Here is a 144179-nt window from a genome sequence, read left to right as displayed (position 1 = left end):
GAATCTGTATAAAAAGAGATTTTTCTTGAGGAAGAAGAGAAAGAGAAGAGAAGAGATTGAGAAAGAAAGAGAGAGCCAATAGGTTTTGGCCACCCTCTCCAATAGTATTTATACTTTTAATTAAAGGAAGGCTACAATGGCTAATATGCCCTTATAGGGTGGCTAACACATAAAACTGCATTAAAGAGCTTAAAAAGCCACTAAAAAGGGACTCAATAAGTGTGTTGTGGTCCCCACTTCCTATCTAAACAAATAATAAACAAAAACAACTAATAAATCTGCACAAATCTGCCCAAAATCCTCAACAGTGCTAATTTCTTTCCCACCTATATTTCTTTATCAATCATTATGTTCATAAAGTTGCAATGTAGGAAAAGTTGCAAAACACTTTAGTAGGTCCCCCTTAAATCTGCACATAAAATACATTATGTGCATAGTGCACACTTATAATCTGGTTTTTAATACAATTTTTTTACCTCGTAAAAGAATTTCATCGCATTTTGAATTTGAAAATGTTTACACAGTAAGCAAACTATTAGTTTAAAAAAAATGTACAAGTGGAGCTACCTTATAATACAAAGATTTTACTAGACTTACATAAACTAAAAGAAAAAATAAAGTCAGCTATAGGAAACCCTGCTAGAGGAACCAACCTCCACATCAGCTCTCTTCAGTCAACTCCCTCTCTGGTAAACAGTCAGCCATAGCTTATTTTTTTTTGTAAGTAAAATAAAATTTATCAAAAGAAAAATGGAGATTACAAGGAAGGTGATAAGAAATCACTTGAGAGGAGAAGAGAAAAATGACAACCCTTTGCCCAACCAAAACCCAACTCCAAACCCTCAAACTTACATCCAAACCAATCTCCAAAAGAGCACACAAAACCAAAGAAAGAGTGAAAATAACAAAAGCTTACACCAGACCACCTAACCAACCAAATGACAAAGATGCCAATCCCCAAGTGAATAATCAAAAGCTTACAACAAAAGACCACCAAGCTTTTATGAAACACCACACCAATCAAAACTCACCTATTCTGCATCTTCAGTGGCTTGAAAAGTAACCTCTTAAGTCCTCTTAAAACCTTTCTATGTTTTCTTCATCTTTTTGATAGGCTCAACCAAGTTTCAAAGTAGTGATACAATATGCCTCATATCAGGTGTATCGTATTGTATCTTTTGGGTACCGATATGCTAAACAAAAGGGGTTTTGGGGTTTGATCACTTTCTGGGAGTAGCTAGGCCTAAGACCGATCCCTTGTGAAATAAAAAAAAAAAACTAAAGAAAAGAGGAGAGTGCCCTTTGAAACACCCGATATACAAGTTTGTGCATATCCGCTGTATTTCTTTGAACCTTGGATCCAACCCCAAATAACCCCCCCCCCCCAAATTGGCAAAAACTTTTAAACCTAAATAGTTCGATGTTTCTTCTGCCTTCTGAAGAATCTTACTGCATTAGGAATTTTCTCAAGCTTAGATCTAGCATTGATTCTCTCTAACTCTAGAACCACATTAGTGGTTGTAGAGAGACTGGGCCAAATGGGCCCTAGTACTTGTTTATGTTTTAAGTAGCGTCGTGTTTACATTTATGTGTTAATGGGCCTTTTTCATTATGGGCCTGTTAACTTGTTTTGTGTTTCTTTTAAGTTATTTAAGTGCTGGCCGCCCACTTAAGGGCAGAGATGTAATTAGTCATAGTTAAGTGAGTTTAATAAAAGATTAAGAGAGAGAAGAGGAAACCATTGAACTCTCTTCTCCTTTCTCTTCTTCTTCATTCTGCTGTAATCACTTCTTTTTCTTTTTCTTTTTATTGCTGTAATTAGGTTTGATTATCAGATTTGAAGAACAATTTTACATCTGTTGTATCAAACTTGAACAAGGGGAAGGAAAACTCCATTCAATACGCGTTCAATTGTTATATTACAGTAATAACTTCGGTTTGGCTGAGTTATGAATGTTGTGATGTTACTATCTCACTTTATGTGGTCAATGCTCTAGACTCACCATCTTAGGTATTTCTCCACCAGTTTATGTTTTGTGATTGCAGATGAGGTTGTAAGCAGAATATATATATATATATATATATATATATATATATATATTGTGTGTGTGTGTGTGTATAAGAAATACAAGCTCACAGTGTAAACTCAGAACATTGATAATTTGTGTTCTAGTTTCTAGTTTATAATGCTTATTTCAAAGCTTATTTGTGTTTTGCTGGTTCAGATGATCTTTATTTGGTTATGAAAACTAAGAACTGTTCTGATCATGGATGCATTTCATTTTATACAAATGTCCAGCCTTTAGGAGTGCAACTTGGGCAGGCTCGGGTTGGGGATTGTTTAAATTTTAAGGGGTCTGGCCCTAATTCCCGGGCCCATTGCAGTGTGTAAACTGTTCAAATTGGGTACATGACTTGCACTCCTACCATCCTTGCCTCATATCTTGCCCGTTTCTTTCTTGCCACACCAATTTTTTCTCCAAGAGAGGGGAAAATAGTGTTGGAACTATTGATCAGGTCAAGCTTGTGGTGCCAGCCTCTACTGAATTTTACCCTTTGCCATCCTTAATCTCAGAGAATGATTCATTAAACATTTAAGTTTTTACCTAATCTCAAGGGAAAGGAGGGTATTATTCATTTTCCCCCCATACCCCCACCCTAAAACAACATCCTCCAGAAAATAATAAAAAAGAAGCAAATATGTGGATTCAGTTGTCTTATCTTGCTCACATGCACCGATGCACATAAATTTTTAGGCAGACTATATATCCCAGTGTTGACAGTTATTGTTTTATTCTGTCTCAGACGTCATTGGGTTAGAGAAGAGGACTTGGCCAAGGATTTGAAAGTGCATTCGGAACAACTAAGGCACACTTAGAGATTTTTTGAAGAAGAAAAGCCTGTCACCAGGGATCATAGGAAAGAGGTCAATATTGAAGATGAATGCAACTGTATCTGATGCAACAAAAGTTCCTAACGAACAAACTAATAGTATAAAAACCACTTATCAGCAATTGTATGAAGAATATTAATTGAAACAATGAAGAATAATCACTCATCTGAAATCATCTATGGAGGAAAGTAGAGAAAACTCAACCTTTATTCAAATTCTAATATGCCAAGATTGTGTCTACAAAACAAGGGTGCTGCCCCCTTTATGCTTAAAATATAAAGAAACCAACTTAGACTAGAACTAGGATTTGTGTTTAGACAATAACTCTTATCAATGTAAAGAAACCAGAAATTACCAAAAATAATAAGTTATGATTTTACTATAAATAATAATTTCAGGAATCACCATAAATAGTGAACTTGAAAGTTACCCTAAATAGTAATTTCCTTTTTTTATAGGAATAGTAAAATTCTGGAAAACTTAATCTGGATATTTTACACTCCTATTTGTGATCAAAATCTATCTGTTAAAGTGTGCCGAATAGGGGTAGTTTAGTCTTCTTATGTTTGTTAAGTAGCTTGCTTATGTGGCAGTGTTATTAGAGTTACTCTGCCCCACACTTAAGTAAGGGCATTTTTGTCTTTGTAAAGATTATTAGAGTCTAATATAGATTAAGGGGGTCAACTGAAGGAGTAACCCATCAGATTTCGACAGACCCTTCTTCTTCTTCTTCTTCTTCTCTTTCTGGTTCGGACTACTGTAGCACCAGTCAAAACATGGTATCAGAGCCATGCTCCTGACCTACTTCAGTTGGTAAAGCGCCTCAGCAGTGTTCGTGACTCTTCTCCTTCGTTTCTGGTCAGTCAATGGAGAGAACTGGTTCGCCCTAGGTCAGAAACATCACAGCTCGTCTCTCTCTGCTGTGCATAACCTTCTTCAGTAAGGAAAGTGACTTCAGCAGTGAATGGTTGATTGATATTCTCAAAGAAAGGTCGGTTTTCTCTTCTTCTAGTGTTACTGATATTTCTGGGTAGAAACCCTACAAGAAACTGTTAGTATTGACTGGAACCTAGAGAACTAGGTTCATTGTTGCCCTAGAAAGGGCTGTGTGTGCAATAGCCGAATGGTGTAGGGCTGCTGTGAGTTGTTGAATGGTGTAGGGCTGCTGTGAGTGGCCGAGTGGTGTAAGGTGGAATGCAGTGACCTTGCCGAGCTCTTTGTGGTTGTGTAATGCCCTCTTAAGTGTGTTAAACAAGTCTGAACTGGGTGTAGTGTGATGCACATTTTTTTTATTGAGTGGTTGTAAGAGGGCCTATTTGTGATTAGTGAGTGGTAATTTGATGCTTATGTGGGTCGTAGGTGTGTGAAGTCAGCAATAGTGTGAATAAGAACAAGTGTGTGCTCCCACTGTTGTGTTTAGGGGCTGCAGTAGGTGCTGAAGTATCAAACTGTGAACAGCATCAATCAGCTTGTAGCTGAGAAGTAAGGTTAGAGGCAATTGTGAAAGAGTACAATGGCAGCAATAGGAGATGGGTACAATGATCATAAACCTAGTGTGGTTATTTCCCCCGACTACCTAGGGGTACAAATGACCTCAATTAAGCTGAATGGGGAGAACTATATTCCATGGGCTAAATCAGTGGAAGTGTTTCTCAAGGCAAAGAAGAAAGTAGTAGAAAACCTTATGTGCTGATTTCGGCCAAGCTTCTTGTGAAAGGAAGAGTAGAAAGTTGGGGATTTCAGCAAGAGACAAAGGAAAGGGGAGAAAAGAGTAGAAGGTCGACTAGGATAGATTTACTTAACCCTAGCCGCCAGCCCCTCATTCTATTTATAATTAACTTAAGCATGAGATATTACAAAGATGCCCTAAGTAGGGCGGCAACTCAACCTAAGTAATTACAACTCTTTAAAAAATAAAGACTAATGGGCCCAAGGCCCAACAACATCTTAATTTAAAAGGAAATAAACTAAACACAAGTCGGCCCACTCAACACTCCCCCTCAAGTTGGGAGTAGATGTCATACATCCCCAACTTGCGTAGATCATGCTCCAGCTTATTCTTTGCAACGCCTTTTGTGAGGACATCAACAAGCTGCAGATCAGTGTATGGAAGACAAACTTCTCCAGAAGTTACCCTTTCTCTGATAAAATGTCTATCTACTTCAATGTGCTTAGTTCGGTCATGCTGGATTGGATTATGAGCAATATTAATTGCTGCCTAGTTATCGCAGTATAGCATCATAGGTTCTTCTGCCTGAACACCGATTTCTTCCAATAGAGAATGGATCTAGAGAAGTTCTGAAACTCCATGTGCCATGGCCCTATATTCGGCTTCTGCACTTGATCTTGCCACAACTGTTTGTTTTTTACTCTTCCATGAGACTAGGTTGCCCCCAACTAGGGTGCACACTCCTGAAGTTGATCTTCTGTCATCAAGGCATCCTGCCCAGTCAGCATCTGTATAGGTCTCTAGCTTGAGCTGTCCATGATCAGTAAACAATATGCCTCTGCCTGGATGTCCCTTCAGATAAGCAAGGATCCTGTCAACTGCCTTCCAGTGCTGGTCTCGTGGAGCATGCATGTATTGGCTCACTACACTTACTGCATAGGAGATGTCCGGTCTTGTCATGCACAAGTATAGTAGCCGACCCACAAGTCTTTGGTACCTCCCAAGGTCCTTTAGTGGTTCACCTTCTGATGCACTGATTCTGTGGTTCTGATCAATGGGGGTGCTAGTTGCCTTTGTTCCAAGTTTCCCTGTTTCTTGGAGAAGGTCCAAGACATACTTCCTTTGAGAGATAAAAATTCCATGTTTCGATCTTGCAACTTCAATGCCTAAGAAGTATCTCAGTTCTCCAAGGTCCTTAATCTCAAATTCCTTATGCAGGTTCCTCTTCAGACTATCAATCTCACTCAGATCATTCTCAGTGACAACAATATCATCCACATAAACAATTAGGATTGACACCAAGGATCCCTTGCGCTTCACAAACAAGGTGTGATCAGATTGAGTTTGAGTGTAGCCAAAAACAATCAGGGCCTTTCTGAATCTGTCGAACCATGCTCTAGGGGATTGTTTCAAGCCATATAGTGACTTCTTCAGCTTGCATACCTTTCCCTCTTTAGCATTATCATAAAAACCAGCTGGAAGATCCATATACACCTCTTCTTGCAGATCCCCATTTAGGAAAGCATTCTTCACATCCAATTGAAACAAGGGCCAAGAGTATGAGGCAGCAAGAGAAAGGAGTATCCGAACAGAGGTCATCTTTGCAACTGGTGCAAAAGTCTCTAGATAATCAATGCCATAGGTCTGTGTGTATCCTTTTGCAACAAGTCTTGCCTTGTACCTCTCTATGCTTCCATCTGCCTTATACTTTACTGTGTAAACCCATCTGCATCCAAATGTCTCCTTGCCTTCTGGTAGGTCCACAATCTCCCATGTCTGATTCTTAATCAAAGCCTCCATCTCTTCTTGCATAGCTGCCTTCCACTCAGGTTTGGAGAGAGCCTCATTAACACCCTTGGGTATAGACACGGAATCAAGAGAAGAGAGAAAAGCACGGTAGGAAGGAGAAAGTCCACTGTAGGATAAGTATTGTGATATGTAATGAGCAGTGCACTTCCTCTTCCCTTTTCTAAGAGCAATAGGGAGATCAAGGTTATCTGTAACAGTGTTAGTGGGGCCAATGGGAACTGAAATAGTAGAGGGATCAAGAGGAATACCTGGATCTGTATCAGCCGAATCTGGAGTCTCCAAGGGATCGACAGGAAGTGGTGTGGGTTCTGCTGTAGTGGAATCAACCTCCTTATGAAGTCTCTGCCGTGAGTAATACTGTGAGACGGAACGCAAAGGGGGGGGGGGCAAGGTAGGTGACATCAAATGGTTGTCAAGCACAGTAGTAGGCACAGGAACTGGAACTGGGAGAGGGATAGACTGCTGACTTACTTCCCCAAAACACTCCCCCTGAGAAGGATTCCTTGAGAAGAAGTATGTAGATTCGAAAAAAGTGATGTCCATAGTAACAAACCGGTTCCCAGAGATTGGATCATAGCAGTGGTACCCTTTCTGATTCTTTGCATATCCAAGGAAGACACATTTCTTTGCCTTGGGATCAAGTTTCGAACGGTAAGGACCAAGAATATGCGCAAAGCAGACACACCCAAACACCCTTAGAGGAATATGAAACATCTCCCCCTGAGGAAAAAGAAGGCTGAATGGAGTGCTGAATCCAAGTATACGAGAAGGCATTCTATTAATCAGATATACTGCCGTGAGAACAGCATCACTCCAAAAGCGAACCGGAACTGTCGCTGTGATCATCATGCTTCTTGCCGTCTCAACAATGTGTCTGTTCTTTCTCTCTGCAACACCATTCTGCTGTGGGCTGTAGGAACAACTACTCTGATGGACAACACCATACTCCAACAGATATGAGGCAAGATGTCTCTCAAAATATTCCCTAGCATTGTCAGATCTGAACATCTTGATTCTAGTTCCAAACTGTGTTAATACCATCTAATGGAATTGTCTCACCAAGGATGGTACCTCATCACGTGATTTCATCAAGTAAATCCAGGAATATCGAGAGAAATCATCCACAAACAGGAGAAAATAGCGATAGCCGCCCATAGAGGGAACATGATAAGGGCCCCACACATCCGAATGAATAACATCAAAAAGAGAAGAACATCTTTTATTACTCAGTTTAAAAGAGTGTCTACAATGCTTTCCAAGTTCACAACCTTCACACTTCAACCTTGACAGACTCACAGACTCAAACAGTTTTGGAAACAAAGAACTTAAAGAAGAAAAAGACAAATGGCCCAGACGATTATGCCAAAGTATAATCTGATCCACAAGTTTTGACTCACTTCCCTTGCAAACATGATGACTTTGGTGAATTGGAAGAGTATCCAGGAGGTAGATTCCATTCACTTCACGACCACTCCCAATCGTCCTCTTTGAATCCAGATCCTGCAAAATACAATGTCTAGGAGAAAAAATTACTGAGCAGTTCAGATTCTTAGTCAAACTACTAACAGATAACAAGTTGGTGCTCAATCTAGGAACATGGAGGACAGAGGGTAAACAAATGGAATCATTAATCTTGACAGATCCCTTCCCAGCAATAGGAACATGGGATCCATCAGCTGTAGAGACCCTATCTCTGCCAGAACTGAGCTGGTAAGAGGAGAAAATGGTAGAGCAATGGGTCATGTGCTCTGAGGCTCCAGAGTCTATAATCCAAGGAGATCTCTCCTTACCTAAAGCAGAAACATAGTTTGCAGTGACATGTGGACTACCTGTGTGGACAAGGGAGGTAGAGTGAGTTCCACCTGTGCTACCTGTACCTTGTTGTCCGGTTGCGGCTGAATTGGAACTAGCTGTATCCCTCTGATTCAGAAGTAACCCAAACCTCTCAAGCTCGGCCCTTACTGCAGCAGCTGCAACAGACTCCAAGGCAGCTGTAGTAGGAGGGGCCGAAGTGTCACCAGTAACTGCCATATGTGCATTTCCTTTCTTATTCTTCAATCTGGTTGGCACAAGATGTGGGTGAAGCTTCCAACAAGTATCTCTTGTATGCTTCGGTTTCTTACAGTAGTCACAGACTAAGTCCCTTTTGTCTTCATTCTTGTTCTCATTGCCATTCTGTTTAGGTTTCACAGCACTTACCATAGCAGACTGATCAGTCATGAGATTCTTCATCATTACATCCCTCCTGCACTCCTCCCCTGACACGAATGCATATGCTTGGGAGATAGTGACATTGTCCCTGGAAAGAAGATGTTGTCGTGCAATGTCATACTCAGGGTTAAGGCCAGCAAGGAATTCGAACACCCTATACTTCTCTAAGTGTCTTTGATAGGTAGTTGCATCCTTGGTGGTTTCCCAAGCAAAGGTCTCTAGATGATCAATCTCCTGCCACAGGGTCTTAAGGACTGAAAAATAAGCTGCAACAGATCTATCTCCCTGCCTAGTAGCAATAATCTGATTTCTTAGTTGATAAGCCTTAGCAACATTCTCCTTCTGTGAATAGGTCTTTGCCACCCCATCCCATATCTCCTTAGCAGTGTTTGCCCATAAAAAGTTTTTACTTATATGTGGCAACATAGAATTACACAACCATGTTATTACCATATAATTTTCTTGCACCCACCGGGAGTTGCCAGTTTCGGGTTTTACCTCTTCACTAGTAATATACCCCAATTTTCCACGAGCCCCAATGGCCATCTTTGCAGATTGGGACCATTCCAAGTAATTTGTACCATCCAACCTAACTGTAGTAATGGTTCCGGCTCCGAAGGGGTCTCCAGCACCTCCTCCCACTGGTCCCATTTCATTCCCGGGCTTATATTCAACTCTGTGTCCTTCCATGTGTCTCAAAGAGGTACAAAAAACAGCTAAAAAATGCAGCAAGAATAAACAGAATACCTTCTGGAACCAACGACACTCCTTTGGTGTCCTGGACTTTCTTCCCACGAAAGATTCCTTTTCGGTGGGATGGGGAGAAGAGAGAGAAGAAGCAACCGCCCTCTCTAGAGGCCTCCAAACCACATGGAACTTGAATCGCCCCTTACAAAAAACCCAGAGGAACCCTAAAAAAATAGGGCGCCACTACCTAGGTCAAAATTGAAGAGTCCAACAAAATCAGGACTCTTCCCCTTTCTCTAGTTTTTTCTGATTCTGATGAGAAACCCTAGACCAGCTATAGGGCATACAGATCCACCAAGAAAATCCAAAAACTGGGCTTACCTGAAAGCTTCGATCAGCCTCTTAAATCTCCATGCAGTCGGCCAATCTAGGGCTGTAGGAACGAATCTCTTCAAGAACCTTCAACCCGCTCTGATACCAAGTAGAAAACCTTATGTGCTGATTTCGACCAAGCTTCTTGTGAAAGGAAGAGTAGAAAGTTGGGGATTTCAGCAAGAGACAAAGGAAAGGGGAGAAAAGAGTAGAAGGTCAACTAGGATAGATTTACTTAACCCTAGCCGCCAGCCCCTCATTCTATTTATAATTAACTTAAGTATGAGATATTACAAAGATGCCCTAAGTAGGGCGGCAACTCAACCTAAGTAATTACAACTCTTTAAAAAATAAAGACTAATGGGCCCAAGGCCCAACAACATCTTAATTTAAAAGGAAATAAACTAAACACAAGTCGGCCCATTCAACAAAAGTAAAGCATGTAAGAGATGAGAAGCCACCGGTTGACTCTCCAATGTTTGATGATTGGGAACAAGAAGATGCTCAAATCATGACTTGGCTGTGGAATAGTATGGAGCCCAAAATTAGTGCCAACTTCATGTTCCTTGATACGGCTAAGGATATATGGGAGCATGCTAAGAAGCTATATTCTGGACAAGATAACACAACAAGAGTATATCAGCTTTATCAGGAGTACTTTGATTTACAACAAGGAACCAAAACACTAGAAGAGTACTATGCCTGCATGAAGAATATAAGGAATGAACTCAATGTCTATCATCCCCTCACTCCAGATATTAAAGTTCAGCAACAGCAAAGGGAACAACTAGATGTTACAAGATTTTTAGTGGGACTGAAGTCGGAATATGAACCAGTTAGAGCCCAAATACTGGGGGGCTCTACTCTTCCTACACTTGAGGAAGTATTCTCAAGGCTTTGTAGAATTTCTTTGGGACAGACTGAGAACCCCACACAGTCTGATAGATCAGCACTTGTGACATCTAGAGGAGGTGGACATAGTACAAGAGGGGGTGGTCATGCTCCCAGAGGAGGCCGTGGAAATTCAATGATTGGTCGGGGTGGCCGTGACTCAGGGGGAGGCCGTGGCAGAGGAAAAAATAACTCTACAAGGAAGTGTACTCATTGTGGTAGGGAAGGACACAGTGAATTTCTGTTATGACCTACATGGCCCTCCCTTTAAATGGGCTAATCATGCTGTAGCAGGTGAGGTTGATATCAGTGACAGTAAATTGATAGGCCGAACTCCTCCCACATCTACATCTACTTCTGGGAGGGAGATGGTGAGTGTACCGCGTGATAAGTATGAACGGTTCCTTCAAACTACTTCATAGCATACCACTACCACACTTGCCCAATCAGGTATTGCTTGCATGTCATCTAAAACTCCTTCCTGGATTATTGACTCTGGAGCCTCAGATCATATGACCGGGACTCCAGGTGTGTTCTCTTTTCTTTCTGAAACCTCCACATCACAAACTGTTACACTTGCCAATGGGTCATCATCTCCCATCTGTGGTGTTGGTAATGTTGACATGGCTTCTGTCCCCTTATCATCTGTTTTATATGTACCTAAGTTTCCATTCAATCTTATGTCTGTTAGTAAAATAACCAAGGCTCTTAACTGTTCTGTTACATTCTTTCCTTCCACTTGTGTTTTTCAGGATCTCAAGATGGGGAAGAAGATTGGTGGGGGGCATGAAGCTGGTGGATTGTATTACCTTGACAGTGGTGGATCTTCAATTGCACTTCAGACTTCCCTTACTCCTCTACAATGGCATTGCCGACTGGGACATCCATCTCTCAAAGTTCTCAAGATGTTGGTTCCGTCATTGAGTCAGTTGTCAGTTTTACAATGTGAGTCATGTTAGTTTGGTAAACACCGTCGTGTATCCTTTAGTCCAAGAGTTGAGAGTCGTATGTTGAGTCCTTTTTCTTTGGTTTATTCAGATGTTTGGGGTCTAATCAAAATAGTGTCTTATAATGGGTACAAGTATTTTGTCTCCTTTGTTGATGACTGTTCAAGAATGACATGGATTTACTTAATGAAAGAAATAAGTGAATTATTTTCCATTTTTCAAAAATTCCATGCTGAAATACGCACACAATTTGGTGTTCCACTCAAAGTTCTTCGTTCAGATAATGGTCGTGAATACTTTCTTACTTCATTTCAACAGTATTTAGAACAGCATGGCATTATTCATCATACATCATGTGCTTTCACCCCTCAACAAAATGGGGTGGCTGAACGAAAGAATCGTCAACTTCTTGAAACTGCTCGGTCTATGCTTCACCACATGAATGTTTGTAAACGGTTTTGGAGTGATGCTGTACTCACTGCATGTTTTCTCATTAATCGGATGCCCTCTTTTATTCTTCATGGTCGGTCCCCCTTCTCTATCTTGTTTCCCACTTTATCTCCGTTTCCATTAACTCCTCTTGTCTTTGGTTGTGTGTGCTTTGTCCACAATCTGAGTCCTGGAATAGACAAGCTAGATGCACGCTCAATTAAATGTGTCTTCCTTGGCTACTCTCGGACTCAAAAAGGGTACAAGTGTTATAATCCCATTACCCGAAAGTGCTATGTCTGCCCTGATGTCACCTTTTTTGAGTCTGTACCCTTCTTCTCTAGTCATGAAGCACCCTTGTCTTCACCCTTACCTCCTCTTCCTCTTCCTGTCAGTGATCCAGTTCCAGAGGCTGTTGTTGGAGTAGACTCATCACCTCATCCAGTGCAGGTCACCACTGAACGACCACCGATCCGCCAAGTGTATACATGTCGAACGACACCGGCCCCTCCTCCGGCTTCTACCTCATATGCGGATCCTCTCATGGCTCCTATTACTGAATCTTCAGACCTTGACCTACCCATTGCCTTACGGAAAGGTAAACACAGTTCTACCCTCCATCCCATTTCCAATTTTGTTTCATTATCTCGTCTTTCTACCTCACATCGCCAGTTTGTTTCACTTTTGTCCTCTATTTCCATACCTAACACTGTTCAAGAAGCTCTTAGTTCACCTGGATGGCGGCGGGCAATGGAGGAGGAACTTTCTGCTCTTCAACATACTCAAACGTGGGAACTTACTACTCTCCCACCTGGTAAGCATGTTGTGGGTTGTAAATGGGTGTATACTGTGAAATACTTGCCAGATGGTAGTGTGGAGCGTCTGAAGGCCAGACTTGTTGCTAAGGGTTACTCACTGTTGGTTTTGTTCGTGCACTCATTTCCTTGGCAGTTATGTATGATTGACCTCTCTTTCAACTTGACATAAAGAATGCCTTACTCCATGGTGATCTGGTGGAGGAGGTTTATATGGAGCAACCACCTGGGTTTGTTGCTCAGGGGGAGGTTGGTAAGGTGTGCAAACTGAAGAAGGCAATTTATGGGTTGAAGCAATTTCCACGTGCTTGGTTTGGGAAGTTCAGCGAAGTGGTGAAGAGTTTTGGAATGAAGCAATGCCAGGTTGATCACTCAGTGTTCAACTATGACTCAGAAGCTGGGAAGATTTTATTAGTGGTCTATGTGGATGATATTGTCATCACTGGTAGTGATAAATTGGGGATTGGCAAACTAAAGGTATTTCTGCAAAATCATTTTCAAACAAAAGACCTTGGAACATTAAAGTATTTCTTGGGAATAGAAGTTGCCAGGTCAAAACAAGGTGTAAATCTGTGCCAAAGGAAATATGTCCTTGATCTATTGGAAGAAACAGGACTGTTAGGTGCAAAACCGGCTGAGACCCCTATGGAACTAAATGTTAAGTTGAGCAGTGATACAGGAGAAGTATTTGAAGATCCTGGAAGGTATAGACGACTAGTGGGAAAGCTGAACTATCTGACTATCACGAGACCCGACATCTCCTTTGCAGTCAGTGTGGTGAGCCAATTCATGCAGAACCCTCGTATACCTCACTGGGATGCAATCCTTAGAATTGTGAGGTATCTGAAAGGAGCTCCAGGCCGTGGGCTATTGTATAAACCAGGGGGAAAACTTGAAGTAGTTGGGTATACAGATACAGATTGGGCAGGCTCAGTGAATGACAGAAGATCTACTATAGGCTATTGCACATTTCTTGGAAGAAATCTTGTGACATGGAAGAGTAAAAAGCAGACGGTTGTGGCCAGAAGCAGTGTTGAAGCCGAATATAGGGCCATGGCCCACACCACCTATGAATTAGTGTGGTTGAGGAATCTCCTACAAGAAATTGGGTTTCACATGGATAAACCTATGAGATTGTACTGTGACAACCAAGCTGCACTCCATATCTCTTCCAATCCTGTCTTTCATGAAAGAACAAAGCACATAGAGGTTGATTGCCACTTTGTGAGAGAGAAGGTTCTTGCTGGAGAGATAAATACAGAACATGTGGGCTTGAATGACCAGTGGGCAGATTTGTTTACAAAAGCTCTAAGCTCAGGGAAAGTGAACTATCTATGTAACAAGCTGAGATTATATGACATATATTCTCCAGCTTGAGGGGGAGTGTTAAAGTGTGCCGAATAGGGGTAGTTTAGTCTTCTTATGTTTGTTAAGTAGCTTGCTTATGTGGCAGTGTTATTAGAGTTACTCTGCCCCACACTTAAGTAAGGGCATTTTTGTCTTTGTAAAGATTATTAGAGTCTAATATAGATTAAGGGGGTCGACTGAAGGAGTAACCCATCAGATTTTGACAGACCCTTCTTCTTCTCTCTTCTTCTTCTTCTTCTTCTTCTTCTTCTTCTTCTTCTTCTGGTTCGGACTACTGTAGCACCAGTCGAAACACTATCAATTAAATGTTCAAAAATACCTTATGAATTAAAAAGCTTAAAAATACCCTTTTTCATAATCAAGTAAAAATTTCATTAAGTAGAGAATGTTACAACTGATAGGATGATGAGTTAACACTCAATTACAGAACTATTCATCAAAAAACACCCAATTACAGAGTTTAGCCAAAACAGACTGTAAACTTACAATTGGGGGACTCCAATTCCAAAATACAATCAAATCTTCCCAGTCTTTCTAACACAGAAAATTCTGGCAAGATTAACACCCAATCAATTATCATCTAACTGATATAAGCACACAATCCGTCTCCAAATTCTCCAGCAGATTGCACGGGATACAGCTCCAAAAATCTTTGCCTTTTACAATCTTTAATACTTGGCCATCTTGAAAACATTTCATTTGGGTGGCTAGGTCTATTTAGCTGAATGTTACAAAGAGAAGTAACTCCATAGCAGCTTTACCACTCTACATGTTATAAAATCTTTCATCTTGCTTTTTACACATGTGACACAAATTTGTCAAACTTAATCCTCTTTTCTTTGACTGATCCATTGTAAGAATGCTGTGTAATACCACCAACCAGGAAAAGGCCTCCAGCCTAGGTGGAATAGGGTTACCCCATATTCCTATAAGAATGGAAAATTTCACCTGATTCCTGATGATTACATTATAGAACAATTTCACACTCACTCCATTGCTGCACTCCTTCCACCACCTTGCATCTTCTTTTGAAGAAACAATCCATATCTAGGGGGAGGTCAAAGAGGGCATCTGTTGAAGTAGTGAGAAATGATTTAAGGGCTTATAACACATTGTTGGGACAATGCTTTGATGATGATGATTCTTTAAAGAAAAGAGACAAAGCTAAATGGTTTCCCACCTCAACTATGACTACCATAGCTCACACATGCTTTAACCAAAACTGATAAACCTTTAACCAATGATACTACACCCTTGGTCAAGTAAACCGTGACTTTGTCTTTTACCATTGACCAAAATCTGCAGTCATCAGAAAAACAGCTCCAAAGATGCTTCAAGAATACAGAATGCCCATCCAATTTGGTTGAAACTGGTCAAGTATCTAGTACTGCAAGAAATTAAGAATGCTAAGTTGTGACAAAATTTGGCTTTAATGTGCCAAGTAACTCGGGGGTTATAGCCTGATTGCTTGGGGCTGTCAGGTTGGATTGTTAGTCACCTGTGCTACTTTAGCCCTTCTATTTTGGTTTCTTTCCTTGGTTCATGTTTGCATCAGCATCTCTGACACTTCTCTCACTCTTTCAGTATTTCACAAATGTATTAGGCTTTATGTTTATGGTATTTCTGTTTATTACCATTATGTTGAAAATGATTACATGGGATAATCATGTCAGTTCCAAAATTCAGCAGGAACTGTACCTAACTTTCTAGTGGTTAGTACCAAGTATGAAATGGTCTGTTTGATATTCACTATCTTGGGTATTTAAGAGGTGTAGTATTGTGGAGACACTTGATGTACTGTACTCCTATGGCCCCTGTTGTACTATAGTCTTTGTCTTCTTTTTATCCATTAGCCCTTCAAGGGCTCCTTAGTAAAGACTTACAATTAATATATATTTAGACTCTTTGGGGGTGGGGGTGGATTCATTCTGTTAGACACCCCTGAAACCTTTGGTGTTCTCACAAACTGGAAGATTGACATGGTATTAGAACGGGTCATATCCACCAGCTGCTGATTCGATTAACTTCTTGGGTGGTTAGAGGATTGTTTAAGAAGTATTTTATTACTATCAAACTCTGGTTAATGTTATTTGAGAACTGTTTTAATCAGCTGAAGTTGATAGGTTTTTTCTGGAAAAGACGCCCAGCAGGTCTGTTTTTCCTTGTTTTCTCTAAATCGGCTGATTCAATCAGCCTAAAACTTTGTAGTTGGTGTCACCCATGCCTCCTTTAACTGGTCATTAATCTGCTTTGAAGTTTGGTTCGGATTTGATGGGGTTTTGATTCCATCTTGTAGTTGACAGTCCTGAAACTTTCCGTTTTGGGACTGAGATCGATACAGCCCTATTATTTTGAGATTTCTGCAGAAAAATCTCAGTTATTTGGTGAAGTATTAACTAGTATTGCTTTTAAACTATTACTGATCTAAGTTGGGTGGTTAATCTCTGGTTTTTCCTTTCTCTTGAAGTCTATTAACCTATTTTGGACTGTGGTTGTGTTTCGGAATGTCTGAGAAGTTTGATATCATTTCCGTAAAATTCGATGGAACTAACTACAGCATGTGGAAGTTCCATTTCGACTTCTTTGTTGAAGGGAAAGGCCTGGAGGGATAAATGAATGGGAAGGTTACTAAGCCGGGTGAAACTGATACAAAAGGTTATGCACAATGGAAGTTGGATACTGGGAAATTAGTTTCTTGGATACTCAACTCAATTGTTTCTCATATTGCAGTACCCATAAGAAGGATGCATACAACTTATGAGATGTATGCATACTTGAAGGTGGACCACCAATCCAACATATCTAGACGGAATCAAATTGAATATGAAATTTTTGCCTATTGCCAGGGAGATAAGAAGATTCAGGAATATTATGCCAGTTTCATTGACTTGTGGGAAGAATATGAGCTTGTCCGTACAGATTCTTCGGATCCAGTAGAATGTGCCAAGTATCTCCAGAAGCACTTTGAGATGAGAAAGGTGAATCAATTTCTTATGAGACTTAGGCATGAATATGAGATAAATCGGGTCTAACATTCTGAGTAGAAGAACTCTTTTAGACTGGATTCAGTGATGGGTGAACTGTTGAGGGAGGGAGGAGACTAGACTCTTAACTACTGCAAGTTTTGATGGAAAATTAATTGACTCTAGGGCTGATACAATTTTTATTGTTCAAGGAAACACGAAATCTGGTGCTAAAGACTTCTCCAAAATATAGTGTTAGGGGTTTGGTCACATTGCTTTTCATTGTAAGAAGAAGAATCTCTACATTTATTGTAAGACTATCTAAAGGTGCCCAAAAGAAGAATCAACCACATGCATATCAAGTGACTGAGGGCCAAACCACTAATACCTCATCTTCCAAGGGTGATTCTTCTGCTATGGGTGAGGCTTATGGATCTATGGATGAGGACAAAATTCGGCAACTGGTATCCTCTGCTATTTCTTCTTCATTTTCTGCTATTGGCTTGTTTAGTGAGTTTTCTGGTTACTGTTCTTCTTAATCTCATATTTGGATCATTGATTTCGGAGCAATTAATCACATGACAGGGGCTTACCCTAAACCCCCAGATAGCATTTCTAAAACCCATCATAGACATATCATTATTGCCAATGGTGAAAAGTTGAATATCATTGGTAGCAATGACTTATCCCTTAAGTTGTCATCTACTGCCTCCTTTCCTCTTACCACAACTTTTATTGTTCCTAACCTTACTACTAATCTGATTTCTATTGGCCAACTTGTTGATGAAGGATATACACTTACATTTTCTCTGATTCAGGACCAGTACATTGGGAAGGTGAAAGGGAAGGGGTGTAGGTTGGGCTGTTTATTTGCATTGCAGTTCAAGAATTCTAAAGCACTAGCATCATCAACATATTTTAGTTCATATACTTTTGAATTTTTTGTTGGGCAAAGAAATAATGTTTGGGATTTATGGCATAAAAATTTGGGACATCCACATCTTGAAAAGTTGAAATTTTTGTTTGACTTCGGTTCTATTAAAAATAAAATTCCATCTTTAAATACTTTTGATACCTCATGTCTTTCTTGTTGTTTGAGTAAAAGCCACATCTACCCTTTCCTCACACATCTGACCATGCCACCTCACCATTTGAAATTATACATAGTGATGTTTGAACTTCATTTATGATAGAGTTCTGATATGCACTTGAATCCTATTAGAATTAGTATTAGAGAGATATTAGAATAAGTACTAGAGAGAATAAGAGAAGGAAAAGGCTGGTCTGAACTAGAGAGCAAAATCACTCTCTCTAGGCAGCCAGGTTATATTTGTATGTTTCTATTCAATAAAACAAAAGACTATTATGTCCCTACTTAAGTATGGGACACATCACTTATCATAAACATTACACATTAGCTTAAACATAAGTAGAAAGACTAAACTACCCCTATACAGTTGACACTAACACTCCCTCTCAAGCTGGTGAGTATATATCGTATAGTCCCAGCTTGTTTACATATGTAGTCACTCTTCCCCGACTCAACCCTTTGGTGAATAAGTTTGCCCATTGACTCCCTGTGTTAACATATGCAGTATCCTCCACTAAGCACGTTTTCTCTCACAAAGTGGAAGTCAACTTCTATATGCTTTGTTCTCTCATGAAACACTAGATTAGAAGATATGTGGACTGCAGCTTGGTTGTCACAATAAAGTTTCATTGGAGTGTCAATCGAATATCCCAACTCTTGTAGAAGATTTTTCAGCCACACTAATTCACAAGTGGTATCTGCCATGGCTCTGTATTCAACTTCTGCATTGCTTCTTGCTACAACTGTCTGTTTTTTACTTTTTCATGTCACCAAATTACCCCCAAGGAAAGTACAATAACCTGTGGTGGATCTTCTGTTAGATACAGAACCAGCCCAATTAGCATCAGTTTATCCCTCTATTTCAAGATTTCCTTCACTCTTGTATATCAAGCCACAGCTAGGAGCTCCCTTCAAATACCTTACAATCCTTAGAACTGCATCCCAATGTGGAACCCGAGGTTTCTGCATAAACTAACTCATCACACTAATTGCAAATGAAATATATGGCCGAGTAATGGTTAAGTAATTTAGCTTACCCATCAACCGCCTGTACCTTCCAGGATTTTCAAACTCCTCACCCATATCACTGCTCAACTTGGTATTTGGTTCCATAGGTGTTTCAGCTGGTTTGGCACCTAACAATCCTGTTTCCTCCAACAAATCAAGAACATACTTTCTCTGGCACAAATTAATACCATGCTTAGACCTTGCTACTTCTATCCCAAGAAGTATTTTAATTTACCAAGGTCCTTTGTTTGAAAGTGCTCCTGCATGTAAGGGTATCAATGGATCGGTTTTGGATTGAACCCCGTCCAGTCCAAAATTAATTTGGACGGATTGGACGGACCAATAAGACATATTGCATTGGACCAATCCGGTCCAAAATATTTATTAGATTGGATTGGACATTCAGGTAGCTGATGGGAACCATCACACTAGATTTGTGTTCACTGTTGTCTCCAATATCTGATTTTTTTTTTCTTTCTAATTCACTTCTCACCACACTGCACACTAGTAAAACCACCTACAGTCACAATTTCAGCAATACCCATCACTGATTTCTTCACTCTCCACACCACAAAGCTACCACACAACTACCTGAATACACACCATAACACTAGAAACTCACCAACCACTTGATCCACACTGAAATACCCACATAATCCACATATTTAATCACCAAAAAACCAACCTGCACTCGACTGTCCACTGCACCACCTGAAACAGCCCTCTTCTCACCATCGATTAGGGGGGCTTCCTACAAACCACCACAAATACCCACCAAACTATTGACCGGAGGCATGAAAACCTCTAAGAGGAAAGGGCGACCACTCATTTTCAGCCCCTTTCCCTATCTCCAACAGATGATGAAGAAAAATTGAAAAACCCTAGGCTGAATGGCGATAAAACAGAATTCTGGGCAGATCTGATTTTGTCACAGTTGCTTTGATACCATGATAAAGTTCTGATCTGCACTAGAATCCTGTTAGAATTAGTATTAGAGAGATATTAGAAGAAGTACTAGAGAGAATAGGAGAAGAAGAAAAGAAGAAGAGAAAAGAGAAGAGAAGGAAAAGGCTAGTTCAAACTAGAGAGCAAAATCACTCTTTCTAGTCGGCCAGGTTATATTTATATGTTTCTATTCAATAAAACAAAAGACTATTATGTCCCTACTTAAGTATGGGACACGTCACTTAACATAAATATTAACATCAGCTTAAACATAAATAGAAAGACTAAACTATCCCTATACAGTCAACACTAACAATTTATTATTTCTCAAGTTGGATACAAGTACTTTATTTTTTTGATTGTTGATTGCATCAGGTATACATGGATTTACTTTCTAAGACATAAATAAGACGTATATCCTACATTTCGGCTTTTTCATGCTATGATATGAGTCCAGTTTAAGTCTCATATACGTATTCTCCATTTAGATTCAAGGGGAGAATACATTGATGGGGACTTTTTATCCTGTTTGAGAAGTCATGGGATACAAGTTCAACGAAGCTGTCCAGATACACCTCAGTAGAATGGAGTGGCTGAGTGTAAGAATGGTGTGGAAATTGTTTGCTTTAGGTTAGTGAAGGCTTGCCGGGCTTGCTCACTCCATTGAAATGCATTTTTCCTTAATAATTGGGTGAGTGGTGCTATTAGCCTTGCATAATGTGGTATAAAGCACCTGTAATAGCCTGTGAGGTCTAGAAAAGCCCCCAAGGCCTTGACTGATGTAGGTTTTGTCCATTGCTGAATGCAAGCAACTTTCTCCGGATCAGCCATGACCTTCCCTTCTTTGACCACATGGCCTAGGTATTGGACTTGTTTTTGTCCAAAAACACATTTAGAAGCCTTTGCATATAGTTGATGTTTTCTTAGAAGTTCCAAAGTGATAGATAAATGTTGTAGATGAGAAGCCCAATCAACACTATATACCAAGATGTCATCAAAAAAGACTAGAATAAAGTGGTGCAAGTGGGGACGGAACACCTCATTCATGATGGTATGAAAGGTTGTTGGTGCATTTGTCAATCCGAAAGGCATGACAAGAAATTCATAGTGACCATCATGTGTACGGAAGGCCGTTTTAGGTACATCTACTGTATGCATCTGAATTTGATGGTAGTCGGCTCATAGATCAAGCTTAGAAAATATGGTAGCAGCATGTAAATCATCCAATAGTTTGTCAATGATTGGAATGGAGAACTGGTCCTTTACTGTGATCTGATTTAGAACCCAATAATCTACACAAAACCTCCATGTTCCATCTTTTTTCTTGACTAGAAGGACGGGTGCTGAATATGGACTTGAACTGGGCTGTATGAATTTTTTCTCTAGTAATTCTTGAACAATTTTCTCCATGTCTTCCCTCTGAAATCTGGGGTAGCGATAAGGTCTAATATCTGATGAAGCTGCCCCTGGGATGATCTCAATTCTATGGTCCATGGGTCTGGAAGGAGGTGGTTGATTGGGTTCTTGAAAGACATCTGAATAGGTGTTGAGTAACCGCTGGAGTGCTTGTTGGTTTTCTAGTGGTGTGGCTGCTTCCTTTGGACTGGTATTCAATCCCATATGCAATAGGAGGGTTTGCCCTTCACTGCAACTAGTCTTGAGAGGATGGCTCTTAGTTCTTCTTGTTGTGGTGCACTCTTAGCCACCCCGTTCAGACGATACTTCTGTCCATTAATGGAGAAATCCATTGTTTGTCTTGACCAATCACATACAACCGGTCCCAACTGTTGTAGCCACTGCACACCTAATACCACATCAGCTCTGCTCATCTCTAATGGATGGAGGTCCACTAGAAATGAATGTTGCTGTAACTTCCGGTGGACCCCTCTGCATATGCTATCACAATTGATGTTGTTGCCATCTGCTACATGTACATTGAATGGCAACACCTGTTCTTGTATTAGGCCCAATTGTTTGGCTGCCATTTGGGTCACAAAGTTGAGAGATGACCCACTGTCAATTAGAACTGAAATTGCTTGACCCTGTACTGACCCAACCACTCTCATTGTCTGGGTGGAGGTCAGTCCTGTTAACGCATGAAAGGATATCTCGGGTGGGTCTGGCTCATCCTCAAATTCTAACTCAGTAGGTATTGCAATGGGTGTGTAAGGGATTTCCTCCTGAGGTTCAGCTTCATCTGTCTGTAGTAAGAATAGTTGGGGTTTCTTACATTTATGGCCTGGGCCGAACTTAACGTCGCAGTTATAACAAAGGCCGCAATCTCTTCTTAATGGCACTGGGGTGGGTACAATGGCTTGAGTCTTAGGTTGAGGATTTTCAGCCTGCCCATGGGTCTGATTTCTTGTGACTGTCGGGTTGGATCCCAGGATAGAAGGATTACCTGGTTGGTTTAGTTGTCGGTTCCAAGACTGTGGTCCAGAGTTGAATGTGTTCAGTCGATTGAATCTTTCTTCTTGCAATCTTGCCAAACCCATTGCCTCCGATAGGGAGGTGGGTTGAAGTGACTTCACTTCTATTCTTATTTCTTCCTTTAGGCCACCGGTGAAGCAGCCAAGCAATGCAGTTTCAGGCCACCCATGAACCCTTGTTGATACCAATTGTTGGGTAGCTGCCAAACTCAGATCCTCTTCGAGGGAGGATAACCTTCAGAATAGGGGAAAGTGAGAGTGAAGAGAGAAAGAGATCAAATCTTCTTATTGTAAGTACACCTCTGCATTTATGTTCAATCTTGCCTTCAATGTAACTGATTTACAACAGAATTATAACAACTTGCCAACTTGTTTGATTAAGTTAACTCCAACTGTCTTTGCACTGGCTTCATTATGTTGAGGTGGCCTTAACTGATTTACAACAGAATTATAGCAACTTGCCAACTTGTTTGATTTAGTTAACTCCAAGTTGATTCAGTTAATTCCAACTGTCTTTGCACTGGCTTCCTTATGCTGAGGCGGCCTTCTTCTCCTTCTAGAATATACTTGTAGTTCCTGCCCCCTTGTGCCTCTAACAAAATGACTCAAAGCAGAAAAAGATAAATGACCCAAACGAAAATGACATAACATGACACAACTAACAGACTCTGAAGAGGTAGATCCAAAAGCAACTTTCCCAGGTTGTCCTTGGCTTTGTCCAGGAGTATCCAGTAAGTATATTCCATTCGCCTCATGGCCACTCCCAATCACTTTTTGAGACTTCAGGTCCTGAAAAACACAATAAGAAGGGAAGAAGGTTACACTGCAATTCAAGGATTTAATTAGGCTACTCACTGACAATAAATTAGTATTCGGTCTAGGGACATGAAGAACAAAAGAAAGAGAAGGAGAGTCTGTCGCCTTGATGGTTCCCTTGCTAGAGATAGGAGCAAGTGAGCCATCAACTAGGGTAATCTTATCACGGCCAGGAAGCAAATCATAAGAAATAAACAAAGTGGAAAGGCTTTTCATATGATCAGAAGCACTAGAATCAATAATCCAAGGGATCCTATGATTACCCGAGATAGTTGCATGATTGGCAGTAGCATGTATACCTGAATGTGCAAATGTAGAAGCAGTTAGATTGCCTAGAGGGTTGGAGGAGGAGGCTGCACTCTTAAGGAAACTGATCATCCTCCCATACTTCTCATATTCTGCCTTCATAACTGCTAACTGCTCAGTAACAGTCCTCTCATATGTGAAGAACCTGCCATTATCTGGGACTGTGGCTGTGTTGGCACTTCCTGACTTCCCATTATCAACCTACTTTTGAAAACAGGGTGGAAGGAGTTCGGGATGTAGTTTCCAACATTTATCTTTTGTATGTTTTGGTTTCTTGTAGTACTCACATATAACTTCCCTTTTCCCTGAACCACCTGGACTGCCTGTAGTCACCTTTGATTTCAGCCCTAGATTAGCAAAATGGTCACTTGGGATGGTCCCTTGAACCTAGACCAGCCTCCTGCTCTCTTCACTACTCACCATGGCATAGGCCTGGGACAAAGATACATTGTCCTTAGCTAAGATATTCTGTTTGGTAATGTCAAACTCGGGTTTCAGCCCTGTCAAGAATTCAAATACCCTATTTCTCTCAACTAATTTCCGGTATGTCTCAGCATCATTCGTGCTTTCCCAGACAATAGTTTCCATTAGGTCTATTTCTTGCCATAGGGATTTCAGCATTGATAAGTATACTGCTAAAAGTCTCTCCCCCTGCCTTAGACTATTCACATCACTCCTTAACTTATATGCCCTGGCCACATTCGGTTTTTGTGAATAAGTTTCAGCAATACTATATATTTCCTTAGTTGAATTCATCCATAAATAATGTTGACTAATTTGTGGTTGCATTGAGTTCACTAACCATCCAATAACAGTATAATTCTCTTGCATCCATTTCTCATAAGATGGATCATCTTCCGGGGGTGCTTTCTCTCTCCCGGAGATATACTCCCACTTGCCTCTACTACAAAGATGTATTTTTACTGACTGTGACCATGCTAGATAGTTAGTTCCATCGAGCTTGACTGTGGTCACAGCCAATAGCGAGTCTACGGGTGCTCCCGGAACCTGTCCAGATTTTGTGCTACACTTATTTTCAACTCCCGAGATATCCATCTTCCTCAAATAGCTCCAGAAGAACTTCAAATAGCTTCAAATGATAAAAAAGGAAGACAGAGAAAAATCAGACACCAAGTACCAACCTCTATGAAGTCATATCTGCCACCTGCGTCTCACCCAGAACCCGGGAGAAATAAGAAAACAGCAGCCGCTCCCTGTAGGCTTCACAAAACACCACAAGGCTTGGATCAATCTTCAAGATAAAGAGGAAGAACTCCCTTAGTCACTAAGTGCCAAGGTGAAGCTCCCTGTGGGGCCCGCAATCAGAATTCTCCAGTCGATTAGGGTTTTGGGCAAAAAACTCTTGGGGCTGTCAGAATGATGACCAAGACAGCACCCTTTTCTCCAAAAAAACCACTAACAACTGGGCTGAATAGTTTCTTCAATCACTCATTTGATTCAGCTCTCCATACACACCGTGTATGGGAAAAAAAAGGAAGAAAAGAGAAGAAAAGAGCCCGTTCTGATACCAAGAAGAAAAACAGTCCAAAAGAATGTGAGGACTGATTTTAAGAGTTGTGAAAAAGGATTAGATATCAGCAGCAAAGAGAGAAGAAGAAGAAGAAGTTGGTGGCAATAGGGTTTTGGGAGAATGGTTAATCAAACATTACTCCCTTCCCTAATCCTTTTCATTAAAAAATAATTTACAGAGTTTTGGTATTTATAGAGAGGCCTTTAATTGGGCGATTAACTTAATTAAGCATAAACATAAAGAAACATAAAAGGCCCATTAGTTAAAGGCCCATTAACAAAAGAAACAGAAACATAAATAAATAAGAACATCCTATGGGCCATTCGGCCCATTCTCTCTACAAATATCAAATATTTTTTTGTTGTTTAACCATAGTTCCTTTTTTATTGTCCCAATATGAATATCATTCATCAAGTACTTTGGCCCTTTCACTTTACCAACACTGATGGAGATGGGAAAGCTAATGTTTTAGGTTGAAAGAAACACTTTCTGTCCTGGCATGAGACATTGGGGACCATTGCTAGGGATCACCCGATGACCACTGGAGGTCAAAGCATCAGTCTAAAGATCGCCAATGGTTTACAAATGAAGCTTACACCCTATGCCTTAAGGCTTTATAGTTCCAAGAAAATGGAATGCCTTGTGTCATGCTTGTTGTCTGATAACACTGGTGTAGAAGCCTTATGGCCATTTGCAATTCATTAGCTTATTGCTTTGGAATAATTTGATGACTTTCAGGAGAGTAGATTCCTAAGCAATTTGGATAACCTCATCTATGGAAACATACTTAAAAATTTCCAGATCGTGACACTTAAAAGAATTTCTTGGGATGGAGTCATTAAGGCATTCTTTAGAGGGCGTGGATTCCAAAGTAATTATGCTGACCTCATCTATGGCACAGTCTTGAAAATTTCTACTGACTTCTAGAAATGCTTGTGGTGAAGTTATTAAGGAGCTATTTATCAAGAGTTGCCAAAATTACCAAAGCAGAGTTCAAAGTGATTGTTGTGTCGGTCTTTTTTGTAATTCATTTAGCGCTAGTGTGACTAACTTCTTTTCATCTATTGCATGTTTGCAAATTTGTCAGTTCCTTGGCATGTCAGCTAAATTTCATTTATGACATGAGTTATGATCATGGTAATAGTACAACTAAAGGTATTTTTTAAAAAGCAACCACATTTTTAAGTTTGATGAGATTAGATTGTTCTAAAAGTGATCAAGTAGGGTGGGCATTTTCTTTGGTAATTGAGTTCTTATAGATTCACCGACAATCAACTTTCTTTTTATTCTCTTTACAGGCAATACAGGTGGAAGTCATAAACTGAATGACTTGAACATTCAAGCTGATGCATCTGGAGATGATGAGGATGACATAGATTGGGAGAAAGGTTAACATATGCTTTGGTATTCCACCTACAAGTTTGTCATGGAAGTTAGATGTGGTGCCAGGACTCCATGGGTACAGAACTGAAGGCACTGTATTTGGGGTCGGAAAAGCATGGGAGATAGGGATAAGGAAGTTGGTGGTTGAAGGAGATTCGAAGGTGATCATAATTTGGCTGAAAGACAGTGATAAGGGTTCTGTGGTACTTCAGGAATGAGATTAAAAAGTTAAAGATTTTCAAAAGATTTGCTGATGGTTCTGTAGTGGGTTTCTAGATCAGCAAACAGCCTAGCTTATCATTTTGCTAAACACGGTGTCAATAGAGGTAATTGCTTTTGGGCTCAGTTGTAACTGTAAGAAAAGGATTCTGTTGTCCTAAGATCATGGGGTAGTCGAGGCTACTCAGAATATTTGTATATTTCTCTTCTGATTTAATAAAAGTCCTCATTCTGTTGCTGATCAAAATTTAAGAAAAAATGTGGTGCCAGAGGGCAGGCCTTTCACAGCGTGCACTTAGCACTTCACCCTCTAAAAATCTCATGATTTATGCAACTGCTGTAGCTTTAAAGCTTTAGCGTGCACTTAGCACTTCACCTTTGTCTTCGTGTTGCATGAGTTGCTTATTTGTTGCTGACTGGGGATGTACCGAAGTTACCGAAGCATTAAGATTTCTGATGACAGATACACAGACCGTGTGAAAAGCAAAATGAGATGGTTATATCCTGGATGCCATGTGAAGGTGATCGGATGGGAGGAGTTCCTGTGTGAGGATGTGACATAATTGGGCTCTTGAAGAGAGTATGCGGAGGCATTTGCCTACGGTTAGGTGTCGTAACTCGTAAGTAGTGATTGGATTATACCTGAGGTTTTAATCGTCCCAGCGGGCCTATTCGGCTATTTTGGACCCTTTGGAAACAGATATATGTAGTAGCAAGATGTATGAACTATGAAGAAGATTTTACGAATTTGAAAATATGTTCCCAACTTCAATAGACGGCATTTAAACCCCCTTTGCACATGCTCTTGTTTTTCATGGTCTGTATAAAGGAATCAATGGACTTTGCCACATGGCTGGTGATGTCGGACTGAAACATTATCTTATGAACAATTTGGAGAAGCCCTTCTGGGTATGGACTACCAACTATGCTGCCATCTTTTAGATGCCAATATTTTGTCCACTAAACTCACCTATGGGTTTGGCACTTTATTTTTCACCTCTTGTTGAAATTCAACATTGATGGTAACTTTTCTGTATTTCTTTGTAACAAGTATTTAGTATGTGTTCGGCGTTTATTGAAAAAATACCAACACATCAGCATCACATAGGCATTAGCGTTTATTGCATATGAAGTAAAATAAAACAACTGTTTGATTTCACTGTTTATCAAATAAACTGTAAAAAATTGATGTCTTGATTTTTGTGCATAAAATATTTGGAGAAATGCCAAATTCTTATTTTCCCCAACGTCCTGACATTTCTTGAAACCAATAATGGGTATCAACCTGAGGTGGAGAATAAAAAACGTTTAAAGTAAAAAAATATAAATAAACAGCCAGTCATAAACGTATACGGAACCAAACACCCTCTTAATCTCTAACGAAAGGTGCCAACAGGCTAGTTGAGGTCTCCTACAGCCCCATGAAGCAAAAGAAAAAAATTAAAAGAAGTTAAATCTCAAACATTCGCCCAGCACGTGTGTTGATTCCCCATCTCAATTTAGTGATTTCGTACCGGTAATTCTGTATTTTTGCTTTGTACTTCTGATCCAGGTCAAGATGGAGAAGGTTTGCTTCAGGTAGGCCAGCCAATTTGAGACCCCACAGACCTTGTGACCTATTGAATCCCGGATTGTTGGAACTTGGAACTTGGAATTGCCTTCACGTTTAGACTGGCCTGACCGCCTGAACGAAGAGAATGAAGGGAAAAAAATCCGCTCTCGTTATTTTCTAGCCAAAATATACAAACAAATGAATCGAAAGCTTTCCCGGTTCCTTCCCCTTCCCCCCCTGTGCATGTCATACACTCAATACATATAAAACCTGTCGTGTTACAAGCTCCAACAGGCCTATTCATCAGTTGGGGGGCAGAAACAGCAAGACTAACTCACAAATCCTGGTGGAAACCACCTATTCTGCGATTATGACCTTGAGGTGCATAATAATCTTCATGAAACACGAAATGATGCTTATGCATGTCTTGCAGCCACAAACTTTCCCTTCTGCAAGGTGGATGCTGTAGAACTGGGAACTTTAGACCACGGTGAAGGCTTGAACCCCCCTGTCAGCAAGTTGGATGCTGCAACTGCCTTTATTTTCCTCCTCTTAGCCTCGAGCTCTAATCTCTTTTTCCCTGATTGGGGGAAAATTGAAGCAGAATTTATTGCCGCACGCTTTTCTTTCTTGTTCCCTTCAAATTTGGAAGAGAATTTCACACGTGCAGCTATAGAAGCATCTTCTTCTGATTTTGGAAGTAGACGTATTCCCAGGCCCATTTTCCTAGAGACAGTCTCCTCTTCAGCAACCCTTTTCTTCTGATTCTGAATGAATCATAAATTGAAGTCAAATTACTATTACCATTATTAAAAAAAGGCAATGACAAAGGAAAAGTAGCCCAGTGAAACATGTTCATACCCTTAACTGAGCACGAAGGGTCTTGTTAAGTGCATAGTCATCTGAATGCCTGGCATCAGATACCCGTTGAAGCCGCACTAATACCGGTTCAGCCTCTTTCTTCTTCTGCAAATCTTCTTCCTGGTGCTCTAGACGATAAAATGGATCTGAAAGCTTGCCTCTTTCTGAAACATGAAACATTCAATGAAATTAGCAATCAGCAGAACAAAGTTTACAACCCAATAAGTGTCAAATTCTTTGATGTCAAAGCCAACCTTCATCAGCTGGGAGTGCAAATGTTTCTGCATCCTCAATGTCAAACTCCTCTGTCTTGCGCTGTGCCCCGCTAATGATCACATACTCGCAGTTTTTAGGGTCTGTCTGGATAACAATTTCATGTTTGCAGCATGCTGATTTCATGGAAAAGCTCCATATCTGAAGAAGACGAGTAGAAGTTACATTATTAACCTAGTTCCAGCAACATGAAAGAAATCCCCTCTGACTTGGATCAATATATGGTCAATAAGTTATTGGCAACAAAAAATGGTAGAGATGGTTAATTTATGGTTGGATGCTTGGGTAGCGCCATGATTGATCCTCTAACTTCGGGTTCGCTAAGGGATTGGTAAAAAATTCAAAGGGCCAAGCACCCTATGTATGTCAAAAATCACCAAAATGCCATATGCATAACTATTCAACATACATATGCAACATGTCACATGTTATGATCCTTGGTGCACAAGCAACCTCTTATACCTTTGTAGAATAATAGTTTCCCACTTGCTTTTTCTCTGCATTGAACCTTACACCCTTTGCAATCATAGAATTGCATCCACCACACCATACATTGAAGGGCATCTCGAACCTGAAACAAATGATTTTGACCTGGGTTAGACATCATGATAAAGCATCCCTTCAACACAGTAAACATGCACGTGAAATGTGGTTCCTCCTTAAGGCGCATCTCTTATATGATTTAAGGCCAGCCAAAAAATGGTTACAGGACAATGTATACTTTTAAGTTCCCTTTGATGGGGGAAGAATGGGTGTACTGCTATGCCTTCATAAATACTTTTAATCTCGTTACTCAATAGATTTCTTTTATTAGATGTTGCTGAATAGATTTAGATAGTGTGACAACAGAAACTACTTTTAGAAAGTAATAGGAACTTCTAAGAGTCATTTTAAGGAAGAAAATTTGTATCAACAATTCAACAATATTAGTAACATCCTTCAAAACCCTAATTGCATCTGGGCGTCAAGAGTTAGTCTGGCAATGATTTAGCTCCAAAGACCCACTATGTCAAAAGGTTTATGCACAAAATTATATTGCTAAATCTTTCAATCTTCTAAAGATCTTGTAATTTGGGCTGTGTTTGGTTTGAAGGAAAAGGTAGGGAAAGGAAGGGAAAGGTATGGAAACCGATTCAAGGTTTGTATAGGTTTCCCTACCTTTTCCTTCAAACCAAACACAGCCTTAGTGAATTAGAAATACAAATATAGATATGATGCAATTTTTCATACTCAATTAACTCAACCTTAATCCCAACCATTTAGGGTTGGACAAAGCCACATATTCTGTTACATTAAGTCCTTAATCATTTCTTACCATTTACCAACTTTTTATCTATTAACATGAAATATATCCATGGAGATGCATGGATTGGGTGTATCATCAAGTGCAACAAAACAACAAAGTCAATTTTGAGATAAAAACAAGTAAATACTTTATAAAGTATGTATAACTCCATACCTTATAATTAAAATGCCCTGGTCTATCTTTCTTGCTCTCTCCCTCAAAGCATGTTGCCCATGAAACTTGTTCAAAGAACCCTGAAAAGGAAAGAAATGTGAGATTCCAGAATACCAAAATATAAAATCAAAAGCTTTCACTTATATAATGTTAGAATCAGTGTTTTAAAAGGCGTGGGAGGCGTACGCCTAGAGGCGCGCCTCCAGGTGAGGTGTTGATACCTCTGAGGCGTGCTAGAGGCGTACACCTCATGCACCCATAGTTGTCAAGGCGGGTGCCTAGGCGACAAGGCACCCTTTGAGGCTCGCCTCGCCTAATCGCCAAGCAGTTTTCTACTTCTTACTATAAAATACTTTTTTATTCATTCTTTTTTGATTTTATAATTATAAAATAGACATTATTAAACTAAAATAATCGTTTTGTGTGTTTATATACTAATTTCTTTTAATTATTTTCTTATTTATTAGGGTTTAATCAACACAAACATTGCTAAATGCTGTATTGAACCCTCAAAGACTTAAAAACCTGAACCAATAAGTACAAAAGAACTTAAAATTTTAACTAATCAGCACATTTTCCTCTTCCATATATTCTTCTTCTACTTCTTCTTCTTCTACTACTACTACTACTACCAATACTTTTTATTTTTTTTCTTTTCCTATAACAAATTAAGCCCCTATATTTTTTGAATTTTATTTTCCTTCTTCCTTTTCTTCTCATGAATAATTATTAAAGAAATATGGTTACGATACCTAGGGAACTACCCTAGGATCTATGTTTTTAACATAAAAAAAATCCATCGCCTAGGTGACAAGGTGCCCCCCAATCGCCTAACCTCGCCTTGGCGCCTTGAAAACTATGCATGTGCCTCATGCAAACCTCATATAAAAAGACAAAAAAAGAGGAAAGGAACGGAAAAGAAAAGGGAAGGGAAAGAAAAAGAAAGAGAAGAAAAAAAAAGAGAAAATGAAAGAAAAGAAAAGGAAATGGAAGGGAAGGGAAGGGAAGAAAAGATAAGGGGAAAGAAAGTGGTCTGCCCCCGACCCCTTTGCTCGCTCGCCTCCGCTTCGATAAGACCCCCCTTTCAACTAGTGTTATGCATCTTTATTCTTCTTAATATAAAAGATTTTTATTAAAAATAAAGAAAAAATGAGATCCCCCTTCCTTTTCTTCCTCCTCCCCTTCTTCCCCCTTCTTCCTCTTGAGGCTTACACCTCCTTGTGCTCGGGAGGCTTACGCCTCTTACGTTCTGAATTATGCTTTACGCCTCTAGGTAGTGGAACGCCTCGCATCACGCCTCCGTGTTTTAAAACATTGGTTAGAATAAAGTAACACGAACTTCATATTTACCTGCTTTGGAGTCCATTCTGGAGGATAGTAAAAATTGTCTGCTCTAGCAGCTGCAAGGGAAGACTGCAATAAACCAAACAAAGAAACTTGAGTAATCAAAAGGAGAATAAAAATAGAAGGGGAAATATATGAAGGATGTCTAACAAGATACTAGAATAAACACTTCTACCGCTATAAATGATAATGAAAATTAACATCTAGGTTTGCTCCTTTCATATAAGAAAGCAAAACCATACCTAGTTAAACTTCAAACTCTTCCACTAAAGGAACTTGAAAAATATCAAACTATATGTTTACCCCTTATTATAAGGATGTGCCGGTGCAAATTTTAGACCAGAATCTTAGGCTCAGTTTGGAAAGAGTACAAATGCAACTATGTACAGTACAAATACATACAAAATATAAGGTTTTGCACTCTACATATTTGCATTTGTATTCCTTCCAAACTGAGACTTAATGACATGCTAGTAACTTGATTCCCAAGGAAATAATTTCCTCGCAGGCGTTAAGGTCCCAATTAGTGGAAAAGAAAACGCACAAGAGTGTTTGTAATTCATTGATTCATTCCCAATATATGATCATAGGTAAGAATTCTATATCATCTTGTTTCGTACACGAAAAAAGAAAAAAAAAAGTCCAACTAGCATCATCAAATCATTGCAGTAGTAATTTGGTAAAACTATTTTATCCCTAACAGTTTTTCTTCAACAGCGCAAATAATTCCGTTAAATCTATTGTGGGAAACTGAGGAATCTGAACATTCTAAGATCAACATTAGACTGTTAGAGAAAACAACAAGGAATTTATATTCGACCAAAGACGATACAATCACTTCAAACGATTCCCCAATAAGGACGATCTTTATAAAAAAAAAACAAAAAAAAATCGGAAAATGGTCGATCATCATAAACCCTTAATTTCACCAGTTAAACCAGAACATCTTTTGCAATTATTCACATAAAAAGGAGACAAAGTTGAGAAACCGAGATCTAATGAAACCCTAATTTCATCAAATTGCATGAAAAAGAATAAACCGATTCAAGAACTTCAAATCGCTTACCATTTTTTATTGTTCAAAATAGGACCGACTAGCGAGTTCTACAACCAGAGAACGTTTCGGTTTGTGTTGAAATGAAGACTGAAAGCTTTCGATGGATCGTCTGGATCGTCCTGATCTCGTTGGCGCGTACCCTGCGCGGCGAAATTTAGGTTTTCGGGCAATTCTCTTAAATTATAGTGTTATAGGAAATCGACTTACTCACCCTTATTGTTTAAAACTTCTTTTAAATACCCTACGTTTTAGAAAATTGATTTTTTCACCCTTACAATTGATTAAATCTTTGGGTAATTTCCTGAAACCTCCTCTTAAATTTTTGGTTGTTGTTGAAACCTCTGTTGAAGTTTTATAATTACTATAACCTCCCCTAAGCTTTCATTTTTTCAGTAAACCTCTGTTGGGTAATTTCCTTTCAGTAAAATCTTCTAGGTATAAAATGTCCAAAATACCTATGTAGTTTCTTTTAACAAAAGTGTTTATTTTCATTTTTTCTTCATACAAATCACTACCCCAAACCCTTCCAATCTGTTCAGAAAAAAAACACTTTCAATCTCTTTTCTGAAATTAATTTATTTTTCAAATTTGCCCTTCATTTCAATTGCTCAAAGGTAAAAAGCTATAATTTTAAATTCTCTTTGTTTTTGTTGTTCATAAAGTTTGCATTATTTTTTTCATAGAAACCAACCTCAATGGTACTGCATGGGTATAAAGGGAGTCTAATTGCAATTGTATCATAAAGTTTACGGAGAAGTATGGATAGGCCCAATGTAGATTTATGATTTCCACTGCAGAGTTATAAACATTCAAAATGTCAAAATCCCCCACTCTACATACCAATGCCCGCTCGTGAATTGTCATCAATTCCGAGCTAGCACCCACTCTAACTATACTTTGGGCCTAAAAATTTTGACCCTGGGCTGAATTGTCATTCTCCCTAAAGTTTAGGGGAGGTGGTTGCAATTACTAGACTTAAGGGAAAGTTTTAGTAAGAGTGCAAATTTAATAATCTATTAATTTTTAAAGAAAAACAAGTAAGATCAAATCAGATCCGAAGATTTGATAGGATTTGAATTCAGATCAAGTCCTACCAGATCTTATCGAATCCGACATTAGGGGTGTACAATCGGTTGGTTTGGTTTGATTCAATTAGAGCCAAAGACCCAACCGACTATTTGATTTGACCATCTCTCCCAACTGAACCATATTGGATTATAATTTAAAACCAAACCGACCCTAACCGAATTCAATTCGATTTTGTTTTTTGTTCGAATGATTAATGAACAATTAGCTTATTTATCTATTAATCTTTAGTCTAGCTTTTAATGAACAATTAATACAACTATAGTTATTTAATGAACGATTGAATAGCTAATTATTAAAGCAATTATACTCATTCTTCACAAACAATTAATGATTGATTAATATTTAGTCTAAGTTTTAATACTCTAGTTGCTTAGAATCTCTAGACTATTTAATTAACTATTATTAATTAAAAGCTGGAATAGGCCCAACCTCTCAAAGCACAATGGGGAATTGTGAATGTTGAGGGTTAGTGGTGGTTGGCACCGACGTGGGTAGAGCCCAAGGTTCAAAGTATCAGCCTGTATCAGTACTTTTTTAAAAATTTTATTTATTTTTCTTTGAAAACCGATTTAGAGGGGTCGATTTAAGGCTGGCTGCCCTCTGAACCAGTGTCTGGCATGATACAACCCCTGGAGGGGCGTATTGGAAAGCCATTGGCACGATATGTATCGGCCAATACGGGCCGATACTTTGAACCTTGGTAGAGGCAAAAGCAAAGGGAGAGGAAAAAATGGTGATTGGTAAGCAACAAAGACGGGAAAGGGAATGTGAAGATTAGGTATGTGTTTGGTATAGCTTCCGTTTATTAATTAAACGTTTGTACTTGATTTATCTTCAAAACTGAAAAAAAATATTTAATAAACTGTTTATTGATAAATAGGTGTCATTAGGTTTCATTAGGCACTACATCAACTAAATAGTGAATGTTTGCTCAACCGTTGGGGGAAGCATTAAAATGAAGCTTCCCAACAGTTGATATGCACATAAATCAAAACCAACTTCTGTAAATACCTATGCGTATGGATGAACATGATGGGATAAATGTTGATTTGGCGATGACACAGTGGCATTTATCAAAACGCGTATCATGAAACGCTCACAAAACTAAACATGTGCTGGATTAGGTTAAGGTTTTAGAGAAAAGGGTAATGAAAAGAAAATAAAGAAAATTCATGTGGGTATTTTGGTAATTTAATGCATTCCGTTATCTCACTTAAATGGCTAGGGGTATTTGTTGCATGATAAAAGTTTAGGGGGGTCTTTGTCACTAACCCCATAAAATAAAGGAGTATTTGTAATTTACCCTTATTTTTATTTTTTATTTAATTCTTTTACTTTGATAATTCCATCATAGATAATGAATATTAATATAACTACAGGCTAACAATTTTGATACATTTACAAGACACTTTCATTTTTCTCAAATTCTTCGGTTTGATTGCGGTGCAATTTCACTTGCACTAGTATAAATGCATTGGAATGCAAATAAAAAAATACAAATTATGGGTTAACTTGTTTTTTGTTTTTGTTTCAAGTTTTATTTTTTCATCTGCATCGTAAATACTAAATAGAAAAATAAGGTAATACCTTAAACAAAAATAAAGCGAGTCTGCACTAGATTAATTTGCACTCACATAATTTCGCATCTGTCCAAAATGAAATTGCACTAAGCTGAATGGGGTGATTTTTGTCTTACCAAGTGAGTTAATAAGGGACATGGTTTTCAAAACCGGACCGGACTGGATGGTCAGACCAAAAAAACTAGGGACCAGTTAGGTGATCGGTTATGTTTTCCTTAAAAACTAAATTTCCCTCCAAAACCGTTGATTTGGTCAGCGAACTGCTAAACTGAGTGGTTAACCGTTCAAACGGTTTTGATCATTTTTCTAAGTTTTTTTGTTAGAACGGGCCGAGCGTTCGGTTCGAACAGTCGGACCGTTCGACCCGGTAACCGGACCCCTGACCGGTTCAGTCACTGGGTCAGTTTTAAAACCATGATAAGGGAGGTTCATGTATTTTTTAGGGATGGCAATTTTCCCCATCCTGCCCTGACTTCGATTGAGGTCCCCGCCCTGCCCTGTCCTGATAAGGGATGACAATTTTCCAACCCGATGGGGTCGGGGACCCCGCCCTGCCCTAACCTCGATTATATATATATAACGTATTTAAAACATTACTTATAATTTAAAATGTTTATTTATTTTAAGTAAATTTATTTAAAAAAACTATTATCTAGAAAAATTTTGGGGGTTCGAGTCCTTACGGGAAACCCATCCTTATCAAGGATTGGGGATGGAGGACAAATTTTACCCCAGACGGGGATCGGGGATGGGGATGGGGGTTAATTTCAGAATCGAGGGCGGGGACGAGGAATATGATCCCTGCCCCGAAACCGCCTCGTTGCCATTCCTAGTGGTTTTTTAGAAAGGTGAGAAGAGGTTATTTTCCTTAATAATTTTTAGGCGTGGTAATGGGCTAGGTTCAATCACGCTATGCAAAGTAGCATCATGGGCCTAACAAATATAAAAATATTATACATAATAAAAAATATTACATATATAATATTTTTATTTTATATATAATAACTAATTTTCATAATTCTTAATTTTTTTATATGTCAAATAAAAATAATTATATATATTTTTATTTTTATAAAATGTTTGACTCACAATCAAGCTTGAACTGATCCGAGCTTTTGACTCAAGCCGAATTTGAGCTCAAATCTCTAGCTCAAGTCTGATGGTTTATAAAGCGAGCTGAGCTCGAATAGCTAGATATTCAGCTCGATTCTACTTGAATCCACCCATAGCTAAAACCCATGATCAAAAGTAGCCCACTATTTAATGGGTTTTAAATTAAAGGATAATGTATGACTTACCTATTGAAGGGGATAGAAGCATTTGGGGTAGACTAAAAAGAACATGGCTAGAAATAATAAGAAATAATTTAAACACTAATGATTTTATAATGGATATAACTTAAAATAGAATAGATTGACGAAATAGGATTTATGTAACCAACCCCATATAGTTAAGATAAGGCATAGGTGATGATGATGACATCACCTACCTATTGGGCCTACAAGGTGCAATGCTAGTCCAGCCTAGCCAAATGCTAGATGGAACTGAAACATGTCTCTCCAATTTGGCCCATCATCAATTGAACTTTTTCTCTTTTTTTTTTCTGATTTTTGTCTCTGAACTTCTATTCCATTCTAATTTCTAAAACGTACAACTCTTTCTAACTCTTGTGGTTGTTATATATAATGCAAGTAGAAGAAACCCTTTTGGTCATTTTTCGTTGTCACGACACAAAAGTTCAAACAGACTAAGCTCTAATTTCTATTGTGGTTCAAAAGATCTTTTGAGAAAGCCCAACCCAACCAAACGCCAAACCTAAGTTGGCAGTTGATACCAAAATTAAGTATAAACCGAATCTTTTCAGCCAAAGAAAACTCTGTTCATTACTTTCCCAGTGTTGCAGGAGAAAGACGAGATGCCCTACCCTGTTATGAACGGTTCAGATTGTCTTGCTTAAGACCTGACTGGGTCCCTGTCCATATGATTTGAACCAGGGTTAAACCCAAAATTGATTCGTCCCAGGTGATCTCAAACTGTTTAAGGCCAAACCCATTGATTATTGAATTAGGTTTGTTTTCACCTGGTCCATGTACTTGTAATTGTACTACTAGGAATTAGGAAAGAGAAGGAAATTATGACATACAATGATACAATACAACAGTTGGTGAAGCAGCTGCTGATTAGGAGTGACATGGGCTGGGCCAGGTTGGGCTTTACATCTATTATAACGTTAAGATCTAGGCCCTAGTCCGACGCTCGGACATATCAAGCTTGATCCTGGGCCTATGTCTTTCTTTCTCTCTCTCTATATCAGAAATGAGTATTCCAACTAATTCAACATTCCTTCTAAACTCTACACAAATTATAGAATCAGGATGATATTTTAAGCGACAACCCACATGAGGTGGAGAACTTTTCGCCAGTTGATTTGTGACAGTGGGACATGGGCCTTATATATATATATATAAATTCCAAGCAAGGCCCAACCCATGAGGGCTCTTTAAGAAATCGCCACCCTAAATCATATATGTTGAATCGAGTCAGAAGCAAGAGAAATAACATTAATATAGAGTACCATAGCTTACAAGATGAACATAAGTAATTAACCTAGCTATATTATGACAAGTTACAACATTTATTGAAAAATCATACAGGTGGGAAAAAGGATAGAGCAATAATGAAATTTTATTCCCTCATTACCCTTTATAATTTTATGCTTGATTTGACATTACCAAAACTATATCTGTAGGACCCACTTGTACTTATAATTATAACTGCAGGACTCACTTAAAATGGCACCATGTCATCACATATGTGTGGTGTAAGATGCTTCGTAAGACATACAAATAAAAAACAATTTGTATGCCTAGCATTTCTGTTACCATCTTCCTCTTTCCATGCCCTTAAGCTGTATTTGGTTCATAGAAAAATAATCGAGAAACAGAGTATTCAGGTAAATTACTTCAGGAATTTCATATTTTTTTAAAAAAAAAAACTTTCCTTCAACTTTATGATGTCTTGGTTTGAAGGAAAGAGTAGAATAGAGGGAAAATTTACAAACCAAACACAGCCTTAGGTAGGTAAAGTAAGCAAAATAAAGCTTGATGATCAATGCCTTCTTCTAATAGAGTAATAGTATGTAAGGATAGCTTTTGAACTTAAAAAACAAAACAACTTGGCTTATAAGTGGGATCTCAAGAGAAAATATTATCAGTTTCAATCTATTTTAAAATTGTATTTCTTTTTTGGATCCCATTTTAAATTGTGGCTCAGTTTGGAAGGAGTATAAATACAAATATGTACAGTATAAATACATATTAAATATAAGGTTTTGTGATCTACATATTTATATTTCATAGGACACATTTTTTTTTCATCCCTAAGATGACATATGACATTGCATATCTATTTTCTTTCATGTATCATGTAATCTTAAAGAAAAGAAAAGGAAAAGTTGTTGCCTTGTTGGAGGTGGGTATGGTTTTCTTTGTGTGTGATGTGGTAGTGAACTTATTACTGCAAAGAATTGAGAGTATTTCTTTTAGATTGGGGGTTTCCTTTGCTTATTTGTTTTCTATCTCCCTTATTTGATTTGCACTGTAATGGATTACTAAGAAGGAAGCTTGATTAGAATGAACAATTTTTTTCTTCAAAAATTGATAAACATGGGTTTGATGATATTCTCTTCAACATATAAGTTCTTGGGCCCATAATATATTAACAGTGTTTATTTGAATAAATTATAAGTTGTATTTGGTACCATTGTCGTTACTAGAGGTTGGTCAATGATGTACCAAACACAATCTAAGTGACTGGTCAATGATGATTTTTGTTTTAACTTGACCATCTATCTCAAACTTACTGAGATGATAGAAATTATCAAGAATAATGTCCACATCAAATAATATGACCAGTTTTTGGTCTTTCCATGGGGTTAGCCTGTTAGGTTTCTTCCACCCAATCATCTTTGCTTCTAATTCAAAGGTTTTATAGTGTTTCTTAGCTGCTCCTACACGGTGCTCACCTATCAAGAATTAAAACTGACCCACCACTATACGTGACTTGTAGAGAACAGATGGCAATATTACAGACTTTGTGCAAGTGTGTGAAAGAACTATGTTAGCACAGTAGGGCTCGGACGGCAAGTCTTTCATTTGCTGAAAAGGGCTTCCTAGAATGCACTGTTACATAAAAAGATACAACCCTATGAAATGTGAATACAAAGTATACAACCATGAATCAAACACCCTCTAACTTGTGCTTTTGCAATATTAATTTTGACTTAAAAGCATGGTTTTCAAAATTGGACCGGACGGTTAGACCAGAAAATCGGGAACTGGTTACTTAACCGGTACTATTTTACTCCAAAACCGCTTTTTAATAAAAAACCATTGATTTAGTCAGTGAACTGCTGACATGGTCGAACCGTCAAATTAAACAATGATTTTTAACCATTATTTATTTATTTTATTTTATTTTTAAATCAGAACGGACCATTCATTCGAACCAGACGATCAGACCATTCAACCAAGAATAGTCCCCAAAACGGTCCCCTGTCCAATCCGGTTTTAAAAACCTTCCTTGAAAGTTAAAACCCATTTTTCACATGTAGAAATGCTTTCAAGGGTCAAGGATCAAGAAGAGTCCCAAAGGCAAAGTACTTTCAAAAGCTTGCAAAATATGTCATCAACATCTACATGTTATTGTAGCTAGCTAAGGGGGTCCAGTTGTGATAGGTAATTGGGGCGGGGGTTCTTATTTTATATTTCTTCTGCCTCTAGTGGGCATAGTCAAACCTTATCGATTGTAGATGAAGTCTCACCACATGCTTGTTGTCGGGCCTAGGACGAGACTCTCATGGCCCTGCCACTGCCCATGTTCTAGCATTGTAGGGACGCAGTCGGAGGTGAACAAGGTTTGCTTATGAAAGAAAATGGGTTGAATGGATCAATTGAATTGAAGATATATACCCGTTTACCTTGCTAAGGCTTTTACCAACAAACAAACTATAGGATCATAGGATGGTTAATTATTTTAATTTAAAAGCTCTGGATCAACGCGAATTTTGACTATCCTTAATCCTTATATATGTGTGGTTTTTTGAATTATTATGTAGAATTTATTTGATATCCAATAATGTATATACTATATATAAAGCTCCTCAAAACAAATATTAGTTTATTTTACATAAAATTTATATTGGAGAATGGAGAGAAATATCAAATATGATGGGTAAAAGAAAACAATAGAAAAGTAAAAAAAGAAACAGATTTTTTAATATTATTTTAATCCAATATTCTATTGACAGAAAAGTAATAAGAGAAAAGGTATCAGAAAAATAAATATAAAAAATTAATTATGAAAAAATTTAGGCCACTTTTGTGTCAATTATTATTATTTTTATATTATATTGTTTTTTGCTAATAATTTCTGTTAGTTTCATTTTAAGTTATTAAAAGACGTTAAATTTCTGTAAAATAGCAACATTTACGAATGCTTAATGGGCTTTGTTAAGTTAGGGTAACGAAACAATGGAAAATAAGGAAAATGTTGTTTAAATTATAATCTAATTAATGTAGTCAATGTAACAAGACAAAATGATTCTAGAAAAAAAAGTAATCTAGTTTAAATTTTTCATGACTTACAATATTGTTGAACCATCTTCAATGTTTCCTCATTATCATCAAACCTTTAATATAAAAATATACATGCATTATTATTTTTTAAATGTGAATATATACTATTAAAATTATTAAATTAATAATGTATTAAATAATGCACTGAATTTTTTTGGATAAATTATAAACACCCCATCCTATACTTAGGGGGTTGTGATACTTGGCCCCCCAAACTTCGTTTCTTGACAAAAACTTCCTTGTACTTGGATTCTAGGCTCTAGCACTCTTTCTGTTGTTGTCGTTTTGTCAATTAACTGCATGGAATATTTCCATGTGATTGTCATTTTCTGAGACCATTTTACCCTTTTAATTTAGTTTTTTTCTAAAACCTTACACATTTTTTCTTAAGTTTCTCTCAGAAAAGGTTGGTAGCATCTTATGCCCTTTGTGGAAGTGATAGCAAACGAGCAATTCGTCTTCAACACCTTAAAAGGAGTGGTTGATCTTCAATAGAGGATCGTAGCAAATTATGTGCCCTCTATGCTCTAGAATGGATTTTTTTTTTTTTTTGTAATTTTATTTACATCAGTGGTGTTGTCAACCCATAGAAACTCGAATGGGTAATTTGGTAATTTCATTTTCACTATCAACCCCATTAACTGATCGGGGGTAAAGTGATAGAATCCAGAATTACAGGAGGGTATTTGTTGCAAAACATATTAAATTCCTGGGGGGGGGGTGTCACGACCCCCTAATACTATGTGGGTATTTGTAATTTACGCATTTTTTTTTTTTTACAAATCATGATAATTAAAGAAAAGACATAATTATTTAGTGACCCTAGGTTTCAAGTTATTATTATTATTATTATTATTATTTTTAATTTATCTTTGCATTCTATTAACTATTAATCCATCCAAATAACTAGATTTATCATAATATATATATAAAGTAGTTTCATCAATTAAGCTATAAAGGGTGAGGCCCACAATCTATTCTAAAATAAATGCTCTCAGCTAGAAATCATGGAACCAAGTTGTTCCCTCCATCCTCAAAAATATTGTTTGACATCAGGGGCTCATTAACTTACACAATAAAGTACAAAGAAGCCAACTCTATGTATGAACAAAGAAATCCGGCCAGGAAAACCGTGTAAGATAGGACAGATGAGAGATGGTTAAGGTCAATAGGATTAGTTCAGAAATCCTAGTCAACTCGCCATTCCATGTGCTCCATATGTAAACATACAAAACAAGGGCACCCCATCCTTAGGCTCTACCCGACAAGAACCTCATATTTCGCCCAGTTTCATTCCTGTAAGCAATCCCTACTGTCTATGACTAAGAGAGAGAGAGAGATTTAAGAGAGGGAGGATATGTTTGGCATTTTCTTGCACCAATTATATATATATATATATATATATATATAATTTTACTACTCAAGAATCAAACATATATAATTGGAAGTGAAGGTTTGACAATCGATTTTAATGACCCATTTGTTCCTTGAACGCAAAGGAAGCTTTATGGGAAAAGGGTCGATCACCACTCTTCTCTTCTCTCCGGATCTACGGGACCGAAGAATAAGTCTCTCTTTAGCCTTTATTTTCCCATTAATTTACTGTAAGGACGGAGTCACATGGAAGCAAGAGCACCTGCATTTCTTATGTTAGCCCATCGGATTCAAGCTGTCTGTCTCCCAGCACAACACTAACTTCTCTCTCCCTCCTTCCCTCTTCTTTCATTTCTTTCAGATTCAACTCCTCCTCCTCACTCCATGCTTCCTCTTCCCATCATTTCTCTCCTCCGCCATGTCTTTGAATTCGAGGATTCCATATTTGTTAGTCATCATTCTCTGGGTCTCTCTCCTCTTGTTGTTTCTCCATGGAATATTGCCTGATTTCGTGTTCCAGAGTTCCAACGCCAATGTTGTTCGCTCTGTGTCGCGGCAGACCTTGACAAACAGGAAAGCGTTAGCCAGCAGCAGATTCGACTTCACTCCATTCCAGAGGCGTCTTCGCCAGCGACACCACCGCCACCGGAGACACCACCCGTCGCCTTCTTCTTCCTCATCATACGTAGAAGTGGTGCAGCAGCCGGACCCAGCCGACAGCGAGATCGACCCACGTTACGGCGTCGAAAAGCGGTTGGTTCCTACAGGTCCAAACCCATTACACCATTGAGACGGAAGGTCCCCGCGCCTGCCGGTGATGCCTCTTGTATATGTCATATGCCATAGTCATCTCTCCGAGCAAGAACAACAATGGTCAACGAGAGCTCTGGTGTTACTTGTATGATGATATTGTGAGTTGTGACCCCATTCTTTTTAATTTCTTCAGTGATTTAAAAGGAAAAATTCAGATTCAGATCATATTATAAAAACCCAATACTTAGGATCGAAATGTATGTTCTAGTAACTAAGAAGAATTGAAGAAGATTTTTTATTTTCTTTTTTTTGGGTTCTTTTCAAGATTAGAGATGATTCATCTTACAATTCATTAAACCTAAAACGAGAGTAGCTGCGACGGCACGGCAGATGGTGGGAACTGGGAAGAGGAAATTGATGGAATAATGGCAGATAAAACCAGCTGGGTTGGTTATGGTGGAAGCTTTGCTTTCTTTTCAGTGTGATTTTGTAATTCATGCTATAATTATTAGATAATAGAGGATATATGTATAAATTATAGAGCATAAAGAAGGAAGCATTTTCTCCTCTCAGCAGCAACAGCAGCAGCTCAGCTCTTGTATTGGTTGCTGGTTTTCAGTGCCTGTGCGTGAACGGGGATGAGGAGATATCAGGCTAGCGCTAGCTATTTATTATTACGGACAAGTACGGGCTGATTGGGCATTCTCCCTTATTATTATATTTGATTGCACTGAAACTTTCGATGAGAAAAATATTGAGAAGCATCATTGACTTACATCACTCCATGTCCAGAGAGAGAGAGAATGGCACGCGCGTACCGTTCTCGGATCACCCACAAACCCATGATGGGTGTGCAGGGTGTCAGGACCGTCCACTGGGTCAATACTCAATGCACAAACAGGAGGGATCGTTTGGGCAAAACCCAGTTTTTTTATGCAAATTTGGTCCTAGATTAAACCGTCCTGAGAAAAAACCGGTCGCTGGGTTTATGGTTTTTATGGGTCTTTTCCTTCTTTCTGGGTAATCTGGGTTTCATGGGTCCTAGCCATGCGGTTCAGCTCTTTATGGGTTTATGGGTTTTTAATAGGGTTCGGTTTGTTTGCAATTCAGTTTGACTTGCACTAGCACAAACGAATGGGAATGCAAATCAGAAGAGTGCAAATTTTGGTTCTTTTACTTTTGAGTTTGCTTTTCTTTACAAACAAATGAAGCAAAGTGTAAATCAAAAACAAAGCAGAATTTACATTCAATTCATTTGCACTTCCATGTTTTTGCACCAGTGCAAATGAAATTGCATTGCAAATAGATTGGTGAAACCTTTTGTCCTCCGACGGATTGGCTATCCGATGTGCTGAGTAAGGATAGAGAGCTCGGTGGGAGCTGTTAGGGTTCCTTTGTTTTTCTCTTTTGTTCTTTTTTGCTTGTGTTTGTTTTGCTGGTTTTTAGTTGAAAGAAAGCTTATGGGAGAGCAAGGTCCGGAAACTTGGGGATTGCAAGATTTATGGGCTTCAAGAGCCCACAAGATTCCAGTGCATGAAGCAAAATAGATTGGAAGTATTCTGTGAGGAGCACAGAAGGTCCATGCTTTCATTTAATGGGCCATTATTTTTTTTTTTTAAATGGGCCATTCAAGTATATTACTTCGGTACTCAGGGCTGCAAACGGATTGAAAAGAAATAACAATTATAGGGATTCGGGAGAGCAAAAATTAAAGGCCCGTTGATAAAGTGGGCCAGGTCTGGAAACTTGGGGATTGCAAGATTTTGGGCTTAAAAGAGTCCAGGAGATTTCAGGGCACGAGGCAAAGTCTATTGGAAGCATTCTGTGAGCAGCACAGGTTCATGCTTTCAGTTAATGGGCCGTTCAGGCATCTAACTTCGGTAAGGCTGCAAACAGATGGAATAGATTCGGATCTTAGCCATGCGATTTAAATTGAATTAAAAATAATTAAAATATTATATATTATTAATAAAATGAACTAAAAATGACTGATATTTATATTTCATGAATAAAATGAATTGAAAATTGGTTGTATGGAACTTCAACCTATAAAGATAACATTCAAACCATCTTTACTAATAGATATAATATAAATTTTAATGTGTGAGCACATGTATTTCAATTGAATAGAATCGGATAGGGGTGGATCCATTTTTGATCCAACTGTAAATGGATTGGATTAGGATCACCATTACTGAGACCGAATCCAAGTTTGAATAAATTGGATACTGTATACAGTTCTTGAAAAATAAGCTAAAGATTTGGCTGGCCTAGGTTTTAGAGCCCATTTGGGAGGGCTTCTGTATTGATTGAGCTGCTTGGAAGAGGCTACCTTACATAACTTTATTGGAAAGTTGAGTTGGCCCAGGCTTTGACAAACCAAAAAAATCTAATCAAATTATTGAAAGGGCTGTAAAGATAACATACTAGAATCCTGATGGTATGATCATAGACTGCCTCAAGGAGATAGCTGATAATGCCCCTTAGAACATTTAGGCTTAGTTTGGGAAGAGTATAAATACAAATATGTACAATGCAAAGCCCTATATATTAAATTTCTAATCCTTGTTTTTGAAATGCATATTTTTTCATTTAATAATAACTCTTTTTTTGAACCAAGTAACAGAGAGAAAATAATAGAGGATGTTAATAATAGATTATTGAACCAACTTGGTTGATCAAGATATAGTTTAATTATTAAAAGCTTTTGCTTACAAAATATCTACTGTATAAAGGGGATATTTGTCTTGGGTTCGATGAAGGCCATAGGTCACAAGGCTGTGTTTGGTTGCAATGTAAATAAATTTGCACTTATGCAAAACCATTACAGTGCAAATGATTTGAGTGTAAATTCTGACTTATTTTTGTTTCAAATTTTACCTTATTTTGTTTGATTGCAATACAAATCAAGTAAATTAAGACATAAAGCAGAATAAAGTAAATCCAAAATAAAATTAAACAAGGATTTGCATTTGTTATATTTATATATCCATGCATTTGTATTAATACAAATAAAATTGCACTACAACCAAACACAACCTAAAAGTTAAATCCATATACTATATATAAATATATGGTTAACACTTTTTTTTTTTGAAAAGTAAATATTATATTAGCAAAAAGAGACAGAGATACAGTCTTCAACCCTAGGTATCCCATCAAAGTAATTACTACTAACAAAAAAGGTAGATGAGTGGGTTTTGGCAAATTGGAATACTGCATGGGCTGTTGAGTTATATTTCCTATTTATATACAAAAACTTCACCAAGTTTAGGTTCCTTAATAACAAAAGAGATTTCAAAAACATCCAGTGACATGACCAAGCGTAATCCTGTCGATCGTTGAAGGAGCTTATCAGACACTGGGAATCAGCACATATACATACTTCTCCAAAACTCCAACTTTGAAGTTCTTTTAAAGCCTGCATCACAGCAAATAACTCAGCCTGAAAAACTGAATTAACTGCAGAAGTACGACCTCTTATAATTTTTTTGAAACAATAATGATTCCAAAAGTATATAATGAAGTTGATATCTTTCCTGCATCAGTGAATATGAGATAATTAGTTTGTTGGCCCAAGCTGAGAGTTAAGATGTTCTGTTAATGAGGGTTTAAGGAGGGTGGAGAATCATGGTTCGGGTTTACAGAAAGATGAAAGAGTGTATTCACTAATTTAGACACTTTTGTTGGGATAGTAGAGTTATTTTGAAAAACCTGTTCATTCTTGGCATGCCAAATAGAATACCATGCAATAGCTAACCAACTAAGAATTTGCAGAAAAAAGATTATGATCATTGAGAAGGTTGTACATTCTTTTAATATCAGAAAGCATAGAATTCTGAAGCAAGTTATGGAGATGGAGATTCCAAGGATTTGAGAATAAGACTGCTTGTGAAAACTGGCAATTGATAAATAAATGAGATAAATATTCAACCTCTAGATTGCAAAGAACACATTTTTTTTTATCATTTCCAAGTTGTAATTGGTCTTTAACTGGGATGAAGTTGTTTAAGATGCGCTAGAGAAATAACTGATAGTGAGGGGGAACAGATAGCTTCCACAGATTCCTAAAACATAATTTCAGTTCTGGGTTAAGAGTTGGTAAAGAATTTTGTAATTCATTTTTATAATTAAACTTGACTGAGAATTTACCAGAATTGTGATGAACCCAGATCCAAGAAATACTATTGATGGAAGGGTAGATCGGGGTTCTTAGAATTCTACTGACTTCAGAAGAGGGAAACGATGCCTATAAAACTTCTGAATTCCAGTGCCTATCTTGAATGAGGTCTGCATCAATAGAAGCATGATTGAGGTGCGGGGGTAAAGGCTGAAGGGTCCAATTGAATTGACCCTCCAAATGGATCCAAGGGCTCTGGGATAGAGGAAAAGACGAATTTTCATTAACCAGTCGACCACATTCAGAGGCTAAATCTTTTAAATAGGGCCCAATGGCTTTCCAGTAAAAAGAACTTGAAGTAGAAATGGAGTAAGGGAAACTATCATTATTTTTAAGATATTTTTCTTTCCAACAAAGAGCCAATAACTTGTCTATTTCATTTAGGAATCTCCAAGCCACATTCTTCAAGAGACTTTGGTTCATCAACCTAAGTCTTTTAAAGCCCAAGCCTCCATGAGCTTTAGGAAGGGAAAGAGAATTCCAAGAACACCATCTAAGGGGGTGTTTGTTTTTGTTTGAAACTCCCCACCAGAAATTGCAAATAGTTTTCTCAATGATATCAATAGTTTTCTAGGGGAATTTGATTAGAGACATTGCATGCAAGGGAACTGATTGAAGAATTGAATGAATGAGGACAGCCTTTCCCGCTTGACTAATAGCGGATAATACTTACACAAGTGCATAGCGCTAGCCTCCTCTATTATATGCTCGGTGGTGAAAGCATTATTTTTATTTTTCAGATTTATAGCTTAAAGTGATTTCTTTTAATCTTAACTCGGAATAAAAAAGAAAGAAAGGAAGAAGAAGAAATGGTAAAACTACGAAATCAATGGGCGTTATCTAGTCATGCTTTTTCTTGTTAGTAGGGCCCTGTATGCAAAAACAAGAAAGTTCACTTGGTCAAGAATAACAATGACAATGGTGTAACTGTTTCTTTCCAAACATTGTCCTCTCCTAGAGTCAATGCAGCACTTGTAGATTGCTTGTACCTTTGTCTAAGAGAAGAAAACACAACATTACATTACAATAAGATAAAAATGTATAGAGATAGAGAGATAAAAATGTAGAGAGAGAGAAAGAAATGTCAAACAAAAAAAATTTTTTCCTTGGTACATTAAACCTGTTGATAGATAAGTGGGATCAGTGATAGGATGAACATGAGGTCCACTATCACAAATTGAAAAACCTATATTCGTAAGCTCCTGCAATTGACCACCAAATAATATACCGGCAAATTGAAATTGAAGCTCAAAGGGGATATAAATGTCTTTTTATTATAAGATCAGGAATTTTATAGAAAATATAATTAATACCTTATAAATATAAGATTTACTTAGAGAGAATTGAATGAAGTAAAAATTAATATTAATTCAAATTACATATTTTGCCAAGGTCCAAATTCAAAAATATCGGCATCCACCATCTCATTTATACTTTGTACGCACGAATAAATAAACAATAATGAATAAATTCAATGTGAACAATTAATGAAATATATATTACAAGCGGATTCCTCAATATTAATTAGAACTGTCAATGACTCAGGTCTACTTGATAGAAGTATAGAGAGCAACCCAACTGTACCAAATTACCAATTATACCAGTGCCAGTTCTGGTTCTGAATTTTCTGTCCCAATTAATTATAATCGTGGTTAGGACAGATTCCACTCTGTCTTTGGACGGTTGGACCAAGGCACAGTTGTAACATTTATGAGTAATATTGAAGCGGTTCGTTTGCCTGAAAAGTTGTATCTCGGTTCGGCCACGTTTGGGCTGATACTCGTTCTTTGTGGCTGAGATCCTCTGATATCCATTTTGCCTTTTTGGGCTCATCCACCTTCATGGCCCGGGGTGTTGGCCCAGCTTTGGGGCTCTTGATTTTTATTTTGAAAAGGAGCCGAATAGAAATGATTTATAGGTTGAAGTCAAAACACTTGGTAGAAATCACAACATTCCCAACTAGACTCGGACGCCATTGAATGTTGACTTTATATATTTTGGAAAGTGGAACTTTTATTTCAAGTTGTGTCGCTTTTCTGGTAAAATGGGTTAACGATGAACTCGGATTCGGATTTTTCAGTCAAGAAGACTATTAATTAGAAGAATCATCGAAAGATCATTCAGGCATGCAGACGAGTGAATTCAGGGGGTCCTCGCTCCTCACAGTCAATGCCTGCCAAACCACACACCCATTCTCTCTTTTCTCAAATGACCTTTGGGTTTGGACCCCAACTAGGGCTTGTCGCTTAGTCGGGTCTGGTTTGGGACAGGGGTCCAGTCCCATTGCGGGGAATATCTCTATGAAAAGAAATATACAAGTACTGATATCTTTAATTATCAATGGTAATAATAATTTAGAACTTGACTTTGATAATGTAACTTGACAAAATTACTGATTAGTACCTTATATTTTGGGTCTACTGCCACTTTTAAAACGTGCCAACCCAGTATTTACAGTCTTATTAATCAAATGTTAAGGTGGCATTTGAAAAGATATAAATGTCCTTTGTCATCTAATTTTGTTTATCAATCATCCAAACATTGGGCATTAGATCTGGTGACCCAATTTTATTAAATAGAAGATGTAAGGATTTGGGACTGTTCTTTTTTTTTGTCAACATTTGAATGGTTGATAAAAATAAAAAGTTAGATGGCACTTGAAGGGTATTTGTGTCTTTTCAAATGCCACTTAATGGACTGCTTAACAATTGATTAATGACAAACATTGGATTTGCACGTTTTGAAAGTCCTAGCAATGAATTGTCACGCTTTAAAGTTCGAGGACCAAAGTGGCACTAGACGCAAAGTGCAGAATACTAATCAAGAATTTTCCCTATAACTTTAATAAAACTTAAACATTAAATAACGGAACTATTTACATTTTAATTACCATTATCTCATATATTGTTTATAAAATTTATCTTTTAAACATAAAATTAACGAAAAATTTATAAAAACCAGGGGCTCTTTATATTATCATCCATATAATCGATTGAGAACAAGTCCCAACCCAATTACTAAACGGGACAAAACCACTACAGTTGATTCGGTTCTAGGAGATAGACCAGACCTATTTACAGCTCTAGTCCCGACTGGACCTCACCGGCTTTCAATGACGGGAATACGTATCGCACTGGCTTTCATTTGTATCAAATGGGTAAACCACACCGTTTACTCTTTTGTTATAATGAGACGTTGAAACCATAAAGCAGCGATAATTTCGGTCAACTCTAACATCACATCCTTGCCGTTCTCTTCTCCTCACACTACATTGGTAAACAATCTATTATTCCAGAAACTTTGATTCTGGGTATCTGGGTTTTTCTTATTGAGTGTTAAACGGGTTAGTTGACCTAGAGCTTGGAGAAAATGGCTTCGTTTCATACACCGGTTTCTACCAACCATTTTTTTCTATAATACATTGTGAATGGAAGGCTACCTTCCAATAAACTAGAGAAGGAAAACATTTTCAAATATCGACAATTTAAAGCTGCGATTTTTGGCCGGATTCCTAACTTGCTTGACCTATCCCACTTTTGGCTGTAAAATCGGGTCAATGAAGCTTTAGCTCCCAATAACCCACCTGGTTAATTGGTTTCTCAAATCTCAACCGACCCATTTGAAACTGGATGAACCCTAAAAGCAGACATGTACCCGTACACTGATCTGCATGAAAAACGACGACATACTATATTTGGGTCCATGAATCATGCCATAAGAAGAAGGAACAAGAACAATTCCCATCCTCATCAGCAGGCATGCACTGATGATCAAATCGGTTTGGTTACTGGATCTTTATCTTTTGCTCCTAGTGGGAGCTGAGTTGGATCAAAACAAAATGGATTGATACCACTGCACCAAGCATAACCCGGCCCGAAGAATGTGGAACAATGAGTTGGATGAGTGGGACCATAACTGTCCAGTGCACGCGGCCAGCATATAGCTAGATAGAAGATTGGATAAACACCAATACCAACCCACCCGAAACCAACATGGGTTGGTGGTCACAGTCAGCCAATCAGATTGGGCCCTCGTGTCAACAGATTTTCGAGGGCGGAATTAGACTAGTTGACGTTCGTGATTAGCTCGCGCCACATGTCAAGGGAATATTCGTACTAGTCAGGTTGATTACTAAATGAACCACGTTTTGGATGAACAGGAAGGAGAAGGGAAGTAATGAACTGTTCCTATTTTTTTGGTGGGACCCCAATAGATAAGAAGCACCCAAAATGCAAGTCAGTCAAGTCCAATTAAAAAAAAAAAAATAGTTACCAGAAAAATCCAATTAAAAATAAAAACTAGTTTGATTAAGTCTGGTCTTAAACCAAATCATTTTAATAGAAAAATCAAATTAGACCAAACCATAATTCTAATACTGTTTGGATGGTTCAGCTTTAATAATAATAATAATAATAATAATAATAATAATAATAATAATAATAATAATAATCCCAAATCATCAATTTCAATTTGATTTGATCCGGTTCGACCGTATGAACCATATAATAAACCCTCCTATCCAAAGGTTAGTTTTATTTTGACAAATGTGCTCAGAGCCTCCGATTATCAAAAATGGGGTGTGTCCAAATCAGTCCAACTCATTAGAAAAAGGAGTCAAGCTTCCTCTTGGCGTGTATCACTACATCTTTGCGTTGACCCAACCACTAAAAATCCATTGAAGCGTGACAACCGCCCAAATGTAGGTGGGCCCCGCTGGTTGATCCTGGCCATCCAATGAGGATCCTCGTTGGTCTAAAGAGTTCCATTTGTCGAACTTATCATCCAAGTTACTGACCATTTCTCGGCTTTGCCAATCTCCTTATTATTAAATTCCTTTTTACCTTTCCCAGTGGGAGGCAGTCCCACCATGATCCCTGAGTGAACGCGCATCTGCTGAACCCTCCAATACGAACGCGCCACGTAAGATCCAGAAAAATTTCCAAGCAAGTTACATGTACCAGGGATCACAAGCTTTTCCGGTTTCCGGTCATCCAGACCCAGTTCACCTCAGTCCTTGCTACCTGGTCTGGTCCTATAAATAGACCAACTTCGTCATTCGCAGAGAATCAATCTGAGTTGCCCACATTTGTCCACATAACTGAAAAACAGGTAAGGTAATTAAGCTGAAAGCTGAGCCTGAGACACGACGAAACCATGGCGCGTGAAGGGGAACGAGCCCAAGCAACAAGAAAACGCTTACTCGTCTCTGTATCAGCTCTCATAGCTCTGTGCGCGAAGCAGGCCAGCCGTGTTTCAAGAAAGTTCAAAACGGAGAGCAGCAGCAGCCTAAGAATCGCGTCTAAGTCGCCGTTAGCAACGCCGAAGCAGCTCCTGACGACTTTCAGTAACAAGGCTATTCCGTTCCGCCACAAGAAGAGAGTTAGCGAGGAATCAGAAACGGGCGCTGGAGCGAAAGATGGAGAATTCGGAGATGGTGGGTTGTGGCAGAGAACGATCTTGATGGGCGAGAAGTGTCAGCCGCCCGATTTCTCGGGTGTTATCTATTACGATACCAACGGCAAGCTGCTTAACGAGATACCACCCCGATCACCGCGTGCGAGTCCGTTGCCGAGACATGCTTTTCCGGCAGCGAGAGGCGAACTCTATTGAATCAGTCCTTGTATAGATGTTTCCGTGATACGAGAGGCCGACCGGGAAAGGATTTCCCAGTTTCCACCATGTTTTTTTTTTGGTTGATTTTTCATTTTTCTTTCATTTGGTATAGAACTTGTACCTCATAGATCATAGAATATACTTTTGTGTTGTGTTTGGTGAGGACTTTTGGCTTCCATGCTTATTGCTTTTTGTATTTTTTCCCCTGCTTTTAACTAAAGAAAAACAGCTATTTAAAAAACACGCAGAGGTTTTTATGGGTTTTATTGGGTCCAAGTCCATCTTAAAAAGGAGATCTCCCAAACAGTTTTCTTTTGACAGACGACTTGCCTAGCTCTTTGGTAGGGTCAATTTACTCAATTCTCTCAGTTTTTTTTTTTTTTTTTTTTTTCTTCAGAAATTTGCTTAATTACTTAAAAAACTTTGAATACAAAGTGCTGGGTTCGAAACCCATTCATCTTCAATGTTCGACCCATAGCACCATGCAGCCAAGGCATGAGCTAATCCATTAAATTGTCTCTTAACATGAGAGAAAGAAACATAATGTAAACCCGATACTATTTGCCGGGCATCCAAAAGAAGATGTTTCCATCGCCATGGAGCAATTGGATCTTTTGACTTCATAATATTGATGACGGATAGACAATCACCGTGAATAAGCATATTTCATCGTTGAATCCGATTAGCCACCTTCACAACTAATAACATCCCTTCCATCTCCACCATCTCTGCATCCCCTCTGATGTGGCACGATCCGGGTATTCCTAGTTGGCTGCTGACTAGCTCCTTGTTAACAACAGACGACACCTGAAAAGATGAAAAGAATGATTCCCGGGGATTTACCCAGTGGGAATACTCTGAAGCTTAAGTCAGAACGTTGGGGAAGGAGAAAAAAGAGTGCGAAAGCTAAGAGTATAAGTCGCGCTTTATCAATGTGCTCGAGAGATTAGCACGCGAGCAAGTAAAGACTCAGGTTGAGAATATGAGAGTGCGGAAGTATTCCAAAGTTTGAGAAAAAATCTCTCTCTTCTCCTTTGCCTCAAGGGCTTTTATAGGGGAGTTCTTGTCAAATCGGGCGTAACCGTCACTGGGCCCCTGCCGCAGCCGTTACCTGCCAGGGCTGCACAGGTGATCATTGCAACGTACCTCTTGTTCGGATGAGTGACACGTCTTAAAGGGGCAGGCATGCCTCCGCCTGCTGAGAGACGTGGGTGCAGACTATCGAAAGGACAGGGACTGCGTCGTCAGTCAAGAGACGTGGCGCAGACTGATCAGTACGGTTTGTTGGGTAGAAGCTTCCTGAGAAACGTCTACGCCGCTCATTCGCGAGCTACTTTGTAGCGAGCTTAGGAATATTTCGGGGTTACCCTTACTAAGGTTGTTCTCTGGGGTGACTTATCCGCTTGGGGGTTGGAGCGAGCTGGTTTCCCTAGCATGCGAGCTGAAGCAATCTTGGAGTATCCCCTTTTGGGTAGCTCGGGGGACCCGGAGCTTGTGTTGTAGCGGGCTTCTCCTACAGCGAACTATGATATAGCGAGTTGCTCTATGGGCTCGTTGCCGTGATCAGGCTATGATGCTGAGCTGTTGCCCGTGCTGAGTCAGGTCCATGTGCCTTTCGTATTCCGAAAACGTGCTGAGGGGGATCTTAACTCTGGATGTTGTGCAGCCGTCGTTACCTCAATCATGGGAGACGTGCAGCCAATCACTTTTCGATTTCAAAAGGCGTGCGGTGAGTCTTGCTCTCAGAGGTACGAAGACTATAAATAGGAGGGCCCTCTAGGTCTCACTTTCTCTCAGGCCATCTTGCTGTCTTCGGATTCTGAGGTCGCGCATCTGTCATGTCTACTCGAGTTCCTCAGTTTACTTCGTCCCGTCTTTTCCGGTGAGTCTTGATCACTGTCAATCATGTTTGGGTACCCGTACCATATTGACCACCGGGCGGTGGCTAGGATGATGATGTTCCCTCGGGCTCGGGGGGAGCTTGGGAACATGTCCCGGGGGTTCGGGAGACCTCCGGTGATGGAGCCTCCACTTCTTGGGGATGGGAGCCGGATACTTTCGGCCCTTCCTCTATGACAGCAGGGAGACTTAGGTCTCTAATCAGCTATTTCCACCTTCCTGGGGACCTTGTCTACTGCCTTCCCACCGGTAACTTCTCGTGGGAGCACGGCCCCAACGAGATAGTCATCTACCAGGAGCAGCTCGAGGCTGGCCTGCATCTCCCCCTGCACCCCTTGATAGTGGAGGTGCTAAACCATTTTAACGTCACTATCGATCAGCTTCATCCCAACACCCTTCGGAACAAGGTTGGGACTATATCCTTGTGTTGTGAATACTATCTTCCTTTAGACTTTGACATCTTTTCTGCTATTCTTTGTATAAAGAATGCCACCCCCGGGGCTCCACCGGAGATGCGTCTTTACTACCTCTCCCCCCGCCGTGGCTACAAGCTCTTACACGAGCTACCGAATAAAATTCCCACCTGGAAGCGGGATTAATTTTTGGTCCGCAACCCCGAGGGGTGGCCCTTCCCTACTTCTTGGAGGGGCATCGTCCAGGACTTCGGGGTCGAGCTGGACTCTGAAACTCAAAAAATGATGCTGTCCTGGGCATCAGTAGGCTTCCTCTATTCGGACTAATTGACCGAGGAGAAGCTCGTGCAGGCCGGCCTGAGCCCGGGTAGGTTGCCTCTTTAGGTCGCATAGTATCTTGTCACAACATTGTGTATATACATATACTTTGTTCTTACCGAACTAGTGCCTTATGGTTTCTTCTTGGCAGCCATTATGTTTGGTGTTGACTCGCGCCGTCTCCTTTCAAGCAACTAGAAGCGCAAAGTGAAGAGGTCGCGCCCCGACCAGACTCCCCCCTCTGGGGGTACCGAGTTCGGGTCTGTTGAGCCAGGCTTCACCTCTCCGCCACCCGAAGTTCCGCCACCTCCATCCAAAGGAGGTGTTGGCGGGGCCAGCCTCGAGGAGGGTGAGCTCCCGCAGCAAGGGGTGGTCCCCCTGGTCCTTCTCAGTCGTTTCCCTACTCGTGGCTCCTAGTGGGGAACTGGGAGGGCATAAATGACTTCGTTGTGGCTCGTCGGAGGAGCCGGAGAGTGATCTGCAACGAAGAGGTTGCTAAGTGGGGGGCGATGGAGCCTGGGGATCTTGTCGCGCTTGCCGCATCTCACTGTATGATGGTAAGTGATCCTTCTCTTCTCCTTCGTCTTTCCTTCCTTTTTGCTGTCCTTTGACTTCAGTCTCTTGTTGAAAAGTAAACACCACCATACACGCCATGGCCCTCCAAATGCATGTCCACTCCTGCGACGATCGTGACAAGAAGGTCAACATTCAGAAGCTCCAGGGCGAGCTTGACCGGACTCGGGGCAAGCTCCTTCACACTCGCAAGGGGAGCGAGTCCCAGGAGCTGATCGTCCGAGACCAAGCATGTCCACTCCTACGACGCTCGTAACAAGAAGGTCAACATTCAGAAGCTCCAGGGCGAGCTCGACCGGACTCGGGGCGAGCTCCTTCACACTCGCAAGGGGAGCGAGTCCCAGGAGCTGCTCGTCCGAGACCAAGAGGCGCAGATTGCCAGGCTTTCTGAAGAGAGTGCATGCTACAGGGAGGAGTCGTCGAGGGTGGCAGCGGAGAGGGAGCTCCTTCGCCAACAGGTTCGGGACATGGAGTCCACTCTTCTGGACCGAACTCGGAACTTCGACAACATGGTTGAGGCCGAGCGAGAGAAGGCGGTCTGAGACATCAAAGACTCCCAGGAATATCATGACCTCTAGGTAGAGTATGGCTCAAGTTCGTACCGCTTCGGGTTCAAGCTCTGTCAGTGGTTGGTCCGGAAGAAATTCTCTGGACTCAACCTCGACGGCATCACTATGAAGGGCCTGTCTCCCGAGATGGCGGACCAGGCGGAGGAAGAGGAGGCTGACTCTCTGGAGGATGAGGACGAGGAGGCCGATCCCTAAGGCTTCGGCGGCATTTGATCATCTGCTTTGACTTCTGGTGGCTCCAGGGTGCCATAAACCTGGTCTTGAAAGGATCTTTTGCTGGGCGGTTGTGCCCTTTTATTTTCTATCAGACTTTTTTGAGCTTTTTAGCTCGGTTGTTGTTTTGTTTGTTTTTTTTTTGAGACAGTAATGAAATTTCCTTTTTCTTCCAAGTAAGGTTTGCTCTTTTTGTTTTTGCGAAAGCGATCTCATCACTTTGAGCTGTTAAGGCTATATGCCTACAATAAGACCTTTCGGTAGTTATGTTTAAGGCCTCCCTATAGTATAACGCGGAGTGGTCACCATGTGTGCTCGAACTGCACGTTTGTTGCCTATACTTTGGTTCAACCAATGTGCCGAGACGAGCCATGCTTCGTGGGGTTTGGACTCGAGCTGCTAATGCCTCTGATATTTCATACTTTGCCTTCGTCACTGAAGCAACTGTCTTTCCTGGTGCTGAGTTCTTTTGTTAGCTCTGTGTTGTAGCCCTTAGGCTGAGGGGGTGACTTAGTCTGCCCTTGAAGTTTGCCCATGCTGTGGAGGCGATTGGGTCTTGTTGCTTCGAGGTCATGTTAGCTCAGCATTTTGGCTCTTAGGCTCTGGGAGTGACTCATGGTCTACTCAGTAGTTCGCCCATGCCATAGAGGCAACTGGGTCTCATCACGCCGAGGTCGTGTTAGCTTGGCATTTTGGCCCTTAGGCTCTGGGAGTGACTCATGGTATACTCAATAGTTATAGGTAATATCACCTTAAGTTGACAATATTCCATGCCCGAGGTGCTTGTTTCCCTTCGAGGGTCTCGAGCTCGTATATTCCTTCCCCGAGAACTCGTTTCACTTGGTAAGGTCCTTCCCAATTCGGTCCGAGCTTGCCAACGTCGGGCTCAGGTACCATAACTTTCCGAAGGACCAGGTCGCCAACATGGAGGTTCCGCTTCTTGACCCTGGCGTTATAGTACCGAGCTACTCTTTGTTGGTAAGCTGCAGTCCTGATATATGCGAGGTCCCTTATTTCATCGAGTAGATCGAGGTTGGTACGTAGCTCGTCTTCATTTTCCTTAACGTCGTATGCTTCTAGTCGTAACGAGGGAATCTCAATTTCAACTGGGATGACTGCTTCGGTGCCATAGGTGAGGTTGAAGGGAGTTTCTCCTGTGGCGGTCTTCTCTGTCGTTCGGTAGGCCCATAAAACGCTGGGTAGCTCGTCTTCCCACAGTCCTTTAGCTTGATCTAGGCGTGCTTTCAGTCCGCGAAAAATAGCTCTGTTCGTAACCTCTGCTTGACCGTTCGCTTGAGGGTGTGCGACCGAAGTGAAGTTCTGTCGTATCCCAATGTCTTGGTACCAGTTCTGGAATTTTATGTCCTCGAACTGCTTGCCGTTGTCAGAGATTAGCACCCGAGGTAAACCAAAGCGACACACTATGTTCTTCCAATAGGAGTTCTGGACATTTCGGGCTGTAATTGTTACAAGAGGTTCAGCTTCTACCCACTTGGTAAAATAATCCACTACTACCACTAGGAACTTCCTTTGGCCTGTCGCTGGTGGGAACGGCCCAAGTATGTCGATACCCCATTGTGCAAAAGGCCACGGGCTGGTGAGGTATTTGAGGTCGGAAGTGGGCTGATGATGTATGTTGGCGTGCTTCTGGCACTTGTCTTATTTTCTGACGAGTTCGGTGGCATCTGCTTTCATTGTTGGCTAGTAGTACCCTTGTCGTAGTGCTTTTTGGGCGAGGGCCCTGCCCCCCAAGTGTCCGCCGCACAGGCCTTCATGAGTGTCATGGAGTACAAGCTCGGCTTCGGAAGGTCACAGGAAGAGCAGGTAGGGGAGCGTGTAGGATGTTCGGTACAACCGTTCGTCTATTATGACGTATTTGGCCGCCTGACGCTCTACCCTTCTGGCGGCATTGCGGTCCGTAGGGAGGGTTCCGTGTAGCAAGAAGCTCACGAGCGAGTCGATCCAGATCGACTCTTCTTGAACGACGGGAGCGACCTCCTCTGCTCCCCCGAGAATGCTAGGCCGAGGCAGGTCCTCTATGTACACAGTCCTCCCGGTGTTATCACTAGTGCTAGCCAACCGGGACAGGGCGTCGGCCTCAGCGTTCTCCGACCTTGGAATTTGTCTGATGAAGTATGACTGGAAGTTGAGCAGGGCCTCCTGTACTTTGGCTAAGTAAGCAATCATAGTTCGTGAGCTTCGTATTCTCCTGTGACCTGATTGACCACGAGCTGGGAGTCGCTGTAGATGATAATGTGCTTGGCTTTTATTTCTTTGGCTAGAGCTAGCCTGGCTATCAATGCTTCGTACTCTGTTTCATTGTTGGATGCCGCAAACTCGAAGTGCAGTGCGTACTCCAACTTTGTGCCACTTGGGCCATGCAGGATTATTCTGGCTCCGCTGCCCTGCTGGTTCAAAGAGCCATCTACGTGAAGGATCCAGGGCTCCTCATCCCAATTCGTGCTCGGCCTAATTAGGAGAGATGCCGCACTGGCTGCAACCTCACGGTGCTCAGACTTGACCGGTCTGGGAGCTTCGGGCTCGCCCGAGCTGGGGGCCTCGTGCTCAACCGACCTGGGGACTTCGGAGCCGAAAGTGCATTCTGTAACAAAATCTGCTAAGGCTTGGGCTTTGATAGCAATTCACAGCTTATGTTGGAGATCGTAATCGCTGAGCTCAATGAACCATTTCGTCAATCGACCGGAGATCTCGGGCTTGAGTAAGACTTGCCTCAGAGGTTTGTTGGTGAGGATGACAACAGTATGAGCTTGGAAGTACGGGCGGAGCTTTCGGGTTGCGATAATTAGTGCGTAGGCCAATTTTTCTATCTCTAGATATCTTGTCTTTGCTCCCTGCAACACTTTACTAACGTAGTAGATAGGCCATTGAACCCGATCTACTTTCTTTATTAGTACCGAGCTGACCACTTCGTCGCTGGCTGAGAGGTACAGATCTAAAACGTCTTCTTCTTCGGGCTGGGTTAAAACCGGAATACTGGCGAGGTACCTTTTGAGCTCGTCAAACGCGAGCTGACAATCTTGGGTCCATTTGAACCCTTTGCTTTTCATTGCCTTAAAGAAAGGCAGGCAGCGGTCTGCTGATTTGGACATGAAGCGGCTTAGAGCGGCTATCTTGTCGTTCAACCTCTGAACTTCCTTCACTTTCCGAGGTGGTCTCATATCTAAGATGGCCTTTAACTTGTCCGGGTTGGCCTCGATGCCGTGCCGGTTCACAATATACCCTAAGAGTTTACCCGAACCGGCTTCAAAGACACACTTATTCGGGTTCAACTTCATACTGAATTTACGCAGAATTTCAAAGACTAAGTTCAAGTCTTGTATTAAATCACAAGAAAGTTGGGTTTTGACGACCATGTCGTCTACATAACATTCCACTTTTTGGCCAATTAATGGCTCGAACAGTTTATTTACAAGTCTTTGGAAGGTCGACCTGGCATTTTTTAACCCGAAGGGCATGACCTTGTAACAGTACAGGTCAAGCTCGGTTATGAAGGTAGTTTTCTCCTTGTCTGTTGGGTCCATCCTGATCTAATTGTAGCCCGAGTAGGCGTCTAGAAAGCTCATCAACTCATGCCCCGAGGTCGCGTCCACTAGGCGGTCAATCCTGGGGAGTGGGAAGCAGTCCTTTGGGCAAGCTCAGTTTAGGTCGGTGTAGTCGACGCACATGCGCCATTTACCATTAGCCTTTTTCACCAGAACGAAGTTGGCCACCCAGCTCAGGTAATGGACTTCCCTGATAAAATCAGCTGCAAGGAACTTCCCGACCTCCTCGTCGACTGCCCTCCACCGCTCTAGGGCTAGGTTGCGTTTCTTTTGCTTAACATGCCTAACTACAGGATCAGTATTAAGCTTATGAGTTATAATGCCAGGGTTTAGGCGGGGCATTTTTGCCGCGGACCAAGCAAAAACATCTAAATTCTTAAGTAAAAAGCGTACCAGTTCGGACCGCTGGGGCTCCTCGATGAAAGCGCCGATTTGAAGCATTCGGGTAGGGTCCTCTGCTGAGGTCGGAATGGAGACAGTCTCCTCCGTGGGCGCAACTCGCTCCTCGCTTAGCTCCGCAGGTCGCTCCAGCTCGAGGTCATCGGCCACCTTAACTTTTCCCTTGAGGGCGGCAACATAGCACTTGCGGGACTCGATCTGGTCACCCCGCACTACCCCGATGCCGAAGTCTGTGGGGAACTTCATGGCCAAGTAGTAGGTGGACACCACAGCCCGTAAGGCATGGGTAATCGGCCGACCTACTATGGCGTTGTATGGGGAGGGGGTCGCGAGCACCAAGAAGTCGTGGTTGAGCCTTACAATGCTAGGCCAAGTGCCGACTTCCACAGATACTGTTACTATTCCTAGGGGCCGGACTTCCTCTCCGCTGAAGCCATCCAGGGGAGTGTTTGTGGGCTTTGGGTTGCTCTCCTGAAATTGGAGTTTGTCGAAGGCTGCTTTGAAGAGGATATCCGCCGAACTGCCTGAATCAACGAGGACTCGCTTGATTTCGATGTCGTTGACCCTCATCTTTATGACAAGCGCATCGTCATGAGGGTAGTGGACCCTGCGTGCATCGTCCTCTGTGAAGAAGATGGAGTCTTCTGTCCTTGGCCGTTTTGGAGGGTTCTGCTCTTCCCTACCGGATTCACGAGCTGACGCGCGAGCTGCTGCTGAAGTGCAACCCGCCACAATCGATCCTCCGACTATGACGTGGATGATCCCCTAAACTGGTCTCTCTTCGGGGGGCTGCTTCTGCGGTTGGTCTGCTTGTCTGCTGGATTCGGGGGCGTCTCTGCCTTGCTCCCCCTGTCGACCTGCTTTATTATTATTATTTTGTACAAAATTTCGTAAGTATTCGCGACAGATGAGCTCTTCTATCTCATCGCGGAGGTTTTTACAACTCTCGGTACTATGACCGTGGTCTTTATGAAAACTACAATACAAATTTTTATTCCAGGTGCTGGGGTCGGCCTTCAGCCGAGGTGGCCACTTCACATATGGAGTGTCCTTGATCGCCATGAGGATCTCAACCTGTTTTGTATTGAGGGGCGTGTAGTCCCTTTTTGCTACTGGGGCTCGGGAGGGTTGGACTGGCCTCACTCCCCGAGCTATGTCCTTCTTCTTCCTGCGGTTGCCCTGAGACGAGGGTTCTGGTTCCCTCTTTTTTTTTTTTCTGGGGCCTGTTCGCCCTTATGGTTGATCTCCTCCTCAGTCCCAATAAACCTATCCGCGAGCTTAAGGAACTTGGTTACGGTTTTGGGTTGGTTGACAACTACGTGCCACTTGAACTCCTTATGGGTGATACCTCGCTTGGCTGCTGTGAGGCGTACTGCGAGATCCTGGTCAGGTATCTGCAAGCAAGCGTCATTGAACCACTTGATGTAGCTCCGAATGGACTCCACTTCCTTTTGCACTATACCGAGGAGGCTTTCCTGAGTTCGCAGGCATCTCTTGCTGGTGATGAAGTGGGAGGTGAAGACCTGCATGAACTGCACCCAACTTCTTATCGATCCTGGCGCGAGGTTCCGGTACCAGGTGCAGGCCACTCTTTTGAAAGTAGTGGAAAAGGCCACACACATGCAAGACTCGCTAGCCCGTACCAGGTGCATCTGAGACTGGAAGGCGTCCACATGGTCATTTGGATCAAAAGACCCATCATACTTGTCTAGAAGAGGAAGCTTGAAATCTTTTGGCATGGGGACAACAAGGAGTTTTGGAGATAACGGGGAAGAAACCGAGAGGAGGGGGTAGCTTTCACTTCAGCTGAGCACACCTCCTCCTTTCCTTTGAGCTCGGGAGAGGCCCTGGAAGCGGTTCAGCGAGCTTTCCGGCGCCTTCACTGCTGCTTTGCTGGTTCGACGTTGGTTCTCGACGCCTCGGTGTTGCCGAGCTCGATAGGCTCAGACTACTGGTGACGACTCTGGACCGAAGGGCCCTGTCTATAGCCCGTTGCTAGGACCTCGAACGGGTTGTCTGCTAATGGGAGCTCGAACTCTGAAGGCTGTGGTGACACGGGCTTTGTTGGGTGGGAGGCCCCTGACCCGCCCACAGGCTGCGGGGCAGGTGCCGAGATGGCAGCCGACCTCTCTTTCTTGCCACGGGAAGAGGCGTGGCTCTTGGCTGGATCTTGGACCTGGGAGGCTTCTTCCCAACGAGGTCGCTCACTCCGGCGGGTTGATTTGGCCTGCTTCGTGGGTGGGTGCCGAAGTGGAAGTGACATCTGGGCCTGAGGCAGAGAGGGAAACTGCTGCTGGTACTGGTACTGGGAAACCTGGTGCAACACTTGCTATTGGTAGAGTTGAAACTGTTGCATTTGAGCTTGCATGGCCCGCATGCATTGCATTAAGTCCTCCAGTTGGTTCGGGTTGGTCGCTGGGGGCACAACCGAGGGTTCAGTAGGGGTTGCTCCTATAGTAGAAGGGAGCGGAGCAATGGCGGGTGCCACTGTAAGAGGCACATTCAGACTAGGGACTCCATCCATGGTGAGGGGGACGGTAAACTGTCAAATGCAGAAAGTAGGAAGCTGGGGCTGCTCCCCACTAGCGTTCTGGCTGTTGCCACGTCCGGCATTGCTGGAAGAAGCCATGAAGAATGCTTAGTTTTTTTTGGAAGAAGGAACTTGTGAAAGCTCAGAGGAAGGCTTTTAGAAGCGTTTCCCACAGACGGTGCCAAATGATGCGGCTTGATCCGGGCACTCCTAGCTGGCTGCTGACTGGCTCCTTGTTGGCAACGGACGACACCTAAGAAGATGAAAAAAAGGATTCCTGGGGATTTTCCTGGTGGGAATACTCCGAAGCTTAAGTCAGAATGTTGGGGAAGGAGAAAAAAGAGTATGAAAGCTAAGAGTGTAGGTTGCGCTTTATCACTATGCTCGAGAGATTAGCTCGCGAGCAAGTAAAGACTCAAGTCGAAAATATGAGAGTTCGGAAGTATTCCAAAGTCTGAGAAAAAATCTTTGTCTTCTCCTTTGCCTCAAGGTCTTTTATAGGGGAGTTCTTGTCAAATCGGGCGTAACGGCCACTGGGCCCCTGCCGTAGTCGTTACCTGCCAGTGCTGCGCAGGTGATCGTTGCAACGTAACTCTTGTTCGGATGAGTGACACGTCTTAAAGGGGCAGGCACGCCTCCGCCTGCTGATAGACGTGGGTGCAGACTGTCGAAAGGACAGGGACTGCACCGTCAGTCAAGAGACGTGGCACAGACTGATTTGTACGGTTTGTCAGGTAGAAGCTTCCTGAGAAACGTCTGCGCCACTCATTCGCGAGCTACTTTGTTGCGAGCTTAGGAATATTTCGGGGTTACCCTTACTAAGGTTGTTCTCTGGGGTGACTTATCCGCTTGGGGGCTGGAGCGAGCTGATTTTCCTAGCACGCGAGCTGAAGCAATCTTGGAGTATCCCCTTCTGAGTAGTTCGGGGGACCCAGAGCTTGTGTTGTAGCGAGCTCTTCCTACAACGAACTATGATATAGCGAGCTGCTCTATGGGCTCGTTACTTTGCCGTGATCAGGCTATGATGCTGAGTTGTTGCCCGTACTGAGTCAGGTCCACGTATCATCATTTCATAGGTCGGGTCAAATCATCCTCCGTCACCCTCCAAGCATTAAACATGATTTAGCCATTATGAAACATCCATCGCCATCAACTGCTACACAAGCCGCTGCTCCATGAACCATCAAAAAATTTCCTCACGTCCGAATGTTGGCTAATTTGTCTGTCTTCTTCATACCGAACCTGTAACCCACCCCCTACATGTGCTTGTAGCCCCACTAACTCCATCCTAAATTTTCTTATTTTATCAATTACTCGTTCTGGTACATTCGTAACACCATTGAACATAACATCATTCCTAGCTAGCCAAATCATCCATATTACTAGAGTCTGCGACCGCAACAATAAAATAAAACATCTACTTCTGCTATTAGACTCACTCGCTGAACACTTTTGTTAACCATTCAGCAATTGTGTTCTCCCTCACCCCATCTGGCCTCCAACCGATACTACCAAACCAGAGAAACTGCACCACCAAAATAAATGCTCAAGTGTTTCTTCTTCTTGTGCACAAAAAGCACACCTCCTGTCAACATGTTGTCCCCACCATCTGTCTTTGGTAAAATTTAACCCTTGCACCAGTCTCCACATAACTTGTTCATGTATGCAACTCCCAATCAACAAGTTATAAACTGATTTAACAGTTAACATTCCACCCCTCTCATAAGTCCAGATCCACTCATCTTCTTGTGAGGTATACTTTGGTAATCCAATTCTTGTAATAGCTTGCTGAACGTCAGGAGGGAACCGCTTTGTGTAAAAAGATCAGCAACATAAGAAACCCCATCATGAATCTCTTCTGTTGGCCTCTGCAGTATAAAACCTTCTAAGTCTGGCACCCATATTTTGATAGTAAGCCCATTCCCCACCCTTTTACAACATCCTCCTTGTAATATAGATTACGGGTCCTACAGAGACCTTTCCAAAAAGGTGAGCTGCTACTCCCCACAGAGGCTGTTAGGAAATCAACGCCTTTAACATATTTCTTTATTAACAGTTTATTCCAGAAGGACTCCTTCTCTGTCATAAGTCTCCAACCAACTTTGGCCAATAATGCATTATCGAATAATTTCATCTTCCGAATACCCAATGCCCCACATCTCTCTGGCCTACAAGCTTTCTGCCATAGCAGATCAGTACCTGGACCTGAATGTCCATTCCAAAAGAAATATTTCATAGTGGTTTCAATGATAGAACAGGTCTGGGTTGGCAAGGAATGAACTGGCATAGTATATGCAGGCAAAGCTGACAACACACTGTTCCCCCCATCTGTGATAAACATTTTGCCCTCCAGCCACTCAGTCTTGTCTTTACCCTATCCACAACTTCTTGGTAGCTTTCAGACCTTCGATGTCCAATACAAAGAGGCATCCCCAAGCATCTTGCCCGTTGACCTAGTCTCACCACACCTAAACTTGACTTTCCATAATTAACCTCCTGTCCAGAACATCTCCCAAATTCAGCTAAAATGTTAACTAATGCGGCACGATGTGGGCACTCCTACTTGGCTGCTGATTGGCTCCTCTTTGGCAACGAACGATACCTGAGAAGATGAAGAAGAAGGATTCCCGGGGATTTGCCCGATGGGAATACTCCGAACCTTAAGTCAGAATGCTGGGGAGGAAGAAGAGAGAATACAAAAGGATAAGAGTGTAGATCGCGCTAGATCACTACATTTCGAGATTAGCTCGTGAGCAAGTAAGAGTGCAAATTCAGATCTAAATCCGAGAGAGAGAGCCTATCTCTCTGCTTTAAGGGCTTTTATAGGGGCGTTCTTGTCAAATCAGGTGTAACCGCCACTAGGCTTCTGCCGCAACCGTTACCTGCCAGGGCTGCGCAGGTGATCGTTACAACGTACTGCCTGCTCGGCTGAGTGACACGTCTCTGAAGGGACAGGCATGCCACCATCTGTCGAGAGACGTGGGATAGACTGTCAATCGAGCAGGGACTACGCCGTCAGTCGAGAGACGTAGCACAGTTTGACGAGTACGGTCTTGTTAGATGGAAGCTTCCTGAGAGCGTTGCATCACAGTCGCAAGTTACTTCGTAGCGAGCTGTTCTACAGGATTGACGAGTACGGTCTTGTCAAGGTGACCCTCATCAAGGTTGGTCATTGGGGCAGTTCTTCTGCCCAGGTGTTGAGCGAGCTGGTTTCCCTAGCTCGCAAGCTGAAATAATCTTGGATTATTCCCTTCTTAGTAGCTCAGGGGATCTGGAGTTCGCGCCGTAGCGAGCTCCCCCTATAGAGAGCTATGACGAAGCGAGCTGTTCTACAGGCTTGTTACTTGGTCGCGGTCAAGCCAGGCTGCTGAGCTGTTGCTCGTGCTGAGTTAGGTCCACGTGTTATCATCTCAGTAGGTCGGGTCAAATCATCCTTCATCAATTGCCCCCCACTCCTCGAGCTAAGAGTGTTTCCTTAGCGCGAGGAGTTCATGGAGTGTGACGGATTGATTTGACCGAAACACAAACTTGATTGACTGCTCATATTAAATGGCTGCGCAGGAATCAGGGGATTTTCTTACTTTTCGAATATCGAAAACGTGCTGAAGCAGCTCTTAACTCTGGATGTCGTGCCGTCGTCACTACCCCAATCATGGGATACGTGCAGCCAGTCCCTTTTCAGTTTCAGAAGGCGTGCAGTCAGTTTGACTGCGAGTCGTCAGATCTGCTTCGATTTGGGCCGTTGATTCGGGGGTACAGTGGCTATAAATAGGAGGACCCTCTGGGCCTCATTCCCATCCATGCCATTTTGCTACCTTCGGATTCTGAGGTCGTGCATTCATTGAGTCTACCCGAGTTTCTCAGTTTACTCCGTTTCGTCTTCTCGTGCATCCGTCACTACCCCAATCATGGGATACATGCAGCCAGTCACATTTCAGTTTCAGAAGGCGTGCGGTCAGTTTGACTATGAGTCGTCATATCTACTTCGACCTGGGCCGTTGATTCGGGGGTACAGTGGCTATAAATAGGAGGACCCCTGGGCCTCATTCCCTTCCATGCCATTTTGTTGCCTCCAGATTCTGAGGTCGCGCATTCGTCTAGTCTACCCGAGTTTCTCAGTTTACTCCGTTTCGTCTTCTCTGGTGAGTCCCAATCACTCCAACCATGTCTGGGTACCCATACCACACCTACCATCGGGGCGATAACAAGGATGTCGATGCTCCCTTGAGCTCGGGGGGAGCTTGGGAGCAGGTCCCGGAGGATCGGGAGACCTCCGGTGATGTAGCATCTACTTCTCGGGGGAGGGAGCCTGACACCTTCGACCCTTCCTCCATGACGGCAGAGAGACATAGGTCTCTGATCCGCTATTTTCACCTCCCTGGGGACCTGGTCTACAGCCTCCCCACTGGCAACTTCCCTTGGGAGCATGGTCCCAATGACATAGTTATCTTCTAGGAATAGTTCGAAGCTGGCCTGCGTCTCCCTTTGCACCCCTTATTAGTGGAGGTGCTAAACCATTTTAACGTCACCATCGATCAGCTCCATCACAATGCCATTCGGAACATAGTTGGGACTATATCTTTGTGTTATGAGTATTGTCTTCCTTTGGACCTTGACATCTTTGCCTCCATTCTTTGTATAAAAAATGCCACTCTTGGGGTTCCACCGGAGCGGCGTTTTTACTACCTCTCTCCCCGCCACGGCTATAAGCTCTTGCATGAGCTACCGAATAAGATTCCCGCCTAGAAGCGGGATTATTTCGTGGTCCGTAACCCCGAGGGGTGGCCCTTCAGTCGAGGTGGCCACTTCACGTACGAAGCATCCTTGATCGCCATGAGGATCTCAACCCGTTTTGTCTTGAGGGGCATGTATTCCCTTTCTGCTGCTGGGGCTCGGGAGGGCTGAACTAGCCTTGCCCCCCGAGCTATGTCCTTCTTCCTGCTGTCACCTTGAGACGGGGGTTCTGGCTCCCTCTTTCTTTTTTTCTGGGGCCTATTCGCCCTTCTGGTTGATCTCCTCCTCAGTCCCAATAAACCGATCCACGAGTTTAAGGAACTCGGTTACAATTTTGGTTTGGTTGAAAACTATGTGCCACTTGAACTCCTTATGGGTGATACCTCGCTTGGCTGCTGTGAGGCGAACTGCGGGATCCAGGTTAGGTATCTGCAAGCAAGTGTCATTGAACCACTTGATAGCTCCGGATGGACTCCCCTTCCTTTTGCACTATGCCGAGGAGGCTCTCCTGAGTTCGCAGGCATCTCTTGCTGGTGACGAAGTGGGAGGTGAAACCCGCACGAGCTGCGCCCAACTTCTTACCGAGTCGGGCGCGAGGTTTCGGTACCAGGTGCGGGCCACTCCTTTGAAAGTAGTGGAAAAGGCCACGCACATGCAGGACTCGTTGGCCCGTGCCAGGTGCATCTGGGACTGGAAGGCGTCCACATGGTCAATTGGATCGAAAGACCCATCATACTTGTCTAGAGGAGGGAGCTTGAAATCCTTTGGCATGGGGACAACAAGGAGTTCTGGAGATAACGGGGAAGAAACCGAGAGGAGGGGGGTAGCTTTCACTTCAGCCGAGCATACCTCCTCCTTTCCTTTGAGCTCGGGAGAGGCTCTGGAAGAAGTTCGGCGAGCTCACCTGCGCCTTCGTTGCTGCTTTGCTGGTTCGGTGTTGGTGCTCGATGCCTCGGTGTTGCCGAGCTTGATAGGCTCGGACTGTTGGTGATGACTCTGGACCGAAGGGCCCTGTCTGTAGCCCGCTGCTAGGACCTCGAACGGGTTGTCCACTAACGGGAGCTCAAACTACGAAGGTTGTAGTGACACGGGCTTTGTTGGGTGAGAGGCCCCTGACCCACCCACAGGCTGCGAGGAGGGTGCCGAGGGGGCAGCCGGCCTCTCTTTATTGCTATGGGAAGAGGGGTGGCTCTTGGCTGGATCCTGGACCTGGGAGGCTTCTCCCCGGCGAGGCCGCTCACTCCGGTGGGTTGGATTGGCCTGCTTCGTGGCCAGGTGCCGAGGTGGAAGTGATATCTGGGCCTGAGGTAGAGAGGGAAACGGCTGCTGGTACTAGTACTAGGAAACCTAATGCAACACTTGCTGTTGGTAGAGTTGAAACTGTTGGAACTGTTGCATTTGAGCCTGCATGGCCCGCATGCATTGCATTAAGTCCTCCAGTTGGTTCGGGTTGGCCGTTGGGGGCACAACTGAGGGTCCAACAGAGGTTGCTCTTACTGTAGAAAGGAGCGGAGCAATGGTGGGTGCCACTGTAAGAGGTGCATTCAAACAGGGGACTCCGTTCATGGTGAAGGGGATGGTAAACTGTCCAATGCAGACAGTAGGAAGCTGGGGCTGCTCCCCATAAGCGTTTTGGTTGTTGCCACGTCCGACATTGCTGGAAGAAGCCATGAAGAATACTAAGTTTTTGGAAGAAAGTGCTATAAAAGCTTGGAGGAAGGCTTTTAGAAGCGATTCCCACAGACGACGCCAAATGATGCGGCACGATCCGGTCACTCCTACCTGGCTACTGACTGGCTCCTTGTTGGCAATGAACGGCACCTGAGAAGATGAAGAAGAAGGATTCCAGGGGATTTGCCCGGCGGGAATACTCCGAACCTTAAGTCAGAACGCTGGGGAGGTAGAAGAGAGAATACAAAAGGCTAAGAGTGTAGATCGCGCTAGATCACAACGTTTCGAGATTAGCTCGTGAGCAAGTAAGAGTGCAAATTCAGATCTAAATCCGAGAGAGAGAGCCTGTCTCTCTGCTTTAAGGGCTTTTATAGGGGCGTTCTTGTCAAATCAGGTGTAACCGCCACTGGGCTCCTGCCGCAGCCGTTACCTGCCAGGGCTGCGCAGGTGATCGTTACAACGTACTGCCTGCTTGGCTGAATGACACGTCTCCGAAGGGACAGGCATGCCACCAACTGTCGAGAGACGTGGGGCAGACTGTCAATCGAGCAGGGACTGCGCTGTCAATCGAGAGACGTGGCACAGTCTGACGAGTACGGTCTTGTCAGATGGAAGCTTCCTGAGAGCGTCGCATCACAATCGCAAGTTACTTCGTAGCGGGCTATCCTTGCTGCGAGCTACTTTGTAGCAAGCTCTTAGGGGTACTTTGAGGTGACCCTCATCAAGGTTGGTCTTTGGGGCAGTTCTTCTGCCTAGGTGCTGAGCGAGCTGGTTTCCCTAGCTCGCAAGTTGAAATAATTTTGGAGTATTCCCTTCTTAGTAGCTCGGGGGATCTGGAGTTCGCGCTGTAGCGAGCTCCCTCTATAGAGAGCTGTGACGTAGCGAGCTGTTCTACAGACTTGTGACTTGGTGGCGGTCAAGCCAGGCTACTGAGCTGTTGCTCGTGCTGAGTCAGGTCCATGTATCGTCATCTCAGTAGGTCAAGTCAAATCATCCTCCATCATTAACCACCTCATTCATCTCATATAGAGAAGAAGATCATCGGCAAATAAAAGGTGAGATACCACCGGGCATCATCTACCAATTCTTACTCCATGCAACATTCCCCTTGCAATAGCAGCTTTGTCTATCATCAAGGAGAGCACATTCATCCCCAATATAAAGAGATACGGGGGTAATGGATCACCTTCTTGTTGGTTCAAAACTATTGGACTCCACCCCATTAACAACAAGGACAACCAATCTTGTAGTGGAGATACACATTTGAATTAATAGATGAAAACCCCAAACCCTCCATAAGTTCATACAAAAATCTCCATTATTCCATTTTATCACAAGCCTTAGCCATGTCCACTTTAAGTGCAAAAACTCCATGTTTGCCCCTCTTCTTTTTCATACAATACAATGAACAACCTGGTGGCCAATGATGACATTATCACCTGGAACAAATAAATGCAGCTTGCCAAGGAGAAATAATTTTATGTAACACCACTCTTAGCCTATTTGCAAGGAGTAATAAATAGGCCGAAAGTGATGCACTGAATCCGGAAATTTCACCTTTGGAATCTCAAGTATATTAGTAAGGTTAATTTCCGGATATAAATTTTCACCATTAAAAAGAGATTGGACTAGGGCAAGTATATCAAAACCAATAATGTGCCAAGTTTTATGGAAAAAAATAGCTGAAGTGGAAGACCACATCTCTAACCTCCTCGTACGTGGGGAGTGGGGACTCTACATAGCTCCTCGTTTTCTTCTGGTGTAGATGATATGACCGGGTTGGTAGAAGTAAAGATGTCTGAGAAGTACGTCACAAAAGTATCTCTGATTTCTTCCTCATTATCAATCCAACTGCCATCTTCCTTCTTCAATCTATCAATTGCCAACCTCCTTCGTAGACAAATGAAGATACTTCGTGTTTCGACCACCTAATCGCAACCAGTTTTCTCTTGACCGTTGTCGCCAAAACATCTCTTGCCAATTCCTTCTCCACTGGAGTGTCTCCAGTTAGTTCCCTTCGTTTTTCCTCTATTTGACGAAAGGCATTACCAAACACTTGTCGATTCCACTTACTAAGAGCTAATCTCATTCTTTTGATTTTGTAACATTGGACCCATTTGTATTCCTTTCCCCAATTCCTTCAAATTGTTCATGTCTACTTCTAGTCCACATCATCTCAAACTTAAATCTCTTCCTGCACACCCCCTTGTCACCAACTAAGTTCAACAAAAGAGGACGATGGTCTGAACAAGTAGCAGTGAGATGTAGTACTGTGGCACGGGGAAACATCATTCTCCATTCCCCGTTTACTAGCATTCTATCTGATCTCTCAGTTGCTGCTGCTTTTTCTCAAACTTGTTTGGCTCGTCTTTTTCTTACTGTTAGAAAAATGCGAAATCTCAGCCAAAGCTGTCTAATAACAGGCCATAACGACCGACATATACGTATTGGATATTGGATATGGGGGATACTGACGAAAAATTAATATATACATGGAAACAATATAGATACTCCAATAAATCATAAATATATATATATATATATCAATAATATTAAATATATGTCCTAAATGAAGTATTTTTATGAAAAAATGTCTCATAATCAACATACAGAAACATAAGGGTATTCTCTAATAAGGTTATAACTACAAAATATAGGCTTAATAATTATTTATTGAAATATTTTATATAATTTTTTAAACAATTATTTATTTCTTATTCAAACAATTATTTTTTTATTACAAAAAATTAAAAAATAAAATGTAACAAAAAAAATAATTTTATGGATGTGATAGATCATCCATAGATTTACAACATGGTAAATTTTATGGTTAGATCACACCAAAAATTAGAAAAAAAAATAAATATTACAAAAAACAAAAAAGAAGTATTTTACAATAAATTTCAATATATCTACGAATTAAAAATTAGAAAAAATATTTTTATTCTAAAATTACAAAATGTTTTAAAACAACTATTTCTCATTTTTACAAAAAATAAATATTTTTCACACTAAAAATGAAAAAAATAAATGTTTTTATTTCAAAAATTACAAAAAATAAAAAAAATGAATATTCTAGAAATTTTAATAGATCTATGGATATGGTAAATCACTCATAGATCTATGACACAATTATTCTTCATGGGCAGATTACACCAAAAATATAAAATTTTACTTTTTGTTGTTATTTTATGTTTTTCTAATTTTTCTTCAAAATACTAAATAGATCTATTTAAAGAATAAAAAAAATAGGATTTTAAACATAAGGAGAGTATATATATATATATATATATATATATATATATATATATATATATAAGCATTTCCAAGCATAAAAAAATACAAAACATTGTAACATACTATCAAATAAATAGAAAAAAATATTTATTTTTGTAATTTTTGTAAAAATATTTATTTTATAATCCAAGAATGTATAGGGGTGATTTGGTGAGTTTGGGAGAGAAAGAAGGATTCTGGAGAGAGTTAGAAACCTTTTTTCTCAAGCATTTTTAATTCATTTTTTGTCTACAGGAAATCATACTATATCGACCAATACACCCTGATACGACTATGATACAGTCCCGGTACACCCTAATACAAGTCCGATATGCTCACGATATGCCCTGATACAATCACGACATGGGGTCGGCACGACGAAAAGACATAATGCAAATAATTTTGTAGGGTTTCCCGTGCCGACCCCTCAAAGATACAATACATATCGGTTGATACGAACTGATACGTTGCAAAATTTTGAACCTTGTAGTTGGGCTCGTTCTAACAACCTTTATAGCCTTGAATTGGGAATATCTCCCCATGAAATAAAGCACACAAGTATGGAGATGTTCTCAATGCAAGGCTATAAAGGCTATTCAAATTGTGTTCAAATGAGTCTTGCACTGATGGAAGCCGATCTCCCTAGGAAGTAGGGTGGATAAATTGGTAGATTCTATGGAAAATAAATAAATTTGTGTTAGTATTTTGGTATAATTGATTCCACGAAAAAAGAATGATTCTTGAGAGGTTTATTACTTGTATGGAGATGTTCTCAATGCAAGGATATAAAGGCTATTCAAATTGTATTCGAATGAGTCTTGCACTGATTGAAGCCAATCTCCCTAGGAAGTAGGGTGGATAAATTGGTAGATTCTATGGAAAAGAAATAAATTTGTGTTAGTATTTTGGTATAATTGATTCCACGAAAAAAGAATGATTCTTGAGAGGTTTATTACTTGGGGTAAGTAATACCTTCCTAAGACTTAGGTAAATCATTTATGCATTTATACAGAAAATTGCTAATATGTGATGTGACAATGAATACAAAATAAAATGTGATGTGACAATATTGTCTGCTAATACATGAAGTGGCAATATTGTCTATTCAATAATATCACTTTTTTGAATAAAACGGTCATTATACAACTTTGCCTAAGAATAAAAAGAATATTGGCAAGTGCACTTATCCAGGTAAATGCTACTCAAGAAACACTTGCCCAGATAAGTGTATTTACTTAATAAAAGACTTACTAATATGTCTATCAATGATGCCCAGAAATCTAAGGCCCAATTCAATTATCTTGGATTTGGATGATGTATTTATGCAATCGGATCAGAATTGGATTTGACTCCATCCGATCTAACTGAAATATGAATTCAATTATATTCTAATATTTATTTATTTTAATATATAAATTTTATATAATTATATTTAAAATTATAGTTTTTATATATTATATTATATTATGTATGAATCTAAATATATATAATAAATTCAATATATATTTATATTAATTTATTATATATAAAAATTAAAAATTAATTAATTTTTTTGTATTAAAAAAATAAAGTAGAATCAGATTAAATCCAAATCTGATCCAAGTCCATTAGGATTTGAATTCAAACCTAGATCTTTAAATTCGATTAGATTTCAGATTAGAATCAGATACAAACTTTCCATAATTGGAACAAAATCGGATTTTCCTACATCCGATCTGATTATAGCCCTCCTTACCGAGACGCCAACGACACCTAAAATCTTTGTCACTATTGGAATCCAATCTAACATAGAGTAGGAAAGGAATCAGTTAATACTGATTTCTGTTTTTTACTTTATTTTTTCAATTTGAGGTAATGCCAACCATAATGTTTACGGCTGCAAATAAATCAGATCAGATCCAATCCAAATCCGACACCGATCCATTAAGAGGCAGATTCGGATATCCCTCTTGATCCTAACAAATCAGATCAGATCAGAAAAGCAGATCCAATCCGCTGTGACCTGATTTAATCCGTTAATTATGAAATATTATATTTTATATGTTATTTACATATTATATATGGTTATTCTATATATTATTTATATAATTATATATAATATATTTTATATTTTATATTTGAATATATTATTATATTATATAAATATCATAATAAATTATTTTATAAATATAATTCTAATCGAATTGGATATCCGATAATATATTCGAATTCAAATTCAAATTATATTTTTAAAAATCCAACGAATCCTTATCGGATTCGGATCAGTCGGATTTTCTTAACGAGCTGAATCGGATATGCCCTTATCAAATCCGATCCGATCCGATCCATTTGCAGCCCTAATAATGTTGCAACAATTTCGAAACCCTTCAAAATCACTGATTGTTGAGAAAATGATTTTGATAAATCAAAGTTACCAACCAAACACCTACAAATAAAAAAACGGCTCCATTATCAAAGGGTTTTCTTCCCAATAGCACTAAACAAGATTTGGAGAAGATTGTTGTTGAGTATTAATCCATCATGAGTAGTTCATCCGCTGTATTAGACCATATACTATTATTAATTGAAAACACTAGTGTAAGGTCGCAGGTCTTCCGATGGTTTATTTATTTTTTGATAAATACTTCCGATAGGTAATCTTGATTCTTGATGGAAATGGAAAAAAGTTCACGGTTTAATTATAATCAGTGGTGTTAAAATAACACTTGCATGACTGTTTGTATGTCTCTCTGCAATTCTTTTTCAATGTAAACTTATTCAGCTTCAACTTTTAAGTAAGGTGTTAAAGAATCAGTGAATTAATTTCTAACTAATTGGATGGATAACCATGAACCATCCATCTGTTGATAGATCGGGACAGGTATTGACTGAGTTTCCTAGAAATGCAAGTAGAACTGGCAATTGGGTTGGGTGGATCGTGTTCGGGTTGGGTTAAACTACTTTGGGTTGATTTTGGGTCAGATTGAATTTCGGGTTGGGTTGTCAAATGCTGGACCCTAACCCTAAATGTTCGGGTTAGGATTGACCCATGGGTCAATTCGGGTCATCCCAAAAAATAATTGAAATTTAAAAAAATAAAGAAAAATTACATGAAAAATGTTAAAATTAAAAGAATTAACCTTAAAATTCCAAATATAAAATAAAAAACTTGAACATTTAAGGATTGAAAGAGTAAACAATAAAAAGTAAAGATTAAATAAAAAAAAATTAAAGAGTGAAAACTTCTAACAATGCATAAATAATCCCAATTAAATTTAACAATTGGATCAACGGATTATCCCATGACCCAACCCAACCCAGTTTTTTTGGGATTAGTCGGCCCCTTTCACATTCGAATAACTAAATATGAGACCCTAACCCTGTTTTTCCGGGTTGGATTGATTCGGGTTCACGAGTTGCCTCAACTTTTTGCCACGTCTAAATGCAAGTACGAAGCTTCTTGCCAAATAGAATTAACATGTAAATATGTAAATTAAAGAATTAACAAGAACTGGCCAACTGGGTGTGGGCCCCCCGGGGGAGGGTGTGCGTCTTTGAGAGAGAGAGGGCACAGGGTAGCCCTTGCCCTTCCACCAAGCTTGCGTTTCCCTCTTACTTGCTTCCTAAATTTGGTGTGGGGCAAGACCCAAGAATCCTCGTTTAACCACATACCATATACACTGTACGCTGGGTCCCAAAAACTTGCCACGTGTTACATTCTCACAAATGAAGCCTCGCATAGGAGAGATGTCTTACATGTGAAAATTTCTATTTGGAAAGATCAAATTCCTCAGAAAAAGGTAGGAAAACGGTTAATACTGATTTCTGCTTTACTAGGCTCAGTTTGGAAGGAGTATATATACAGTATAAATACATACAAAATAATATAAAATATAAGATTTTACACTCTACGTATTTATATTTGTACTCCTTCCAAACTAAGCCTAATTTGATGTAATGCCAGTTATAATGTTGTGACAATTTTTAAGCGTTCATGATTTAACGTGGACAGAAGGAAATGCCAAAACAGGATTCATGTCACTGATGACTGACCCCATGGGTTAGTTTCCATTCAAATCAGATGGTTGAACCACTGACGACCCAGATTTTGGAGGCAAAACTAACCATAGGTTAGTTCATCAATATTATTTGTGTCAAAAAACATCTTAAAATCTATAATCCTCCAAACCCTTAAAATCACTAATTCTTGAAAAAAAAATTGACTTTGATAAATCAATTTTTCCAACTGAAAGGCCTCACCCACAAATCCAAAATGGCTTAACGACCAAGGATTTTCTTCCAAACCCTAGACAAGATTTGTTTAAGATTGTTATTGAGCGTTGATCTTTACTTCTTTAGTAGGTCATGTGATGTATTATTTACACGGTACATTATTAATTTAAGATATTATAGGTCTTCCGATGAGTAATCTTTCATAGGTCATAATTTAATTATAATCAGTATTAAATAACACTTCCATGAATGTTCTGTAGCTCTACAATTCTTTTTGACAATACAAACTTCAGTTTCAGCTTTCAGGTAAGTTGGATTAATTCTTTATTATTTTTGTTTTAATTAACAACATTAGATGATGTGTGCATACGAACAATTATGGAAACAAGCAAATATTCTGAGTCTGAGACGGTGCAAGAAATTGGATTAGTGTATTGAATTGTGTTAATTAAAATATACAAAGATTCTACGCGGTATTCTTAGGTGTTAGCTGATTAATTCATGTATATAAAACTTAATTTCAACTAATTGGATGGATAGCAATAACTGATCGACTGGGGTCTGAACCTAGAATACAAGTATGAAGTTTCTTGCTATCTCGTTAAATTGACAAAAGCTGTGATGGTGGAGTGGTCATAGGCCCTCGTTTAATCCTCAATATGTAGGAATATCCAATGGCCATGTGACAAGCCACATGTTGATGGTTGATAGTTGATGGTCATTTCCATGCAACACTCTCACACACAATTATTCTTTTTTAAATAATTACCTATTTATTTATTTATTTTCTATAAAAATAAATTTATTTGATTGTTTATTCAAAACCTTTTTCCATGCATGGAGATACCAATGTTGGTTGGATTATTTGGATCCATATTCCAGCTCTCACTGGGTCAATGGATATCCATTTGACCCGGTATAGACTGGATAACTAAGTGGTTATATCCTTGGTCAATATGAGACACTTGTCTCAAATCTGTTGGAGCATGGATTCTAATGTTAAGGAACACTTATCTCAATTGGTTATACTGCTAACAGTTTGTTCCTAATGTCAAGGAACTTAAAGTTGGAGAAGCAACCATATAAGGGATCTCTCCCAAGTGCTTCAACACAATGAGATAGGCTTTTTACTGAGAAAGGAAAATTATCCTCTCAGCCTTAGCTCTAATCAGATTAAGCTATTCTCTCTTACACATTGTTTGAGAGGTTGGTGTCTCAGATCCTATACTGTGAAGCTGCTATTATTCTCTTTGCATGCAGGTTAGACAGACAGAGATCTCAGCCGTTCGATTCTGCATGCATTTGGATTAACAAACTGGTCAACATAACCATAAAAGAAGAATAATAAACTAAGCATTCAAAGATGATCATTCACTGAGAAGCTATAATCGGAAGTTTGGAATCAGTCAAACAATGGTGATGACATATATTATGTTTGATAAAATGTCGAATACAATCTCGTGGTGGTCAACATGATGTCATGATCATGGATACATTTTACACTTTCAAATGGAAAAGGAAAAAAAAAATGTGCAGTTGAAGTTTGGCTTCACCCCAGAACTACAACTTCTCAGCCTAGGGGATAGCAGTCCATAGCAGAATCCGCCGTGGCCGATCCAGAAACCTAGCTTGCCAAGCAGGTTCATCATTTTCATATACAAAACCACTCTTGATGTACAGTTTCCTTGCTGGTTCATTGTCGATGGCAACATGCACATATAGATCAGTTATACCTGAAAAAAGAATGTAAAATAAATTGATTTTTTTTAATCAACAAGGAACAAACCAAAGATGAAAGGTACACGAAAGTAAGCAGGCATCAGGGCATCATCCAAGGTAAAAGTATGTGCTAATAATAAAAGCACAGACAAAAATTGCCTTAAAAAGAGTGAAAGGAAACCAACCAAAACAAAACCACTTACACCAATGACCTTAATCTCAAAAATTAAGCAGACTTAGGTCTAGTCAAGAAGGGAGACTGCAAATACACTCACCCCAAATGACAACTTGGCCAATCCAGCCCATTCATCAGTTTTATTACACAACTATATAAGGCATATCCCACCATGAAATTGGATTCATCCTCACAAAATACCACCCTTTGAATTGAGTTGCATTACAACAGCATATTCAACTACAAATTGCCACATGAGAGGGTGGTCTTGCAAATGCACGGAGAGAGTTGACATGTTGGGATCGACTCTATACAAATTTCTCACATGGAGAGAGTTGACATGTTGGGATAAACTCTACACAAATTTTACACATGGAAACCGAGTAGGATCTCTGCAATTTCTACATATCACATTGTTTCCAAGAGAAAATTTTGATTTACTGTCAATCCATATTATAATGCATGCTAACACTGAGAACTCCCCATGATAGTCTGGGACTTGCCATGTTAGGCCTTCATGTGGTAAGAACCCATCAAAGCAAGCAAAGTCTACAAAGACAATTGAATACCTTATCATTTTACATGTGTATGCATATGTGGCATAAAGATTTATGGAATCATTATTTTGAAGTATGATGTGTCCAATCAAGAGCTTCCTTACAAAATATGCATGTATTTGGAACCAACGTTGAATGTGCAAAGTGCATACACTTTGCATGAAAATAATGTGCAATTATTGTAATGATGACAATGATCATGAAGATCAAATGTGTGTACAATGAAAAAAGTTTTATAAAGATTACTAACCCCATTCTTGGGAAAGTTCCTTTGCTTTGGCAACAACTGCATAGCCCACACCATTTCTATGTAGCTCCTTGGCAACACATACATTGCTGAGGTATGCCCTTGTTAAATCAGCTCCAATACCCTGAAAAAATTATTTCAATTCCATAAGCAACAAGGCTGATGTTATAAAAATTAACAAATACAATAAGTCATCTACAACAACACCTAAAATGAAAGAAGCTGACCATTAATGTGACACTGGATATGCAAAATATGCCATTATGATATTGGTGTCTTTTCTTTCTTCTGGGGATGGGAGGATGGATATGCAACATATGCCATTCAAATATTAGCATTTACATGAACAACGGAAGACATAAAAGAATCATAGCCACAGATATTCTTATATTCCAGGTCCAAAAAGAATATCAAGATGAAGATGCGACACACAATGTGGAAAAAAAAATCTACAAATTCTCCAACTTGATTTTCAAATCTTCAAAAGTGAACTTCATATCTTAGAAAGCATCACTATGAAACTTATCTTCATGCTTCCTTTGATTGATAACAGTAAGAGTATTGTATTAAATGTAGCAGTATAACAATAAAGTGCAAGTACAAAACTACAGAACACAAACCAAAAAAGAAGAAAAAAGAAAGAGTTTGAGGCTGCCATAAACCTCAATTGGGTTTACTAATACAAAATGTAACAAAAAACAAACAATACCTTCGACCTGATAATAATATCCCCCAATATAGTTAAGTTCTCAAGGCGCTCTTCTTGCAAGACTACCTGCCAAGGAATTGGCAAATCTGTTTCCTCCCTTGATGCCAAAGATATGGTCTCTCTATTGTGAAAGGATAGCCTTTAGGGGGCTATTTTGCTTCCTCAGTCTCTCATTCCCATTTCTAGTTGTTGCTCTTCCTCTTGTGACACATGCCCCATGGATACTGATCATCTTAGACCCTATATCAAATATAGTGCCTGGTCTCATGCTGAATGATCTGAACCAACAACCTGACCAGATAATGCTAGATTACCACACCAAGCATATCCTTGAAAACTACTCCAATCACTATATAACTTACTCCACTGATGTGTAAAGAAATTACTCCAGTTGCCTTGTTACAAATACAGAGGTGTTCAGACCCTTCTTCCCTGATTTACAACTTCTCTTAAGGTTTTTATGACATGAAGACTTTTGTAATCCTGAGCTCCAAACATAATAACTCAAAAAGTAAGACCTGGAGAAAATTTATAAAGGAGACAGCCCAATAAGTTGTTCAGCAATTATTCTGGAAATATTGTGAAACTAAATCAAGTTAGCCTCACTTACTAACAATTTTTCATAAAGCTGATTTGTGGATATCAATGGTTTTTCATATTGTTCTATAGGACCTCAATTTGGAACTGACGTCTATACTTCTCTATAAAAAAATCTGGTGACTCTGACTTGACACCAGCCTGTAGCTAGCAACAGATTGTGATCTTAATCATTCTTATTCATTTATGGAAATTCATCAGTTGTGGATATATTGGTAGTTAATAATTGATTTATTAGCATGTATGTCATGACTTTTCACATGAAATAAGTTGGATTACTCTGGTAATGCATACCCACATTATTCTATCAAATTTGAAAGTAAAAAAAAAAGATAATTTAATTGAATAGCCTAAGCATTAATTGGGTTCCTGGAAAAAAATGGAGAAGAAAAAAGAAAAAATGATGAGTGTAACCTCCATACAGTTAGAAAGAATCCAGACATGTACCTCTGGCTTCTTCCCAGTGATTTCCTCAGGAAGCCGTAGACATTGGTTAAGATCAAGGGTCCCCACCACAATGCGATTTTCTCCTTTTTCAGAAAACTATGAAAGATAATCAACAGAAAACAAATTGGATAAGAACATCTTGGAGGTTTTTCTTTTTTTTTTTTGTCCCATGGAAATCAATTTTAGCATGACAAAAATCTGAACAATAATTTTTCAAAAACTTGTGGCATAGACAACTATTTAACTGCATTATACCAGTAACGATTGTAGCTTAACCCATTCTAACAGTTCTAGGTTTCTGAAAATAAAAAATGCAATTATATCTAGTTAAGGGAACATTCTACAAAATTTATATATTAGGAGCATGGTTCTGAATGTTTACAATTCTTCTAAGTAGAAATCTTATCTGAGAAATTTGCCACCTAAGAGGCAGAAGAAGATGGCCAAAACTAACAGGCAGCTTAAACCTCAAGGCACATTCTCAAAAAGAAACAATATTTTGGAAAGAATAACTGATTCTACTACTATAAAGAAGCCACCCAATCTGCTCTCTATTATCCATGTGATATGCAATTTTCTAGCTATAATACATGCAAAACCAAGTAGGCATTCATTAAAATTCTAGGACAATGCCAAATCATATTGAAAAAGCATTCAAATTCCTCTAGATTACGCAATTCATATGGAGAAATCCTAAGGGTTGCAGCTTTTCTTTTAGTTTATGTCCCCCCTTTCTAATTACGACTGATGTTGTATTCAATGTTCTCAGACTTGAACTGGACAGGATGATTGGACCATCAGAACTGGAACAAGCAGTCAAAATGATTTTGGAGTTGCCTGGTTGTAAGAAATGTTGACTTTGTCAAGCTTACCCTAAAAAACAGGTCTTAATAGGTTTTGTAACCTCTAAATTTATTATTTTATGCTTATTTTGATGTATTATAGCTTTAAAAGATCATGTAGAACACCTATCTATTTTTCTTTGTTTTTTTTTTGAATGTTTTACTTGAGCAAGTTGAATAGTAGAACTGGATGATTGATTCAACCCATGACCCAGTGACAAACAGTACTAAGCCCAGTTGAATCTGAGAACAGTGATTTTATTATGTAGTGGATTTTTTTGGGTAAGCATATCAAACACAGTATATAATTTTATAGTGGAATTTTATATAACATTTTAACATATCAAACACGGTATCACTAAGTCTGCTCCTAGGACTAATGAAATCAGCAGAACACCCATAAGAATATTACACATGATGAAAACTACAGTAATATCAGGCATGAATTCATACCTTACATGCAGAGCACAGATCATCTGAAAAGTTTGATGTTTCTGATAATGGAAGCGTAGCATTTATACAAGAAACCCTTCTAAATCCTATCCTCTTCCCAGCAATACGTTCCTTCAGTGCTTCAAACTCACGCTCCGCCAAGTACCTCTTATGATCCTAACAGAACTTGACAATGAATAAATATCATAAGTATTATAAAAAGGGCAGAAAGAAGAATTTGCATTTCAAAAAACCAGTCAAAAATTTGGCAGTTTGTTGAAAGGAAGCTTGGAACCTCAGCATGAAGAAAAAAAAAAATGATAAGATGTATTTTTAAAGCTATCACACCTTTGATGTTCTTGGATTTAGTTTCCCAGAATGGTGATGTTCACCATTTGATATTGTCTGAAATGATTTTCAAGGTAAGCCATTTTTATAAAATTTTAGAAAAATCATCTCAATATTATCAGACTAAGTTAAACACAATTGCACAAAGCTTCTCACGAGGTCTTTAGAGGAAGGCAACATTTTTCAGACATGGACCGTTGGACGGACATATTGATTGAATTCAGTTTAGATGCACAAGACAAATTTCAGTTTCATCTCTCGATTGCATTCAAGAAAATTTAGAAAAAGAAAGTAAGAAAGAAAAAAAAAAGTTAATTCTCTCTTTCTCTACCAAACATCCAACAAAATTAATCAAAAGAGCTACCTTTCGTCCCAAACACGAAACCTCTACAAAAATATAAAACCAGAGCTATAACCCAACAAACAAATGCTACAACTACAATTTTATCACCAAAATAGATAGAAATTCATGAAGAAAAGAAGCGAGAAAGAAAACGAATAGATCAATCAATTGGAAACTCACCTGGACACCGTAAGACTCCTGAAATTCGTTGAATGACCGAACACGGAGACAAGCAGCAGCCCAGAGCTGCTCCTCGGAGAAAGCTTCGGCGACAACCAAAGCAGACCTGTCTATGGTCACCAGTTCTTGGGTGCAGAGCTGGGAGGTAATGATCGGCCGGGACAGGCCTTGGCACCTCCGAGAAGAGAGGAATACAGAAGATGGGGTTCTAAGGAAGTAGTGACTAGTGCAGAATCTACAACTCCGAGAATTGGTTCTCCATTGAGGATTAGAAACAAGAGGAGAGGAAGATAGAGACGCCATTTTCAGATTTTTTTTTTTTTTTTTTTTGGGTCTGTGGATCACGCCCGTTCTGTTCTCTCTCCTCTCACCCTCTTTCTTCACCTTCACCCTTTTATTAGTTGCTGTCTTTAGTTAGACCAAAATTACTTAAATATCCTTGACAGTTGGATAGTCTATATAGTTTTTCGCGAATTAGAAATGTCTGCATCCGTCAAAGCACCTGGTAGAGTGGTCAGACGCCCCGATTGGACCCACCCCATTTGAGGGTTGACTAATGCAACGCAGATATTTCCTCCTCCATCTGATCAAAGGGCCCGTTTGGGACAGATGAAGCAAGCATTGGTTGAGATGCTTTGAATAAGTGTACATTTGGAAGGTCTTCCTCGAGGTGGCTTTTGGCTTTGCAAATTGGGCCCCATCAGACTACACTCTAAACAACTTGACCTGAAGGAGGAGGACAACACTTATTTGTTCAATGAGCATTGAGCACCAATTAAAACTTAAAAGGTTTCAACTTTCAAGGATGTTAGTGTTTCTAACAAACCCAAAAATGATTTTAGTCCAAAATCGTCTAACTGATGTTAGATGGCAAGTGAAAGAACAGAAATACCGTTCAAGTTTTGAATAGGTGAGAGAAGTATAATTCTGAAATAACCAAAATAGCTATATTTTAACCCCTTTCCATTGTGATAGGATACCAGTGTTCATTTTATGCCAATCGAAGAACAAATGCTTCCTATTGGAGAAGACAATGCTGTTGCTGGAGAAGAGGGATTTAGACCGCAGCCGTAATCTTTTTTCAGTTATTCAATCCATAACAAAAGGGGTATAGAGTAGAGAAAACAAAAGAGTAAAAGCAAAATAGAGCATACAAAGAAAGAACTCAGAGATTTATGTGATTCAGCTTATGAGCTCGGATATCCTTCCCACAAAGAATCCTACCCACATCTCACTAGAGCTGTACATTCATGGGGAGACATTCCCAATGTGCACCTGTAGCGAGATGTGGGTAGTTGTGGCAGGAGATCTGAATTGTCAGCTTATAGCCGACGTCCAGGGGCGTAGCCTCTCAACAATATCCTGGCTCTCAATACATCCGGAGCTTGAACTAAATTTGATCAGTATCGAAGTTTGCACTAAATTTTTATTGAACTCCTTTCTAGATTAGTATGATTGAATTGGTGGGTGAGTAATGTTCTCAGACTCTGATTAAGTGATTAGATTAGATAATTGAACCAGTGAACTGGTGACTCAATTAGCTTTCTGGGTCCCGGTTTTTTTATAGGTTGAAACAATCTAGCTGCTGGTTATACCAAATTTGTGACCCTGTTGAAAGCTTTCCAGTTTTACTTCCAGTCTGGTTCTAACGACACTAGCTTGGAGTTTTAGCTGGACTGTTTTTCCTTTTTTTTTTCATCTTTAGCGATTGACAATCTGGTGGTATTCCTCTATCTAAAGTGGTGTAAATGATAGAACGAAGTGAGGGAATTACCTCTTTCCACCCGGACGGACATACTCCCATCTTCCCAATCTTCTTTGGGTGTTTCTATCAAGAGTGGCATGTGAGAACATTGATGAGAACAGTGGTTCTGGGACATCAACTGCTCCTTCAACCTTAAGACTGGCAAAGGAAGCCATGAAATTAAATGGTGATAGGTAGCGTCTTGATGGGAGAATGGGTTCAGACTTCAAGCTTCAGAGGTATGGGAAGATGCTGAACGGGTTACAGAAGTTGGTTTTGATTGTACTCTGTATGCACCTCTTATTTGTTTATAAGAGAACTGTTGTGTAAGGCAACCCCCAAAAGAACACTCAAAGACCACATAGAGATTTATGTGGTTCGGCTTTAAGCCTACACCCACGGGAAAAAGAAAAGCAGAAATCCATTATCACGACAAACGATGAAGCAGAAGCGTGTGAAAACAGCCTATTTTAAAACCCAAAACCCTCATTCTCATTCTGTTTCTGATGGTGAACCCTAGAGGGCAAGATACATTATATACGAGGCCCACATTTGAAATTGGGTCGGGTCCGTACTGCTACAGGGTTTTGTGCCATCACCAAGCAGAGGGCATCTGCTTCATTTTCTGGACCATCAAAGTTTGACTGCTGTCTCATGATTAACCATTTTCCCAAGTCTTTGGCTTCTTGTCAGACAAGGGAGGATGTGAGTTGTTGGTGGAAACAGGGGACTAAAGAAGCATCCTTCATTTTGCTTTAGATAATTCAAGGAAAGGTAAGACTGGGGAGGTGATAAATTTATAGACAGTAACCTTGGAATGGGCATGAAATAGATTCTGACTCCTGTTTATATTTGTTTTTGAGCAAAGAGAATGAAAAGAGTGAAGACACCAACCATTTACTTTTTTTTTCTGTTTTTTTGTTTCTTCTTTGTATTGCATTTTTTATTTGGGTGTCAAACAATCTGGAGCATTCTACCTGTGATCCCAGTAATCAAAAACGGCTTTACACCCCTATGGGTGAGTCAAACAGTTCTCTACTTCTCTGACTCTCAGCATGTATAGCTTCCATGCATTTTGGTTCTTTGCCTGACCTGGTACAGTATAATTTTTGCTGGTTCTGCACTGACCTTGACCAATAAAGTTCCCAACCTCTTGAAGGATCTTGAATAACTCCTAGTATTTGGTTGCTTTCTTTATCATTTGCTAATAAATCTTTAAATCTTAGTCTGGATTAGCACAATTGTAGTAAAACTCTGTATACTTTCTATTTTGCTCAGAACTGGTGAATGATGATTGTTACACTATCCAGTATAATTGAATAACTATGGGGACCAAAACTACATATAGAATGGGAAGTTCAACATAAATACAAGAAGGATAATTTTCATTCCTCCAGCTTATCAGCATTGTCTGTTTGCTTATGAACTCGGCTCCTCAACTCTTCAAAAGCCCGCATGCTTTCTGCATCAAAGCCTCCAGCAAACTGGAAATAATTTCAAATCAGGATTTCATTCATGTTCTTGCAATAAACTTCAACTTGGTAGTTGGTACTTATAAAAGAAAATACTTCAACTCGGTAATCGTAATGTTGGTAATGATGTTTACACTAAAAAACGAATAAATGGTGAACTAGGAAATTTGTTGACCAGGATTTATCAGAAGATCCAAATCAACTGACAAGCATCTGCTTTCCCCACATAGAGAAGACTGGTTCTTACAGATCAAAGCATGGTAAAAGTTTAGTTTACTTTGGAAGTTAATACACAAAATCTCTTCCAAACAAGAACTCTTCTAAAAATCAAATCCATTCTTCTCCCACTTGGATACAAATGGTTTGCACACATTTATAAATGCCACAGGTAGTTACTCTATCTAATAAGAATGAGTATAATGTTAAGCATCCATAATTTCAAGTTTATAATATATTTAATGAGTGAAGAATTTTAACACCTAACCTGATGAACACGGAATGCAAAGCGCACGCCTTGCAGAAGCAAAAATTCTCTATTTGGCTCCTTTTCAGGTCCGTCCATGGCATCAAGCTCTGATGCTACTCTTTTCATGTATTTCCTTGCCAATTGTACGGATGAAAGCTTAATCTGCAGTAAGAAATAATATAACTTGATAACTTACTAAAATTAGGAATTATATATTTAATAATTCATTGTCAGATGACATATGCCAAATAATGGAATCTGGTTTGCTTCCCTCCTGTTCTTTTTTCCTTCTTCAGAGCATATTCTCCATGGCACTAATGATCTAAACCAATTCATTAGCATAAATATCTCTAGCAGATATACTTCATAAATAGGTCATTCTTTTCCCATGATTGTGATTAATAAATTTATCTTTTCAAGGAGAGAGAGAGAGAGAATTTTTTTAATTAATAAAAATGATAAGAGTCTTCTTTAAACAAGAACTGTGAATGTGCTTTATCTGATTTTACACCTTTACTCTTCCTCTTTTGCTTCAAAAATTTAGACACTATCATTTTCCTTCACAAATTGTTAATTCTCAGATTTCTAAAAGTTCATCTTATTGTAGAATTGAAGCATGTACCTTGCCCACCAAACCCGAGTCCAACAACCAATCAACCGGAATTCCAAACTCCCTGTACCGTGAAATAGCCATGTCCCTTGTCCGTAGGAGTGCATAGACACTTTGTTCCACTCTGAAGAAAAGTGATAAAGGAAAAAGGAAAAGATATTTTAAAATGCAGATGCCAACTAGGTATTTGTTGTGCTATTGAACTGGCAACAAGTTTTCTAAGAAAAGGTAATATGAAGTGGCCATAAGTTTTGTATGAGAAATTTTCTAAATCTACCAATGTTAAAAAGAAATAACAAAAGGTGAGACCATAAAATGCTTACTTTTCAAGCAATGAGTACATCTTTTTCAGTGCAGCTTCACAGGAGAGTTTGGGATCATCAACAAAAGTAGAGACTTGCTTCTCCAACTTCATTAAGTCCTGGTATTCAAAAGCTGCCTCTCTCAATGCATCAGCTTTACCTTCAGGCCAATCAAAATGCTTGAGAACTGCACGCTCATCAACCTATCCAAAAAAAAAAAAATCAAACCATCAAGGAAATAGTACTGAAAATAATAGCAGATCCCTTGGACCCCTAACTTAATCAAACACTTCAACAGGAAATATTCACCTCTCATAATAGATGATACAACTGTCCTGATTCTTTTTAGTTTGTGAGGATGAAGTATTTGAACTAACAATAACAACTACTATGTACAAAGTTTCCGGACAGGAAAAAAAAAAAAAAACTTCTACTTATTGTTTGACGTCCATGATAAATAGGGAAATATTTCTTATGAAGGTGATCGCTGCAATCAGGTTGGCATTCACATCATTTCTTATTCTATTTTTTCTTGATATTTCTATTATTAAGAAATCTTTATCTTCTCCAGATTTTTTCCCAACATAAATGCAACAATGGCATATTGTGTAAATGGAATCTAGAATGCATACCAAGAAAGAGAGCTCCTCATCAAGCCAGTTTACAAATGACACCAAGTCTTCTATGTTGGTAAAAGAAGCTGCTCGGACTTCAGTGGCCAAGGACTGGACAAAATCACCTTGTGTCTCCACATCAGCTTTCACCTGGACCCAGGCACACATTTTCTTTCTTGTTAAATTTGACACTACACCAAGAAGATGTTTTGTTCCAGAAAATAAGAAAGCAAATGCAAATTTGAATTAAAAAAGTTTACTTACAGCTAAAAGGAATGATGATCTGTTCTCAATCTCCCCAATCATATTGCTTCTAACATCTGATGTATTGGGTGTAAATGATGTCAAAGTGGAGGTATCCTTCTTTGCCTCACGTTTCATCAAAGTCTGGTAGAATTCAACTAGCTCAGGAGCCCGATGAACTTTATCACCAGTACCTGATCCTCTTGGCAAACTTCCTGGTGGAGGAGGTGGGCGAGGTGGTCCACCTGGAGGAGGAGGTGGTGGTGGTGGTGCACCCGGTGGTGGTGGAGGGGCTGGTATTCCACTTGATGGGTTACCATTCATACCAGCAGATGTGGGAGCACCACCAGAAGGTTTAGGAGGTGGCCTAGGCACCCTTGGAGCCCTCTTCTCAATGTGGGCAAGTTTCATCTTGCTCACTACTTGGGGATCAACCTTGTCATTGTCACCGGTTTGTTCACCTGAATTAGTAGCAACAACTTTCTCCTTTATATGAGCGAGTTTTGGTGGCAATGTTACAGGTTTCTCTTTCTCAGCCTTGGCTCCAGAGCCAGGGCTTGAATTCACATTTGAGCCATCTCCAAATCTCTCTGCTCTTGCTTTCTCAGCCTTTTCCTTGATTGCCTTCTCCCGTTCTAAGGCCAATCTGTGCCGATCCTTGTATGCAGGATACTTGTCATCAAGCACCCCTTCAACAGATTTAGACATTAGTTGGAAAGAAGATGCTACAGGATTTAGTGAATCACTAGAAGGAATTTGTACTCGAAGGCGTGGTAGATTTGGTGTTTCTGGAGATTCAATGGGATCCTGATCCTTCCTTCCAAATGTAGTTATGGCCACACTATCACCTGCATTTCTTAGCATCAAGGTTTCCAATGGACCTCTAGACATGGATGTTCTATGGCTCATGCTAATCCTGGGTGAACCTCCAAAGGACCTGGCTGGTGATGAAAGAGCACTTGAATCATCCTTGCTTTTGCCCCACTTTTTCAGCTTCTGGATTAAGCTTGGCTTCTTACTTAGGCTACTATATCTACTTGTGGAGCTATCTATTGAAGTGTTGTCAAAGTCCTCACTACCAGGAGAGGATGGATGAGAAGAAATGCTGTCCAGGTCAGTGTCTCCTTGCCCACGTTCTGATCCTGCATACTCTAGCATCAGCTGCTTAGCTTTCTCTTGAGATTTTGGGCTCAAACTCTTACTGAGATCACGAGCAGATATCTTCCCAGCTGGCGTCTGGTAGTTCCGCAGCTCATATCTCAAACATGCATTGACCCAACGTAGGTACACTAACTCTTCAACTTCACTGAACCTATTCATTTGAAGCCCTTCCACCTGCTTTAAGAGGTCTTCATTTGTATGCTTTAAGCTATTAACCTCCTCCCTTGCATTGGCAACCATTTCACTCTAGTGACATGAAACAAAGTTTAGTATTGTATAGAGTATAGGCTAACCAAACACATTCACATATTTAAATATGTTTGACACATAGATCAATCATATTAACTACATACTATTTTTCTTCTTCCAAAAAATACTGATTTCATAGATCAAAGAAATTACATAAAGGCTACTCATGGTAAAATCATATATACTTCACATGTAGCAACAAGGAGGACATCCAGTTTGAAAAGGAATTATACTGGACAAACAGTTGAATACATTTCTCTTCTTAAGGAATTAGTTAGCAACAATACTAGACATCTACATAGAAATGTTCATGAGATTTTTTTTATTGTTGTTGGAGTATAAGCTGTATCTTCTAATTGTTTCTCCAACACATCTTGCACTGGGTTTGTTGTTTCCATCTTTACATATCTGACACCAATTTGCGTAAGCTCCTCTAAGTTAACATAACATAGCTTCACCTAATCAGCTATGCATTACTTTTTACTTTAACAAATCCCCAGTATTTTAACCGCATCTTTATTGACATTTTTTTTTATTTCAAACCATCTAGAGTCTAGGGAAAGTCCTTCATTTATTTTCAATAAATCCAATCCAGTCAAATTATGACTTCAGGAATGACATTTAAGTAAATTTAAAAAAAAAATAAAGCAAAAGGTTAGTTGCAATTTTCAGAAAATTCAGGTATCCAAAATTTTTTGTTTGTTTTGTAAACCATGTGAAAATACCAGACTAAATCATAGAGACAGAGTATGGAATAAAACAGAACATTAAAGAGAAGAACTCAAAATGAGATAGAACGCAGAGACTGAGTAATGTGCTCCCTCGTACATAAATATGATAATCATGCACTTTTCTTCTCTGTTTGCATTCATGTAACATGTACATATGAATTTAAGCACAGAGAAATTGACATAAAATATTTGAAGTACATTTAAGAATCTTACCTCTGTCATATTGGAGAGAGTTGTTACTCTAGCTTCGGCAGCATCCAGTTTAATACTCAACTCCCTCTTCTCATGCTGAAGTTCTTTATTCCTCCTCTTAAGCTCCACGACTTCCACCTCTAATTCCTTCACAGCATTCAGCTTCTTCTCCAAGTCCTTATCTTGCTTGAAGGCTTCCTCCTCCTTTGCCTGAAGAGTAGTAACCTGCTGTTTGAGCATCAGTAACTGGCCCTTGGTCTGGTTGGCATCAAGTTGAATCTGCCTCTGCAGCTCCTTGATCTTGTTCCTCGCCACCTCCAACTCCTTCCTTGCTGATACACCCTGGGCAATCTCTTCTTGAAGTTTCTTCCTCTCAGCCTGCAAGGTATTAATGGTGATGTTCAGCATGTCAATTTCAACGGTCTTGATCTTCAGCTGCTTTTGTAGCTCAGCAACGTCTGATTCCTGTTCCTTCAGGCCATAGTACTCGAGCAATTCACCTTCAAGCTTCACTTCCCTCTCTTCCAATTCCTTTACCAGGTTACGTAGCCTTTCCAGTTCATTTGTGTTCACCATCTCGGTCTCATACATCTTTTCTTTATCACCGTACGGTGGTAACTCAATTTCCCTAGAAAGAAACTCTTCAAATTCTGGTAAGATTTGCTCTTCTTCAAGAGCAGGAGTATTTCCCGAGACAGGGCTGATTACACTACTTATTCTTTTAACCTCTTCTTCCTCCTCTTCATCCTCCCCCTGAAACAGATAAAACATTTATTTATCAAAATCTAATCTTGCTGAGTGGGAAAACAGAAAGAAAGCTTGGAGCTTTTCTGGAATTGAGAGGAGAAACAAAAATGAGCTTTGAAGTGATGCTTACCTGTTCCTTTTCTGTGTCAACAATGAAATCAATGAACTGTCTCTGCTCAGCTTCCTCTTCATTCTGATGTTGTTCAAACCCAGCTTCACCGTTCCCTGAGCTCAAAATTCCAAAGTATTAAGAGAAAAGATACAATTCCAATAAAATACTATCAAGTCATATAATCCTTAGGAACTAGAATTTCACATGGCGCTTTATCAATAGCCCAAAGCAGAACCTTTTTAACTCCAGCTTTTCCCAGCAAAATTGCATAAAGGAAAATCAATAAGGTCTCTGATAAACAAGAAAGGAATAGTATTTTTACCTGAAGCCTTGACTGAAGCAGTTGGTGGCTTCGAAGATTTAACGTTTATCTGCCTAACTGCATAGGCTGCAATTGAAGCAGCAACCAGGAAGCCGAACCTAACTATCATGTAGATACTGTTAATGGGTAGTTCCTGACCTTCGTCTCATCTCCGGAAAATGTATAATTCAGCAGCATCCGACCACCCATTTCTCCCCAACCCCCATAACTGATGAATCAAATCATCAGAATGCCCAAAATACAAGCAAGAGAACCAGTCAATGTAACAGAGCTCGATTCTGAAAACCAAAAGGAACCCAGGTTGGAGAATGGGCAATTAAGTACAGACAAGAAACAAATCCAGTTCTATACATTCCCGTTGTTTCATCATCATTATCTTGTCAAGTTCTATTCAGACCTTACAGTAAAATGTTTTCCAATATATTCAAAAACTAAAAAAGAAAGAATTCCAAAACCAACCTCTCAAGCTGCGACTCTGAGCCACAGCAGCCACCAAATAACTAGTGGCTAACCTTTATCCAGACAACTTGAAGCTTTTATTATAAGTGGGTTCTCACTTCTCATGTAGTTATGTTTTAATCTTCCTTCCCAGGGAATATAATTTTTATGGTCTAAACAATCAAACCTGAGCAACTGCCAAAAACACCAATAACTGTAAATTTGAGTCGAAGACAACCTCTAAAATTCTATCTACCTTTGGCCGTTAGGCGGGGAACTGAAATTGTGGGTTGTCCATCTACCAGTTTTCAGCCGTCTGATCTGATCATCTGCATCTTCTGTTATATCATGGGCAATTCACAATTGTAGGTCCCATCGCCTACTCAGATGGCTTTACCAGGGTGATGTTGGGAAAATGGATATCATATGTGGTTTCATCACCTGATGTCTGATGATGCATGAACCGGTCGTAGTGGAGCAGACCCACATGAGAGATGAGACTAGTGGCACATGGAATCAATGCCCAGCAGTTGTAAAGGTAGAGTTGTCATCTAATTCTCAGCCTCAAGTTTGATGGGGTTGCACTCGCACCAATATGCAAGCAAAAGCTGAAAATCAAACCAAACATGTTGTTTGTGCGAATTAGAATTACAATTTTGGCTTCCTTCTGTGTTCTGAGGCCTTGGAAGCATTCATATGTCAAAGCATGAACAGCTCTTAAGTCTTAGCCTCTTAACAGAACTATGAATTATGATTAGTCGGTACAATCGCCCATACCCCACAACCACTGATATATCATAGTCTGGATTAGGATTAGCTGCACTCCATGGCTATCAAGTATCAAGTATATATGCCCTACCACCAGGGTCTGGTTTTTACAAAGTAATGAAGGCCTCTAGAGCTGTCTGGGCCCACCTCGATTCACATCTCGGCCCAATATTATTATTTTATAGAAGGGTGCCCCATAAGTAGGGATTGTAATGGGCCATGCCACGGTTTTTACAAGGTCATGAAATTGAAACCCTTTAGAGCTGCCCAGCCCACACCCCAGGCCTTATATCATATGTGGACAGGGCATTCAGGTTTGTTTGTATAAATTAATATAAAGAATACTTTTTAAATTTTATTTTATAATAAAAATCATAAAACATCTATAATATATAAAGTAGATACTTATTTTGGTTTAATATATTATAAAATTTAAATTTGATTGTATAATGTCAACTTATATCTTTACTACATTTGTCCTGCTATACACAATCCTATTTCACAATCTGTTCTTACTAAAATCATATTACAGTTAAATATAGAAGTTTATAATTAATTAATTAATATATATGAAATATACACATGTATCATAACTTCCAAGACAGACTGGACCAGGCTAAAATGATCAATCCCATCCACAACTACCCCCAATGTCTTAATCTGTCTGCATGATCGACATGGGGCATTATTATTGGTTAAACAGTCCAAAGCGCAGCTAAATATTATTTACATTTTCACAAATCCAATCTGAGAACCAAATTCATTCATCCAAATGCAATATGGCCAATACTGTGATAAAGTTTATAGGAATGAAGTATTAGAGCTATCCCAGTGTTTTGATATATGTAATATGTAAAAAGACAGAAAAAATGAGATAGCTCACAAACTTAGCAAATACTGTATGTAGAAAGGGTACAGAACTGCAGTATCAACTCCTTATTCAGGGAATTGAATGGATTTACAAAGTTTTATGGAGATGGTATAATAATATAATATGGTACTGTGTTTTGCTGACCCAAAAAAAAACATGTCACATGGTGTCACATGATACCAATGATTTGGTCACCTAATCAATTCCGTTTTATTTTAAAACCGTTTTTTAGTGAAAAATCATTGATTTGGTCAGTGAATCATCAACTTGAACAACGATTTTTGCCTTTTTTAAATTTTTAATGTTTTTTGTCAGAGCGAACCATCCATTCGGACTGGAAGGTCAGACTGTTCGACCCAAGAACCAGACCCCAAAGCGGTTCTCTGTCTGATCCGATTTTAAAAACCTTACATGATGTTGTTTTCTTTTTATTTGTTTACTGTCTGGGGTTTCAGGTTTTTTGAGACCCAAATAAATAGGCATGGAATATAGAAGAACTGAACAAATCTGCTTCATTGGTCCCACTCCTTCCAATAGCATCCAAAATTTTATCCTACGCACCAGTGGCTCTCAATGGATTGCTGGGATAGGTTTATTTGCATTCAGATTGCAGATCAAACTGTGCTGCCTACTTGGTACAGTACCTCTTTAGTCTCTAGGGGTGGACACAGATTAAGTTACTGAACTCAGCTTGTAAAAAAGCTTGATTTAGTTTGACTTGAATCAATTTTGGAACCAAATTTGAATCTAATATATAGGTTCAGGCGGAAAGTTTATAAGCCAAATTAAATTTATATATAATATTTTTTATTTTTATACATAATAAGAACTGTTTATATATATAATTTTACATTTTTTACATGAAAAATGACTCATTATTGAATGGGATCTTTATGATTTTTTAATTATCTAAGCTGGAATAATCTAATATTTGGCTCAGCTCGACTTTTAAGTCTAATTCGCATGCATCAAACTCTGAATGTAATTGCAGAGGAATGATTCTACTCTCAAATCCATCTACAGATTATTCGTTTATTGTCAAAACTATCACAGTGCTATTAATTGATCAGTTGACTGTGATTAATTTTTTAAGATATAAGGTGGAACCCCCGAGAAAAGTGGGCTCAATCATGAAACAAAACTTACAATCTGCCACACTCTTAATCAACCGTTCGACTATAATACCGGAAAAGGCATGATATCAAAAAAGCTTACAGCTAATTATAATAAAAGAGGTGATCAATCAGGTGGTATTAATCACAATTTATAGGGGTGTTTTGATTGGCCAAAGCTCTTCGGCCAATTCCTTATATTTCTTGTATCATAGATTTTCCCTCTAGAAAAATTATCTCTGCGAGAAAAATCAACAACCAAGCAAGCAGGATGAGGATTGGCAGTATTCTACAGATATATGGCATCCACAAAAAGAGATGGGTAAGAAAATAAGAGATTGTAGCGTTTGAACTTGAAAGCCGTACGAGTAGATATGGTTGAGGTAAGGTGATAAGAGACAATTATCATTAGTAGAATGACCATTCAGCTCAGGGTCAGAATTTTTAGGTCCAAAGTACAGTTGGGGTAGATGTCAGTTCGGAATTTATGCCAATTTAGGGTGGGCATTGATGTATAGAATGGGGGTTTTTGACCTTTTGAATGTTTATAGCCCTATAGTAAAAATCAGAAATCTGCATTGGACCTGTCCATACTTCTCCATAACCATTACAGGCTTAGTGCTTGTGGGGAACTAAAATACTGTTTGGATAGACTTTTATAAAAAATACTTTCTACTTTTATAAGGTACAAATTGTACAAAAAGTAGCTTAAGCCTTGGGAGATTTACCCATATTTTTCGAAATAAATTTCTAAAAAGTGAAGGCACAAATGGCTTCATTTTCACCAATCAATTCTGATTTGGTGAAAGGATAAAACTTGCATACAATTAGGTCGTGGGACGTTGTGAAATGGCCCCTTGTGGGGAGGAGATGTGATCTCGATTTGTGTGGTCTTACAAATTTTCAATTACCACTCCTAGCATTCATATCGTTCAAATTATCTTGGCTATGACTAATTTGCTCCACTACCAAATGTTAGGGCTGTAAATAAGTCAGATCATATGTGATTTGAATCCAAATTCAATCTAATAAGAGCCCAACATGGATACCTCCCTTCATCTTAACAAATCATATCCAATTGAAAAAGTCGATTCATTTAATTAATGGACTGAATTTGAATATACCCTAATTCAATTTATTAATTATTAAATATTATATAATTATATATTATTATATTATTTAAATAATATGTTATTTATTATAATCTAAATCGAATCAAATATTTGAATTCAAATTTTAGAAATACTACAAATTCTTATCCGATTATGACCGGTTGGATTTCTTATCAAATTGGATCGGATATACCCTTTATCCAATCCGATTCGATCTGTTTGTACCCAATGTGAACACCAGACATGTAACAATGGCTATATTCATGCAGATGAATGGTTCATTTGATAGGGGTATATTTGTCCATAAGAGGGCAGTTCTGTTAAATCACCTAATATCGTTAAATAGGGTTAATATTTTTCAATCTAACCTAACGTGAAGTTAAATAGGGTTCAAATTTTTCAACCCAACCCATCCTGACTTTCTAGCCAGGCCCAAGTTGGAAGCCCGGTTCTAGATCTTTAGTAATTGTAGGGTGTGGGCCATGCCAGGCTGGTACAACACGTTTTGTCATTCCGCTCGCACTGTAATGTGGGTCGTCGTGCCCGATAGATCAGGGAGGGGGCAAGTACAAGCCCAGGACTGTGGCCCGTGAGTCAGCACAATAAGAATGGTAATGAGCGGGGCGGGACCGGGTTTTATATGCCCCGTCCCCGATCCTGAACAAAAATGCCTTGCCTGCCCCAGTCACTCTTATTTCTATATTTATAATTTTTTTTTATTCTTAAACCCACCTAATTACATTATATTTTATAGCATAATATGTAATTTAATATTGTTGGGACAGGTTCGAAGCCGGGTGGACAAATACCATCCCCACCTCGTCCCTACTCCCTAGAACTCACCCCAGACTTGATCAATGGTAAAAACAACCAGGGCATATAACCTTTTTAGTGTATACGCATGGCACCATCACGTTATCCCTACCTACATTATGTGGTTGAACCAGATATAATGATGAACGTATCAAATTATATGTATAAAATGGGCTGGGATGATGTGGGTCGTGGCAAGAACGGCCCATGCATGCATTTAAGGGTGTCAATTGGACTGGATTTGGTCCAATTCAATCCAGTCCTATGTGAGTCCATTATAAATGGACCAGATCCGATCCAATCCAATCCAATGAATGCTATGGACAAAATTAGACTGGTCCAATTCAACCAATCTATTTAAAATCATTTTGATTTAGATTGGTTTCAACCCAAACCCGATCCATTTGCACCTATATTCTTATCTTATATCAATGGACCAGATATTGACTTAATTCAACCCAATCTAATATAAATTTATTAGAGACGGACCAGGTCCAATCCAATCTAATAAATATTTTGGACCGGATTCATCCAATTCAATGTCTTATTAGTCCGTCCAAATTGATTTTGGACTGGACGGGGTCCGATCCAAAACCGGTCCATTGACACCCTTACATGCATACCCCCCGGGCCAAGGATACACCGGATAGACATGGCATTATCTCAGGAGTAGCTTAGTAAATAATATGAATGTATAATGTCATTCATCGTTACATTTCAACAGAATGTAGTTTTATTGATTTTGGTGGAGTGATGTCCATTGATCAAAGATTCAAAATACAAAGCTAATTCAGCTAAAAGACACCAGCAACAAGAAGCAAGTAATACAATACTAGCATCAAGAGCAAGGTCAAGAAAAGAGTCACAGAAAGATCTACATGTGCCTCGGCCTTCTTATTGTTGTTAGGACGTAACTCCAGCGTCCTTTGGTCGTGCTTCTCAGTGTGGTTATCTTTGCACTTTTCATCAGTTTCATTATTCTTTTCTCCCTCCAGTTCTGCTTCAGAGCTAGAGCTTGAATTGAAATTCAGACTGTCATGGGCCATCTCTGCCTCTGCCCTGGGTTTATCAGCTTTCCTTATTGCATTTTCAATCTCCAGAGCCAGTTTGTGCCAGTCCTTGTATGCGGGATGCTTGTCCTCTAACACACCTTGGATTTGGACTGATTCAAGTTCAGAGTTTAATGAACCACTAAATGAAACTCTCCTATTTCGTGGGGGATTTGGTGTTTCCAGCTGCTTTTTCCTCCCTGTTTCAGTCATGCCCTCACTGTCACATTCGTTTTTCCTCCACCTCTTTTTCTTTTGTAACACACCAGGCTTCTTACTGATGCACCCCCTTCTGCTAGCAGAAATATCAGTAGCAACATTGTCAAATTCATCTCCCTCACTTGATGATGATTGAGCAGAAACTCGATTGACACCCACATCACTCTGCTTGTGGTTCAATCTTGTGTAATCTGAGAACGTTTCCTTGACCCCCTCTCGAGATATGGAGCTTAAACTCTTCCTGACATAACCATTAGAGGTCCTCCTTGATGGTGTTTGGAATCTCTAGATTTCATACCTCAAGCATGCATTGATCCATTGTTGGTACACCAGTTCTTCAACTATACTGAATCTGCTTTTCTGCAGCTTCTCAACTTGATTTGATAGAGCATCATTAACATGCATTAAATTATTTATCTCTTCCCTCACTTCAGCAACCACTTCGCCCTGCAGTGTCACAAGTCGATAACAGAAATAAGAGTATATCCTTGTATTCTCACAGTAGGCATCATATTGAATGCATATTTTTTGGTGGATGAGTGGGTTTGATCATAGTTACCTCTGTCATATTGGGGAGAGAAGTTAGTCTAGCTTCGATGTCAACTAATTTAATTGCCAAATCCCGCTTCTCTAAATGAAGTTCTTTGTTCCTCCTCCTGAGCTCCAAAACTTCCAACTCTAGTACCCCCACAGCCTTGATCCTTGCATCAATCTCAGCATCTCTGGTAGTTGTTTCCCCCGATTGAAGGCTGGTAACTTGTTGCTTGAGCATTAGTAACCCATCCATGGTCTGCTTTGCATTAATCTCAATTTGCCTTTGCAACCCCTTGATTCTGTTCCTTGCTCTCTCTAGTTGCTTCTTTGCTAATACACCTTTTGCAATCCCTTCTTGAAGCCTCTTCCTCTCATCTTGCAGTGAATTAATTGTGGTGTTCATCATGTCAACTTCACTTGCCTTAATTTTCAAATATCCCTGTAATTCAAAAATGCCCAACTTTTGTTCTTTCAGGGCATAGTTTTTCAGCAAATTTGCTTCAAGCTTTGCTTTCCTCTCCTCAAGTTCCTTCACTATGTTCTGTAACAGTTTTGTTTCAGTCATGTAGTTTCTCATTTCAACCTTGAATTCTGGGTTGTCTCTCGTGGCTTGGGAATTGTTCATTGCATCATATTTCTCATCTGGAAGTTGCTCTCTGAATTCAGGTAAAATAATGTTTTCATTTTCAATAACAAGAGGATTGCTTAACTTCAAGTTCATCACATCACTTGTTCTTTCAACTTTTTCCTTCTCCATCTGCAACATGTAAAATCTTAGTTATTTGATGAAAACCAATCTAAATTAAGCACAATTAGAAATGCAGAATAAAAAAAGAAATATATTTAGATCCAATTAATTATATTTTATTGACCTCTTCTCGCATACAACTAGAATCCGCATCTGTATACTGCTCTTTCTCAATTTCCTGGCCCTGTTCAGAACTTGTGATGACATTTCCTATTTACAAAGTACACCGGCAAAAAGAGCAAATGATCAAATAAAAAAGGGGTTCAAACTTTAAATCATAGGGAAACAAATAACCATGGAATTTCATCGAACATCTTGGGCACTAACAAATAAGCTGCAGATGTACCTGAAAACTTGGTTAAAGTAGTTGGTAACTTGGAAGAACTGATATTATTCTTCTTAATGGCATAGGCTGCTACTGAAGCAGTGAGTAGAAAACCCAACTTGACAATCATGTATGATAAGTTAGAGAGCACCCAACATTCAATGTTGAACAGTGACCACACAATGCTTATCACTCCAAGATTGGTGTTAGTCCACGAGGAAGACGGTTCGAGATTCAATCTTTCTGCACTGTTTCATCATCTTACCAAGTTCATAAATGCCCAGAAGCTCCACAGGGAAAATGTCGCATCAAATAGAATAAACACTCCACCAAAGTGGCTCCAGAAAAATCTGAGATTTAGTACTCCACCAAAGTGGTGAGGCGTCACCACTCACCACTAGGATCAAGGATTGAAAGACACTTTTTTTTTTTTTTTTGTGACTGCACCATAACATTTGTGATTTGTTATGGCGAAATATCTATCCTCTGTAGGCAAATTTATATGGCCAAAGCTGATATTTTCGGAGAAAGAAAAGGTATATATAGATGATTTTGTGGGTTTCATTGATACAGAACCAGCCAAAATTTTATCAAGAACTATATCACCCATCCTTCGGAAGAATGTTTGGATGTGATTTTTTTCAGGGTTTAAATTGTCGGCCTTGCTTCCTCATAGTCATAGCCAGGACAACAAAAATAAAATAGAATAAAAGATAAAAGTTATTTTAATTAGGTGAAGATAACAACTGCTTTATCAATATTTGAGATTAAATATATAGCGAGTACCACTCATAATGTAATTGGAACAGGAGCGGCTCAACTCATAGAACAAGAACTAGAATAAGCTAGCATACATTCAACAAGCCACAAGCTACTCAGAATCAATTGGCAAGAGATCAATGACTACGTGAATTGCTCAAACAGTCACAGTCCAGGCTGCCAAGCTAGCTAGCGAGAAGTACCACATAGAACAGAAACACAAGTTGGATTAAAGTGCAATCTTGCTACATTAATCCGATCCATGATCTTGCCAACAACTTCGATTGAGGCTCTCTCGCTTATGGGCCACAGACGGCGATTCCTCCAGCATCCGTTCGATCCCACCACTGTGACTATGGGGTCCCATCAGCTCGTTCATTATCTCTTTTTCCATCTCTTTGTTCACCAAATTTTGAATACTAAACAACAGGTGAAGAGCTAAACTATATATCTACCAATCTGAGCAATACTATCTCCCAGTAAGCAGTGATTCTCATTCTCATATCGAACGCTTGCTCCACGAGCATTGGATGGCCTCTCAAATGCCCAATTTCAACATCTCCCAAGCCAGTAATATTTACTTTATCGGGCTTCCTTCCATCATTGAAACGCTGCATGAAGGCACCTTGCTGGGCCATAAGCCCATGCCATCTTGTCATGTAATCTGGGTTGCATGTATAATCTGTTAGCATTTCCATTTCCACAATCTCTTTAACACGATCGACTGATTTGGCCTTAATCTTCATGATCAGATTCTGTGCTGCCCTTCTTGTGCATGATTGAAGCTGTGGGTAGCTTTCAGAGTGACGCATCAATACACGTATAACCACATCTTCGACGTAACTCCAGACCCCCTCGACGAATTTGATCGGAATGTCGGATATTTCCTTCACTTTCCTCTGTAACAACGAGAGAAAAGCAGTGCGAGAGAGGAAGTTGGGGAGTTGAATCCATTTCGCTTCCTCCAGTACATGAATTTCTTCCATCAAAAACTTACTTGAGCCCTCTGCAGGCTGCTGTTGGAGTTCTTTGAAGTACTGGTTGAGCTTATCAGCCATTCCCGCTGTGCAGTGCATGTACTCATCACCTGGGTACTCGTCCATTTCTCCTCTCAGAATGATTTTCCTGAGACTCTTTCGCAGACCCAACAATCCACATGAAAGCGGTCATAGATCTCTTCAGCTGCAGACGATGGGTTCTTAGGCAATTTGTTAAGTTCGGAAATGTTCAGACTCAGCTTGTCATTAATGTTCTTCACGATACCCGGCAAGCATTTCGCTAGACTTGCTGCTTGAATCTGGACGAGCTTCTGAGCCAAAACCGGGATGCCAACAATGGATTTGTCGATCTTACAAAGGAGAGGATGCGATTCAAACAGCTTCGTCTCCTCACTCCTTGCTTCCTCATAGGATTCGTCGCCAATGCGATTCCTCACACAAACATAGCCGAGACCAATATTCCACGTCGTTGGACATCACCTTGAAGAGGAGACCTTCGGGAGCTTTATCACATTTGGTGACGACAGCCAGAGTCCTCTCGCCAGTTTTGTCCACAAGGTGAGACATTCTAATAGATTCACACGTCGTAAAATCTACGTTAGCCGATAAGACATTGAGAATTATACTCTCTTTCGGATTTATATACTCCATTATAATGTTGGAAATCTGCACATAGATATCCTCGGGCTGGCCATGAACGGGAACGCTTGTAATACCCGGCAAATCAACCATGCTGAGATCAGGAACATCCCTCTTTTTCATTACAAGAGTTAGAGGAGTATGGGAGATGCCCTTTCTGTTGCCGGCAATCTCATCGGTGGCGTAGTTAATGGCTTCTGAAACATGGGCTTCATCGGTGGCCACCTCACGGCCAAGACACTCCAAGCGAAGCTCGGGGTTGGGTGCTCGGTGATTATGAAGGCGCATTATCAGAGGAACACGAGTGCAAATGCCCTGGCCTCGAGGGAGGTTGATGCCGGCAAGAGACTCGAGAACACTAGACTTGCCGGAGGATTGATCTCCGACGACGAGGGAGGTGGCGCAACTTGTGGACGGCGTCGAGGAGTGGCCGTATTCTGTCATTGTAAGATGAGTAAAGAGCAACAACCTTGAATTGGTCGCCTTTCTCCTTAACACCTAAACCGATCTTGGCCATTTTATCTTCAATGGAATGAGTTACAGGCATCATGAAAACCAGAGAAATGAGAGCCCTGGGGCGTATGATTTTTGGGTTGGGTAGTGTGTCTCAGTTCTCACACTATCACTCTGTCTTGGCGTTCGGATGCTTACGGATTTATATAGTGAACCGAGTCTATGTAAAAACTAAAAAGTAAAAAGTCGGAAGATGTACGGGAAAAGCAGAGCTTGAGCAAGAAGAAAGCAAGAATTTTTATTTCTTTTTTTATTTACGGTAAATTGCCGGAACCCCCTGTACTTTAGGTTCAGTACCCCTTAAGTTGCTGGTGTTAACATATACACCCCTTCATTAACTCAACGCTAAAAATATTAACCAAAACTACTGATAGCCATCCATAACGTCTTGAATAGACCATAACCCACTTCAACCTGATCAGTGTATCCACCACGTTTAATATTTTTCTATAAACAAAAAAAATGCGTGTAAGAGACATAAAAAATTTAGAAAAATACGTACCAATAGAAATTTCAAATTTTCAAATAAAAACCTTAAAAACAATATTTTTAAAAAATAAATTAATTTCAACCAAAAATCAGAATTGTAGGAAAAAATACATAAAATGATAAAATTTACAAGTAACAAGAGCAAAATATGAAGGAAAAGAAATAAAATAACAAAAAAGTAAAAAATACATAAAAATCGTTAAAAAATGTAAAAAATGAACAAATTATACAAGAACTAGCAGGGACCCATGCGATGCATGGGATTTGTTAAGTGAAAGTTAAATAATATAAATAATTTGCAATGGATTTAATCAATTTTTCATTAGATGAGAGTGGAAAATGGTGTTAACCCTAATGTTCATTTAAATAAATTTAATTAAAAGAAACTAAAAATACCATTTTTCCCCTAATAAGACACAGGCCACCACTCTATTGGCTATATTTGATCAATTTTGTTTTTTTGTACAAAAAAAATGTTAAGAGTATTTTTGGAATAAAAAATCATGGGCCTAATGGCAAAACAAGCACTCCTTAATGAAATGTTGATTAAGTAAATAAGTTGTAAAATATATGGGATATTTTAGTAAAATGAAAACTATAAGGTGTGTTATAGTAAATGGCCCTAATAGAAACACATAAGACTATACAATTGTCTTAAATTTTCACCTTTTTAAATAAATAATAATTATTCATATTTTATATACTACTTTTAATAATTTTTTTATAATACAAAAATAACAATGATAATTTCAATTAGGTTTATTCATCAAACTAATGATGACCAACCCGATCAGCTCGACCCAAGTTGGTCGGTTTTCTAGTATTTTAGGTTGCCTTTGGTTCACAAATTTTCCAACTCGACCAAGTTAGATTAGCTTCGCTTTGGCCATTTGTAAATTGACCAAAATCGGATGACCTAACAATTGATATATATTAATATTTTACATTTTAAATATAATTTTTAATATGGAAAAGTGGGAAGTTTCCCATATTTCTTAGTCTAAAATGTTTTATATCATAAATTTAATTTTTAACAATTGCACTATAATTTTAAAATTTAAGCTTAAATTTTAAGTTTAAATATTTTAAACCAACTGACCAAACCAAAAAATCGACCCAAACCGGTACAATTTGAGTGGGTCGGTTTTCGCAAATGGTCAATCTGTTTTATCTGACCAACTCCCCATCCTAACCAAGTCAATTTGGTTGGCCAAATAGCCTACAACCAAACTGAACCAACTCATGAACACACATATTTTTAGCCAAATTAATAGGCTTATCTCTGATAAATAACAACAGTTTAATCTCTAATAATTATTAAAAATTTATAGCAAAAATACACAATAATTGAAAATATATTGATAATGAAAAATACAATAAGTACTAAAAATATATTAAATTAGCCAATAAATAGTATAATCTCAAATAGTAGTTTGATCTCTAATAAATATTAATCAATAAGTTATAACAAAAATACAATAAATACAATAAGTACAATAAACAAAATTTAAAAATTTCAATAATAGTAGTTTAATCTCAAATAACTATTGAAAGTTTTCTGTTAAATAACAAAACAAAAATAAATTTATACATAATTATTGAAAATACATTTATAACAAAAACAATAAATAATTATTGAAAGTTATTTTCTCGAATTATTAATTGATATAAGTGAAATTAGTTACTTAAAATATTATGTAAAAATATTAAATTATTACCAAAAGTTATTTCATTATTAATTTATAAAATATTAAATTATTATTAATTTCAATATTATGATATAATTATTTTTCTACTTTTCAGATTTTTTTTTAAAATTTATTACATAACTTCTTTATTTTAACAAATTTAAAATCTATTTATGTTAAATATTTTTTATTTAAAATATTTAGTTATTTAAATAACTAAATAATATGTAAAATATTTAATTTTAAAATATTAATTATTTATTGAATTTAATAATCCATAAAATTATAATTATACTATTTTATACAATTTAATTATTAATTTTCTATGATATAAAATTATTATTAATTTCATTGTTATGTTATAATTGTTTTTCTACATTTAAGAATTTTTTTAAATTTATTACATAATTTCGTTATTTTAACTATTTAAAATCTAGTTATGTTAAATATTTAGTTATTTAAATATTTAAATATTTAAATAATATATAAAATATTTAAATATTTAAATAATATATAAAATATTTAAATATCTTGTTATTTACTGAATTTAATAATCCATAAAATTATAATTCATACTATTAATACATAATTTCATTATTAATTTTTAAGATATTAAATTATTATTAGTTTCAATATTATGTTATAATTATTTTCTACTTGCAAGAAAATTTTTAAAATTATTACAAATTTTCGTTATTTTAACTATTTAAAATCTAGTTATGTTATATATTTAGTTATTTAAATATTTAAAAAATATGTAAAATATTTAAATTTTTTTGTTATTTGAATTTTAATTATTTAAATATATTAAATATTACTACATATTTTGTTATATAATTATTTATATATTTATAATATTTTTTTATTTAAGATATCTATTTCTCAAATATTAAAATAAGATTTTATTTTTTAATGTTAAATTTTTATTATTTTAATAACATTTAAATTAATGATCCAGAAAAACAGAATTTAAAATTTTAGTACATAATTTCGTGATATATTTTGTAAAAATATAAAATGATATTTTTGTATTTTTAATAAATATTTTAAAGTTATCATATAATTTTGTTAGAATATTTAAATAATTCTTAAATTTTTTAATCCAAACTTTCTTTAGATATAGATAAAAAGTGGGGAAGAGGATAAATAGGAATTAGATATAATTTATATATTTATAATATATTTATCACAAAAAACAATAAATAATTACTGAAATACAATAAATATTAATTTTAGTATATATAATTAGATAATAAATACAAATTAAGAGTTTAAAATTATTATTAATAAATGTTAAATTTTGTGAAGGTTATTTTCTTGAATTATTACTTGATATAAGTGAAAATAATTATTTACAATATTATGTAAAATTATTAAATTATTATTAATTTCAATATTATGTTATAATATATTTTCTACTTTTCAGATTTTTTTAAATTTATTACGTAATTTATTTATTTTAACTATTTAAAATCAAGTTATGTTAAATATTTTGTTATTTAAATTATTTAGTTATTTAAATACTTAAATAATATGTAAAATTTTTAAATTTTAAAATATTAATTATTTGTTGAATTTAATTATCCATAAAATCATAATTTATACTATTATACATATTTCCATTATTAATTTTGTAATATATTAAATTATTATTAATTTCAATATTATGTTATAATTATTTTTCTACTTTGAAGAAATTTTTTAAATTTATTACATAATTTCGTTATTTTAACTATTTACATTCTAGTTACGATAAATATTTAAATAATCTATAAAATATTTAATTTTTTTGTTATTTTAATTTTATTTATTTAAAGCTTTTACATATTATTAAATACTTAAAAAACATTTAAATTGATAATTATTAAATATTTTAAAGTTATTATTTAATTTTGTTAGAATATTTAAATAATTATTAATTTTTTTATCCAAACTTTCTTTAGATAGATATAGATAAAAAGTAGGGTAGAGGATAAATAGGCATTAGAGATAATTTTGGAGAAAGTGGGGGATAGTGGGGGAGGTAGTTTAGGAGAAATTTTAGAAGAAGAGATTATTTAGGTTATGGGAAAGTGCATCTCATTGGTTGTTTTAAAAATAATATAGAATAAAAAAAATAAAAAATTTAAAAAAGGGGAAAATTTCTTGACTGCTTCGTTTTATTATTATTATTATTATTATTATTATTATTATTATTATTATTATTATTATTATTATTATTATTATTATTATTATTATTATTATTATTATTATATATAGAAAAACACAAATTTTATTATTAGGGAAGGGCAAATTTAAAGGTTAATTTATCATTCAAACAGTCAAAACTGGGTATTTTAATAATTTTATCCGGTTCCATCCATTAGAATAATATAATGGAGGGGTATAGATACAACAATCTCAGAAGTTCACCCTTAGGGTTTTGCGGGAAATGGGATGTCCTCCTCACACAGAGGCTCAGACCAGGCCAAGAGGAAAGGCTTTGATAATTCGAGGCTGATATCAATGTGAGTGACAGAGTGAGGGGAAGAATGAAGAAAGGGTAAGCGGTGTAAGCTTTTGCCTTTGGCACAGTCATCCCATTCGCTCCAACTAATAGCCCCTTTGCAGTCTCGGCTCGTTTGAGGAAGAATCAATGTTTTAAAATCTGGACCCGATCGGTTCTTAAGTTGAACGGTCCGATCGGTCCAAACGGATGATCTATTCTGAAATAAATAAAATAAAAAACAGCCAAAAACTTTTGTTTGGATCGACAGTTCGATGATTCAATCACCCGGGTCAATGGGTTATTGATCAAATCAATAGTTTTTTGCTGGTTCCCGGATTAATCAGTCCGACCATCCGATCTGGTCCAGTTTTCAAAATCATGGGAGTAACAAAAATGATTAATACGGATGTAAATAACTCTAGTTCATGAAAATGTAAAGTTAGTTTAATTTTGTATTTTTTGCCAAACGATTTTTAACTATGATAGGTATAAATACAAATCCCGATATTGAATATTGAAAAATACCCTTTTTAATATTGGCTAACTTTGATTATAAAGTTTGAATCCATTTTTTTATGCAAACCTTGCTCTCATTTTGATTGCAAACAAAGGTGTCAAGGGACCGGTTTTGGACTGGACAGGAAAATCAATTTGGACAGACCAATAAGACATATTAAATTGGATCAGTCCAGTCCAAAATAATTATTACATCGGATTGGACCTGGTCCGTTCGTAATATATTTATATTGGATTGGGTTGGATTAAGCCAATATCTGGTCCATTGATATAAGATAAGAATATAGGTGTCAATAGACCAAGTTTGGATTAAAATCATTCTAAACTAAAACGAATTTCAACAGATTGGACAGTCTAGACATTGAATTGAACCATTCCAAAATGGTCCAAAATATTCATTAGATTGAAATGGACCTGTCCATTTGTAATGGACTTTCATTGGACTGGATCGGATTGGACCAAATCCAGCCCAATTGACATCCCTAATTGCAGACATGTTTTGATATTTCTATGTCATGATTTTCAAGGCAAAAATGCACTCTTACCACTCTTCCCAAATGGAACCTCAAAGCTCAGTTTGGAAGGAGTACAAATACAAATATGTAGAGTGTAAAACCTTGTATTTTGTATTATTTGGTATTCTTTCCAAATCGAGGGCAAGGACTGATTCACTTTTGTGTGGATTGATTGAACACAAAAAAAAAAAAAAAAAACTTCTAGTGGACAATCTTATTTTTCACAAATTTTAGGGAAATTTTCCCATTAGTACCATGTACTTTGGGCCTAGTGCCACTTTCGTTCCCCAAACTTTAAATTGCAACAATTCAATAACCGAACTTTTAAAACATGATAATCCAGTCCCTGTCGTTAATTAACTATTAACTAGCCGTTAAGTGGCATTTGAAAAAGACATAAATGCCCTTCAAGTTTCATCTAATTTTCTTTATCAACCATCCAAACATTAACAAAAAACTGACACTCCTTTTCCTTTTCTATTCAAGATAGTTGAGGTCACCAAGAATGCCCACTCAAATGTGACCCCAGTTTTCTTGAATTAAAGAGGCAAGGATTTGGGATTGTTAGATTTTTTGTTAATGTTTGGATGGTTGATAAAGGAAATTAGATGACACTCAAAAGGCATTTGTGTCTTTTTCAAATGCCACTTAATGGTTAATTAACAACTAGTTAACAACAAATATTAGATTGTCACGTTTTAAAAGTTCAGGTACTGAATTATCGTTTTTTTTAATTTAGAGACCAAAATGACACTAGACCCAAAGTACAAGGTACTAATCAAAAATATTTTCCTAAATTTTACCATTATTTATTTCAAACCTGATTTTTTTTTTTTTAATTTTACAAGCTAGGATCGAATAGAAAACCTAGATTCAAACCCGGATTTTATGAGCTAGGCCGACGGCCCTACCCCTTTCTTTGGGATTGGTTAATTGGTTTTAGTGCAATTAAAATTTGTATAAATTTGGATTTTTAAACTTTGGCCCGTGCAAATCCTATATAAAAAATATTTGGGTAGACTTCCCCTGATATTCACGCTAAATACTAACACCTCCCCTCTAATTTCAAAATGGTGCAGGACCTCCCCTTTTAAATTGCATTAGCTGTTATACATGATGGAACAGTTAAAAAGTCTAATATGCCCTTGTATATTATCTCCCCTCTCCTCTTTCACATTACCTCAGCATACAGCTTTTTTTCCATTTTACCATTCAGTATTGTTTTATTCATACGATCTCTTTTTTTATTTTCTTTTTCTGGCTCTTTTTTTTTCCCATTAGATCACCTTAAGACTGTTGAAACACAAACTTGTTCAAGGATAAATGTAATATTCTCTGTTTTTACCATGGTTTTTAAAACTGACCCGACGACCAAACTAGTCAGGGGTCCGATTACCGGGTCGAACGGTCCATTCAACCCGAAGGGTCAATCCATTTGGACAAAAAAAATATTTAAAAAAATAATAATAAAAAAAACAATCAAAACCATTCGAACAGTTAATCGGCTGATTCAACGATTTGTTAACCAAAATCAACGGTTTTGAAGAAAAACAAAACCAGTCATGACCGATTCCTGATTTTTCTGATCCGACCGTCTAATTCAGCCCAATTTTGAAAACCACGATTTTTACCATTACTCTAAATGTTTCCACAGAAATTTCTTGCATCAAATTACTGAATTAGCGGAAAGCTTCTTCAATTATGCTTTCTTTAATTCTACACATGTCTTCCCAACAGATGGAGTGGGAATTTCTTGATTATTTATCATTGCTTTCCTTCCTGCGGAAGGTCAATTATTTCCATAAATAAATCATGCTTTCCAACATTCTTTGTGGATTTTCTACACAGTTTAGAATTTATTAGAGTGTTTTCGAGATAGTTACTGAGTTTTAAATCATTTTTGTGCTATCTGGATATTTTCACTATCAAAAGAACAAGTGAACGTTGGAATTTAATAATTTTCCCTTGTGTATATAATGATAGTGTACTCTGCAATATTCAACTAAATATTAATTTAATAGGCTTAATCTTTATTTTTGGCTTTAAACGAGTTTGTCTATATTCTATTTTCTTCTTTTTTGTTTTTTTTTTGTTTTTGTTTTCCATTCTCTTGTGTTGGATTTTTTTATCTTATTGGATTTCCCATGGAGGGGAGGTTTCTGTCCAATGACATCACTTATAATGGAGGTCTTAGTCTATTTTGAAAACAGGGGGAGATCTTAGTATTTAGTATGAATCTCTGGGGAGGTTTAAGTCTTTTATCTAAAATATTTCTTAATATGGATATTTTTTGGACTAATGTAAGTAAAATGATCAATTGTTGAATCCTCTCCCTCTGAAGTTTCTAGTTGTTGAAACTAGGGGTGTTCATGGTTCGATTGGCAATTTTTATAAATCGAATCAGTATCATTGGTTTTTTCATTTTTTCAAATTGAAATCGAACTGGTACCATTGGTTAACTAGTCCGCCGGTTTCGGTTTTTGACCAATTTAGTTCTTTGGTTTTTTATATTTATAATATATTATATAAATATATATAATATATTTATAAATAGATTATTATAAATATAATATATGTATATATTTATATATATAATGAATATATGTTTGTATATAATATATAGAAAATATGTGACATATATTAAATATATATATACACCAATTGGTTCGGTTAATCGCTGGTTTTTTTGTAGGTTAATCAAAAACCGAACCAGTCCTTTGATTTTTCAAAAATACCAAACCGAAACCGAATCGATTGGTTCGATTAACTACATTTTGCGATTAAGTTTTCTCGATTATGTTCGGTTTTTCATGGACACCCCTAGTTGAAATCTCTCTTGAAGTTTGGTAATTACAATCACTTCCATGGTTTTCAAAACCGGACCGAACTGAACGGTCGGATCGGAAAAACTAAGAACTGGTCAAGTGACCAGTTCCGTTTTTCCCCAAAACTGGATTTTTGCAAAAAACGTTGATCTGGGCGTTCGAACCGTTCAACGATTTTGACCATTTTTATTTTTTTGTCAGAATGGGCCGAACGGTCGGACCGTTCTACCCGATAACCAAACTCCTGACCGTTTCAGTCTCCGGGTCAGTTTTAAAAACCATGATCACTTCCCTTGAACTTTCAAATATAGTTGCAATTATCTTTCCTGTTTACATGTTACCATTTAGAGGGAGATGTTCTCAATGTACAATTGTAATGTCTCGTGGTTGTGGGTAGGTGTGGGTATGAGATCAGAGCTCCTTTGTTAAAATCCTCTAAAAAAGAGGCATAAAAATATCTAAAATACCCGTATAGTTACTTTTGACCAAAATATTTATTTTCTAAATTTTTAAGTAGCCTAAACCCTTTCGATCTCTTTTCTAAAATAGTAGAGACTCAATAGTACTTGTATAAGTATTTTGGACATTTTCATGCAAAAAGGTCTACTGCAACTGTCTCAAAAAATTAAGAGAGCGATTGCAATTACCAAACTTGAAGGGTGGTTTCAGGCTTTCAGCAATATGCACCCTAAACTAAAAATGATTTGAAAATAATTATTTATGATTTTAATTATTTCATCATGTCTATATTTATACTAATTTTTATATTATATTAGGGTCCGAATATATTTCGTAGGCTGACAACTTAGGATCGGGTCCGAATTCTGACGAAACCACAGCCCGATCCGTTTCCATCAAAAGAAATATTTGATGCCTCTAAACGCGATGGAGCGAACCCGGCCCATTTCACAAAATTTACTTGGACTCATCCTTTTAGTTTTGAGTTTTTCTGTAATTCATAACTTTGAGCTTTTTCGGATCCAAGGAAACCAAAGGGAGGGAGAATGGGAAGCTCTAAGACGATTATTGCTCACGAAATTGGAGGAATTCAAAATGATGCTCTTCGTTTTGGATTACAAGGTGTTAAGAGTGAAATCGTTGGCTCTCATCCTCTTCAATCCGCCCTGGAATTGGTAAATTCTTTGTTTCTTTTTTTCAATGCAATTCTTTCACAAGAATTTCTTCTTTGCTTTCTTTTTGTATCCCCTCAATGGCGGGTTGTCACTGTGTTCTTCTCTTTCTCTTGGGTTTATTGATCAGTCGAGGAAGGCCCAGTCGGAGATGAAACGGAAAATCCTTGCTAACACTTATGGTTCAGCTTTTACACTGAAGATAGATCTGGACAGACAAATCCTTTCCAGGTATGGAATTTCACCAACTTATGCGAAACGAAATTGCAAAGAAGAAACTAAACATTACTTGAAAAGAAAGGATATTATTATTACTGCGTATGCTTGCTTTGAGGCTTTCGCATATCGTGTTCAAGACGAAAACTTTTTCGAAAGTGAAATTAAATCTACTAGGGTTCTTATTGTAGTTGGTTTTTTTGTCTTTGCGAAGTTTTCCTTATTTAGTTCATCCCTAAGGAATACGGATGTTGGGATGATAGCTAGCTGATTTAGTTTCAACAGCTTCAACGGAAATTTAGATTATGGAATATGGAAGCAGGGAATGTTTATTATATCCTATTCTTTTAATTGCTCCTTTTAACCATTGAAAATGTGAAAGTTCACTGCTTTCATAGCCCCAGAAGAAGTTGGGACTTTTCTTGCACTTGAATGTTGAATTTTATTAGAATTATGAATTGGGAGGATGGGAAAAGCTATTCCAAATAAAGGTTTGTTTTTGTAAGTGTAAAGGGTAGACATGTTACACATTTTTCAAAGTTCAGCAATTATGATTGATAAGGGAGGTGGCGGAAAAATTTGAGAAGTTATAGAGGGATTTTTTTTTTTTTGTGGGAAAGGGTAGGGGGAGCTAAGAAGTTCCATTTGGTGAAGTGGGACAAGGTCTGTAGACTGCAAGGGAAAGGTGGTTTGGGAATTAGAAGGATCAAAATTTTCAACAATGCCCTTTTAGGCAAGTGGCTATTGCGGTTTGGGCTGAAAGGGGGGAGGGAGTCTCTTTGTAGGAAGGTTGTAGTTGGGAAGTATGGGTTGGTGAGGTTTGGGTGGGAATCAAGGGAGGTCTCTAACTCTCATGGGGTGAGTGTCTGGAAAGGGATAATACTGTTCAATCAAGAGTTTAAAGCTTTAGTTAACTTCATCAAGGTGGGCAATTGGGAGGACAAGTTTGGTATGAAGCAGGGAAGCTGTGTGTGGTGTGTCTGAAGCTTTACAGGCTGATTGAGCATCACATTAAAATTGACCAATGCTTTGAGCTGAGGAGAGATCAGTTTGTTTGGTGCCCCAAATTTAGAAGACCTTTGCTGGATCAGGAGATAGAAGAATGTATTCAGCTGCTGGAAAATTTACAGAAAGTTAAGGTTTCATCCTCTTCAAGGGATGGGCTGTGGTGCAAAGAGTATAGGAATGGGGTGTTTACTGTGAAATCTTTCTACTTGGTGCTGGTGAAGGATCAACTGGTTTCAGATCATATGGAGGGATCTGGGGGAATCCTGTTTAGCTGTGTTTTATGCTTCTGGGATGAAGAGATGTCTTCCACCTGTTCTCCTCTTGCAAGATTGCAAATATCACTTGGAAATTTTATTCCTCTTTATTTGGGAAAAGAGTATTTCAGCCAAGATCAACAGCAGAAGTTTTCTCTTCTTGGCCAAGATTTGGAGGAAGCAGGAAAGCAAGGATAGTTTGGAGCTGCATTCCCTCTGTGGTTGGGTTCCTGTGGAACGAAAGAAATAGAAGACTTTTTGAAGATAAATCTAAAAACACTGAAACACTTGTGGCTCTGGTGGGGAAACTAGTAGCAGATTGGGTTTTGGTGCTACCATATTTTGATCAAGTCAGTAGAACAGATATGGGGGAGAACTTCTGGAGTGTTCTTGAAATTCAATTGTTGTAATTTGTTTCAGTCTGTGCTATTTGGATCAGAACCGTTTTGTTTTGCAGAGCTAGGTGCCATCTTGTCACCTATCGGATATAACTTGAGGACTCTTAAAACCAGTGTCATTGTTGAATTGCAGATTTATTATGGTGACCAGTGACTGCAGTTAGACATGCAAATTTGAGATGGACAATGTTGATGATCCAAACAATATACCCAAATATAATTAAGAATGATTATGTAAACTTATATAATAAAAAGGAATTGACAATGCTTATTTGTGGATTGGGATGATTTTATACTGTTTTCCAATTTAAGGCACTGGAATTAATTTGTTTTTTCACTTTCTAAGGAGCTAGATGGAAAGTGATAGTTTCAGTAGAAATAGGAGATTATCTTCTATTTCAACCAGACTGTGCCAATGCACCCAAAAACCAATGACTGTACTGGTAGAAAAAGGCACAATAAGGATAAAATTCAGTTGGCTTGTCCAAGGACAAATTGTAACCCTTAATCAAGTTGCTTATAGCTACTTCTAGTAAGGAAACATAAAAGCTTCAAGAGATCCTAGTTCCTTATTAAAATTTGGTGTTGGCAATTTTACTGGTAAAATGAACTGGAAAATAAAATATTTCTGTCTATGTCTCATCTAGTTCTTGGTGACTGCAAACACAATTATGTGGGCTAAGCAAGCTGGATCAGGGCCATTGAGGTTAGAGCGCTATCTAAATGAGATAAAGGACAACCTAAGCATAACCTTCTAGTCTTGCATTGGTGTCTGAGTGAAATAGTTCTATTTAAAACAGTGACTTGTCACTATTTAAAAGAGTGGCTGTGCTATCATCCTGAGCTAGCACGCTGGGATTGTTTAATAGGAATTATTGCAAAAAAATGCTTCTGTGACCCTTATTCCAGCTATTTTGGATGTCTACTTGGAACAGTGAGTTGGTTTTGGGGACTGGAGTCAGATATCTATGACTATGAAGTATAATTTCACCATACAAAGGAGCTGGTTTCTGTGCAAAATCCTTGAGTTTGTCCCTAGTGTTGATAAAAAAGGTGAGGAAATTCAAAGGAAAATGATAAGAATGATAGAGTAAGGTGATGTTTGGAACTGGTGCCATTTCTCCAGTGGTGGTGCTGCATAGGTATGTCGTTTCTTCAGAAAATGGTTTCTTCTGGGACTGTTGCTTCCATAGGCGCTTTTCAACATCACATCAGCATAGTGTTGTTAGCAGCAATAGAAAAACTAGAAAACGTCAAAAAGAATGTTTTCTTAGACCACACCATTCCCGATTTCCAAGGCGTCTGAGAAAAAGTTTTTCAGGAGAACACCCAACCAAACAGTGAGTGTTAGATTTCAGATGTGTGGTGTGTCACTGTTTTTCGATAAAACAGTATCGGTTCCAAACACCTACCAAGTGTTTCAGCAAAAGAAGGGCGAAAGAAAACAAAAAAGGAAATAGCTTCAAGGAACTCAAATTTTGTCATAGATGGAGTTTATGTCAGAGAAAAACAAAGTATCTATTAAAGAGGAATGAAGTGTGGTTGAGATTGGTACATACATTAGTTTGATAAAAGTATGACTGCACCTTCTCAAGCAATGGATGATCGTTCTGTGGTCTATAAATGTGAATTGTTATATGAGATCCAATGTATAATGAATGAATGCTTCCTTAAATAAATTTGTGAGCTTGTACTTTACTTTTAGGGAGCGTTCTTTTTTCGGATTTTCAGAGGGGGAAAGTTGGTCAATGGGATTTTGATTCCCATTGACCAAGAAACCCATGTTATTTTTTCAGATTTATGTGGAGATCAGGGAAAGTTTATTTTCTTGGGTATCACTTACCCTGGTAATACTTTCGCACCTGGGGGAAAAAATTGCCAAAACTTGAATGAGATAAAAATGCCCCTTTTAATAATGGATTTTTATGGGTAAAATGGTCATTGCCTTATTTACATGGGAAATAAAAGGATATGGGTAAATGCACTTACCCGGGTAAGTATTTCCTTGGAAACACTTACCCTGGTAAGACTTACCGAAAAGCGAACAGGGCCTTAGTTTTTCCAATTCCATGCCATCTTGGCTTCTTATTCCAAGATTTCTTTGTTTTTGGACAAGATCAGTATTCAGAGGCTATGAATTCTAGTTTGGTTTTCTTTGTGTTAGTTAAATTTCGGAGATATTCAACCTTGATTTCTAGTTATAGGTTTAAACATCTAAATCTTTATTTTTGTTCTACTTTCCTGAATTTGATGCTTAAACCTCAAATTTAGATGTTGTTTCTTTTTAATTGTCTCTGTTCAAGGCATTTATAGATTCCTTAATTTTGAGCCATAAACCTTCACTCTTCAACTCTCATCTGTCTTAGGTCTCATAGAACTACTAAAAGGCCATTACCCTATTTGTCCCAGCTATCTGGTGTCTTGGGAGGGGTGAGCTGGACACAGATATAAGCTTTGGCATTTTTACACAGTGGCTGCTCACAGATTCAATCCTTCATTCTCATGCTTAAGTTCTATTTATTTTAAATTCTATATATCCTTATTTCTTCAATATAACCAGTAAAATGGAAATTGTCAAAAAAAATCACTAAAATGGAGAGTTTATTATGAATTGGTTTGAGAATATTGTTTTAGGTAAGCTTGCTGGTGTTAATTACCTATGTTCATGTATAATATATTTTTCATGTTTGGCTTTTGTAGATTTCAGAGGCCTCCAGGAGCATTGCCATCTTCAATGTTAGGTTTCGAGGCTCTTACTGGAAGCTTGGATGATTTTGGTTTTGAAGATTATCTAAATGGTAATTAACAGAACTCCCATCAAATAAAGAAAAACATGTACAGACACAAAAATGGTTTTTTTTTTTTTTTTTGTCATCCTCAATCCGTACATTGCAATGATATTCTCCTGGATAAGTGGACATAAAATCTAATTAAAACATTATATTGGAGATTGCCTAAAAGTTTTAGAAAACAGTATTCTGAAATTTAAATAAATAAAAGCTACATAGAATACCTGTCATGCCAAATTGTAGAGATGACCATTTTGTATTAACCACGTGAGGATTATGAAATTTAGATACCCAAGGGTTCAGAAGAAGTAAATGCTAGTTTTTTAATGAGTTTCTGGCCCAACATTTCATTAAAAAACTATAACACTCAATTTTATGGATTGGGGAAGCTTTTCAATCGACCTTAACTGATCGATTGATTTACATTATAATGCATCTCTTTCTCTCTTTATATATATCATCCTAATTTTTATTTATTTATTTGTTTTGACATTGTTACTTTCAGACCCACGTGACTCGGAAATTTTCCGGCCAGCAGATATGCATCATGGAATGGAAATTCGCCTTGGCCTCTCCAAAGGACCAGTCTGCCCCAGTTTTATCTGATCTTGACTTCTCTGTAGAGACAGAATCTGCCCTATCTTTCTTTTTGGTTGTTTTGTTGTGGTGGTGGGTTTTCCCTCACTTTTTTGTGCTTACTTGTCACATGCTTTAAAATTTAAATATATAGTGTAATTGAGCATATGGGTAGCAGAATTGCAGTTGAACTTCTAATAACTAGGGTTTTCAAAAAAAAAGGAAAAAAAATCAAACTTATGTCTTATGAATCATGATTCCGGATATGAACAGGGGAAGGAACAAAAGGGCGAGCTCCTCACGGTAACAAAAAGTTTACTCCGCGAAGATGGTCATGAACTCTAAGGGGGCGTTCTTTTTTTTTGGATTTTGAGAGGGGGGAAGTTGGTCGATGGGATTTTGGTTTCCATTGACCAATAATCACATGTTTCTTTTTTCAGATTAATGTGGGGACTAGGGAAAGTTTATTTTCCTGGGTACCACTTACCCTGCCCATCTCCTAGGTGGGTAAATAACTTTCCCACCTGGGAGGAAAGATTCCAACACTTGAATGAGACAAAAATGCTCTATTTTATGATTAAAATGATAATTTTCTTTTTTTACTTGGGAAATAAAAGAACATGGGTAAATACACTTACCTGGGTAAGTGTTTCCCAAGAAAAATTTATTCAGGTAATTGCATTAACCCAGATAAATAACTTACCAAAAAGCAAATGGGCCCTAAATGGTGCTTGGATGTATATAGAAAAGAGTTTGCATAAACAGGAAATCATAGGGCAACAGTGACATCACCCCAAAAAGAAATGGCATTTTTCATTGGATTTATTTACCCATTTACATCTTTGATCTTAACATCTAGGAATGGGTCGAATTGCAGATTGACTGGTAAAAATGTTCAGGCTCTGGTGGATAGGGATGAGCATTCGGTTTATTCCGTTAAAAATCAAACTAAATAAACTGAATTTAAAAATCGAATTAGAAAATGAAAACCAAACCAAAATCGAATTAGAGGAAAACCGAAATAATTGAAACCAAACTTTTCGGTTCAGTTTTTGGTTATTTTGGTTGAAACCGAATTTCAAAAATATATATTATATTACATATGACATATAAATATATTATAATATATTATGAAGTCCAATTATATTATATTATATTACATGCTATATAGAAAAGTTTGGTTAATTTAGTTTTTGCAATTAACTGAATTTTTAATTCTAAAAACCGAAACCTAAGTATTTAAAAACCAAAAACTGAAATAACCTAACTGAAAAAACCGAGATCCCGAATAATGCTCACCCCTACTGGTGGAAGCCACTTTGGTAGTTTGGTGTGTTTATGGTATCTGATTACGGCATCAATACTAACCAAATAATATTCCTTTATAACTTTAGGCGTTGTAGATGTAAACTTTCAATCCAACTAAGTTGTAGCTGGAAGTCTGGAAGACTGGAACAACTAGAAATATGGACCCAGTTACATCAGGAGACCATTCTAGCCATTGTCCGTCGAATGTAGGTTTTTTGTCTAAGGTTTATGAAGAAGGAACTCTACCAAGTGGGTCCACAATCAACTGTCCAGGTGGAATGTCTCGTGCACGAGTTTTCTTTTCCGCAAAAGAGTGGGATTTCTGGGTACCATAACCTGGTCATTTAAAAAGGGCACCTGAGAAGGCGGCGAGGACGATTTAAATGTTTTTGTTCAAATCAGCCCCCCACAACGTCCCACAGCACATCCCTCCCCGTCGTGTATTGGGAACATCTCCCAATGATGAATGTGCTGTGGGATGTTGTGGGGGACTAATTTGCTCTCGTTTTCATGTCCTCGCGACCTGATCAACCAGGGAGCATCGGAATGCATTTTGGACTGAGATGATGATAAGGCTCATGACCATTTGTCACAGCCTTACCAGCCCTACTTGAGATTTGAGACATCAGCTTTCTTTTTTCCCTTCTCCCTAAGCCGACCCTCTGAAGTCTGAATCCTTCCCTTCATGGTTGGGGTTTAAACTTCTCCATTTGCTATTATTGCAACGAGCACAATAGGGAAAATCCCACTGGATGCATACATGCAAGAGCCTGCTAGTTTTCTTTTCCTTTCTTATTTTAAAGCAACGAAGAAAAGAATACTGCAATTAAGAATGATTTGATAAATGGATGCATACAATGCGCAACATCAAACATTGACAACTTTTTTTTTTCTATTAACCATTAAGCATTCAATTGCTAAGCTACTTCAGCTGCCAAGAAAATAAGATACATTATTGATTGGAACTATTAAATAAGAGAAAAAAATAATGGAACCCACTAATCAGATATTGCTCCTTTTCCACGACCTTACAAGACATTCCACCATGATTCAGACATTTTCGGACACCCTCACTCTCAAGAAAGTAGGTGCTAGGACAATTATGATCTATCATCCCATCTCCACCTCCTTCCAACCTCTGCAAGAACATTTGCCCGTGCTCGGTTCTTTCTCGCTTCATCCTCGATCCATGATCTGCACATGTTGTTCATAGGAGAATCATACCACGACTATCCAGATAAATGAGAATTCATCACAAACTCAAATGAGCCAACAATTTTTCAAGCAGCGGTAATGTGAGTTCATTCACCAAGATAAATAAAAAATAAATAAATCATTCCCCCAGATCTAATATATCCAATGTGTCAATATTTACCTAAGAATTTGGAGAGCTTCTTTTTCAGCTTCCAGTACAGACTTGGCATCAAGCATGGCTTCCTGCTTGGCCTGTAAATCAATGCGCATATCCTCTAAAGTCCGCTGCTCAACCATAAAACTTGCCTTCTCAGAGGCAAGCCTCCCAGACATCTCATTGATTTCCTCCTTTAGACCAAGAAGCAACTGCGTCTGACAGTCAAGAGCTGTTTTCTCCTTCAGATGCTCTGCAAGGCTCTTCTCTCGAACAATCTTTTCCTGTTCAAGATCATGAGATGCTGCAAGAAAATCCCTCTCTACCTCAAAACCACGACCTTTTTCTTCATTCAATTTCCCCTCCCAATATTTTTGTATTTCTCCCCTACCTAGCAACTCGGACTTGATTTCTTCCGTTTCAGCTTCCCTTGATAAACTTTCAGTCTCTAGCCTTGATAGTTCATTACGAATTGCTTCCTCCATCCTGCCACTCGTAAGTGCAACTGCTGCCTGAGCTTTTGTTGCAGGCTTGCTTGGTTGAAGACGCTTAGTCTGTCCTGTAGAATGCCAATGCTGATATTGGTATCCTTATTATTCAAGCATATATAATGCACACTTATCCAGAAGAAGGGGGTGGGAGAAGACTCAGTGTACCATTGTTAAACTTGCATACATGGTCAAGTCTAACATGTTGTAAGAGAGAGAATGGGGGGAGGGGGTGGAGAAACAAGCTGACTTAGTCTGAAAAAATTAAATAAAGTAACACTGATTCATTTCAAGTTTGATTCACAATCAAAGAAAAGAAGCTTTATGTGTTTTAGAGGGGCAGTAAGTGGTCAGCTACAAGGGAAGCCCAGTGCACAAGGCTCCCACCAATGCGGGGTCTGGAGAGGGACAGATGTATGCAGTAAATAGTCAGCTAACAAATAATTATTCATCTGAGTCAGGTCTTATAAAACAAGTCAAGGCCAACATTGTAAAGTGATATATTGGAATTAGTAAAAGCAAAAATATCAAAAGCAAGTGAAGAAAGAAATACCAAAGACTTTTCTCAGTATACTCTTTTCACTAGCCAGCATGTCCATATAAAACTCTGGTGATGCTTCTGGACCAATCTCCCTCAAATCCATAAAACCAACTTGTGTCATTGACATCTGGACTGTAAACAAGTCAGGTCTTAAGAGCTAAGAAGAACTTCAGAAGTTTCGACTTCAGATCTAACTACCCTTCTGAAAGTACTACCAGGAAAAAGAAAAGAAGTTCAAAATGGAAAACATAGATGATGTGTATATTATAGTACCTTTTCTTCTAGCTCTGCAATAGATGAGTATTCTACTTGAGCTCTCCAGTTTATAAGATCCATACGAGTTATGAAACTGCAGCAACATATAAATATTATCCATCATTTAGAAACAAAAAGCTCCAAAACGAAAAACAAATTACTGGAGGGATAAAAGATAAAAGATGGGGCGTTATAAGTACCTCTGAGGAAGAAAAACATTGCTTCCTTGGCTTTTCAAACCATCCTGCCCAGAAAAATTATTCTTCCCTGATAGCTTGCTTGGAATTATCCCAGCCTCCGCAAGGGCTTTTCAATTGTGAGTTAATTGGAAAAAGTTAGATTTTTCGCTCAAATAGAAACATTTGGTATTAGGGTGGACATTTTCATCCAGCAGAATCTCACCTTGAATGTACCAAAAATCTGGGTCTTTGTCATTCACATCATCAAATGCACCAACCAGAGGACCAGCAAGTAACAATGATGGAATAATTCGATGCTTCAGATTCCTATATTTAGCACAAAGAAAGAAATCAGGCACAGTTGTTACTGAGCCAGAAATGTGAAATGTTTTTCATGTAATTATTGTGCATGTTAAAAACTTAAAAGTACCATCTGTCTCCACCCACAAGAATGCTTCAATTACCTTTCCAGCACTGAATTTGCTTTGACTAGCCATCTTGCATATTCCCTCCGTGTACACAACTCATTGCCCTTAACATCACCTTCAATTATCTGTTCATCTTAATCCAATTAAGCATATGCTCAGAACTGGATTTAAAGCTTCGAGCACACCAGTATAGAAATCTATCAACTGATAACAAAAACAGTAATGGAAGATCGTGGAATGGAAAGAACTGTTCAAAAGGTGCATTCTTTGAAGTAATGGTGGGGTCTAATTGCTCTCCAATGATAGATTTGGTTGATAAACCTTTGAAATTCTCAGTGCTAACTTTAATGATAATCAACTCCCACTGTTGGGACTCTGGGTTGACTTTATCTGATGCTAAAGAAGGCTGAAGTACCCCCCCGATGGAGTACACCATGGAACAGGGCAGAACATATTTTTCTTAACAGCTGTATATTCAAAGGAGGTTACAATGCTACCAATAACTTAAAAATATATATATATATCTAGAAAATCTCATTTTGGCTTATATCAGTCAAGGCACTCGAAAGTTTCAGGCAGTTTATGTTGTTCGTATCTTTGCTCCTGTTTGATTTCACTTTTAGGAAGTACTTATTTCAACAAGTACTTCTTTTAAGACATGGGACCACACATTAAGTGGTTTTTAAGTACTTATGGGTGTTCGGTAAAAAGGGGGTAAGAAGTACTTATTGTTTAAAAAAGTACTTCTTAAAAAAGTGACATGGATGTGGCTTTTTTTCAGCACTTTTTGAAGTACTTCTTCATTCGAATGGGACAAACCTGTCCCTGTTTCTTTAATGACAAAACTACCCCCACTCGAGTTTATCATCTTCTTCTTCCATTCGAAACCCTACAACAACAAGCAGCAGCGGCGTTTGGTTGCAGGTCCACCGGCGACGTTCGATGGTGAGCAAAAAACAGCCAGCGGACCTGTCGTTTTGCTCTTACCTTTATGTTTCTTTAGTATTCCATCGATTTGTGAAATTTTTCTGCGCTTTTCTGAAGTCTGAAACTCTCTTTTTCTCTCTGGTCGCAGATCTATGTTTGGGCGACTTCAATGGCGATATCCCACCGTCTAGCCGCCGGCAACTAGAAGGTGAGGTCGTCCAAATTCCTCCCTTCCATGTTTGTTTTTTTTTTGGGTTTTTTTGGATGGTTATTTCTCTGGTTCGATTTTTTTGTTGACAAATCCGAAATTCTTTTGGGTGTTTTTTTTTTTTTTTTGTTAGAAATCATGCAAACAATTTGCATGAGTTAGATGAATATTTGTGTGAAAATTTGCTGAAGTTGAATGAATATTTGCGTGAATATATTATATTCAATTGTGATTGAATTTTTTTCTTTATTTGATATGAATACTTGTGTGAATATATTCTTCAAGTGTGAACATTTGTGATTTTTTCATGAATTTTTGTTGGTGTTGTTTTTAATATTATCTAGCCTATTTTATTTTCTTGAATAATCCAAATTTAGTCATCATATTTTATATATTTTTTTAATTTGATATTGGTGGTGTTTTTCTTTTTTCTTGAACAATCTGAATTTCCTATTATTAATTTATATGTATAGTTAAAATTATCACATTTTAATTTTTTTTGTTGATTTATAAGCATAGTTAATATTATCCTATTTTATTTTTTTGAAAAATCTGAATTAAGTCATCCTTTTTTTTTAATTTGATATTGGTGGTTTTTTTTTAATTTTCTTGAATAATCTGAATTTCATATTATTGATTTATATGTATAGTTAAGATTATCATATTTTAATCTGAATTTCCTATTATTATTATTATTATTTTTATCTATTTATTATTATTATTGTTATTATTATTATTATTAATTGGGTCCATATGGCGATTCACGTGTGGGTCCACATGGGCTCTCAGTTGTCATGATGTGGCATTTTTCATTGAAATGTATAGTATAACATGTGAAAAGCATTGTACATATGTACGAGTGAAATGAGGACTAAAATCGTCATTTGTGTCAATATGAGCACTTATGGGGAAAGTAGCTTACCAAACATCCCCACCCCAATAAGTGCTTAAAAACATAATAAGTGATTTGGCAAGTGGGTCACCAAACAGCCTTAAGTGGTTGTTAAAATAAGTACTTCTAAAAAGTACTTGTGCAACAAGTACTTTTAACAACAACTTAATCATCAAACAGGACCTTTATCATTCTAATTTCATATTTCTTTTTATGTATGAGTAGGGAATACTAAAGTTTGTTTGTTTGATCCTTGGAATGCATAGATTCTTTTTTTGTCAGATTGGAATTTTGTGGATTATTCATTATTTCCTTGTTCAATACATTGTTCTCCTACTTTCCACAACAAAATCAGATCCGATAAATGTAAAAGCAAAAGTTGAAATCATGAAGTATTTAAAAAAAAAGGTGAATAGTTAAATCAAGTAAGAGCTTCCCTCTTCTTTCCCACAACCTCACAGGCAGAATATCAACACCAGCTCTTCTTTAAGCCCTCTATTGCACCTCATTGATGTTTCTTCTTGGTTGTTTTTTGCTTCCTTTGTCTCTATCCCCTTTCTGGCTTTCCTTGAACCCCTATAATTATCTTGCTTTCCACAACTTATGGTTGTTTTTTGCCATTCTCCACTTTCAGTTCAGTATTCTCACATACACTATTAAGAGTTATTTACAATTTTACATGTCTATATTATAGCATACATTCAAATCATAAATACTGAAGTGAGTGTTGCTAGCATCACCATACACCAATTAACAATCAAATTAAAATGTTCCCAAAAATCCAATCCCCTAACACACAGGGTGAGAGTGCCTACACTTGCCTAGACACGTATTTGCCCTATCACAAACTATTTCATGTTTATACACACTTCACATTCAATGTTTCAAAAGGCATGCGAGGCATGCACCTGGAGGTGTGCCTCCAGGAGAGGCACCCTCAAAACGCCCTCAGGCATATGCTGAAGGCGCTGATGCCTCTAAGTTGTGAACCTCAAAACACCTTTTGCATGAGGTGTACACTTCTGGTACACCTCATTGAAAAAGAAAGAAAGAAAGGTAAAGAAAAGACAAGAAAATAAAATAAAAGAAAGAAAGAAAGAACAGGAAAGGAAAGGAGAGGAGAGGGAAGGGAAGTCCCCCAACACCTTTCTAATGCAGCCACTGTGGTTTCTTGCGCTAGGGAGTTCTGTCTCCACTGCGGCAAGCAAGCAATCTTCAAAGAACCCCCTTTCAGCTAACATTATGTATCTCATTTTTCTTAATACAAAACATCTTTCATTGAAAAGAAATAAGAAAAAAAAAAAGAAACTCCTTTTTCGTTCTCTTCCTACTCTTTAGGTGGTTACACCTCTTGTGTTCTGAACTCCAAGTAGTGGAAAACCTTGCATCATGCCTCAGAATTTTAAAACATTGTTCACATTTAAATAATTTGAGAAAAGTTAACTCTCCTCCCTGGAAAATGGTAAGAATTTTCCACAAATCTAAACTTCTAAAACAAGACATTTTTAAGCATGGTAATTACATGTAACAACAAGGGAGAAAATGATGGTAGATCCTGTAAACAACTTACAGCACAAGAAAGAATCAGCAGAATGTTGGTAGAAAACTAAAGCTTCTGCATAGGGAAAACAGAAAAGGCTTCTATATTCCAGAAACGAACCTTCAACTTCTTTAAAACTAGTAGAGCTTCCTGTTGAACAGAATCCGCAGCAACCGGAATAACAATGCGTTTCAGCTTTTCTACAGACACTGAGAAATAAAAGAAGGCAAAGAAGAGAAAGATCATGCTGTGATAATTTGAACAAGTCTCTTGAAAGAGAAGAAAAGGTGGGAAGATGACTGAAATTAAGTACACAACATACAACATAAAGGCAATAAATTGAAGTTGATAATGAAATCAATTTGTAGCATTAGTGAAAAAAATTCATGGATAGTGCTGATAAAAATAAATAAAAAATCATGGATAGCAAGAGTGAACCAAGAAGCAAGCAGCAAATGATATGATTCCATGATCATAATTATAAATGCAAAATGGTGATTCGTTACAAATGAAAATTTAGAGGATGTTTGCTAATATGTATAATTTTGTTCTCTAAAACAAAAAAGCCAATTCTTCTAAGTTTTTTAAGATACATGACCCATTGTTTGACTTCCTTTCATGCTTGTTTTATACTTCTCCTGTCATACAGCATCATATCAGTCCACCATTTCCAGAAACTCCTCAAAACATGGTTGGGAAGATTCTGCAAATCTTGACTAGTGAGCTCATTTGTCTCAAACATAGACTAGACTTGGAAAGAAAGCACTTCAAGATCCTTTTGCATTTGGTTTCCACAACAAAATAATTATAGCATGCTTTTTTATGCTGTTTCTGAGGCAAGCCCTTGCCTCAAGTTCTTTGTTCAGAGGTTCTAAGTTACAACTGTCCTCAGCAGACCTTAAGAATTCATCATTCATGTCTTGCTGCATTTGTAAGGCTCTGTAGTTCTCCCATCACCAGATTCTAACTTTCTTCAGGCTCCTCTGAAAAAGGGGTTTTGACATTTACCCTTTTGGTTAATCTCTTTTTTATTAAAAAAGTAAAATAAAAATGTTAAGTGTGTGACATGCCAGCTTAACGCATCCATCTTCTTACACGTTTAAGGATGCTTTGCATCTGGGGGGTTATGTGGGCTGCTCTGATTGGTTAAACAACGCAGAGTTCAGCTGGTCAAGTACAGCAGGTCTGGACTCGCTTAAGTTACTTCAGGCAAATAGAACATTCCGCATCCTTCTAATCACAGTTGCTCAACTAGTCAAGTTTTACAAATCTGGACTGAGTCATTGAAGTTGCTCTCTGTTTAACTTGACCCTCAGAATAACTCTTCTTAGATTGAAATGTAGGCAATGAAATCATAAAGAGATAATGATAGCATGCTGTTTGCCTCCTCAAAGAAAATAAGCAATGACTCCTAACAAAATTCGATAACACAACATCATCATTATCATCATCTAAGCCTTGTCCTAGGCTCCCAGCTACATGAATCCTATTTTGCCATACTGCCATATCCATCATCAAATTATGGGTGCTTAAATCATTTCTTACTACTTCCACCTAAGTAGAACAAATTTTGATAACACGTCTAACTCAAAAGTTCCAATACCCACTCAACCACCACATTTCCCTTGATCACTGCTCTATCACCATATCATGAGAAAGAAATAATGTTGAAAGAAACAATAATTGCACCAATCAATAAAGCAATAGTAATGGAGAACAATTAAAAAAATGCCGTTGCAAACCATCGAACTAATAGTAAATAACTGCTGGTCACCAGCTGATAAAAAATAAAATAAAATAATAACTGCTGGTCACCTTTCTTTGTATTATCTTGTTCCTTTTTCTAATAAAATTTTCTTTTTATTACCAAAAAAACACACCTGATGCAGTGGTTTCACTTGTTTCATCAAACGAAGGTTCTGTTTCTCCCTGCGACACCACGGGACTTGCATCGGATACTGAAGTGGACGGCTTTAATATGCCTTGTAGATCTTGCAATGTGACAAACTTAAACTTGAAACCTGAAAAAAACCCATCAATTAATCAAGATTCAAAATCCTTTATAACCAATAAACCCTCCCCCGCGCCCCGCTCCCCCAAAAAAATAAAAAAGCTTATAATATATCAAGGAATTATAAATGCTACAGAATAATATATTTACTTGTTGACGTTCATCTTGGATTAAGAATAGCTCCTATGGTACATAATTGAAACAAATCCATGACAGCAATTTACAAACAAATCCTAAATAACCCATATTATTAACTGACCATTTCTTGCAAGTGAGAAGTGCGCAATTGCCATTAATGCGATTGCAATTGAAGTCCCAATGCTCGCCAAGAGAAATGTTGGAGAACCTGTACAGAAGATTACAAAATTATTGAACTGTAGAAGATTATCGAGCACAATTTCTGAACAAGATAAAGAAGACTACACAAAAAATCTTAAATTTAGTTAATAATGCAAACCATAGTAACCTTTCTTCTTCTCGACTTGCGTTTCGATAACCGCCCAACCACCATAATCGTCGCTAGCATTTCCTTCTGGAGTCAACCAAGAAGCTTCCATTCTTCTCTCCGTAACCGATGCAGACAAACATACTCTCCGGTGCCTCGAAATGTAAAAATTTACAATTGGATTCGAATAGCCGAAGATTGGCAGATCGCAACGGCGCAAGCCAGAGCGATTGTCGATGGAGAGAAAGGGCGATGAAGGAGACAGAGAAAAACCCATGTCCCTTTATGCTCTGGAAACTCAAATGGTGCAGACGCTAGGGTTTCATGTTGTGCCTTGACATTGAACGTAAATTTCTGAGCGGAGTTGCAGAGGTATAGTATAGCTAAGATTTCCCTTTCTTTTTTTTCCAAAAGAGAGAATATTAGATATGTGGAAGCTTGAGCCTTGAGAAACGTGAACAATGTCTAAAGACTAAAGAGTACAGAGCCGAGGAGCTGACTCAGGGGCAGTGTTTGGATGCAAGGACAGTAAAAGAATTTCCGGAATTTTCGCGTTTCCTATCCTATCCTTGGAATGTAAGTATAACTTTTCCTGGCCGGGTTTTTCAAACGGATCTAGCCTCTAGGAGTAACCGAGTAGAGGCTATATTCGAATTGGATTTAGCAATACCCGAATTCGACCCGGATAATATGGATATCCGAATCTCATCAGATTTGGGACCTTAGATTGATTCAGATTTTATCCAACTCCGCTTCATTTTTAAATAAAAGAAGAAATTCAAATAAATAAATAACTAAATTGCTTTTTAACTTATATGTATAATGTCAATATAAATATAGAGTATTGAATTTATTATATAATGATATAATGTATAAAATTATATTTTTTATATTCATAAATTTTATATACTAAATCAATGTATTTTATAAAACATTGAAATTTTGATAATTAGATATAGTTTATAAAATCTGAATATAAGTAGGGGTAAGCAAAAAAACAAAAAAACGAACCGATCGAAATCGAACCGAAAAATCAGTTAACCAAATCAGTCAATTCGATGTTTTTAAAAAACTGAAGGTATCGGTTCGGTTTTTGGTTAACCAATATGGAAAACCGACGGTTAAATGAACCAATTGGTATACATATATTTCTATATATTTCTATATATATATTTATGTATATTATATATATCCAATTATGATATAGAAAAAGATATGATATCTGAAAAGCACCTGACCAATTAACTGGAATCATAAATTTGGTAAAGAATCAGGTGTTATTTATCAAAATTCATGGGTAGGTTCTGATTGGTAAAAAGTCTATCCATACCATATCTTTTCCATATCATAGATTTTCCCATATATTTTATATTTTTATATATTATAAATTAATAAATATGCATTATATATAAATATGTATATTTATAATATATTATATATTATATAATATTTATTATTTAAAATATAATATTATATATTTATATATACTTTTATAATATATATTGTAAAAATAAAAAAACCAACAAACCGAACTGATGGCTAACTGATTGGCTTTGATTCAATTCTAGTTACCAGTTTTCCAAAAACCGATAGTCCCGATTTGGTTTCAAAAAATGCCCCACAGTTTGGTTAACAGAACCGTGAATACCCCTAAATACAAGATTATCAGATGTGGAATTAGGTTTTGGGTTTTTTCGGAACCCATTGACGACCAAAGGGTGCAAGTTGGACAGTCTTGGGTTGAGCTCTTGTCAAAATTTAAATAGGTCAGTTTAAGACCCAAGCCTGAAGGCTGAAGCAATGTAAAATGCTAATTCAATCCAATTGAAGTTGCACCTAGTTGAAATCTTTTGCCGATGAAACACGTTTCAAGCCCCAACCAACTTGATCTAACATTGCACATCTCACCATAAGATTAGGATCCACTGCGACCCACCATGTATGAGATGTGCATTATGAGATCATATTGGTAGGTTGTTCAAGTGTATTTTGTTGGTAGGTGATCCAAACTTAGTTGCACCTCTATTTAAGGGCAACATTTGACTACATCCAACAAAGTATGGAGTGATTCTAGTGATTATCACTTTTTCACAACTACGGGCTTTGGAGTGTGGAGTGGGGATGCAAATTAGGAGTCCGGATCTCCTGCCCACGAAAACTTTGCTCATGTTTATCGCACCCACACATGGAGAACATCTCAATCTCTACATAGTATTATGCAGGGGGAGATGTTCCCAATTCACGAAATAGTCATGAATGATGATGAGATTTGATCTCTGTTTGAATCGCTCTTTAATTGAAGTTAAGACGAAATAAAGAAAGATTCGGTAGTTCAATTGGTCATTTCGGTATCCCTCTTTTTGTGGAGGCACAACTTCAAACCCACGGATGAATTGAAGGAAAGAAAAAAAGAGTAGTTGTATGGTGCAAATACAAAAATGTACTTTAGGCTCAATTTGGAAGCAATACAAATGCAAATATGTACAACATAAATACATGCAAAATAATATAAAATATAAGGTATTGCATTACATATTTGCATTTGTACTCCTTCTAAACTCAGTCTTAAGAGTACAAATACAAAAATGTACAACGCAAATACATACAAAATAATACAAAATCCATAGATTTGCATTCACATATTTGTATTTGTACTCCTTCCAAACTGAGCCTTATAGGCACTATCTAAATGGTTAGTCTTGAAGTAACTTTTGAGGCACAAGTTCAAGAACCCAGATTTCCTACCCACTCTTTATCCACCGTGAATTGCAGCCACATATCTCTATGCAAGTTCAAACCCATGAATTGATCAATTGAAGAAAAGAAAGAAAGATTTGCATAAACAAGGGCCAGGAAACTTTATGGATGCATTGTACTTTATAGGCATTGATGCTGCTCGACCCGAGGTCACAGTTAGATAATCCTGCCAATTGGTCAGAGCCGAGGTGGAAGGACGAAACCGTGCTCCAAGATCTGAAACCAAGAACAAGGTTAGAGGCTCGAGGAGTTATTCCCCAGGTAGGTACTCCGATGCTCAAGTTAGGAAAAGATTATGGGTGGCTGGGCTAAGCAATTGAGAGAACAGTGCTGGTCCAAGTAGAGTAACGGTATGGAAGGTCAAAAGTTGGATCCCTTACATTGGGAGGTACTTTTTTATATCCGGAAATCCATGTCCTATTCAGATGAGGATTCTGAGGTTGTTGGGATGAGGTTGCCCGCCGAGGTTTTCAGGATAAGACCTAATCCCCAGCGGAGTTGTTCTCATCCGTACGATGCTCTCTTGTCTTGGTCGCGCTTATCCACATGATGTGGTGCTAACGTGGCCAAAGTGATAAGACGACCGCTGAGGTGACATATTGTCACAGGTGACCACTTTTTCGCGCCATCAAGTGCTTTGGCCATGCTCGCAACATGCCATCAGTGCATCATCAAGTGTGTCTTGGGTGTGGTTGCATATGTATTTTGTATGGGGGGAGATGCCCATGGCGTTATTGTAATTATGCAATATGATTTCTCAATATTTTGATGTAATGTTTTGTCAGAGCACCAAAAGCTTAAGCTACTCTTTGAGGGGAGGTAGGTAGTTGAGTGGCGCCAATCCGTGTAAAGGTTAAGCACGAGGTCCCCTCGACACAAACTCGTGTGGTTGTGCTTGCCATCTTTAATAAAATATAAAGTGCCTTTTACTAATTCATGTGCCATCTTCGTTGCCTTCTGTGTGTGATTGCTTGCTTTCTTAGGCTTACTCGACCCAATCGATTGCCACACGGGGCCCCAACGACTAGCTCCATGACAGTTGGTATCAGAGTCGAAGCTGCTCCATACACATTGGACCCTGTCCGCAAAGCCACATTCAGCACAATCAATGAAGGGCAACCGCGACACTGCAGATGACATACTTTTTGGGCTAGCTCAAGCCCATGACGTTGATGAGGCACCCATCTACGAGCCTACCAAAAATCAAGCCCCCAAGGGCCAGACAATCAAAACAAGCAAGTGGGACAAATCCGTTGATTAGTTAGCAAGCATGGACATGCGTATCCTATGTTGTGAGGCAACAGTAGGGGAGACCTAAGATCGGGTTGATGAACTCCACCTAAATATGGAGATAGTGGAAAATGCGGTGGTGGAACTAGAAGGGTAGTTCAATGGCGCCTTCATGGAGATCCAGAGCACATTGCAACAATCAGAAGTTGGGCCATCCCAAAGCAGCCTTCAAGGCTTGATGGACCGATTCCAAGCACAACTAGACGAGATGAGGGATGAGGTGACACTTCTAAAAAGGGCGATGGCCAACTCCTCTTCTGCGTCATCTACTCCGACCCCGACACCCACCAAGATATGACAACCAACACCATATTTAGGTGCTCGAGAAGCTCGTGAACTCGACAACTTGTGGTAACTTGAACAATATTTCTTTGCCACTAGCATTTGTGATGACCAAATTCAGGTATGCACGGCTGCTATTTATTTAAATGATATTGCCATGTTATGGTGGCATAGGTGTTGTCAGGACATTGACTACGACAGGTGCACCATCAATACCTGGGTTGACTTCAAATGAGAGTTCAAGCACCAATTTTACCTTGAGAATGTTGAGTACCTTGCAAGAAGGAAGATGAAGAACCCGAAGCACAATGACTCACTACATGACTATGTCCAGGAATTCTCGGCCTTGACATTGGAGGTCTCTGACATGTCTGACAAGGATCTCTTGTTCAATTTAATGGACGGACTCAAACCATAGGCCGAGCTTGAGCTGCAACGACGCAGGGTGAAAGACCTAGCAACTGCCATGGCCATGGCCGAGCAACTTGTTGAATTGAAGAAGCCTGATGAAGTGAACCACCAGCCACCTAGCCCACGTACCACCAACTTGAGTGGGGGAGACCCACGGTCAACATCCACTCAGGAAAAGCAGGCATATCCTAACAGGGCAGGTTACCACCAAGGGAAGAAGCCACAGGAAGTCAACAACTCCCAGGGCCACAAGTACTCTAGGAGACCCACCACACCTCCAGCACCTTGCTTCATATGTAATGAAATGCATTAGACAAGCGACTGTCCAACACAAAAGAAAATCAATGCCCTCATTGCCAATCTCAGTGTGAAGAGAGTGATGAGGAGAAACCTACACAAGCGCCAAGAGTAGGCGCTCTCCAACTCATCAATGCAATGGTCAAGAGAGAGGCCACACCTAAACGGCCTAGCAAAGCCCACAAGGGGCTAAAATATGTGGACATCACCCTTGGCGGGAAGCCGACTCAAGCCTTGGTGGATATCGGGGCCACTCATAACTTCATCTCTCTTGATGAGGCACATCAACTTGGCTTGTCCACCACCAAACAAACAGGGTGGGTCAAGGCTGTCAACTCAAGGGCCAAAGCAGTGGAAGGTGTGGCTCGTGGAGTAGAGCTCCAAGTTGGGCCATGGAAATGACCCATCAGTCTATCTGTTGTACCTTTGGATGATTTTCAGGTTGTCTTAGGAATGGAGTTTCTCATGCAAGCGGAAGCAACGCTCATACCACACATCAACAGTCTACTCATCTTAGACGAGTGTTCTCCTTGCATGGTTCCAGTGACAACAACCCTCAAGGTACACGAGAAGCAACTTTCAGCCATGAAATACTACCAAGAAACAGACACCCATGAAGCCAGCATTGTACCAACAAGGAAGACCCCCACTTCAACACCGGAACGGAATGGGAAGTCGTCACCAAGAAGAAGTCTCCACCAAAGCTGTTCCCACACCAGCACCAACACCAGCGCTAGCGCCAGCCACAACCATGTTCAAAGCCAACGATGAAGCTACCTGCGGCCCCAACTTAGTGGGCCAAATAGAAGACCTAAGGCCAACTCCAACACCAGCCTTATCTATCACCATGGGAAGAGAGGTCATCCCAACATTTGATCTCCATCTATTTGCCCACATAGTAGCCATGTGAGGAGAGAACCTTGGGGAACTGAATACCCAACATCCTTTTGACCTTAATTCATCTTTTGCACCAATCCCTACCTCAGCTAGCAATGCCAGCCAAGCCAAGCCACACCAGACATACCTTGCTATAGGTTCCCCCTTAACACGAATCACCCTCAAACCCTTAACCAAAACACTTGCTTGGGCCTTGGAAGAGAAGAAGTTCGTGGATCATCAAAAGAACCCTCCTTCACCACCAGCGGACTCCAGCAGCATGCAAAAGCCAGCTTTCAAGGACGAAGACCGAATTGAGTGGGGGAGACTGTCACAGGTGATCACGTTTTTGTGCCATCAAGTGCCTTGGCCATGCCCGCGGCATGCCATCGATGCATCATCAAGTGTGTCTTGGGGTGGGGTTGCATATGTATTTTGTATGGGGGGAGATGCCCATGGCGTTATTGTAATTGTGCAGTATGATTTCTCAATATTTTGATGTAATGTTTTGTCAGAGCACCAAAAGCTTAAGCTACTCTTTGAGGGGAGGTGTGTAGTTGAGTGGTGCCAATACCGTGTAAAGGTTAAGCACGAGGTCCCCTTGACACAAACTTGTGTGCTTGTGCTTGCCATCTTTAATGCAATACAAAGTGCCTTTTACTAATTCATATGCCATCTTTGTTGCCTTTTGTGTGTAATTGCTTGCTTTCTTAGGCTTACTTGACCCAACTGAGTGCCGCACGGGGCCCCAACAACTAGCCTCGTGGCAATATAGCACCTAGGGCCAACTCAACCATAACCTAAACAAACACCATCCTAATGGTTAGTCCTGAAGCAATTTTTTTTTTGGTGAAATATGAATTGCCTTAAAGCATTTAGGATGAATTTATTTCACCAATGTAACCTCTTGAACTACTTTTGTGTTGGTTATCTATTTACATTTTCATTACGAAACCGAAATCAGATTTCATTTTTTATTGAATGATGCAAACCTACTTTCTAACTGGAATTAGGAAACAACATGAGGTTAGAGTGGAACCACATCAATCTAGTATACTTTTGTTTTTAGATTTTTGAATTAAAAGCTACCTCTCTTTTGAGTGAGAGGCTAACTACAAGTTTGAAGAGCAAGCCCTTTTTTTTTGTATAAGGGCTTTGCTTTAATTAATAAGCAGAAGAGTCCATGTGATGGGAAAAAGTAGTAGAGATGGTAAAGAAGATTTTTAGGAAGGAAGATATCGGATTAGGTGCTAACACCTTTCTTGCAGCCCTTTTCAGCCATGCATTAGGAACATCTCCCCATGAATAAAAGGATACAAGTATGGAGATATTCCGCCCAATGCACAGCTGAAAAGGACTGAGAACTGTGTGGGAACAATTTTGTGAAGACTGAATCTGTCCTCAAGAAGGAGAAAAGTGAAAGAGTTTTAGGAATTGAAAGCAAGTTAGGAGGGAGGGTGGTTGTAGTGATTGGTCAGGCGCCATGTATAGAAGAATATGATAGAAAGAAAAGCCAAACTGTGAAGAAAAAAAAACTAAAAAGTGAGGGAAAACAAGCCTAATTTCACATATGAATTGAAATTAACAAAGTTTCTAAAATATATATATAGATAGATAGATAGATAGAGATATAAGAAGCAAATGAAGACTCCTACAACTATAATACAGAGTAAAGATTAGGAGAGATGCATGGGTTGGTGTCAAAAAATGTCTATATTACATTTGATTTTTAATTGAATTGGTTGTGGGCAACCTTAAACAGCCTTATATTTAATTTTATATTTTTAAATTAAAAAGACAAAATTCTAAAAGGGTTTGGAAGCAATAAAATGAACCTAACATGGACAACTGTATTTTAGAATATAGTATAGATATTGACACAAGAAAATTTGTGATATGCATATATGCAAAAGGCAAAGATATAAGTTAACATTATAGAATGAAATTTAATTTTTATGACTTTGTAATAGATCATAGATATTATACAGCACCTAATATAATAAGGGCAAAAAAGAAAATTCATGAGAGAAACTGGTTTTTGATGGGAGAAAATTTCAGAAGGATAAAGGAGAGAGTTTTGAAGAAAGAAAAAACAAATAAAGTGAAAGAAATTAAAAGTACAGATTATAGAAAAAAAGATATGAACAAAATTATGAAGAAAAAAAGGAGAGAGAGTTGATACCTAATCTCATTTGAGAATATAATATAGACCCACCACTGTATATAGTATAAATATTAGATGTTTATTACATTAGATATGATCCCTGTAAAGTAGCTAAATTAAATACCAATTATTTTTTCATTTATTCTTATTTATTTTCCTATTGATATCCAAATAGTATTAAACTCTTGCTAAGAATAGATAAAGTTCTTCATTATCCAACCCTTGTCCAATTGTCCCAACTATATGGGGTCCTATATGAATCCTGTTTCGCCATTCATTCTGTTTAAAAATTATATATTATGAGATCACATCAGCGCCTCACAAATGCACATCTAAGCGTGCAGTGGGAACATCTCCCGAAGTTATCAGTGGGAGATGTTCCCAATACACGATTGGGATGTGAATAGATTTATTTATTTATTTGCCCAACTTGTATGTATCACTTCAGTCAATCAATTATAATGCCTAAAATTTACAGACCATTAATTGCTAAAATTCTTTCGACACACTCATCTAGTGCAAACATCCCCTTCCTCTTCACAGACACACAGAAAGGAAAAAAAGAAAGACAAAGAAGTATATACAGAACCTTCTAAACCTTTTTATGAACAGGCTAGCTATTTGATTTTGAACGCCACCCAAATTAAGCCACCTTACTTCTACCAACCAATTGGTAGACCCTAATTATCATATCGATCCCGCATTTTGAATTCCGACTAGCTACTCTAACGTTTGCTGAGGAAATCTGTCCACCATTTCAAGCTCTCCATTCTGGTTAACACCACGTCCATCATTATTATGTTCAGAGTTCATGCGTCCCCGTCCTCCATTTCCTCTGCGCTGCCTTGTCGGTGAGTAGCAGCCACTGTAGGAACGAGCCAGCATTCTCCTTTCGAGTTCATGTCGGCCAAACGACAAGGTCGGCTGCAGCCTTCGATTTCCACCACCCTTATATGCACCCTGAAGTCTCGAGGGCTGCTGGCAGAAGGTGCGTAATTGTGGCTGAAGCCGGTGATGACCAAGTTGACTGAATAGGTCAGGAGAGCTCTGAACTCTTTGCAGCATCTGGCGGGCACGACTAGTTGTTGTTGTTGAGTAGCCATTATTTGATGCAGCAGCTGGATCGAACTGAGGAATTGATGACTTAGGGGATGAGGCCCTAGGTGATGAAAAGCTGAAGCTCTGATGGCATATGCTGCTAAAGGAACGTTTTATTTTGATGGGTGCTCGTACAACTCCATTGATGGCATCAACGTAGTGCTGCTCAAGTGCTTGGGTGTCGGTAGCAGTAGTCATCACTTGGTCCTCGATTACAACTGGGTTGGATGGAAACAAGAAGGCTCGTAGTCTCGGTGTTCTCGGCGTTCCCCCTTCATTGTACGTCGTCACATTGTAACTGTCGTATTCATCCAGCATGTGTTGGACGTCCTCATCACATGTTACAGAGACCAAGGCATCCAAGTCCTCAGGTATCAACTGATATTTGAGGATTACATCGCCTTCGAATAGTCTAGTCAGTTTCTTCATCAACTCTGGCAATGGAGTTACAATTCAATTCGTATAATAATTAGAATTGGTGATCAGGTAAGCATTAATTTTGCCTTGTGAGAGAGAAGAGTTTTCAGTTTTGAAAGCTAAAATCAGATTAATGCATGCCCATTTATGTGTTTGTGTTGTGTCTGAGAGAGACAGACAGAGAGAGAGAGAACCTGAGAAAGTAATATCACGAGGGACTACTATAACTCGGGTTTCACCACCTACATACTTGAGCTGACCATCTATTGGTCTTGGCAATATCTTCCCACCATAACTGCACAAGAACTTCACTCGTCTCCCTGGTGATAGCAAAATAGCTTCTTCATCCTCACGCACTGCCATCGCCGTTGTTGAGTTGCTTGCCACGAAAGACCTAATCAGACTTCTGAAACCACTTCGTTTCAGATTACTGAGAGTGGCTTCTTCTAGCACTGAATTGTAAGAGTCTTTTGATCCTAATAAACAGGCAGAATAGAAGTCTCCTTCTTCTTACTGGGATCCTAAACTCAGAAGATATTGCATACTGGACATCAAAAAATTCTGGAGCCTCTTATGTTCCGGGCGCTGCTCGAATCTTGTGAAAATGATGATCATCAACTAATCAAATCTGTCCTAGAAGAAAAAATCAATCTGATTGTCAATATAACCATACAGGAGCATCATATACTCTCTCATCATACTCCCATTAATTCATGGAATTAGAAACAATGATCAGCTTATGTTTAACAGTAAAACGATCTTTCTGTTTCCATTGGTGATCTGGGAGTAGGGATTAGGAGGTGTCTATGAACGTTAAACCAAGTACTTTTAACTGATTTAATTACCCAATGACATTTATGGCCGCTTCTCTCCTCCTCCTCCCCTTCCTCTTCTCCTTCTCTTCCTCCTACACATGGGCAACTGGGAAAACCAGACCACAGATTCTTTCTGTATTTGCTTTAATTGGTCCAACTTGAATACCAGCAGCCGGCAGCAGGTACCTGCAAGAAAAAAAAATAATTTAATTAGTATCTTATCTTAACCATGCTGATGATAATAATAACAATAATTAAGAACTAATCCATTTAACCACCTGATTTCTCTTTGTGTTCTCAAAAAACCATTTCATCAAATAAATACCTGGCAACAACAAAACTTTAACAGAGGAAAGGAGAGAATGTTACAGATAAAAGATGAGAGATAGCAGAATCAATCGTCCTTCCCTGTTAAGTCCTCTATCGTGTCTGCACTGTTCACGATGTCGTTCTCTGCAGGGTCATCAAGCCTCCGCCGATCTTATTATATATCATCTCGGAGAATAATGGGACAGAGAAGTGTATTGCATGAGTTTTCTCTCCACGAGAAACGGATTGAAGAAATGAGAACTCTGTTTCAACAGAAAAAACTCATAGAGGAAGAACCCGCTTTCGATTGCAGGCAGAGATTTTTGGAAAGAAAGGAGAGGGGTTTAGAATTAGCCATTACGAGAGGCCGGGAGAGATTGTAGGGATGTAGTTGAGATAGTCACCCGCATTTTACTTTACAAGGTTGAAAGCTAGAAATGAGAAGTTTTGCAACGAGGTTGCTCCCACCAAAAACCTCTCAAGTTCCCTCTCCTCAACCATTCAATGTGAGCCCCATGCAACCAATAACTTTGAACCAGAAATATCAGCAAGGCCACGTGATTAATCGTCTGATTTCATGGTTCTAGACTTTGGATAGCTAATAAAATCATATTGTTAAGATAACATATTCCATTAGTGGGTCCAACCTCAATTATGTACACGTGGCAATTGAAAAGGGCACATGGGCAGGGGTCGATTAGGATGGTGGATTTGGAATTTTGGATAGTTAGGCACTTTAATTTTTTAATGCATAAAATATAAAAATGTATGATATTATTTAAGATCAAATAACAGTGACAATGGCACCGTTAGAAATTAGGGGTGGAAATGAATCGAGCTACTCGGCTCGGCTTAGACTAAACTTCGAGTTTAATTTAAGCTCAATATATATGCTTGTTTGTTAATTGAATCGAATCGAGTACAATAAGCTTAGTTCGTGAAACTCACAAGTGTAATTGAGTCTAATGCATACATAAAAAATATTTTTATTTTTGTGTTATAGAAAAATAATGTTTATAATTCTTAATTTTATATATGTAAAATAAAAAAAATTATAAGTATAATTTTTATTTTTATAGAAAGCTTGACTCATAGAGCTGAGCTGAACTTAAACATACAAATCTTTGGCAAGTCGAGCGAGAATAGCCATATGTTTGGATTGACTCGACTCATATCCACCCTTAGGAAGGATTATCTCCCATATAATAAAATCAAAGATAGTTTTAACAAAATGAGCAAAAGAAACTCTACTATGAAGGAGAGGATCATATTCCACAACAATTGAAATCGATCCTTCACTCTTAACAAAATGAATTCCACTTCCATTTGCTCTTGGCTCATCTTCAATTGATCCTTGAATAGGGCTGCAACTTGGGCTGGGTTAGCCTGAATTCAGCCCAAACCTAACCTGAAAAATAAAATAAAAAATTAGGATTGGGTCGAAGTCCAGGTTAGGGTTGAAGAGTATGAACCAACTTAATTTTGGATTGGGTTAGGATTTAGGCATTTAACAATAGAATATGACTTAACTTCATATTTGCTAAATAAATATTATATAAATATGTATTTATGCATATAAGGATTTATGTATATATTTATCGAAAAGGGCTTATGTGTATATGTATATTCAATGTTCATGTATGTATGCAAACGCAACTATGCATCCATAAATCTATTAAATGTATTATTTTTTCATTGCAAATATTTATGCATTTATGTATATACTATATACATATTTCTCTATTTATATATACATGTATGCATGTATATTATGTCAAAAAATTTAAGTTTAAAGTTGTTTTTTCATAAGACAAGATAACATGTTCTTTATATATATATATAACAATGAAGTCTAAAATTTTCTTCTTTTTTTGAATTTTTTATTTTTTAATTCTGTCATTTTCTAAATAATCAATGAGATGCACTTTCCCAATAACATAATTAAATAAGGGCAAATTTCTTAAACTATCCCTGTTTAATTAATTGACAAATTGTACCCATACTGTTTAACTATTGTCTTATAATAACCTTAATTTTTCTGACAATTGACTAAATCTATCCTTACTGTCAGCATTCATTAATATTCCATCAAAATCCATATACACATAAACATAACACCATAAAACGTATTTTTTTAAATCCAATTCTACCCTCCATCCCTCTCGACACCTAACCAGTGGTGGCGACCTCTTCCTACTCCACCTCTCTCTCCTCTTTCTCACCAATTCTCTGTCTGACTAAGCTTCTAATTGACGCCCCCATTTTTCTATTACCAGAATTACTTTGAAAGTCATTTTCTAGTGAGTTCACCGTTAGGCGAACAAGGGAATTGCAGCAGCGGAGGTCTCCTCTTAATCTAACTTGAATCTGGCGGACGGAGCCCCATTTTCAACGACCCTATTGGAAGGTTCCACCAATCACATATGGCATGAATTGACCAGGTGATTCCATGATTGGGAAACAGAAATTTTCTCCGTTGATGCACAATAGTGGAGAAGAGGGTTCTAATAGTAGAGAAGGAGGGCGATACAAGTGACTTTAATAGTGGATTAGTGGAACCATGGGCCGCTGCCCAAACTATGGTGGCGATACAGGAATGGACCAGGCGGCGGTGGGACGACGACCGAATGATGGTAGAGATCGAGGGCTCTGACCTTGCTATGCCGCCATGGTTCGAACCAGTCCCGGACTTTCTTCCACCGTCACATTCACCACCACCTTCGCTTCCTCATTGTATTTTGCATTTTCACCACCACCTTCGCTACATCATTGTATCTCAGCATTTTCACCACCCCCAAATTTAGTCGAAATCGAAGTTCGGAGTCGGAATTTGAATACAAACATAAAAAATTATATTTTGTGAATATAGAGATGAATGAAAGAGGTTTGACTGGCTGTACCTCGATATTATGAAAAGAGGGAGACAAAGATATAAGTGGAGACGATGCTGCTGTGAACACGTCCATACATGTCTGGAGGCGATATAGTAGAACATTGGATTTCAAAGTGCTACGATTTTCGTTGTCGCTCAAGGCCAATCCGACGGTGTAAAGGATTGGTTCAGAGGAGCATCTCATCAGAACTTTGATGGGCTTTGATAGTTTTGAGTGACAAGGATCGGAGTTCGCCGACGAGGCGGTGGAATAGGTTGTGGTGGGGGTCTAGTTTTTGGGGCTTTTCCGGATTTCGTCTCCTCAAATTTCTCTGTAACAGGTAAAGAGAGAGAGTGGGACTGAGTTCTTAGAGAGAGTCGAGTGCATGGCAATCATAGTCCCAATAGTGTATCATCATTGCCAGCAGAGAAGGAAGCAACAACTGAAGAAAAATAGCAATTAGTCTTAACTTGAAGAAATAAAAATAGCAATTAGTCCTAGTCCACCAGGCTTTGGACTGTCTTATTAATCCCTCTCTTGATTGAGATAGGCTTTGCACCAAAAGTAACACTCAATCAGCCTAATTTGATAAATTCACGTGCAAGAATTGGTGCAGTTGTTGACCCATCACCAGCAGAGTTTTTAGTTTTACTTGCAACTTTCAACCCAGAATTAACAATGTCAACAAAGAGGTTATCCGTAGGCTCATAACATCCAACAATTTAGTTATGCCATTAAAGTTTGTTT

The 144179-nt window shown here is 38.7% G+C and overlaps 8 protein-coding genes and 1 pseudogene across 13 annotated transcripts; 2 read left to right on the top strand and 7 right to left on the bottom strand.

Annotated features, from left to right (window-relative positions):
- Nucleotides 1-28479: 28479 nt before the first annotated feature.
- Nucleotides 28480-33495, bottom strand: LOC104603054 (coiled-coil protein (DUF572)). Its single transcript, XM_010266983.3, has 7 exons — nt 33337-33495; nt 32277-32339; nt 30927-31006; nt 29930-30038; nt 29449-29608; nt 29195-29358; nt 28480-29100 (listed from the first exon to the last, which is right to left on the bottom strand). Exons 1-7 carry the CDS (start codon nt 33337-33339, stop codon nt 28750-28752), a joined length of 930 nt encoding a protein of 309 aa, XP_010265285.1. The 5' UTR covers nt 33340-33495; the 3' UTR covers nt 28480-28749.
- A 19503-nt stretch (nt 33496-52998) lies between these two features.
- On the top strand, nt 52999-53717 carry LOC104603057 (uncharacterized). Its single transcript, XM_010266985.2, has one exon. The coding sequence runs from the start codon at nt 53094-53096 to the stop codon at nt 53547-53549; it is 456 nt and encodes a 151-aa protein (XP_010265287.1). The 5' UTR covers nt 52999-53093; the 3' UTR covers nt 53550-53717.
- A 25600-nt stretch (nt 53718-79317) lies between these two features.
- Nucleotides 79318-84904, bottom strand: LOC104603058 (Acyl-CoA N-acyltransferases (NAT) superfamily protein). Of its 3 annotated transcripts, none has more exons than XM_010266986.3 (5): nt 84519-84903; nt 83669-83824; nt 82374-82469; nt 80624-80744; nt 79318-79655 (listed from the first exon to the last, which is right to left on the bottom strand). In XM_010266986.3, the coding sequence occupies exons 1-5, from the start codon at nt 84819-84821 to the stop codon at nt 79498-79500; spliced, it is 834 nt and encodes a 277-aa protein (XP_010265288.1). In that variant the 5' UTR covers nt 84822-84903; the 3' UTR covers nt 79318-79497. The 3 variants fall into 3 exon arrangements, with proteins under 3 accessions (XP_010265288.1, XP_088760043.1, XP_010265289.1); XM_088903917.1 differs by having other exon boundaries at nt 82368-82469; nt 84519-84899; XM_010266987.3 differs by lacking the exon at nt 82374-82469 and having other exon boundaries at nt 84519-84904.
- Nucleotides 84905-87503: 2599 nt separating this feature from the next.
- Nucleotides 87504-93997, bottom strand: LOC104603059 (protein CHUP1, chloroplastic). The gene is made up of 9 exons (XM_088903916.1): nt 93484-93997; nt 93180-93274; nt 92324-93055; nt 89991-91376; nt 89745-89876; nt 89134-89315; nt 88823-88934; nt 88219-88362; nt 87504-87746 (listed from the first exon to the last, which is right to left on the bottom strand). The coding sequence occupies exons 1-9, from the start codon at nt 93590-93592 to the stop codon at nt 87648-87650; spliced, it is 2991 nt and encodes a 996-aa protein (XP_088760042.1). The 5' UTR covers nt 93593-93997; the 3' UTR covers nt 87504-87647.
- A 6148-nt stretch (nt 93998-100145) lies between these two features.
- On the bottom strand, nt 100146-101969 carry LOC109115065 (protein CHUP1, chloroplastic-like). The gene is made up of 4 exons (XM_019198699.2): nt 101494-101969; nt 101272-101357; nt 100425-101156; nt 100146-100312 (listed from the first exon to the last, which is right to left on the bottom strand). The coding sequence occupies exons 1-4, from the start codon at nt 101600-101602 to the stop codon at nt 100151-100153; spliced, it is 1089 nt and encodes a 362-aa protein (XP_019054244.2). The 5' UTR covers nt 101603-101969; the 3' UTR covers nt 100146-100150.
- Nucleotides 101970-102481: 512 nt separating this feature from the next.
- Nucleotides 102482-104385, bottom strand: LOC104603122 (dynamin-related protein 4C pseudogene; annotated as a pseudogene).
- A 9462-nt stretch (nt 104386-113847) lies between these two features.
- LOC104603060 (cyclin-B1-2-like) lies at nt 113848-119439 on the top strand. The gene is made up of 4 exons (XM_010266990.3): nt 113848-114035; nt 114163-114263; nt 118609-118706; nt 119203-119439. Exons 1-4 carry the CDS (start codon nt 113907-113909, stop codon nt 119301-119303), a joined length of 429 nt encoding a protein of 142 aa, XP_010265292.1. The 5' UTR covers nt 113848-113906; the 3' UTR covers nt 119304-119439.
- Nucleotides 119440-121453: 2014 nt separating this feature from the next.
- On the bottom strand, nt 121454-130290 carry LOC104603061 (SLH domain protein). The gene is made up of 11 exons (XM_010266991.3): nt 129865-130290; nt 129658-129744; nt 129268-129408; nt 127508-127596; nt 123857-123945; nt 123616-123719; nt 123414-123519; nt 123232-123307; nt 122971-123085; nt 121957-122488; nt 121454-121775 (listed from the first exon to the last, which is right to left on the bottom strand). Exons 1-11 carry the CDS (start codon nt 130118-130120, stop codon nt 121682-121684), a joined length of 1689 nt encoding a protein of 562 aa, XP_010265293.1. The 5' UTR covers nt 130121-130290; the 3' UTR covers nt 121454-121681.
- Nucleotides 130291-138350: 8060 nt separating this feature from the next.
- LOC104603124 (uncharacterized) lies at nt 138351-141084 on the bottom strand. 4 transcript variants are annotated; one of them, XM_088886329.1, is made up of 4 exons: nt 140529-141084; nt 140281-140436; nt 139630-140068; nt 138351-139452 (listed from the first exon to the last, which is right to left on the bottom strand). In XM_088886329.1, the coding sequence occupies exons 3-4, from the start codon at nt 139796-139798 to the stop codon at nt 138641-138643; spliced, it is 981 nt and encodes a 326-aa protein (XP_088742455.1). In that variant the 5' UTR covers nt 139799-140068; nt 140281-140436; nt 140529-141084; the 3' UTR covers nt 138351-138640. The 4 variants fall into 4 exon arrangements, with proteins under 4 accessions (XP_088742455.1, XP_010265363.1, XP_088742457.1 ...); XM_010267061.2 differs by having other exon boundaries at nt 139630-140063; XM_088886331.1 differs by having other exon boundaries at nt 139630-140063; nt 140576-141084.
- Nucleotides 141085-144179: the final 3095 nt, after the last annotated feature.

Source organism: Nelumbo nucifera, chromosome 4 (genome assembly GCF_055504915.1).
Source record: "Nelumbo nucifera cultivar China Antique chromosome 4, China Antique-T2T, whole genome shotgun sequence".
Taxonomy (NCBI): Eukaryota; Viridiplantae; Streptophyta; class Magnoliopsida; order Proteales; family Nelumbonaceae; genus Nelumbo; species Nelumbo nucifera.
This window is presented reverse-complemented; position numbering and strand designations above follow the sequence as displayed.

What these genes read in the sequence shown, in the direction of transcription:
- LOC104603054 (XM_010266983.3), bottom strand. An exon ending in CAGAATGGACTCCAAAGCAG is followed by an intron (nt 31,007 to 32,276) that starts GTAAATATGAAG and finishes TTTCCTTTTCAG; the next exon opens with GGTTCTTTGAACAAGTTTCA. An exon ending in TGCACTCCCAGCTGATGAAG is followed by an intron (nt 29,359 to 29,448) that starts GTTGGCTTTGAC and finishes TTCATGTTTCAG; the next exon opens with AAAGAGGCAAGCTTTCAGAT.
- LOC104603057 (XM_010266985.2), top strand. Translation starts at nt 53,094, where the DNA reads ATGGCGCGTGAAGGGGAACGAGCCCAAGCAACAAGAAAACGCTTACTC.
- LOC104603058 (XM_088903917.1), bottom strand. Translation starts at nt 84,821, where the DNA reads ATGGCGTCTCTATCTTCCTCTCCTCTTGTTTCTAATCCTCAATGGAGA. An exon ending in ATCTGTGCTCTGCATGTAAG is followed by an intron (nt 82,470 to 83,668) that starts GTATGAATTCAT and finishes TATCTTTCATAG; the next exon opens with TTTTCTGAAAAAGGAGAAAA. An exon ending in GGAACTTTCCCAAGAATGGG is followed by an intron (nt 79,656 to 80,623) that starts GTTAGTAATCTT and finishes TTCTTTTTTCAG; the next exon opens with GTATAACTGATCTATATGTG.
- LOC104603059 (XM_088903916.1), bottom strand. Translation starts at nt 93,592, where the DNA reads ATGATAGTTAGGTTCGGCTTCCTGGTTGCTGCTTCAATTGCAGCCTAT. An exon ending in TGCTTCAGTCAAGGCTTCAG is followed by an intron (nt 93,275 to 93,483) that starts GTAAAAATACTA and finishes TTTTGAGCTCAG; the next exon opens with GGAACGGTGAAGCTGGGTTT. An exon ending in GATCATCATTCCTTTTAGCT is followed by an intron (nt 89,877 to 89,990) that starts GTAAGTAAACTT and finishes GCCTGGGTCCAG; the next exon opens with GTGAAAGCTGATGTGGAGAC.
- LOC109115065 (XM_019198699.2), bottom strand. Translation starts at nt 101,602, where the DNA reads ATGATTGTCAAGTTGGGTTTTCTACTCACTGCTTCAGTAGCAGCCTAT. An exon ending in CTAGTTGTATGCGAGAAGAG is followed by an intron (nt 101,157 to 101,271) that starts GTCAATAAAATA and finishes TACATGTTGCAG; the next exon opens with ATGGAGAAGGAAAAAGTTGA. An exon ending in CTCTCCCCAATATGACAGAG is followed by an intron (nt 100,313 to 100,424) that starts GTAACTATGATC and finishes GTGACACTGCAG; the next exon opens with GGCGAAGTGGTTGCTGAAGT.
- LOC104603060 (XM_010266990.3), top strand. Translation starts at nt 113,907, where the DNA reads ATGGGAAGCTCTAAGACGATTATTGCTCACGAAATTGGAGGAATTCAA. An exon ending in TTCAATCCGCCCTGGAATTG is followed by an intron (nt 114,036 to 114,162) that starts GTAAATTCTTTG and finishes TTTATTGATCAG; the next exon opens with TCGAGGAAGGCCCAGTCGGA. An exon ending in TTTTGAAGATTATCTAAATG is followed by an intron (nt 118,707 to 119,202) that starts GTAATTAACAGA and finishes TGTTACTTTCAG; the next exon opens with ACCCACGTGACTCGGAAATT.
- LOC104603061 (XM_010266991.3), bottom strand. Translation starts at nt 130,120, where the DNA reads ATGGGTTTTTCTCTGTCTCCTTCATCGCCCTTTCTCTCCATCGACAAT. An exon ending in TAGTTTTAAAGAAGTTGAAG is followed by an intron (nt 123,946 to 127,507) that starts GTTCGTTTCTGG and finishes TAAGATGAACAG; the next exon opens with ATAATTGAAGGTGATGTTAA. An exon ending in TATACTGAGAAAAGTCTTTG is followed by an intron (nt 122,489 to 122,970) that starts GTATTTCTTTCT and finishes GGCATTCTACAG; the next exon opens with GACAGACTAAGCGTCTTCAA.
- LOC104603124 (XM_088886329.1), bottom strand. Translation starts at nt 139,798, where the DNA reads ATGGCAGTGCGTGAGGATGAAGAAGCTATTTTGCTATCACCAGGGAGA. An exon ending in TCGTGATATTACTTTCTCAG is followed by an intron (nt 139,453 to 139,629) that starts GTTCTCTCTCTC and finishes CTCCATTGCCAG; the next exon opens with AGTTGATGAAGAAACTGACT.